Source organism: Coturnix japonica, chromosome 31 (assembly GCF_054131305.1).
Source record: "Coturnix japonica strain WE chromosome 31, WE-NBRP24, whole genome shotgun sequence".
NCBI lineage: Eukaryota > Metazoa > Chordata > Aves > Galliformes > Phasianidae > Coturnix > Coturnix japonica.
The window spans coordinates 6,114,547-6,255,071 of record NC_140693.1 but is presented as its reverse complement, the minus strand read 5'-3'; the positions used below and the strand labels follow the sequence as shown (position 1 = coordinate 6,255,071).

The 140,525-nt window shown below is 44.5% G+C and overlaps 9 protein-coding genes, 1 long non-coding RNA gene and 1 pseudogene across 15 annotated transcripts in view; 8 read left to right on the top strand and 3 right to left on the bottom strand.

The window, feature by feature from the left end:
- Positions 1-35,344: 35,344 nt before the first annotated feature.
- Positions 35,345-37,698, bottom strand: LOC146755719 (obscurin-like; annotated as a pseudogene).
- A 13,172-nt stretch (positions 37,699-50,870) lies between these two features.
- On the top strand, positions 50,871-86,320 carry LOC146755717 (obscurin-like). 3 transcript variants are annotated; one of them, XM_085525332.1, is made up of 4 exons: positions 50,871-51,193; positions 51,473-51,577; positions 52,474-52,742; positions 85,385-86,320. In XM_085525332.1, exons 3-4 carry the CDS (start codon positions 52,544-52,546, stop codon positions 85,738-85,740), a joined length of 555 nt encoding a protein of 184 aa, XP_085381458.1. In that variant the 5' UTR covers positions 50,871-51,193; positions 51,473-51,577; positions 52,474-52,543; the 3' UTR covers positions 85,741-86,320. The 3 variants fall into 3 exon arrangements, with proteins under 3 accessions (XP_085381458.1, XP_085381460.1, XP_085381459.1); XM_085525334.1 differs by lacking the exon at positions 85,385-86,320 and adding an exon at positions 53,435-53,695; XM_085525333.1 differs by lacking the exons at positions 50,871-51,193; positions 51,473-51,577; positions 52,474-52,742 and adding an exon at positions 84,399-84,688.
- Positions 62,236-69,466, top strand: LOC146755718 (rho GTPase-activating protein 32-like). Its single transcript, XM_085525339.1, has 4 exons — positions 62,236-62,312; positions 62,510-62,655; positions 62,975-63,095; positions 69,451-69,466. Exons 1-4 carry the CDS (start codon positions 62,287-62,289, stop codon positions 69,464-69,466), a joined length of 309 nt encoding a protein of 102 aa, XP_085381465.1. The 5' UTR covers positions 62,236-62,286.
- Positions 86,321-87,328: 1,008 nt separating the features above from the next.
- LOC146755716 (kinesin-like protein KIF20B) lies at positions 87,329-93,761 on the top strand. Its single transcript, XM_085525406.1, has 5 exons — positions 87,329-87,581; positions 89,345-89,612; positions 90,104-90,165; positions 90,707-90,902; positions 93,349-93,761. The coding sequence occupies exons 1-5, from the start codon at positions 87,525-87,527 to the stop codon at positions 93,759-93,761; spliced, it is 996 nt and encodes a 331-aa protein (XP_085381532.1). The 5' UTR covers positions 87,329-87,524.
- LOC146755715 (uncharacterized) lies at positions 93,762-105,770 on the top strand. 3 transcript variants are annotated; one of them, XM_085525403.1, is made up of 14 exons: positions 93,762-94,552; positions 94,993-95,131; positions 95,861-96,016; positions 96,409-96,469; positions 96,707-96,832; positions 97,096-97,235; positions 98,432-98,587; positions 99,516-99,706; positions 100,147-100,285; positions 101,016-101,138; positions 101,532-101,674; positions 102,625-102,788; positions 103,423-103,542; positions 105,690-105,770. In XM_085525403.1, the coding sequence occupies exons 1-10, from the start codon at positions 93,762-93,764 to the stop codon at positions 101,127-101,129; spliced, it is 2,013 nt and encodes a 670-aa protein (XP_085381529.1). In that variant the 3' UTR covers positions 101,130-101,138; positions 101,532-101,674; positions 102,625-102,788; positions 103,423-103,542; positions 105,690-105,770. The 3 variants fall into 3 exon arrangements, with proteins under 3 accessions (XP_085381529.1, XP_085381531.1, XP_085381530.1); XM_085525405.1 differs by lacking the exons at positions 96,707-96,832; positions 105,690-105,770; XM_085525404.1 differs by lacking the exons at positions 102,625-102,788; positions 105,690-105,770.
- Positions 105,694-108,596, top strand: LOC146755714 (kinesin-like protein KIF20B). Its single transcript, XM_085525407.1, has 4 exons — positions 105,694-105,770; positions 106,499-106,625; positions 107,163-107,305; positions 108,318-108,596. The coding sequence occupies exons 1-4, from the start codon at positions 105,732-105,734 to the stop codon at positions 108,396-108,398; spliced, it is 390 nt and encodes a 129-aa protein (XP_085381533.1). The 5' UTR covers positions 105,694-105,731; the 3' UTR covers positions 108,399-108,596.
- Positions 108,597-111,842: 3,246 nt separating this feature from the next.
- On the top strand, positions 111,843-115,487 carry LOC146755713 (uncharacterized). 2 transcript variants are annotated; one of them, XR_014937975.1, is made up of 5 exons: positions 111,843-112,085; positions 113,643-113,789; positions 114,107-114,192; positions 114,801-114,910; positions 115,217-115,487. It is a non-coding gene; the product is annotated as an uncharacterized LOC146755713 (long non-coding RNA). The 2 variants fall into 2 exon arrangements; XR_014937976.1 differs by lacking the exon at positions 111,843-112,085 and adding an exon at positions 113,370-113,410.
- A 63-nt stretch (positions 115,488-115,550) lies between these two features.
- Positions 115,551-120,907, top strand: LOC146755712 (uncharacterized). The gene is made up of 5 exons (XM_085525409.1): positions 115,551-117,497; positions 118,128-118,267; positions 118,350-118,478; positions 120,106-120,219; positions 120,333-120,907. Exons 1-4 carry the CDS (start codon positions 117,444-117,446, stop codon positions 120,113-120,115), a joined length of 333 nt encoding a protein of 110 aa, XP_085381535.1. The 5' UTR covers positions 115,551-117,443; the 3' UTR covers positions 120,116-120,219; positions 120,333-120,907.
- A 5,909-nt stretch (positions 120,908-126,816) lies between these two features.
- On the bottom strand, positions 126,817-130,391 carry LOC146755711 (uncharacterized). Its single transcript, XM_085525387.1, has 2 exons — positions 129,514-130,391; positions 126,817-129,095 (listed from the first exon to the last, which is right to left on the bottom strand). The coding sequence occupies exons 1-2, from the start codon at positions 129,604-129,606 to the stop codon at positions 127,428-127,430; spliced, it is 1,761 nt and encodes a 586-aa protein (XP_085381513.1). The 5' UTR covers positions 129,607-130,391; the 3' UTR covers positions 126,817-127,427.
- A 2-nt stretch (positions 130,392-130,393) lies between these two features.
- LOC146755710 (uncharacterized) lies at positions 130,394-133,486 on the top strand. The gene has a single exon (XM_085525388.1). The coding sequence runs from the start codon at positions 131,151-131,153 to the stop codon at positions 132,636-132,638; it is 1,488 nt and encodes a 495-aa protein (XP_085381514.1). The 5' UTR covers positions 130,394-131,150; the 3' UTR covers positions 132,639-133,486.
- Positions 133,487-138,467: 4,981 nt separating this feature from the next.
- Positions 138,468-140,525, bottom strand: part of LOC146755709 (nuclear pore complex protein Nup153-like) — a 6,264-nt gene continuing 4,206 nt past the window's right edge. Inside the window, exons 3-7 of the mRNA XM_085525372.1 lie at positions 139,855-140,038; positions 139,736-139,752; positions 139,129-139,229; positions 138,617-138,728; positions 138,468-138,526 (exon numbers count right to left, since the gene is read on the bottom strand). Coding sequence (XP_085381498.1) covers positions 138,468-138,526; positions 138,617-138,728; positions 139,129-139,229; positions 139,736-139,752; positions 139,855-140,038 — 473 coding nt within the window. The remainder of the gene's footprint in view (positions 138,527-138,616; positions 138,729-139,128; positions 139,230-139,735; positions 139,753-139,854; positions 140,039-140,525) is intronic.

Genomic DNA, 140,525 nt, shown 5'->3' with positions numbered 1-140,525 from the left:
CCTGTCTGATTTCTGACTTTCAGGGGGATTACTGGAATTTGTTCCATCTCCCCAAAGTCTGAGAATCAGTGAGAATGTGTTAACCCGTCTCAATGTGTGAAATACTCACAAGTCCTGATCAATTTTAAGTTGATACCTCTCAACTACCTGGCTGATCTATCCCAGGGAGATTACTGGAATTTGCTCTATCTACCAGAGTCTGATGGCCTCTGTTGTCAACTTCTTCACTGTGATTCAATCTATCCTATCCTACCTCAGAATAAATCATTTCTTTTAAAAGTATTCCATATGAAAGACAAACTTCAATAGATGCAGCTTGAACATGGCATGCAGTTGATCACTGTGTTTTACTGTTCATTCAATTGCATCACCTTTCTTTCCATTTGCTGGCCAGATAAAAAAGAGAAATCTTTCCTTTTCCATGTGTAGCTGGTTCTCTGAGGAAAGCCAGTGGGAGTTGGTGCAAAGCAGTTTTAACACTGAGCGGATGAATGCAGAGGAGAAGAGTGATGTGAAGAAAAGTGATGCAAGTCCCATAGGTCCATTGTGAGCAGAAATTGGGTGGGGAGGTTGAGAAGGACCTTTGTCAACACAGTAACAGTACAGAACTCATTGGGACATCCTGGATTGGTATCAGTTGCACAGTGCTGCTTTAATGTCTTCTTTAAACCCAACTATAAATAAATAGACAATAAATTTATACTGGATTCTTTAAGCTCTCTCCAGATATCCCTCCTTTTTGCTGAACAAGTTCTGATAACCTGAAGAAGATAACAAGATGGCATAAGGCACAGGAGATTCTTTAGGTTATAATGGTCCCAGGGTGCATTTGATGCTGAGTTCATCAGCCTCTAGTGCAGAGAGAAGTTTGCACAAAGTGCTCAACAAGACAAAGTCAGAAGTAACAGTGAAGTTTCTTGGAGTATTAATGGGCCCGCTGAGGAACATTACCAAGTAAGCTTCCCAAGGGACTTGTTAGAGAAGATAACTGGAAGCCATGACTACAGGCAGGCAAAGGCACTGGCATGCTAAGAAACCTCTCCTTTGCCTTACAAAGCAGACAGGTCAAGCCCTGATTGCAAGACCAGTGGTAGAGAGGTCCTGTATGTCATGTTGGCTCTGGGCATTTCCTGGGGCAATGTGTTGGAATTTTGTATGATGTTAAATGAAAGACATGGGGACAGAAGATCCCAGGCTCTACATGTGGTGCAAGGACGCTGTGAGGTTCATGTCCCATATGAGACCTATGTTTCATTGCAGGATGTGAGAAGGGATGTGAGAAGGGCCCAGTCTGAACAAGCAGCCAATCCCTGTGAAACTCTGAACTTCAGATCTCTCGGTTTCAGTGCCCTCCTTTGCACATTCTCCCAGAGTTTGAAGTCCTTTATGTTCTGTGGTGCCCAGAACATAGTGAGGCAGTAGCAATGCAGAGCAGAGGGACAACCCTTTCCCTCACCCAGCTGGCAATAAGTTGCTTCATGCACTCCAGGGGACTGTTGTCTTTCCTGGCTGCCTTGGCACACTGCTGACTCACATTCAGTGTGATGCTGACCAGCACCCCAACCCTTTCCAGTCAGAATCCTCTCCAGTGTCCCATATCCAGTCAGTGTGTATGTCCAGCATTGCCCCTACCCAGGTGCACAATCAGGCACTTGTTCTTGTTATACTTTATGCACTTGGTGCTTAGTACCAACTGGTACCCACTTCTCTGACTTGTCCACATCTCTCTGCAAGTCCTCTCCACCCTCAGTGGAGGCAACAGCACCTCCTCATCTGGTCTCATCAGCAAACTTGCTCAGAACGTCTTCTAGTCCTGCATTCAAGTCATCTGCATAAACATGAAAGGAAAGTGGCCCCAAAATGGAACCCTGGGGACCCCGACAGTGACCATCTACCAGCCTGATGGAAAAAACTGACTATAATCCTTTGGGACTGACCTACTGGCCAACTGCTCACCCACCACATTGTGTTTCTGTCTAGCCATATGCAGAACATTCTGTCCAGAAGGTTGTTGTGAGAAACAGTATCAAAATCTCCACTGAAATCCTCAAGGATTACATCAACTGGCTTCCCTTGGTCAACTAAACGGATAACTGTGTCACAAAATGAGCTTAAATTAAACAGGACCTTTGCCTCACAAACTTGTGTTGGCTGCGACCAATGACAGAATTGTCCTTCAGCTGTTTTTCCATAACTCCCACCATCATTTTCTCCATAATTTTACCAGGCTCTGGACTGACAGGTCCATAATTGCCCATGTCATCTTTCTTGCTCTTCCTTACAATGAGACAACATTTGCCAGCTTCCTGTCAGCTGGCATGACCCTAGACTTCTTTAGATGCAATTGAAATGACAGCCCAGAGCACACTAAGTTTTCATCATTGAAAGAAAGTAGATGTGCCATAGCTTTGCAATGCCTTGAACTCCTGAGTATGCCACAGATGGAGCAGAGGGGAAGATTTGCCTCTTCTGTAGTGAACTCATTCTTTTGGTAAGCAGAATAACACTACCTGATACATGGGGACTGTGTCTCTGCTCTGCTCTGCTCAGCTCACAGGGCAGCGGTCTGGCAGGGTGTTGCTCTCATGTCAATGCAGGTAAACTCACTTTAATCCTTTTTCCTCTGTAAATGCTTCCTCTATTTCTATGCTCAGATACACTTCCACATTCCCTCAACTACACTTTCATATATCATTAACAATTACACTTTCTTATACCATCAAAACAGTTTGTCAAACAGTACAGTTCTTCAGTTCACATAAACTCCCTTAATACAGTCTGTATTCTTCAGTTATAAACACTGTGCCACAGAACCAGCACTGATTGAACCACCTCCCTCACACACTTCCTCGCAAGCAGTACATAGTATTACATAAATGGGTTGACACTCATTGGTCGGGTGGAATGTACACCTCTCCTCAGGACAATCTTACTAATCTACAGAGTACAAACTCCCGTCTTCTTACATACAAGCAGAAAGTACATATGAGTGGACAGACAACACAGTCTTTCACTTTGTCCGTGTCTGGCCATTTCCCTCACAGGAGGAAGGAAACATGGATCGGGACTCGGCACTCACCCTGCAGCTGTTCTGTGTCTCACTCACACCACACTCACTCTGACATTTAGATCAAAAACCATGGTTTATTCATACTACACAATGCTGACAACGTTTTCTAGCTGGAATCTTAATAACACTCATACTCTGGTTGACCAGTTGCAAACGTTAATGTTTTTCCCAGAGTCGGCTTGACACACGGTACCAAACACTTAAAGCAGATGATAATATTGAACATACAACCTATAAGCCCCGTGATTACAACTTGGAGAACCCAGGCTACCATTTGACAGGCTATCCACTATATCCCATACCCGTAGGAGAGACCAACCTAGGTCCCTCCTATTGTCACCCACCTGGGAGAGAGCACTTGTTCTTGTTTCCATTCATATGACATACAGTTCCCTTTCATAGGAACTCACCCAAGGAGTCTTCCTACCCCAGCTGGCAACCAAAGCCATGAGCTCACCTCCCTGGGAGCAGCACGTATGGCTGTAAACTGTGTAGGATGTCTCCTCAAGACATATGGGCTCCACTTACCATACACATACCTGGTCCACCTATGGGTGGTCCTTGTCTGTCCCTGCAGTGATCAGGTGAGGAAGGGAGTCCTTCAGAGAAATCTCAGGGTGCGCCAAAAGTGTCTCCCTCTCAGCTGGTCCTGCAGCGAACAGAGCTGGTCCCACCTGGGCCGCCAAATTGACTACAGGAATTGAACTCTATAACCTCTATAACTGATACAGTCTCCCATGACATCCTTATAACAAAGCTGAGGAAGTATGGGATAGGTGATTGGACAGTGAAGTGGGTCGAGAATTGGCTGACTGGCAGAGTGCAGAGGGTTGTCGTTGGCGGTGCAGTGTCTGGCTGAGGGCCTGTAACGAGCGGCGTCCCCCAGGGGTCTGTGCTGGGTCCGGTCTTGTTCAACATCTTCATCAATGACCACCCTCAGCAAGTTTGCTGATGACACGAAGTTGGGAGGATTGGCTGACACACCTGAAGGCTGTGCTGCCATTCAGCGAGACCTGGACAGGCTGGAGAGCCGGGCAGTAAGAAACCGGATGAGGTTTAACAAAAGCAAGTGTAGAGTCTTGCACCTAGGGAGAAATAATTGCATGCACCGGTACAGGCTGGGGGAAGAGCTGCTGGGGAGGAGCTCTGCTGAGAGGGACCTGGGCGTCCTGGTGGATGACAGATTAACCATGAGCCAGCAGTGTGCCCTTGTAGCCAAAAAAGCCAATGGCATACTGGGGTGCATTAAAAAGAGCGTGTCCAGCAGGTCGAAGGAGGTGATCCTCCCCCTCTACTCTGCCCTGGTGAGGCCTCATCTGGAATATTGTGTCCAGTTCTGGGCTCCCCAGTAAAAAAAAGACAGGGATCTCTTGGAAAGAGTCCAGCAGAGGGCCACTAAGATGGTGAAGGGCCTGGAGCATCTCCCCAATGAGGAGAGACTGAGGGAACTGGGTCTGTTTAGCCTTGAGAAAAGAAGGCTGAGAGGGGACAGGATCCAGGTTCTATAAATATTTGAGGTGTGGGGGGCAAAGTGTTGAGGCCAGACTCTTTTCAGCAGTGTGTGGAGACGGGACAAGGGGAAACAGACAGAAACTGCACCATAGGAAATTCTGCACTAATGTGTGCAATAACTTCTTTACGGTGAGAGTGACAGAGCACTGGAACAGGCTGCCTAGGGTGGTTGTGGAATCTCCTTCTCTGGAGATATTCAAGACCTGCCTGGATGCCGAGCTGTGCGACGTGGTGTAGGGAACCTGCTTTGGCAGGGGGCTGGACTCAGTGGTCTCTGGAGGTCCCTTCCAACCCCTACAATTCTGTGATTCTGTGAATATCATGGGGTGGTTTGGATGGGGAAAGACTACCCCTTTGAATGACCTTTTGTCAGGGCATGTCCTGGGATTCCTAGGATCCTCAAAATGCAGCACTGCTTCTGTCACTGAAAAATGGGGCCCTGTGTGGGACGGAGGGAGGGTCCATGAGTCCCTGGCCCACCTGACTGAGTATTTCCATGGTCTTAGCAAAGACATACTGACAACTTGAGAATGACAGTTAGCTGTGTTCATGGTGGCATGGCCACTTTTAATGGCCTTGAACTGTCTGAACATAACTGAAGAGGCTCAGGCTGATGCAAATCAGCTATTGAATGATTGTGTTGAAAAACTGGAAAGACAGGTGGCAGTTTTGATGGGGAAAAAACCTAATTCAATCATTCTCCTATGGAAGATCAGGAACATCTCTCTGGAAGACCATGGGGACCCTGTACAAGGGAATCTGTATAAAATGGACTCTGTAAATGAAGGCACTAAAAGGTCAGATTTTGAGGTTCCATTTGGACTAGATCTATTTGAGATCTGACTGATTGTAACCCAAAAATGAAAAAAAAAAAAAAAAAAATGCAGGATAGGCTGGTGGGAGTGCCCTGACCAGTATCCAACCCCCCAAACCCTGCTGCCCATAATACAGCAGCTGAACTGATGGATATAGTACAGTGGTTTAGACAGAAACCAAGAGAGCATGCCAGCATAGCTGCTCTGGTTATGGGACATGGAGGCAGAAAGCGCTGTGGTGAATGGACTGGAAATTTCAAAACTGACATCCATTACTACTCACCCTGCCCTCCGGCAAAGACTGTATGCTCTGTCCAACATAATGAGGATAGCCATTTGATCAGTGAATGATTTATGGCTGTGTGTCATATAACATGGCCAAATAAGAATGACATACCATTAAATATCAGCCTGTGGTCCTCTATGGAGGACTAACAAAATTATATTAGAGAATTAGGCATGAAAGAGGCAATCTATGAAGATGATTTTGAGAGCCCAGTCAATAAATTTTTCATCAGGAACGAGGGATCTCATCCTACAGCCATCACCTTTACATCAGTATGGGTCTATGTTATCCATACTGAACCCCCCAGTGGCCCTCAGGTGCTGTAATACAACAGGCTGCCCAATTGATGGGGAGACAAGAGTGCCTACGGCCAGATGCAGGCTCTGAATGGTGGTGGAAAGGTCTGAGAAAGGCAGAGAACCATCTGCTGCCATGACTTAGGCGTCCAGCCCCTAAGGTAATCCAGTCTGGACCCATTAGGGTCTTGAGACAACAAATGTTTAAAGACCAGATTAGAGCAGGAGTTCAGTTTAAAAAGATCGATGGACAGCATAATCAGGAAAAAATATCTGTTAAACAGGCCCAAGCACTGAGTATTTATAGTCCAACCTTTTCAGCCAAACTAGATGTGAATGTAACTCAAGAAGGGTCTGGATGGGGGCTCTGGCAGAGCCAGAGTTCTTTGTGAACCCCTATGAGGTTTTGGCCACAGGTTTGGCATGGAGCAGAATAAAGATACATCACAGTTGAAAAGCATTTATTGGCTACCTATTCTACACTACAGGTGGTAGAACCAGTAGCTCAGATTTCAGAGGTTATCGTTAAACAACAAGGCCAGTCCAGGGGTGGGTAAAAGATCTAACACACATCTCTATGATGGGGGTGGCCCAATCACAAGCAGTGGTGCGCTCAGTTGTTCTGCTTGCCTGCTCCTCAAGGAGTTAAGAGAAATCTATGCCTGTTGCGTGTTCGAGTGCATGCGCAATGCCATGTGGAGGGCTTATCACAATAAAGATTGGCGGATTTGCTGCGTAGACCGGTCAGAACTCAGATCTGCGTTGTGCTTCCTGCGGCACCAAACACCCAACAGTGGCAGTTCCGCTTATTGGCCAGCAGGTGGCAGCAGAGACCACTGAAAGAACGTCTGCGGGACAGACCCTGGGGATCCGTTCTTTTGATTATAGGGGAAGAACACAAAGATGGAAGAGGAGGGAAGGGGGAAAAAAAAAAGAAAAAAAAAAATCAAACCACAGCAAACAAATAAAAACTTCTCCAAACGTAGCAAACGTGAATGTCTGTCAATAAATTAATGAGTAATTAAATTGATATCCCTTTCCCGCCCCCCCCCTCCCTCCCCCCAACTTCTGAGATGAAAAAAAAACACTTCTTTTAGAAGAAAACAGAGTAGTAACAACTTCTGTACCTACATTCACCACTCTGAGATCCTGTCTGGGTCACCCAAGGCTTGTAAATAACCACTGGGTCGGTTCTGATGTCGAGTGATTTGTTGTCAGTTCTCTCATGGTTCTCCGGTCAGTTCTCCGGTGCCAGGATCTGCCACAGGGCATTCTGACCACGGGCATCATGTTTCTACGCTGCCGCCTGCATTTAACAGGCAATGGGACTGCCCAGCATGTGCAAGGCAGCACCTCTTTCACACCACCAGAATGTTTAAGGCTGTTGGGATTGTTGTTAGCGTCCCATTAACACTGAGGCTAGAGATACCCTTAGGGTTGACATTACTATTAGCAGTACTTTAATGGTGCCCTATCTGGGTCATTTCCAGGGGATGTCAGGAGTAAGGCACAGTGTCAGGAGAAAAAGAACAGACTCTGATACTTTATAAACGTGATAATAGAGAGAGTTCATTGGAAAAAATACAACTCTTAAATAATGCAAAGCATGCTTCTGATTGGATGCAGGCATCATCTGGGTTCTGATTAATATTACTTTTAAGGTAAAGATTATTGTTACCTTAATGATTGTTTTTTGGATTATGATCAGGGTTAAGGTTCCTTTTGCTACAAACTTCCAGCATCATTTTTGTTGTTACATTTGGAGTTAGAGACGATTTTAGAATCAGGGTAAGGGTTAGGATTAGAGTTACATTGCAGGTTAATGCTGTTATCTCTACAGCTCCTATGAGGGTTGGGGTCTGGGTCAGGTGTTTAAAAAATGAAATGAAAAAAGCATTAAAAAATATATTGAAAGCTTCAGATTTCCTTAATCTTTGTGGGAATCATATAATGTGCAACTCAGATCTACCTCTTCGTGCAGTGACTGCCTGTAAATTTGCTAGAGCCTAATATAATATGGCGTTGTGCTTTCCGCTAACTCACCTTCATTTCATTTTCATTACATTTGCTTGGTAGTCAGATTTTGGTGTGTGGATATTTTAAAACAATCTAACTGACATTGGCAAAAAAATAAAAATAAATAAATAAATGCACGACAGCACCAATTTTATCAATTTTTATAGATAAGAACAGCAGTTTTCCTTTGTTTTCTGTGCCTCTTTACTTTCTTACCTTCTCCCCTTGTGTGAGAAACTCTCAAAGTCAAAGATTTCTAGTTAGGCAAAGATGGCAGCGATAGCAGCAGTGCTTATTCATTATTGCAATACTGCGCGCACATCCCCTATTGGCAAGGGAGAAACTGCACACCAGTCAGTGAAATCAATTCTGTTCTGTGCCCTAAACCCACTGCAGGTGATGCTCTCATGGCTCTCATTGGTTGAGCATCTCAGGCTCACAGACTCCTCCAGACTGTGGCTAGGATTCATTTCCATATAAGGTCAATTACCAACCTCTTGTTTTTAGGTCTGCCTTGTACTTTTCTGCAGAGAGAGAAGGGCAATGTTTCCAACAGTCAGTACATTCATTCTGTCCTGTGCTGGGCTCTACCCACCCTGTGTATTTATCTTGTGCTTGTCTCAATTCTACCCATGTCAGAATGCCCCCAGTCTGAACTTAACTCTGTTCAGCAACTTTCTTGGTGGAAAAACTACTTATACAGCTGTTTTACAAGAGGGTTATACATTCAGTTAGGGCCTACACTATGTACTGAAAATACTGGAAACTTCCACTGCAAAAACACAATCTACCTCTCCCATCTGTGCAGCCTTGCAGACCCAGAGCACGCCAGGTTATTTCTGCTTTCATAGCATTTGCATGCTGTAGGGTGAGCACAAGGTTCTGCTGCTTGATTCTTCTGCAAGAGCTGCCTACCGGCAAATGGTTGCAGGGATGGAGGATGTGACAGAAAGCATTTGTCTCCACAAGAGCAGAGTTACATTCAGTGCAGAGTGTGAGAGTCAGGTTGGTGTGGAAAAGCAGTGACACGCTGGGGATGATGCAGTGCTCACATGTCTAACACTCACAGACATTACTGTCAGAAGGATGGTGCTGTGTTGTGCTTCTACCTTTGGCAGCCCCTGGAGAAATGCTGTGGCACACAGAACACCTTTGTATTGCACTGACTGCTGCCATGCAGCATGGATTTAACACACCAAATCCAGAGGAGCATGACTGCATCTAACTGCCCTGAGAAAAACTACTGTAGCTGAAGAGATGAGGAGGCAGCTGCTCATCTGCAGAACAAGCAGCACTGCCAGACACTGGGCCAGGTGAGCACCTCCTGCTGCAGCGTGATGATGACAGGGCTGGAGATGATCTGCAAAGCCAGCTTAAAAGTGGGAGACGTGAGTCAACATGGCAGGAGGACAGAGGTGTTAGGGAGCAGCCAAGGCATCAAAGAGTATCAAAAGGCTTTGAAAGGTATCACAAAGCAACAGCCAGGAAGACTGGGATTATCATGAGCAGCAACCTGGATGCTAGAGATTATTTGCTCCCATACAAAATGGTAGAGATCTTGCTGCAGACATCCCAAAGCCAGGCAAAATGGGAACCCAGAGCTCTGCCTGCACGAACCCCACAGCCAGAGTGTTGCAAGCTGAGCTGCCTTGCTGTTTGTTGCATTCATCGCAATCCCTGTGAATGAAGACTCAGAATGCAGTCGAGGCGATGACTGAGCATGAGTGACTTTATTCAATAAAAGACAGGAGGGCTTGAGAGGTCAGGGGTGAAGATGGGACCCCTCTTGTCAAGATGAGAGTGGCTCAGAGCTGGTGCTGCTGCCTGGTGCCTGGGACTGGCAGCCTGACTCTAAGTCCCCATCTAAGATGCTCAGCTTCACCTCACTGATGCTGACCTCCTCCTGCATGGTGGTGCTGCTGTTGGGGCACTCGGGCTGTGCTTGGGATGGGCAGCACTGCAAAGGCGCTGGGTCACAATCCAGGCAGGTGACTGCTGTGTCTGGCAGACTCAGGTCAGGAGCTTCAGCAGAGCCAGGAGATATGAGAGCATGAACGTGGATGAGCCCCTTGTGTCCATCACTGTTACCATGTGGAAGGCTGTCATCCGAATTGCAGCGATTCGTGCTTAATAAGAACTCTCCATTGATGGAAACACACTGCACATCACTACTTGGTTTGGATCTCTGGGATATACAAGGGCTCAAATCACCTAGGAAGGCATAGAAACACAAGGGTTAGTGTCAAACGTTTGCAAGTTGAATCATGAAAGGTTGTTGATATTTGGTAATAGAGTGGCGGCAGGAAGAAGCAAATAGGCTTCAAGCAACAGAGCCACTGTCTTGAAAGTGATCCTCGTGCAGGTCCAGCTCGTGCGTTGTTTCACTGTAATCTGCTTCTTTGGGTCTACCTAGTGGGCAGCAACACTCGAGCTGTTACTGATATCATTGAAAAGAACTGGAGACAATTGTTCTATTCCTAAGAGCTTCAAGGTGCCTAGAAGCACAAATAGAAACCAGCAGTATTTCATCACTTCACCAAAAGGAAGGTCAAACTCCTGAGCTGTGAAGAGCAGTTACAGAACCTATGCATAGGATCACACCAGGCATAGTTTGTTCTAACAACAGTTATGGCACATAGTCCATTTCCTTCAATATTCCCAAAATGAAATGATGTGGAGCATTACAGGGAAAGAAACACTGCACACAGACACTATGACCCTGATTATACTCAAGCAGCAGACTTAAAACAAGTCAGAGTTTTAGATTCCAGGATATTTCAGGATCTATCATGTGTGAAATTCAGTTACACAACAGTGCCTAGGTGCCTGCGTTTCAAGCAACTTTCAGATCACAGCCATGTAAAATAAAAACAAATTCAGTGCAGAAATAGCAACCCTGTACCTTAATACTCATGAGATTATCCATTTTTTACTGCGTTCTGACTAAGTTCTAAAATTTGCTCATCCCAGTTCACTTCAACAAGTTCCACCAGTTCAAGCAACACAGTTCTGAGATCCTATGTATGTTATGCAGATAGAATTGAACAGTGCAGAAATAATCTCTGACAGCTTTAAGAGCTCTGTTCTGCTTACAAACTCTCAGTCCAAAACTATTCTCAGTTTTAAGGAAATGAACACCTGAAGCAGTTGGATCATCTGCCATTTGCCGCATTCTGCTTCTTGGCATCATGATTAGCACAAAGGGTTTTCTGCTGTCCTGCAGAGATGGACAAAGTCCTGCTTACAAATGAACCAAGTTTCAGTGTACAGCAGAGTTTGTACCAGACTAAAAAGCCACGTCATTCAATTCATGTGCTCAGGTTGTTATGCACTCCGAAAGGAAACAGAACTAACTGTTGGATTCTGAAGGCAATCTGTGGGGTCCTACATTACCTCCTGATTCTGGAAGAGGAAATTCTAATAGCAAATGCAGAACTTTGATCTTTGTAGACATGAGAAGAGCTGGCATTTAGGAACATTCATTTCAGGGAAATCAAATGATGTGTCTATATTTTTACTACAGATAGTATAGGGAGCAGCCAGTTGAAGAACCAGATACAAAAAATCCAGACCATTGGCAAGAAAATACTTCTCCTTAAATTCTGTATGCTATTATGGTATAGAATTAGGCTACAGTGCCACATAGGCCAACCAAGTGTAGAACCAAATCCACAAAATACTGGTAGACAAAGCAGCAAAAACAGGTACAATATTCAGCAGACTGTGCTGTGGCCTTTCTACCCACAGCTCAGCATGTTCTGCCATCCGAAAAGCAAGGCCTCTTGTCAAGCTCAGCTATTTCCCTTCTCAGTGTATTCTAGCACCACTGATACCCACTGGTATCCTCCTGTAGAGTGCCATCATATTGTCATCATCCAAAGGAAAAACCCACACAGCAGAGCATACAGCACTACACCCATGCTCCAAATATCCGCCTGAAAAACAAAAAGACAAGCTTACAAACCTGAAGCACCTCAAATGGCTTCCTGACAGACTGGATTGTCTGCCCTTGCCAAAGCCCACATATAGCCCATGAAAAGCTGGCTTTTTCCCTCAGGAAATAAAACCTTATCGTCCCAGAGAAAGCATATAACCCTCATTCAATTGCCCTTCCACTCAGCTTAGAGCACTACTAAAACCAGCATCTTCACCTTAGCTCATCACACTGCTGCACTTCCTTTTACAAGGATTTCACTGGCAAAAATGAAATCAAAGCCGTCACAAGGGATTTAGCACAGTTACGTGTTACTGGCTACGAGAGCTGTCAGCACAGTCACCTGTCAGGTTTTGCTGCTGTTCTCTTTATGTAGAGGCACAACAAGGTTCAGACACCTCACAGTGCAGTTCTCACTTTGACTGTAAAGAAAAAGGAGGCTTGAAAAGCAGCGTGTGGAAAACAAAGAAACAAGAATTAGAACAACAGTGGGGCCATGGCACTTGTAGGAATTGCTCCGCCTTTAACAGCGATTCAAGAAGGATGAGGGCATCCCAAACCAGACCAGTTTGGACAGATTAACAACTGCAAGTAGTGGGTTCCAAAATTCCAGACATGAAATCAAAGCTGGAAAAACTCTTTGCATTTACATCTCTCAATTTTTAGTACATTGTGCATTACAGTGCAAACAAGTCTTCACATACAACTTGGAAGCTAAAGACAAGTCTGACAAAACAGACTGCACAAAAATGATGGATAATTAACAGAGCAAATTGCTCTTTCAAAAACTTAGTAATAGAAAGAGATCTCTGAAGTTGCTGTTCTGTAGAGCCCCAAAGCAGTCACTTGAGGCAGTTCAGGATTAGCCAGAGACAAACCAGCCAGCTGTGTGAACTGAGACCAATTGCACTTTTCTAGTCTGTGGCCACTGACAGCTTCTGAGAGCTACCAAGCAATGCAACCTAGCAGAATTCAGAAGGGAAACCAAGAGAGCCTACCTGAGCTCCACTGCCTTTAAATGCTCTGTGGAGAGGGAAGGGAAAGAGGGGAAAACAAACACTGCTCTACATCCCTCTGAGCCAATAGACACTTTGCCCTGGATTAGCTCTGGTGCTGCATAAGCTGGGCTTCCACAGCATGTGTTCAGGTGGTAATAAAGGCCTGCCTGGAATAACACAAAAAATAAAGAGAAACGTTTGCTTTAACAGAGTTTATGTCTTCTGATCATAACACTTGAGAAGCCTCAGAGGCTTCTTCTCCTGTGTATATTTTCATTCATCTTATATTTTGCTTTCATTCAATGAGACCTCTCTAGGCAAATATTGTCTTAGACCATGAGTATCACATAAATGTGCAGATCTCAAGCTGCTCACTTATCTAGTACCCTTGGCATGATGCTTTATTTTCCTCAGCTGATCATCTAGATTGTGCCTGTTGATTGTGCAACAACAGCCTGTTGGTCTCGATTACCTGTGAGAGGCTCTAAATTTGGCCAGGAAAAATCATTTGAGGATAAGTAATTATCTGGGACTCAGTAAGTCTTCCCATGCTTTCATAACAGCAGAGATACACACACACACAAACTCGTGGAACCCCACTGCTTTGCACAATCCTGTGCACACTCACGTGTGTCATGCACTGATTTCCCAGCCAGTCCTCGTAGGGTCTCTTACTTAGGACAGGAGTGCAGGGGAGCAGCCAGAAGCTGTTTGCATTCCCTGCTGTCTGCTGGGCAGCTTTGCTGGAGATGCTTGGGTTGCTTTGTTTTTCCTTGGGAGGTGGGAAGGAGCTTTGGGTTGGAGGCACATCCCGTGCCAGAGCATCCCAATGGCACGTGTGGGGCACTGATCTGCAGCAGAGGAAGGGGAGGAGGTCCCAGCACAGCCCTGCACCATGCTCTGCCACACTGGGCAGCTTGTTCCTGGCTCAGCAGCATCATCAGACAAGAAGCAGGGAAGGAAATCAAGGATGGGGGGTACCATCAAACGCAGTTAGTGCATGCCTGTGCAAGACAAACAGACCCAGAGCTTGCAGGTTGTTCCTGCTTTTGTAGAATTTGTGTGCTGTAGCTGAGCAAAAGGTTCTGCTGCTTGAATCTTCTGCAAGAGCCGCCTACCGGTAAATGTCTGCGGGGATGTAGTCGGTGTGCACGTCTGAAGCCATTTGAGAACCTAGTCGTTCTTGCTGCAGGACCCCTGTCTTCTGTTAAAAGCTGAACGGTCCCCAGAGCACCTGTTTCCATCAGCTACCACCATCCAAAGCAGCCAGCCTTCTTGCGGTCACCTGGCCCAAACATCCCTTTTGCTCTACACTTGATTCCTGCAAGAGATGGGAGCTTGGCATGCACACCATCCTTCCAACACCCCATCCCAGCAGCAAGGGATCACAGCGCTGGCACAGATGAAACAAAAAGGGTGTGCGAGTTTCCTGTTAGCACTCAGTGTGAACAAATCTACCACTGAGCAACACCGTGAGCCCCCACTCACCTCAGCACAGGTCAACCTGTAACCCCAGCCTTCCCCTATCCATGTGCACACGCACACCCATTCACCACCCTGCCTGCTTTGCACACCCCCATGCACGCACTGCATCGTGTGCCCTCCTTTGCATTCACAGACATGTGCCAACCACCCCTGGGAACACGTACGTGCCTACACCTTCCACAAACACCCCTTTGTGTGCACCTGTGTGCAACCCAACTCCTCAGCACACGCACGCGTTTGTGCCACCCTGTCCACGCACTCACCACGTGCCCTCCAGCACCCAAGGATTGCAGAGATGCTCCAGACTGTGCCAGAGATGAAATATCACAGTGCTGGGACATGATTGATCACTAAGGAAAACACGTGGAAGCATATTCAATCTGTGGAAGCTGAAATTACTGGGCACAGTCAGCTTTCCTATGGCTCAGCTGGAGGAGGCGGGTGCTCTCAGACATCTGAGACACTTCCACAATGCTGGGATCATTCTGATGGAAACTATGTCTTCAGATATCATGGTTAAAACCATCCAAGATGATCATGCAGAGCCTTAGCTCTGGAGCAGCACTTCTTCCCCACCCTTCACTACTCCAAGCAGCTCCAACAAACTTCTCAGAAGAAATCCAGGCCAGCACAGACCTGGCAGACCAGAACCAAGTGCAGCTTGTGGGACGGCAGTGCCCACTCCTTGCTTCCACCCTGCTCCAGCAGGTTAAGGAGTCTGAGCCTCACTGGCCTTTGACAGCTCAAGACTTTCAGCACCTCATGCCAACATTTCTCACTAAGATACACCTAAGGCATTGAATTCTCTTCTCACTACCTCCTCCCAGTCCTTCCCTAGGAACAGAAACCATTCAGATTCTACAGCAAACTACAGCATCTACCCTGCAAGAGCACACTGAACCACCTGCAACAATGAAACATGGATTTGGAGAGTGGGTATGAAAACACACCTTTAGACAGCTGTCTCCCTGTAGCCAAAAGGAAACCAAGAAGGAAAAGAAAAGTCCAGCCTGAAACATGCCCATGCTACTAGCCCAGGTTTTTCACAGTCAATGCAGAATCCATCCTGTTCTTGAGGTAACAAATGACCAGTGGGTCTCCCTTTGCTCCACCCCTTCTCCTTCAAAGCCCGAAAAAGAAAGAATAAACAAGCAGAAGAAACCCAGACGTACCTTTCCACACACAGAGCAGAAAGTGGAACAGCAGTTGTCTCCTTCCTGAGACATGGTGGGGAGCATCCCAGAGGAAGCCCAAGTTCTTTGCTTCTCTCCACAGGGACTTCAAGCACTCTTGGCAAGAGCTGCTTTTGTTCTTTCTTCAATTGCTTCCATCACCAGAATCTCCTTTGGAAAAGGAACCCGAATGAAAGAATCAGCAAATGAAAAAGAATGAGCAATAGCCACTTTACCAGCTTTCTTCTGACACTCAATTTAGACTCTTGACTCGGGCAAGGTCTTAAAATCAGCTGGTTACAAGAACTGTCCCAAAATATATCCAACATCTGTACAGCTGCCGTTATTTCTGACAGCGAGTGTAATCACAGAATCATAGAATGGCCCGGGTTGGAAGGGACCTCAAGGATCATGAAGATCAATCACCTCCCTGTCCCTGCTGGCCATCCCCTCTTCTGATGGAGCCCAGGGGACCATTTGCTCTCTGAGCTGCAAGAGCACGCTGATGGCTCACATTCTGTTTTTCATCCACCAGGACCCCCAGGTCCTTCTCTGCGGGGCTTCTCTTAAGGACTGCTCCTCCCAGTCTGTAGAAATGCCTGGGATTCCTCCAGCCCAAGTGCAAAACCTTGCACTTTGCTGTGTTGAACCTCATTAGATTCACCTAGGCCAACCTCTCGGTTGAGCACCCTCTGAATGGCATCCCTTCCTTCCATTGCATCAGCCGCACCACTCAGCAAACAGCAGAGGGTGCACTCCATTGCATCATTGGTGTCTCTGATAACCATGTAAAAAAGCACTGGTCCCAAGACAGACTCCTGGATGACACCACTTGTTATCGGCCTCCACCGGGACATCAAACCATGAATCACCACCCTCTGTCCTCTACAAAACCTCTTTGTCTTCTACTCCTGCTGCAGCTGCAATGGCTGCACCAGCATGACTCACGTTTGACAGTCCTCCAGCTCTGGCCTAGCCATGCACAGCAGCAGTCCGTCTCCCTCCCAGCTCACTCACCAGTGTGCTGCTGTGCCCCAAATTCAGTGCAGCAGCATTGAGAGCAGGCAACACCCATCACCCTCCTCTAACTCTCTCTGTCAGCTGCGATGAGGACTGACACAGCACGCCCACCCCAGCCCAGCTTTTCTGCTGAGACACCTCCCAGCAACCACCCAGCACCAATCCCAGTTGCTGCAAAATGTCTGAGAGCCTGCTGGAGTGCACTGACAATAACTTTGTGGGCCAAGCATTAAGCACACCAAGCAGAAGGGAAGCATTACTGGACATGGTGCACAGCAGGGGTTAAGACTGGAGGTGGTCAGGGCTGTAGTGACCATGCCCTCCTAGAGTTCCTCATCCCAAGGAATGCAGGCCTGGCAAAAAGCAAAGTCAGGACCCTGAGCTTCAGGAGAGTCAGCTGCAGGCTGTTCAAAGAATTCTTGCATGAGAGACACTGGAAAACTGTTTTTAGGGGTAAAGGAATGGAAAAGAGATGGTAACTTTCTCAGAAAACCTTTCTCAGAGCTGGAGCTCTGAGCTCCATCCCGACCACACGAAACACAGCAGAGGAGGCAGGAAAGCAGCATGGCTGAACCTGCTGGTTACAGGGAGCAACAAGAAGGAAATGGAGAAACAGCAGAAACGGAGACATGCAGCCTGGTCGCTTTGGTGGCCTTCTACAGTGGAGTGACAGCATCAGTAGGGAAAGGAAAAGCAACTGACATCACTCAGCCAGACTTTTGCAAGGCCTTCGATGTTGAGCAAGTTTCCTGTTAGAACTCAGTGTGAACAAATCTACCACTGAGCAACACCCTGAGCCCCCACTCACCTCAGCAGAGGAAAGCCTGCACCCCAGCCTTCCGCCTATTCTGCTCCATTGATGGAAGCACACCGGGCATCATTGCTACTCACCCGACAATGATGATAGGGGCAGAAAAGGGAATTCCTCTTTACCTTTCAGATGAAAAATTGATGACTGTGTGGAATCTTCCCAGTACAGCTGCGGGGCCTTCCTTTACTTGTATCCTGCTGCTCCGTGTCACAGTGGGAGAGCTGCTCTGGCCTCTCCTCTCAGCCTGTGCCTCCTGCAGTGTGAGCAGCTTTGTGGATAGAGGAGACACCCACACAGACTTGGGCCTGGATAGAGAACTGTGCCCTACAACATAGAATAGCCCTTGGTACATTTACATCATGCACTTTTCCTTGTGTGTGAGCAATCCTTGCTCTTTTCAGATGGTACTATGAGCGTGTGACACCCCAAACACATAGTTAGCATCTGTCCATATCATTAAGGCTCTCGTCAAGGCAGTTATTTCAGCCTTCTGAGGGGTAGTCCCCACGGCTGATGGTTGTGCTTCCATTCCCTGCTCAGTAGCAGTTACTGCATGTCCTGCCTTACAGCCTCCTTGTCTCACAAAACTGCAGCTGCTGGTAAACCAGGCATCTTCTGCATCTTCTAAGGGTTCGTCCTTCAGCTCCGACCGACTGGATGTAATGTGCAGCATCAGTTGTTTCAAAGCAGTGATGTCATCCTGGTTCTCCACCAGGGGAGTTCCGGTAAGGAAAGATACTGGGTTGGCAATAGTAGTTACAATTATTTCTATATCACCCTGCTCTACCAGGATGGCCTGGTATTTCGGGAATCTTTGGGGTGAAAGCCAATGTCCCCCTTTTGCCTCCAATACAGTAAACACTGCATGAGATATTAAAACTGGTATCCTTTGGCCCAGTGTAGATTGATGGGCTTCTTGAATATTGAGCACCAGTGCACCCTGGATATCCCTTACTCACTTCAAGCTGTTTCAAGTTTACCATCAGTCCGTAGCTGTGTATCCATGGTCGGCCCCCTCCTGTCATTCCTGGCAACGTATGGAGTTCCTTGGCAGTTTGCAGCTCAGGGGTTGAGCAGATGGCTTCTTTCTTGGCAGTCCTTAAGGTTCAAAGTCCAGCTGTCATCTCCTATCCCAAATACGTCACTTGCTGCTGAGTTAGTTGTGCTTTCTGTCAACCAAGAAACTCAGCAAACTCTCAGTCTATTGTACACAGTCCTTTTGTTGCTGTGGCACCCACGTGCTCCAGTAAAGTTCCACCCTAGGATGGAGGATCCCAGGTCTCAGGCTCACGAGTTGACCAGTTCTCAACAATCATTCAGCTGTTCTCACAACCCTGGGTAACACTGTCCAGGTTCACTGAGTCTCTTCTCCCTCTATTAGGGAGAACAGATACACGCAAGTACTAGAATGCTATCATGAGGAATCCAGTAGGTTACATTTAATTTAGAAGCATGATGCAATCAAAAGCTCGCTTAAATAAAAGCATACCCTTTTCTTTCACTCAAAATAATAGCCCAGAAAAAAATAAAAACAAAACAAAACCCTCATCATAATTGTTAAAGAAATTATCTACTAGATCTCGATGGAGAGTGGAGACACATGCTAGTTTTAGGAACACAGCGCTTATCTCATTATCTGAATGCATCTCAAGGCATGCTCCTTGTGAAACTGTGAGAACTTCTATCATTAACAGACATGTACCGTGCCCTGATATATGGTTAAACCTCTTGCAGTGCACTGTCAGATGTACAGGCTGGTGGCTGTATGTGCTGTGACCAAATAAACCCCACACTGAAACCTTTCAGAATTTTAGGACCTACAAGTATTGCATTCATATTTAAAGTAAAAAATTCCTAAGCTACACATGTTCTAGGTTTCCATTTGTTAGATACAACATACCTTTGGAAGTAGGCGCCTGAAAGGATATGCCTTCTACTTGCTTCTCTGTCTGGCTCTTCGAAAAGAAGGCCTTTGGAGCAGGAAATGCAAAGGGCAGCTCATTTCTTAACGCTGACTCTGCATCAACATTCTCTGTGTTTGCACGCTTCTTAGATGCCACTTTTCTTGTCACTGGAGTTGACAGTGTGAATTCCATATCACCCAGTTGAGTATCATGCCTCGAATGCTGCCAGAGATGGAACAAAAGGTTTTCTGATCACAGCCGGAGAAGTTACTGTCAAAGAAATTCTAACAGCTGAGAAGGTAAGACACAATGCTTATAAAAATATCATACATTATTTGGCTATTGAACGAAACAGTTGAAAACTCTGATTCTCTCCTAGAATAAGTTCGTTTCTTATAGACTGTCAAACGCCATTTTTTGATTTGTTCATCTCAAATCTCCATTGAGGATTAACCCTCACCAGTTTATCTAAACATAAATATGAATTATCACTTGGTTTAGTTAAAAATTTGAATAATATCACAGTGGATTTTGTTGTCCAACACAGTAAGATTGAATTTCTTTCGGTACCTTTCAACCTCTGCCTACCTCCAGCCTAACTCCAGAATCTTATTAACTGTGCCTTATCTCTTCCCATTGTGTTTTAAAATCCTCACTGACTCCTTTACTTGTTCCCTTGCTTGCTGTTTCTGTGCAAACCAAACACTGGAGTTAGGGATCGCGTCAAACCAACCATGGCCTACAGGTAGAAGGCAACAAAATTTATGCTTAACATACTCTAGATTTCTAGATTAAGAGCTGTATTTTTTCTGTAAGAAACTAGCTGTACATCTTCACACACCTGCTTTGTTTTCTGAGTATTTAGATCGAGTGGAGATTCTTCAAACACTGAAGCTACATCAGAAAATTCCATGGATCCAAACGCATCTGGCACATGGCTGCAGTCTGGCACATCTTCATATGCCAGAGCCTTTTCAGACAGAAATGTTCCATCGAGATTCTTTTGCAGAATTAGAAGGAGGATTTCATCAGAAGATTTCATCACTAAAGTCTAAATAAGATTGCTTTGCAAGTTCCAAACTATGGCTAACAGCTAATGGAAGTCCACAGGCCAGCAGCAACAACTTTTATATTATGTTCTTAATATTCTAATTGTTGATATGACGTTCATATCAAGAGCAGAAGGGAAATTACTCTTAGAGCTCAAGTCATCTTTCACAGCCTGTGTCAACAAGAGCAGCACCTCATAGCCTTTGGTTTCAAGACCCGGACCACAAGCTAGCTAATGATTTTACACAGAATTCCAGAGTTCAAGTCACTGTTTACATTAGGGCTGAAATTGTACTGAAAGCCTTCAAGTTCATCACACTTAATTATCACTGGCACCACACATAACTCCACGTTACATATGTGATCACACGCAACCTGGCAACTTCAGACAATTCCCAAAGCACTCCACTTGCACTTGGCTACTAAAGTACAGAAAAAGGAATTAACATCAGAAATAGCTGCAGTCAAAACCATCTAAGAATCCAAGTCTCCAGGAAACAAGGAAAGCAAATCCTCTCCAGGACTGTGTTCTAAAAGGAAACAGATCAGAAAGGTGAGTTCTTCCCCCCTTTGACCACCCACTCATGTAACGTCCATGTCATTTCTAAGTATGCTGCCCAGACCAAGACTGAGGATGCTTCAGAAGAAGACCTTCCCTGCTAAGCCAAACAGAACAAGTAAGGTACCAAAATATGTAGAGCCAAACGAGGAAAGGTGCTCTAGGAAGGTAAGCATCACAAGAGACCAACAGGAATACTTACACAATCCAAACAATGCACAGTTTCTGTTCCACAAGCTGCCAAGAGGAATGTGTGCAGTACTCACAGCGCACCATGTACACTGCTTACTGCAGTCATACTGCTTCATAGGACCAGCCCAACTTACTAAAACATTTTAATGAGCAGTCCGAACTGTCTGGATCAGCACGGTTCACTTGGAAGGGACCTTCACAGATAAACCTGAAGAGGTGAGGCGACTACACTATCTAAACCTTAAAGCATATAGGACCTTAAAGCATAAGCTTAAAGCACAGAAGCATGACCAGCAGGTCGAGGGAGGTGGTGCTGCCCCTCCACACTCCTCTCATTGAAACCCCATCTGGAGCACTGCACGCAGTTCTGGAGCCCTCAACACAAGAAGGACTTGGAGATGTTCAGGCAGGTCCAGAGGAGGGCCATGAAGGTGATCAGAGAGGGCTGAAAGCACCTCTACTATGTGCACAGGCTGAGAGAGATGGGGCTCTTCAGCCTGGAGAAGACTCCAAGGAGACCTTAGAGTGACCTTCCAGTATCTGAAGAGGGCCTACAGGAAAGGCTGGGGAGGGACTTTTCATAAGGGCAGGTAGCAACAGAATGAGGGGAAATGGCTTTACATGGGAAGAAGGTAAATTAGGATTGGATATTAGGAAGAAATGCTTTACTGTGGGTGTGGTGAGACACTGGAGCAGGTTGCCCAGCAAGGCTCCAATATGATTGCTTTGCAAGTTCCAAACTATGGCTAACAGCTAATGGAAGTCCTCAGTCCAGCAGCACAAACTTTTATATTATCTTCTTAATATTCTAATTGTGGATTTGACGTTCATATAAAGAGCAGAAGGGAAATTACTCTTAGAGCTCAAGTCATCTTTCACAGCCTGTGTCAACAAGAGCAGCACCTCACAGCCTTTGGTTTGAAGACCCGGACCACAAGCTAGCTAATGATTTTACACAGAATTCCAGAGTTCAAGTCATTGTTTATGTTAGGGCTGCAATTCTACTGAAAGCCTTCCAGTTCATCACACTTCATTATCAATGGCACCACAGATACCTCGCAAAGAAGCATTATGACACCACAAAGGGGCATTATGACGTCAGAAAGGGCATTATGACATCACAAAGGGCATTATGAATCACAAAGGGCATTATGAATCACAAAGGAGCATTATGACATCACAAAGGAGCATTATGACGTCTCAAAGAGCATTATGACGTCACAAAGGACGTTATGACGTCACAAAGTAGCATTATGACATCACAAAGGGGAATTATGACGTCAAAAAGGGTCATTATGACGTCTGAAAGGGGCATTATGACGTCACAAAGGGGTGTTATAACATCACAAAGGGGTATTGTGACATCACAAAAGAGCATTAAGACATCACAAAGGGGCATTAAGACGTCACAAAGGGCATTATGACGTCCCAAAGAGGCATTATCACGTCACGAAGGGGCATTATGACATCACAAAGGAGCCTTATGACGTCTCAAATGGCATTATGACATCACAAAGGGCATTATGACGTCACAAAGAGGCATTAAGACATCACAATTGGTCATTATGACATCAGAAAGGGGCATTATGACATCAGAAAGGTGCATTATGATGTCACAAGGGGGTGTTATGATGTCACAAAGGGGCATTATGACGTCACAAAGGGGTGCTGGGAAAAGATCTCTGTGTGGAGATTGCTTCTACTAGAGGTAGTTCTATAAGACTGTTATATAGAGCTGTGCAGGGGCTGTAAATCTGTCTGCAGAGGGTGATGATCAGTTCCGAGTGTCTGCAGTCAATGCTCATGGACAGAGCCCATCCAACCTGGCCTTGAATGCCTGCAGGCCTTGAATGGGGCATCCACAGCCTCCTTGGGCAACCTGTTCCAGTGCGTCACCACCCTCTGAGCAAAAAACATCTTCCTAAGATCCAACCTATACCTCCCCAGTCTCAGTTTTAAACCATTCCCCCTTGTCCTATCATTATCCACCCTCATAAACAGCCATTCCCCCTCCTGTTTATACGCTCCCTTCAAGTACTGAAAGGCCACAATGAGGTCTCCCCACAGCCTTCCATTCTCCAGGCTAAACAAGCCCAGATCCCTCCACCTTTCCTCATAGGAGAGCTGCTCCAGCCCTCTGACCATCACAGTGGCCCTCCTCTGGACCCCCCCCAACAGCTCCACATCCTTCCCAGGCCTGGACACAGTGCTGCAAATATGGCCTCACAAGAGCTGAGCAGGAGGGGACAATCACCTCCCTCTCCTGCTGGCCTCCCTTTTTTCAGTGCAGCCTAGAACACACATGGATCTATCTTTTCCATACGGTTATTCCCATCTGTGTACATATATATACCACACCTACACCCCCACAATCTGCTACAACTCCATAGAATTTTCAAGGTTGGAAAAGACCTGGATGATCTTATGATCTTATGATCTCAGATCTTATGATCTGGATGATCTTATGATCATCCAGTCCAACCATCACCAATACTTCCCAGTTAAATCACATCCCTCAACACAACACCCAAACTTTTTGTGAACTTCCCAGGGTCGGTGACTCTACATGAGAGAAAAGGGCACTCAGATAAGGGATTCTGCATTTGCTATTAGCAGAGGTGGGATGAGACCGAGCACTGCCCCAGCTCCTGGGATAACGCAGAAGGGCTGAGACCTTCCAGCTGCTTCCACCCAGGGTCACACAGCAAAGCCGACCCTGCAGGAGTCTGCATCATTCTTTGCATGGCATTGCTAAGAGGAAGATCCCCCCCCTACCCTTGGCTCTACACTCCAGCTGCTGTCTGCCATCTGTAAAGCCACCACAGCTCTCCTACTGGAGTTCCCATCTGCTCAGTGACAGCTTGGTTTCTTCTTACTGTCAAAGCAGCCACAGCCTCAGTGCTTCTAAAATCTCCCCTTTTCAGCTGATTTCCTCTTTCTAGTGGCTGGGCAATTCCTCCCTCTCACAGTCATCCCTCTGCCCCACTCTGTGCCCACAGACCCACAGAGGGCACACAGAGCCAGCCCTGTCCCAGCTGCTGCTGCTTCACATCTGACAGTCTCAGGAGCTGAGATCCAGGCCGAGACAGCAATGCCCAGACATGGTTTGTAGGACGTTTGTGAGAGGAAATAGGGAGGTTTGTGATTAAACCTGCCCCCTAAGGAGGAAGGCAATGCTGCCTGCAGCCCCAGCAGGCATTACAAAACATCCCCATTTACAGGAGGGTTTTAAATAGCACAATTCAGGAACTACAACTGCACAAATTCCCGCATGCCCTGGAATAAGTTTGGGAATGGACAAGGTTCTACCACCTGTGCAATGCCATCGAAATAACAACCATCTACCTGTAAACCTCCATCCTCTCCCCTGCTGCACAAAGGGAAGCTCAACAGCAGTGCACAAATGTCCCAGCAATGTCTGAGCACTGCTCTGTGCATCCCAACCTGCTCATCCCATCCACTCCTGGCTGGGCAGCAGGATTGGGGTGGCACACTGCAATGGGCACAGAGGAACGTGGAAGCCCCACACATGTGAGGAAGGGGCTGGCTGTGCTCCACACTCACGTTATCAGACGTGATTTGCCCTTCTGTGGGGAGCCTCTGCTCTTTCCCAGCTCATCCTCCAGCGTCTGGGACTCCAGGATCTCATTCAGGCTGTTGTTGGCTGCGGGGCAGCTCCATGAAGAGCCGCCCCTCCACCGACCGGCACACAACAGCCGCTCCCGCGCACTGCGGCTCAGCCAATCGGAGCCGGCGGAGCTGCCGCTGCCCGATGGGACCCCCCCCCCCCAACATATTGACCCCCCAGACGAGGAAGAGGAGGAGGAGAGCGACGAGGAGCTGCCGCAGGAGCTGACGTTGGGGCGGGGGGGCAACGCGGGGGGGGGGTCGGCAGTGGGGGGTGTTGGAGGGGGTGGGGCAGCATTACCCCCGGACCCCTTGGACCCCCCTCAGCCAAAGTGCTGCTCTCCGACCCCCGCGGGCTCTTTGTGCAGCCGCTGCCCTCCAGTTATAGGACCCCCCCCCCCCCCTATATTGTGCTTTGCTCACCCCCACCCCCAACTCCAGAACCCCCCCCACACTCACCTCATCGCCCCCTCCCCCCCCGGGTGGGGTTATGGGGGGTGGGGGTGGGGTCGACGATGTGCCGTAAGCCGCGCCGGGGTCGTGTGACAAACCCCCCCCCCCATCAAGATGAATGTGGAGCTGTCGGGGGGGGGGCTCAGCCGTAAGGATAAAGCGGGGGGGTTAATGACGGGGGGGGGGGCAGTGCTATAGGGAACGCAACTAATCTAAGCCCCCCCCCCCCACATTAACACCCCATTGTGTGTGGGGGTGGTGGGGGTGGGGCACACAATAACCCCCCCAAAGGCCAAACAGCTTCAACCCCCTCCCCCTCAAAGCCGCTGCCTTACGCTGTGCCCCCCCTGCATGAAAGGCCCCCCCCCATCAATTGAGCCCCCCCCAATCCCATCTATAGTTGAGAGCTATGCTTTTTGTAGCCCCCCCCTTTTAAAGCCCCCCCCCCCAATGTTGTGCACGTTGTGCTGCCCCCCATGAGCCCCCGACCCCCCCCCTTAAAAGATGGGGTGTGGGGGGGTGGTCTCGGACCCCCCCTCCTTTAAACGATGGGGTGGGGGGAGATTGTCACTGCCCCCCCCCCACCAAAATGGACACCCCCCTTTTAAAGGATGGGGTGGGGGGGGGGGGGGGTGAAGGTGGTCTCAGCCCCCCCCCCCCATTAAAACGGACCACCCACCCCTTTAAAGGATGGGTGGGGGTCAGTTACGGGCCCCCCCCCGGTGCTGTGTGTGTATGTGGCCCCCTCCCTGTTTTGCCCCCCCCGTGTCGGAGTGTGCTGGGAAAGGATCTCTGTGTGGAGATTGCTTCTACTAGAGGTAGTTCTATAAGACTGTTATATAGAGCTGTGCAGGGGCTGTAAATCTGTCTGCAGAGGCTGATGATCAGTTCCAAGTGTCTGCAGTCAATGCGCATGGACAGAGCCCGTCTCTGGAATTCCCAGGGAGCGTGCACCTTGGTAAGCACAAAAACCCCAATGGAAATGGGTCAGTGTGTGCTGAGCAGCTGTGTTGGTTCCCTAAAGATGCTTCCTTTGACTTTAAGGATAGTAGTGCATTAACACACCAAAGGCTTTCCTTTATTCCTAGTTCTCCTATCTCCTATCAACCTCCAGCTACCATTAAAGTGATACAAGTTCTGTTTCTGTGACAGAGACATGAATATCCTTATCTTTTGATATCTCACATGTGCAAGAGGCAGAACTTTCTGTAACAGATCTTAAGCATAGAAGTGCTTCTTCCAGCACTCATGCAGAGGGAGAAGTAGAAATGTCCCTATGATTTAATCTTCCATCTCTAAATGAGATACCAGACTTGCATCTAAAGAGCATTAAGACAAACGTTGTTCTTCCTCAGAACCAGTCCTGGCTGTGAAATCCCCCCTAACAACTGCTGTACCTGGAGGGGATGCCATGTTTACTATTGACCTTACAACAACGTGTTGCGGCACTTGGTACCTCAGTGGTAAAGTCTTACAGGAAAGCGAGACCTGGATCATCAAGAGAACCCAAACTACTCACAGCCTAATCATAAAGAACGTCACCAAGAACGATGATGGAGCAGAAGTGAAATTTGTTGCCAAAAATGTTGATGTCAGCACCAAGATGAGAGTGAGAGGTATTTCCTCTTACAGTCAAGGCATAGTTGCTGTGATCTGATGATTAGAACTGGGGCTGCAGGCATTCACTGACTGTACCAAATACCTGAAATTGCATCCCATGGACTGACGTGAGTCCTGGTAATGACCTAAACAGGATAGCACTGAGTGTAGGGTAAGCCAATGTACCCAGCTGCTTGGTATCTGAACCAGATTGCTTCATGCCAGCTGATGAATGTCTGCAGTTCACAGCTATTGGCCAGTGCATTCAGTCAGCAGGTTTACCACTGCATCACCATAGAGCAGTACTTTCAGCTCCAGGTTCAGACAGCTTTTCTGAATGTGCTGGAATGGGTTAGAAGTAGGGGAGCAATCGTTACAATAGTATCTCTATCAATCAGCTTTGCATGACAAAATAGAACAAATAAAGATTCATTATGGGAGGAGCTGTTTGTCATTGGGTGGAAACCTCTGCAGAAGCATGTTTAGAGCATTCTTAATCAGTAGAAGGAGATGTTTGGTTGATTTTTACTTAGTAAATTCAGCAAGAAGACCAAATGAAACATCTTGAATTGCTCAGCACTGACACAATGATGAGTGCAGGAACAGAAGGTGATACTTTTTCAGAGATCTTGCAGCAAATATTGACCACGTTAGCCTGATATAAATTGAAATAACGAGGCCTTTACTCCTGACAGGTGCTGCAGTGAGATTTACCAAGAAGAGCAAAGATGTAGAAAAGATCTGCGCTTGGCTGCATGAGGAAGCCAAACTGCAGGCTGAGCTTTCAGACACAGGTGCTACTGTGGAGTGGATGAAGGATGGGAAGGAGCTCAAGGCCAGTGAAAAATAGGAACTGCACATTGTGGGGAAGAGACACACCCTGAAAATTCACAGCGTCTCAATGGATGATGCTGGAAGTTGTCAGTGCATCTGTGAGGGGGATAAAATGCTCTATCAGCTTTCACTGAAAGGTATGTGACAGTCTGGGCTGTGCTCCTCCTGCCCAGGGCCAGCAGACTGCATTCACCTGACTCCCCAACAGTCCAGCTGTTGTCAGACAGCATCTGGGGTGTTTTCAGTGGCTGTTTTGACTTGAACTGGCCAATCTGCTTTGTAGAGCCATTTGATTTCTGTGTTCTGTGCTGTGATTCATCCCTAAGATATAGAGGAAATCAAGGGAAAGATAGGAAAAAGAGCATCCCAGTCTTCCTGCTCTTCTCTCAGGGTGGCCACGAGAGATGATGTCAACAGCTCTTTTTGTAGCAGTGATCCCAAATGTAGAAGAGACCTGTGAAGAGTCACAGGGATGTTTACTTAGCTGTTATTCCATGGTGGGCTTTTTCTTGCACAGATGTAGAGAGAAACTGAACTTTCCCACGCAGGTCTCTGTTTTGCTGCAGGGTGTAGGTCTGATCTCTGAGATCCACACGCTGGGCCTTGATTGCAATAAATGAGAGCCCTTTGTTTGCTCCAGTGGAAGACTTTCCATTTCTGCAGTACCCTCTGCAGAAGACACAAATGCAAATGCACCTTCTTCCCAGCAACAATTGCCTTTTTTTTTTCACACTGAGTATGCATGAGGCTCTTCATCATATTCTGCTGGCTTGTCACCCTTGTTGGTCCATGGAGAAACAACAAAGCCCTAGAATAGTGTATGCACTTTGGCATTGGAGAGCTTACTTAATTGCTTCTTCTCAAAGAACAAACTCCAGAGAGGCATGGAGACAGCTCCCAACAGAATTGAATAATGGGACTAAATTGATGGAGAGCAGAACTTCCTGCCAAGGCTTGTCAGCTAGTCTTAATTTTGCTTTTCTTCTCTCTCTTGGTCATGTTAGCATAATATTTCATACTGGCAGGTCTGCCCCAGAATTAATTGAATTCGCTGATGGATGTTTCCATGTGCTTTGCACTGTAATGTGACTATCAAATGAGTAATCAATGCTGTTATTTTAAAATCTGTGCTGGCAAGCTGTAAGACAAACAACTGCTGTTGGTAGCTTGGTTACTGCAGAATCAGCTTTCATGTATCTCATAGATAGGGAAGAGACCCTTAAGGGTCAGCTAGTTGGACTCCCCCCGCAATGAACAGGGGCACCGCAGCTCCATCAGGTGCTCTGAGCCCTGTCCAGCCTGACTTTGAACATCCTCAGGCTCACCAATCTTATACCCATGCCACACACTCGCAGTATTTCACCATTCAGCATCGCCACTTGTATCTTCTCTTGCTGTAAACCAGAGCTAGCTGGTAAATCATCTGCTGTGCGGGTCAGCTGTGTCTCTGCCATGGGCATCACGTGGCTGCTGGGAGGCTCTGAAGAGCTGCAGCCAGAGGTGTGTCACCCGCTGGGCCTCGTGCCCAAAGGAGCCCACAGGAAAGTGTTGTTGCAGTTTGTCATGCACTGCACTGCCATGAGACTTGACGTGCCAGACATCCTCTGACACGTGACCTCCTGCATCCAGGCAGGACATCTGAGACGTCTCCTTCAGCCTGACGTGGCTGCAGTTTCACACTGGTTTTACTAAGAAAGGAGAAGGCACGTGGATGAAACTCTTTTCCCGCTCTTCCTGGCATTAGCTCATAGTACAAGTAAAGACAAAACGGTGTGACTGTTGTGATGTCCCTGCAGAGAAAGAAGATGTGTTTACAAACAAGGACAAACTCCTCCTACCTGGAGGAGTAATGCTTGTCACTGACATGTTCCTGTTCAGGGTGGAGCTGGAGGGTAAAATAACACAAGAAATTGTCATTGAAATTCAAGATCTGTGAAATTCAGCTGGCTGCATTCACAGAACCTGGCGTTAAGATCTGTTTTCTGGTTTCTATCTTGAGCCTATTTTCCATAACCCAGTCCTCATTTATGAACTGAAGCTCTACTGAAAGCCTTTCGCTGTGTATGCTCATGCTGCAGCGCAGCGCTTGTGACCTTTAACAGCACATTCACGTTCCTCTGATCACAGGATCCTTAAGGTTGATTAAGACCCTCTAGTGTGACTGCGCACCCATCACCACCATGATGCTCACCATCAGCTAGCTAAAAACTCAGCAGAGATGATAGATCAAGCACAACACTGGATTTGGGATGGCTAGAGATTCCTAAGATATTGAAGGATTGCTTGCAGGTGGTGTTGGCTCAGGTATTCACCCTGCATCCCACCTCCCGTTCTGTTTGGTTGAGAATCATGCATTCTGCAATTTCACTTTGTAATTCAAAGACCCTGGCTTTATCTGTTGAAAAACTGATCTAAAACAAGCCAAGAAGACTCCGTTGGAACTGGTTGATGCAGAACAAAGGCATCCCCAAGGGACAAGTTACACTGTTTGATGAACATTATTGGATGAGAGCTAAGCTAAGATTTAAAAAGTTCTGGGGCTGTCTCTGAGCATCAAATACAGAGGAAGCCTGCATGATTCCCTGAGAATGGATACCTCCTACTTTGGTGTAGGGTTAAGGGAACACTAGCAGTAACTCCTATCACAAAATGTCACATGGCTCAGACAAAATGCCATCAAGAGGGCTTAATTAGGAGCACCAAATGGTCACAAGATGGTCTTAGGGCAGGGAAGTAATCTATCTATGTGATATTGGTTGGTGCTATTAGTTCTTCACAGCTTGACTCTGGAGGGACTGTTCTTCTTTGGTCATCTAGTTTTAAAAGAATAGATGTCTCCTGTCTATTACAATTTTTAAGGCATTATTTGTTCACTGATGCCATAAATGTGCCTGGCATAGCAATTGGCCTTGGTGTATTCAGTGACTGAAAGCAACAGTTGTTGCTCTAAGAAATGCAATACTAAGCTAGGTCTGCCTGTAGCTGACAGCCATCAGCTTGCTCCTCAGGCAGGTTCTGTCTGGATGGAATGAAGGGCATGAAATACTGATGTGCTCATCAAACTCTGCTTGTTTGCTTAGAGATAAAGTGTTGAATAGGTTTGTTCATGTATTGCAAACACGTTACTTAGCTACCTTCATTTTAGCTTCAGAAGAACATGTGCAGAATACAGAATTGATTAAAAGAAATAAGAACTGTCTGCATAGAACTTACTCTTTCCTCACACAGGAGAATCAAACAGACGTTTGTATGTGAGTACCTCCAGAGGTGAAACTCGATCACCCAAATGTAATGAGCAGAGACATTACAATCAGTTCTAACTGTGTCTTCATGCTGCGCTGAATAAGCCTGAGTCAGGATGTAAACCACTTTCTCTTTTTTTCTTCAGATGAAGCCATTAATTCTGTCAACAAGCCCAAAATGACTCCAGAAATATCAGTCAGTCCTTCTGAAGGCCTGGAGCTGGTGTGTGAGGTGTCAGCTGCAAGCGGAGCTGTCGTATGGAAGAAAGATCAAACAGAGGTGAAGCAGGACCAGAGGACAACCATCATCTCCCAGGGGACGCACCGCAAGCTCATGGTCAAAAATGTGACCCTGAAAGACCAAGGGAGCTACAGCTGTGAAACAAAAGATGACAAAGCAACATTCCAAGTGAAAGTCAGAGGTGAGAAAATGCTTGGAAACCCAGAGATAAAGGAACGCTTCATTTGGTGTGTCTTGCATTTGGAGGATCAACTGACAGCCTCTCTGGTGCAAAACACTTTGGCTATAGGACTTTCTTTGTCATCTAGTGTCATAGCAACACTTTTCTACATGTGCTTTGCCATCCAGGAATGAATTACTGCAGCAAACAATAGGCAAGGAGGGTAACTTGTGCAGCTCTTGTAGTCAGCTGGTGTCTGCAGGGTTACAGTGCAAGAGCACACCAGGCATGCAAGGAGTGAGAAAAGGGGAGGTGGTTGAAGAGATCTGGTTACAAAATTTGAATGACACAATTAGGTGGAAAATGCCACTAATCAGACTCATATATGGCCTGGGTTGCAAAGGCCCACAGTGCTCATCCAGTTCCAACCCCCTTCTTCCTATGTGCAGGGTTGCCAAGCAGCAGCCCAGGCTGCCCAGAACCACATCCAGCCTGGCCTTGAATGCCTGCAGGGATGGAGCATCCACAGTCTCCTTGGGCAACCTGTTCTAGAGGGCCATTCCCATCTGATTTTCTGGAAATGTAGAGAGACATCAGAAGAAAAAGATAAGGGAGGAGGTTCAGCAGTGCATGCAGATGTTTTAAATCTCATGTACAAATCTGCTATCAGACTGAGAAATGTTTAGCTTTATGATATGATGTGATATGAAATGATATGCTTATCATTTCCCAAGGCAAAATAGATGGGAAAGTATTTTCCTGTCTTAATGAGGCATCACGATGCTCCCTGTGAAGGGCAAGTATAGTGAAAACGGGGAACTGGAGTAATCTCTGCAGCAGACTACAGCAAAACTGTGTGACTCTTGTGATGTCCCTGCAGAGAAAGAAGACGTGTTTACAGAGAAGGACAAGATACAAAAGGAGATGAAGACTGCACCAACAGAAAATGCCACGCTGAGCTGCGAGGTGGCCCAGGAGAAGATGGAGGTGAAGTGGTACAAGGAGGGGAAACTGATCACCTCGAGCAAGAAGTTCAAGGCTGAGTCAGAGGGCAAACAGCGTCGGCTGGTGGTGAGCCAGGTGGAGAAGAAAGATGCAGGGGAGTACAGCTGCGAGGCTGCTGGCCAGAAACTCACCTTCAAGATTCATGTAACTGGTAGGAAACACATTTTGGTTGATATTCTTTGATTATTCCCTAGTCTGGCTGTGGAAACGTCTGTGTGAATGTGTCCTCTTGATTCTGCCATGAAACTGTTTTGGGGAGGATGAAAAGAAATGCTTACAAACGTGCAGCTAAAATGATTATGTGTTTTTAACAGTGTTTCATCCAGCTCTTCCCCTACGACTACTTTTATCATCAGCTGTCCATGGATGTCCAACTGTGATTTGTACAATGTGCAACACTGCTCTACCAGTTGATATTTCAACAGTAGTAGTTACAGATCTCTACTGTGGCTGCACTGAGAAGGTTTGGTTGTTGGTGTCCTAAGAACTTTTATTCAGAGGCATTGCACTTGCCTTTGGTTTGTTGAATCCCATGTTGACGACCATTCGTTCCGTGTTCTGTAAATGTAATGACCAGTCATGAATCCATTGATACCTTTCTAATTGTATGTTTCTCAGTAGTCTGAGAGTTTAGCATGGAGGCAGATCTCTCACTCCAGCTGCAGTAGAGATTGCTCTGGTGTCAGTATATTTTGCACAAGATCCGGTAAATTTTAACTTAGACTCCACATAGCCTTGAGCACATCAGCTGCATTCTGAGTGACCATTAGTGAGCTGGCTGATGACGAGGGTTTGTCTTCTGTTTTATTTATAGCTGCACTCTGCTGGTTTTTGCTCGTAAGTCAGCTTGTTCTCTGTTAACTTTACAGTTCTTGTCTTGTATTCTGAGCTGATCAGGACAGGGAATCTGTTTTCTCCTCTTCTTTCTTATGGCAGTGAACACATTGGAGCTTAATCCTGGTCAAGGTTTGGCATTTTATCAGCTATGTGGAGGAGCAACTGTACTGGGAGTCTACTGCCTTTCTGCTCATGCAGACCTGGTGTCCTTGCAGGGCATAGCTTGTGTTCTGTTCCCTTGTAAAGGTTGCAGTCTTTGCTCTCTCTATCTTGGGGCATTCTGCTCCTTCAGTCCCTGGTGTGCAATGTATCTCTGCTCCTGTAGTAGACAGTTTTGCTGCTGCCTGTGGTGTAGACTCTAAACCATCAGCTCTTACTGTTCCCACACCACGTGGATGTGATTCTGGGGCCTTTGGATCTGTTCCGTGAGTTGTGTCGCTCATGCTTTTGGCTCAGGAAACTGGCAGTTTCAGCAAAGAGTGGATTACAGACAGGGTAGATTTGGGAGGTATCTGTCAGAGAAAATGAAATATGAACAATGACAGAAAGACTATGGCAACAGCTGGAATCTACCAAGTTAATACTCAGCAGCCAAAGCCAGCCCACGTCTTATTGCAGAGGTGTAGGGAGAAAACACAGCAATGTAGTGCTTTTACACTTGAATTTTGCTAGCTGAGGGCTATTATTAGCTGTTTGCCTCAGAAACCAAAGGTTTTCTGTTCTCTTTCAGACCGGATGAGCTCATGGCTGCACAGGGTAATGTAATACCTCCTCCTCTGCCATACGTGGAGAGTGCTTGCCTAGCTACCGTTGCTGTATTTCTCATGTGTACCACTGTAACATGACGTGCAAGTTCAGCACTCACTGCAAAATGATGTGGTGTGAAAGTCAGGAGGGATTATGAGTACTCTTGGAGTGGTTGGCTCTTTCACTACAGAAATCCTCATCTTACTAGCTTCTCCCAAAGTGCAATGGCTTCCTGAGTCTTAATTTGTCCTCTTACCATTGCACTCAGAAAGATTTTCAGGGTTCCTCTACCCCAGGGTTCCACTGGTAGCACAGAACAATCCCATTTTAAGGACATGTTGAATGTTAGGTGCTCAGTGTTGAGCGTTACGGGATGGAGATTAGACCTTCTTGCTTAAAAGAAACAAGTGCTGCACACCTTGGGAACCTATAGAAAACGACAGTAAAAAGGGCTGATTGTGCCATCTCATTATCTCAGTATTTGTGGTGCACGCTGAAGTCCTTCTTTGAAGTGGGCCAAAGCTCCATTGCATCTGTGAGAAGTTTTGCATCACCTGGTTGGTCTAGGCCATGTTTGTTGTCTTGCTAATAAGCAAGCCTTCTGATCTTCATGGAGTAACTTAATTAAGGATGGGAGAATGAAGGTATTGGGGAAGACATCCAGGCTTTAGCTACAGGGCATGCATGCAGAATCACAAAACAAAGGCCAGTCAGAGAAATCAGAGCTTCATGAGAATTAATGGGGTTGTTTCTACATGCCCACCCTATCTGCCAGTGTAAACCCTTCCAGTGAAAAAAAGGAAAGCTACATATAGGTGGGGAGAATTGCTGGTGAAATTGTGATATTTTTGCTTATAATATGCTCAAAATCCTGGAGCAAGACTTCAAGTTAAGCAACGCACTCTATGTAAGTAGACTTACAGAAGGGAACCATAAAGCTTATGGAAGGGAACTGTCAAGCTAATCCACAGCTAAAACAGAGTAGAGACGAATTGCAGGAGCTTGTTTACTTTGCAGAAGTGTGAGCTTTAACCACTGCTGAGCTCCTAGTACAAAAGTCTGAACCAATGCAACAAACCAACCCATCCATGTTGTACAAAAGAATGTACTGACACCACCAGAACACAAAATTCTATGGCTGAAAATACCCGCAAAAATCATCCAGCCCTTCTCCATTGCTCCAGGACATGCTCAGCTCTTTGTGCCCCAGATATTTCACTAACCTTTCCTGAAACCCACAGTGAAGGCTTCAAAGCCCCTCCAAATGACTTATCCACTCATCCAACCATTAAAAAGCTTTTTTGTTGTAGAACTTGCATCTTTGTTATTGCAATTGAAGTCCATTATTTCTGCACAGAGAACAGATTGTTTGCTTCCACTTTCTAAGAGCCTTTTATGTACTCAAAGCCTGCTATCAAGCCTTTCAGTACCTGTTGATGACCTACACAGCAGCAATTGGTGGCAGGGGCTTTGTAGACAAAAATCAGATAGACCTTAAATTCTGTCCTTGTCCATTCCGTAGCGAACACAACAAAAGGATGCAGGAAATAGGACAGAAGTACAGGGCTACAGCTGAGACACCGTTAGCTTACTTGAAAGGAAAGCATCCATAGATAGATGCACTGTTGTGTTTTTATTTTTATTTTTTCATTTAACTCTGACTGCTTATAAAGAGATGCTTTGAAAGACATGCTTTGTAGAGAAGAACAGATGGTAAGCAGGGAATAGGTTGCTAATAGCCTTACAGATGAAGAAAAACAGACTGCACCAGAGTGAGAAATTCCAGAGGAGAATCAGCTAAGAGCTTATGTCAATGACATGGCTGAGGGCTGCTGGGAAGACCGCCCTCTCTTTCACCTTATTTCAAGCATTACAATGGTGTCCAAGCCCAGGGCTGTGTCTCCCTGCCCCCATGGCATGTAGGGCTGGCAGTAGCCACTGTGATAATAGAGAAGACCTGAATCCAAGTTCAAATCACATCCAGTGTCTTTACAGACCTTGCAATCATTCCACTTACTTTCCACATTGATCTTGGCTTGCCTCTTGTCGTCAGGACTCTTGCAGCAGTAAAAGCCCCTGTCTGCAAAGGAGATGTCCTTAACTATCAAGATATGCTTTGTTCCCTCAGCTTTGATCTCTTTTTTTTCACTGGCCTTCAATACAATGCTGTTCCTCATCCACTTGACTTCTGCAGGCTTGCTCAGCTCTACCTCCAGGGTCACTGTGTCTCTCTCTCTTCAACAGTTTTAGGCTCCAGTTTCTTCTTGAATGAGACTGAGGCCTCTGATCAATGTGAAGAAATAACAGTAAGAACACAGAGAATCCACAAAACAGTTTTTTTATAAAGAATTTAAATGGTGGTTCCAGTGCCAGTGCATTCAGGGGAACCCTACTTAAGGAAGCAAAATTCCATATCGTCACCATAACCAGAGGAAAGGCAATATGAAACCCACAAACCACAGCACCAGTGACAGCCTATCAATGGGGCATTACAGCCCCTTACCTCGGACTCTGAGATTGGCTGTGCTTTCTACGCCCTCAGCACTGGCAGAGATTTCAGCTGCATCTTCCAGTGTCAGATCGGTGATGGTGAGGCTGTGGTTGGTGTCCTTCTGTGAGATCATGTATTTCTTACTGGCTTCAATCTTGACACCATTCCTGAACCAGGTGACCACAGCATCACTGGGAGAAACAGTGCACTTGAACACAGCCTCTTTGCCTTCTTCAGAAGCCACGTGGTTGAGGCTCGTAACAAATTTCACCACCCTGGGAGCTGATGGAGAAGAAGAAACCACTTAGGAGCACATAAAAGATGTGTCCCTAAGTGTATGAGCTCGTTTATGTTTGAGCACCTTCAAAGAGCCAACAGAGTCAATGATTTTATTGGAAGCATCAGATTTTATGACTCGCAGGAAGTGATCACCATAACTCACACTCACATCCCCTGTCTGTAGAGGAGATCCTCCTTGCATCTACAAAGATGCAAGAAGAAAAGAGGCAAAGAAGGGGTAAAAAAAATCCCATCTTACATTTGGGATGCTTAATTCCAGCCTTGAAGGCTGATTTGCCCACTTAACTGCTGTGCTCTTCAGAAGCAGTTGTTCCACAGTTATTTTGAGAGAAAGAAATTTTGTACTTGGCTCTTAACACAGAGAACAGCATAAACACACAAATGAACTCAGCTTTGCAGTGTTGTAATGGCTGATGAGGGAAGCCAAGGATCCTTCCACACTGTCAGCCTTCATTTCCAGAGACATACCTTTGGGGGTGATGGTAATGCTGCTCTTGTCATCTCTGGACTCACACAAGTACTCTCCCTCGTCCTCAGCCTGGATCCCTCTTATTGCCAGAGTTCTTCTGACCCCTTCCTCATCAATCTGGAAACGTTTGCTGGGTTTGATCTCAACTGCATTCCTGCACCACACCACCTTCCCTTTGGCATGGCTCACTTCCTCTTCCTCTAAGCCACATAAACAGCTGCTTAGTGCTCCCAAAGCGAATGCTCACCAGTTGTTTCCAACTTGAAGGTCATCTTCTGGCCAGCAGCCTTGCAGATGTATTCTCCAGCATCTTTCTTCTCCAGCTGCTCCACAACCAGATGCCGTGTTTTGCCCACAGATTCCATTCTGAACTTTCTGGAGGAGGCAAGCAGTCTTCCATCCTTGGATCATTTTACTTCGGTTGGATCCTGTGCTACTTCACAGCTGAGGGAGGCACTTGCTGCCAGGGCAGCACTCACCTCTTTCTGCACCTTCTCCTGGTTTATAAACACAGGTTTTGGCTCTGAGGGAAGAAAAGAAAAAGTATTGACTGAGGGACTGACATGTGAGCATCTTGCAGGTCTTTATATACCGGTTGGAACAGGTTTACGTTACCACTTGTGCCCAAACTAATAGCCTTCACTAGAGAATATCAGCTCTTCTGTTGAAACAAAGTGTCAAATCTAGGCAAGAAAGAACCTAGGAACTGAAGGAACCAAGAGGGTCCTTGAACACCAGTCCCATGGTTGCAAGTCACTATGCAAACATATTGAACCCAAAAGAACATCTGTCCTGCAGGCAACCAAAACCTGAGTTCCTTTTACTTAAGACCCACTGTGAAACATCAAAACATATAAACATGTGATAGTCAAACCACTGGCTGCCTTTTCATGACCCAGAACAGTACTCCTGGCTTCCTGAACAGACTCCTCATGGCCTCTACCATTGCCACAACTGTGACTGTCAAAGGCACAAAGGAAATATGCTCACCAACGCAGTCCTTTGTTCTTTGTGTGTGATTTCCAGATATCTATTTTACTTTGAGCTCTGGGAATAGTCAGCTCTACCAGGTCTCTTACTGTGAGTAGCAGACTCACCTATCCAGATGCAGCCTCCAACATAAAGGCATAGTAAAAAGGCAGTGTACTACTAGGAGAAGTTCCTGCTTCTCCTGCCATGAAAGGCTGCACGTACAACATGCACTCCAGCCTCACTGCACACACTTAGCTTAGTCAAATGTTTCGGTGAACAGGAATTACAGTTTGGGATCTCAGGCACAGGAGAGATTTGAATAATATCTTGAATATTGCTTCCATTGTACATATATCAGTAATTATTATTCTACAGACAGACTGAAACAGGTCGTTGTGCCATACTAAAACCAAATACTTTCTACAAACCCAGGCAATCAAGTATAGGGAAAAATCCTCAGTACAGACTACTGCACCTGGATCACTGTATAATAGAAACTAGATTTTACTTTACTGTTCTCTGCTGTATTTCATACAACACCTGTCTTACCTGTGACATGAATCTTGAAGGTGAGTTTCTGGCCAGCAGCCTCGCAGCTGTACTCCCCTGCATCTTTCTTCTCCACCTGGCTCAGCACCAGCCGACGCTGTTTGCCCTCTGACTCCACCTTGAACTTCTTGCTCCAGGTGATCAGTTTCCCCTCCTTGTACCACTTCACCTCCGTCTTCTCCTGGGCCACCTCACAGCTCAGCGTGGCATTTTCTGTTGGTGCAGCCTTCACCTCCTTCTGCACCTTCTGCTTGTTGATAAAAGCATCTTCTGCTTCTGGAACTGGAAAACATTGGGTAAAACAGACATTAGATATGAACAGCTTGTGACTGGAAGATATTTAAAGCTGCTTCTGTGTCGTATTGGGCCATTTCCCGGAGGAACACTGCTTTACAGTGTTTATCACACATTCTAATGCATCCTCAGCACAGTCCATATGGTCATCCCATCCCTCTGGGTAGTCTTTACTATCAGCTGGGACTCCTAATTTTCAGATTTCTTCAAATGAAGACAATGACAGATCTATATATATAGATATATATATACCACACCTACACCCCCAAATCTGCTACAACTCCATATTCTCCCCATATTTGCCCCCGACAGCCCCCAGTAGCCCCATATCACCCTAAGGCCCCCACAACCCTCTATCTCTCCATACACCACCCCTTAAAGCCCCAGACCTGCCCATATCCTCCAATAGCTCCCCACAACCCCTACACACCCTCAGAGCCCCCTAGAGCCCCTAGTCCTCCTATGGCCCACCACAGCCCCATATCCCCCCTAGATTCCCCCTCAACTCCCTTTACAGCCCCTGCACAGCTCTATAGAACAGTCTTACAGAACTACCTCTAGTAGAAGCAATCTCCACACAGAGATCCTTTCCCAGTAGCACTCAGCCCTTCAGTGGGGTCTAAGAGAGCTGCAGCCAGACTCAAACACAACTGCTCACACAGCTCAGCTGCCTTCACCTGCGCTCCTGACGCTGACACATTGCAGCCCCACATCCCCCTCTGCCCCCCCCCACAACGGCCACTCCCGCGCACTGCGGCTCAGCCAATCAGAGCCGGCGGAGCTGCCGCTGCCCAATGGGAGGCCGGGGGAGGCCGGCGCTGGGACGGGGAGAGGAGAGAAGAGACAGAGGCAGCACTGAGGTGGGATGGGCTGATGGGGAGTGCGGGGAGGACAGGGGGGTGTGGGGCTGTGGGGGGGCAGAGGGGGATGTGGGGCTGCAATGTGTCAGCGTCAGGAGCACAGGTGAAGGCAGCTGAGATGTGTGAGCAGTTGTGTTTGAGTCTGGCTGCAGCTCTCTTAGACCCCACTGAAGGGCTGAGTGCCACTGGGAAAGGATCTCAGTGTGGAGATTGCTTCTACTAGAGGTAGTTCTGTAAGACTGTTCTATAGAGCTGTGCAGGGGCTGTAAAGGGAGTTTATGGGGACTCTAGGGAATGTTTTGTAATGCCTGCTGGGGCTGCAGGCAGCATTGCCTTCCTCCTTAGGGGGCAGGTTTAATCACAAACCTCCCTATTTCCTATCACAAACGTCCTACAAACCATGTCTGGGCAGTGCTGTCTCGGCCTGGATCTCAGCTCCTGAGACTGTCAGATGTGAAGCAGCAGCAGCTGGGACAGGGCTGGCTCTGTGTGCCCTCTGTGGGTCTGTGGGCACAGAGTGGGGCAGAGGGATGACTGTGAGAGGGAGGAATTGCCCAGCCACTAGAAAGAGGAAATCAGCTGAAAAGGGGAGATTTGAGAAGCACTGAGGCTGTGGCTGTTTGGACAGTAAGAAGAAACCAAGCTGTCACTGTGCAGATGGGAACTCCAGTAGGAGAGCTGTGGTGGCTTTACAGATGGCAGACAGCAGCTGGAGTGTAGAGCCAAGGGTAGGGGGGGGATCTTCCTCTTAGCAATGCCATGCAAAGAATGATGCAGACTCCTGCAGGGTCGGCTTTGCTGTGTGACCCTGGGTGGAAGCAGCTGGAAGGTCTCAGCCCTTCTGCGTTATCCCAGGAGCTGGGGCAGTGCTCGGTCTCATCCCACCCCTGCTAATAGCAAATGCAGAATCCCTTATCTGTGTGCCCTTTTCTCTCATGTAGAGTCACCGACCCTGGGAAGTTCAAGAAAAGTTTGGATGTTGTGTTGAGGGCTATGATTTAACTGGGAAGTATTGGTGATGGTTGGACTGGATGATCTTATAGGTCTTTTCCAACCTTGATAATTCGATGGAGTTGTAGCAGATTGTGGGTGTGTAGGTGTGGTATATATATGTACATCTATGGGAATATCCGTATGAAAAAGATAGATCCATGCGTGTTCTGGGCTGCACTGAAAAAGGGGTGGCCAGCAGGAGAGGGAGGTGATTGTCCCCTCCTGCTCAGCTCTTGTGAGGCCCTATTTGCAGCACTGTGTCCAGGCCTGGGAAGGATGTGGAGCTGTTGGGGTGGGTCCAGAGGAGGGCCACTGTGATGGTCAGAGGGCTGGAGCAGCTCTCCTATGAGGAAAGGTGGAGGGATCTGGGCTTGTTTAGCCTGGAGAAGAGAAGGCTGCGGGGAGACCTCATTGTGGCCTTTCAGTACTTGAAGGAAGCATATAAACAGGAGGGGGAATGGCTGTGTATGAGGGTGGATAGTGATAGGAGAAGGGGGAATGGTTTTAAACTGAGACAGGGGAGGTTTAGGTTGGATCTTAGGAAGGTGTTTTTCGCCATGTTCACACCATTTTCAGTGAGCTGGATGAGTCTGTTGTTGGCATTTTAATACCATTGACCAGTCAGGCAATATGTATGGAGTATTTGGCTCTCTCTACAGTCATGAATGTTTGAGTATCTTCAACATGTGGCTCATTGCTTCCATTTCAGGCTGCCCAGAGAAGCTGTGGATGCCTGTCCTTGGTGTTGAAGGCGAGGCTGGATGGGTGATGGGCAGCCTGAGCTGGTTAGTGGGCAGCAAGCCCATGGCAGGGTGTTTAGAACTGGATGATCTTGAAGGTTTCTTCAAACACAAGCCCTCCCGTGATCCTAGGATTCTGTGATTTCATTCAGGTTTATGAAGATGAGATGAGTTCTCCTGAATGCGCTGCTCTCCATAGGATTATACTTGGAGTTTTAAATTATAATTGGGTGACTTAAACCAGACACCAAACTTTCTGATGGCCAAAATGAAATGAAATCAATCCTTTACTGTGTCAGTAGTCTGTAACCAGAGCCCATCAGGTAATTCCCAGCCTCCTGCCTGTATCAGTGGCTGCACACAGTGAAAAAGTCTGATGGGATTTTAACCTCTAAAACGTTCCAAAGCAACCAGAGGGTGAATATATTCACTGTGCAAATACCTGCAGGAATAAGCTTCATGTATGTCCTCAGGTACCACAGTAGTTAATGGTGGGACTCAGTAGGTCATGCTGAAAGTTGAGTCTGCTGATCATGAAGGTCTTTTCCAGCCTACATGACCTTATGCTAATATTTCTGTATTTCTTTCTGTTCAGCTCCCCAAAAACCTCCCACCCAGCCCCCAGCTGACCCCGTGGTGAAAAATAAAACAGAAACTTCAGTGACGCTGGCATGGTCCCCTCCAAAGATGCAACGCCCCATTCCAATCGATGGCTACATTGTGGAACCCAATAAACTAACTGGCTTCACCTGGGTGAGGTGCCACGAGTCTCATGTCCCTGTCCCAGAGTTCACGGTGAGCAATCTGTCTGAAGAGGCTGATGATCAGTTCCGAGTGTCTGCAGTCAATGCGCATGGACAGAGCCCGTCTATGGAATTCCCAGGGAGCGTGCACCTTGGTAAGCACAAAAACCCCAATGGAAATTGGGTCAGTGTGAGCTGAGCAGCTGTGTTGGTTCCCTAAAGATGTTTCCTTTGACTTTAAGGATAGTAGTGCATTAACACACCAAAGGCTTTCCCTTATTCCTAGTTCTCCTATCTCCTATCAACTTCCAGCTACCACTAAAGTGATATAAGTTCTGTTTCTGTGACAGAGACATGAATATCCTTATCTTTTGATATCTCACATGTGCAAGAGGCAGAACTTTCTGTAACAGATTTGAAGCATAGAAGTGCTTCTTCCAGCACTCATGCAAAGGGAGAAGTAGAAATGTCCCTATGATTTAATCTTCCATCTCTAAATGAGATACCAGACTTGCATCTAAAGAGCATTAAGACATCCATGTTGTTCTTCCTCAGACCCAGTCCTGGCTGTGAAATCCCCCCTAACAACTGGTGAAGCTGTACCTGGAGGGGATGCCATGTTTACTATTGACCTTACAACAACGTGTTGCGGCACTTGGTACCTCAATGGTAAAGTCTTACAGGAAAGCGAGACCTGCATCATCAAGAGAACCCAAACTACTCACAGCCTAATGATAAAGAACGTCACCAAGAACGATGATGGAGCAGAAGTGAAATTTGTTACCAAAAATGTTGATGTCAGCACCAAGATGAGAGTGAGAGGTATTTGCTTTGATCCTTCTCCTTTCCTCTTCCAGTCAAGGCATAGTTGCTGTGATCTGATGATTAGAACTGGGGCTGCAGGCATTCACTGACTGTACCAAATACCTGAAATTGCATCCCATGGACTGATGTGAGTCCTGGTAATGACCTAAACATGATAGCACTGAGTGTAGGGTAAGCCAGTCTACCCAGCTGCTTGGTATCTGAACCAGATTGCTTCATGCCAGCTGATGAATGTCTGCAGTTCACAGCTCTTGGCCAGTGCATTCAGTCAGCAGGTTTACCACTGCATCACCATAGAGCAGTACTTTCAGCTCCAGGTTCAGACAGCCTTTCTGATTGCACTGGAATAGTTTAGAAGTAGGGGAGCAATCATTCCAATAATATCTGTATCAATCAGCTTTGCATGACCAAATAGAACAGATAAACATTCATTATGGAAGGACCTGTTTGTCATTGGGTGGAAACCTCTGCAGAAGCATGTTTAGAGCATTCTTAATCAGTAGAAGGAGATGTTTGGTTGATTTTTACTTAGTAAATCCGGCAAGAAGACCAAATGAAATATCTTGAATTGCTCAGCACTGACACAATGCTGAGTGCAGGAACAGAAGGTGATACTTTTTCAGAGATGTTGCAGCAAACATTGACCACGTTAGCCTGATCTAAATTGAAATAATGAGGCCTTTGCTCCTGACAGGTGCTGCAGTGAGATTTACCAATAAGAGCAAAGATGTAGAAAAGATCTCCGCTCGGCTGCATGAGGAAGCCAAATTGCAGGCTGAGCTTTCAGCCACAGGCGCTACTGTGGAGTGGATGAAGGATGGGAAGGAGCTCAAGGCCAGTGAAAATTATGAACTGCACATTGTGGGGAAGAAACACACCCTGAAAATTCACAGCGTCTCAATGGATGATGCTGGAAGATGTCAGTGCATCTGTGAGGGGGATAAAATGCTCTATCAGCTTTCAGTGAAAGGTATGTGACAGTCTGGGCTGTCCTCTTCCTGCCCAGGGCCAGCAGACTGCATTCACCTGACTCCCCGACAGTCCAGCTGTTGTCAGACAGCATCTGGGGTGTTTTCAGTGGCTGTTTTGACTTGAACTGGCCAATCTGCTTTGTAGAGCCATTTGATTTCTGTGTTCTGTCCTGTGATTCGTCCCTAAGATATAGAGGAAATGAAAGGAAAGATAGGAAAAAGAGCATCCCAGCCTTCCTGCTCTTCTCTCAGGGTGGCCACGAGAGATGATGTCAACATCTCTTTTTGTAGCAGTGATCCCAAATGTAGAAGAGACCTGTGAAGAGTCACAGGGATGTTTACTTAGCTGTCATTCCATGGTGGGCTTTTTCTTACACAGATGTAGAGAGAAACTGAACTTTCCCACGCAGGTCTCTGTTTTGCTGCAGGGTGTAGGTCTGATCTCTGAGATCCACACGCTGGGCCTTGATTGCAATAAATGAGAGCCCTTTGTTTGCTCCAGTGGAAGACTTTCCATTTCTGCAGTACCCTCTGCGGAAGACACAAATGCAAATGCACCTTCTTCCCAGCAACAATTGCCTTTTTTTTTTTTTTTACACTGAATATGAATGAGGCTCTTCATCATATTCTGCTGGCTTGTCACCCTTGTTGATCCATGGAGAAACAACAAAGCCCTAGAGTAGTGTATGCACTTTGGCATTGGAGAGCTTACTTAATTGCTTCTTCTCAAAGAACAAACTCCAGAGAGGCATGGAGACATCTCCAAAGAGAATTGAATAATGGGACTGAATTTATGGAGAGCAGAACTTCCTGCCAAGGCTTGTCAGCTAGTCTTAATTTTGCTTTTCTTCTCTCTCTTTGTCATGTTAGCATAATATTTCATACTGGCAGGTCTGCCCACAGAATTAACTGGCACAGGCTGCCCAGGGAGGTGGTGGGATCCCTGGAGGTGTTCAGGAGCTGTCGAGATGTGGCCCTGATGGATGTTATCAGGGGGCATGGTGAGGTGGGTTGGGGTTGGAATCAAAGGAGGACCCCCATGTATTTCAGCAGGAAGCACTACTGGTAATAAGATTTTTGGAGCAAATCCTGATAGGGCCACGCTCAGCTGGTCCAGTCCGGAGGCTGTTCCTCCTTCCTGCAGTATCTGCAGTGAAAACCAGCAGCTGCTTTTGTGTGGCTGGGCTCACATCCAGCAGTGGTGAGGGAACTACAATGATAAGAGACAGTTGCTGAAAAAATGAATGAAATTTGACTGTATGATAGGATGGAGTTAAATGCATTGACAGGATCTCAGGCATCCCAGTGTCCATCAGCTGGCTCTCGAGCTCCTAAAAGACAGGCGTTCTGTAGAACGTTGTTGAATTTGTATTATACATGCGTGTTCTTGGAACTGCAGAACAAATGCATGCATAATCCAGACTTTGATTTTAGCAGCTCTGACTGCGCTGTCTCAACAGACCCAACTCAGTTGTGTGCGCTGTTTTGAAATGATATGTTAACAAGAAGTTGGAAAACAAACTCCATTACCCTGAGTAAAATAGGACCGTGGCCATAGGCTTAAACTTTTGGCTAAGAAAGTGGTGAGATTTTGAATCTTTGAAGTCAATTGTTCCACTGTGTGTTAATAGGGGCCAGTTTCATCATCTAACTTTTGCGCTCCAATTAATTTCCATAAAGGAATTCTGATTTTCTTTTCAGTCCTAAGTGATATCTCCATCTTTTAGGCTCATTTTGTTTGCCAGGGGGTTACAATGCAGTAATAGAACCCCCTCCATTGATTTCCTTCTAGTTTGCTTGTTCCAATTCTTTCCTCAGTTTTCCTATTTTAAACATTTTCTTGAAGCCTTGGGCTTCTTCCTTTGGCTCTGTCCCCTGTACAGTGTATGTCCTTCAACTTGTGGAGATAAGGTAATCTGGTACGTGGTTTATAAAAGCTGCCAATTTGCCAGCTTCTGAATTAGAATCCAGCAATTAGAACTGGGATTAAACGTGTACGTTTGGTTTTATGATAAATGAATGCCTCATGGTCAGCAATGTCCCTGCAGTTCTTTACCATCATACATATTTTGTGTTTCCATATTTTGTTTCAGCACTGGCAGACTTCATAAACAAAGAGACAACTGGAGGAGTTATCAGGGCCGTTGCTGGAAAACAAGCTGAATTTGTTTCTGAGACCTCTGAAGCCAGTGTCATGGTGAAGTTGTACAAAAATGGCAAAGAAATCACAACCAGTAAGAAATTCACAATGGAAGATAAAGGGAAAGTGCGTAAGCTTGTGGCTTCAGCTGTAACGAATGAAGACAAGGGAACATGCTTCTGCAAAATTGGAGATGACACTCTGATTTTTGATTGGAAAGTCTCAGGTAAGTTTGTGAGGCAAACATGGGATCGCAATCCATGCAAAGCACTTCAGACTTAATTCATTTTATATGTCCAACGCTGTGGTTTTCCAGTATTTAGGACAAAGATTGCATATCTCTATTGAAGCAATTCTGACCTTACTGTTGTCCCTGTGCAAATCCACAGTATGAGCAAATAATGTAACTGTGTTGTGATGAATTCAAGACAGCCTTATCTCCAGCTGGGGCTGGAGACATGACTTGAGCCCTGACATCTGGGCTTCATTCTTCTAGTTCATGAATTGCCTCAGCACTTACATCATCTTTAAACCTCTGACTGAAATGGTCCTAAGTTCTTAGCATGGGAATCCTGTCTCCTCTTTTGACAAATTAAACTCCACATTTGGAGAGGTGAGTGTCTCCTGCTGTACCCGAAGGACGTTGTGATCTCTGAGATGTCTCCCTGAGGTGCTGTAAGCACAGCCATTAGCTCATAGTGCAAGTAAAGCACTGTCAGGTCAAGCCTGGAGGAGTAATGCTTGTCACTGACCTGTTCCAGTTCAGGGTGGAGCTGGAGGGTAAAATAACACAAGAAATTGTCATTGAAATTCAATATCTGTGAAATTCAGCTGGCTGCATTCACAGAACCTGGCGTTAAGATCTGTTTTCTGGTTTCTATCTTGATCCTGTTATCCATAACCCAGTCCTCATTTATGAACTGAAGCTCTACTGAAACCTTTCACTGTGTATGTTCATGCTGCAGTGCAGTGCTTGTGACCTTTAACAGCACGTTCATGTTCCTCTAATCACAGGATCCTTAAGGTTGATTGAGAGCCTCTAGTCCGACTGCTCACCCATCACCACCATGATGCTCACCATCAGCTAGCTAAAAACTCAGCAGAGATGATAGATCAAGCACAACACTGGATTTGGGATGGCTAGAGATTCCTAAGATATTGAAGGATTGCTTGCAGGTGGTGTTGGCTCAGGTATTCACCCTGCATTCCACCTCCCGTTCTGTTTGGTTGAGAATCATGCATTCTGCAATTTCACTTTGTAATTCAAAGACCCTGGCTTTATCTGTTGAAAAACTGATCTAAAACAAGCAGAGAAGACTCCGTTGGAACTGGTTGATGCATAACAAAGGCATCCCCAAAGAACAAGTTGCACTGTTTGATGAACATTATTGGATGAGAGCTAAGCTAAGATTTAAAAAGTTCTGGGGCTGTCTCTGAGCATCAAATCCAGAGGAAGCCTGCATGATTCCCTGAGAATGGATACCTCCTACTTTGGTGTAGGGTTAAGGGAACACTAGCAGTAACTCCTATCACAAAATGTCACGTGGCTCAGACAAAAATGCCATCAAGAGGGCTTAATTAGGAGCACCAAATGTTCACAAGTTGGTCTTAAAGCAGGGAAGTAATCTACCTATGTGATACTGATTGATGCTATTAGTTCTAAACAGCTTGACTCTAGAGGGACCATTCTTCTTTGGTCACCTAGTTTTAAAAGAATAGATGGCTCCTGTCTATTACAATTTTTAACTCATTATTTGTTCACTGATGCCATAAATGTGCCTGGCATAGCAATTGCCGTTGGTATATTCAGTGACTGAAAGCAACAGTTGTTGCTCTAAGAAATGCAATACTAAGCTCGGTCTGCCTGTAGCTGACAGCCATCAGCTTGCTCCTCAGGCAGGTTGTGTCTGGATGGAATGAAGGGCATGAAATACTGATGTGCTCATCAAACGCTTCTTGTTAGCTTAGAGACAAGGTGTTGAATAGGTTTGTTCATGTATTGCAAACACGTTACTTAGCTGCCTTCATTTTAGCTTCAGAAGAACACGTGCAGAATACAGAATTGATTAAAAGAAATAAGAACTGTCTGCATAGAACTTACTCTTTCCTTACACAGGAGAATCAAGCACACGTTTGTATGTGAGTACCTCCAGAGGTGAAACTCCATCACCCAAATTTAATGAGCAGAGACATTACAATCAGTTCTAACTGTATCTTAATGCTGTACTGAAGAAGCCTGAGTCAGGATGTAAACCACTTTCTCTTTTTTTCTTCAGATGAAGCCATTGATTTTGTCAACAAGCCCAAAACGACTCCAGAAATATTAGTCAGTCCTTCTGAAGACCTGGAGCTGGTGTGTGAGGTGTCAGCTGCAAGCGGAGCTGTCGTAAGGAAGAAAGATCAAACAGAGGTGAAACAGGACCAGAGGACAAACATCATCTCCCAGGGGATGCACCGCAAGCTCATGGTCAAAAATGTGACCCTGAAAGACCAAGGGAGCTACAGCTGTGAAACAAAAGATGACAAAGCAACATTCCAAGTGAAAGTCAGAGGTGAGAAAATGCTTGGAATCCCAGAGAGAAAGGAACGCTTCATTTTGTGTGTCTTGCATTTGTAGGATCAACTTGCCGCCCCTCTGGTGCAAAACATTTTGGTCAACTAGTGTCATAGCAACACTTTTCTACATGTGCTTTTCCATCCAGGAATGAATTCCTGCAACAAACCATAGGCAAGGAGGGTAACTTGTGCAGCTCTTGTAGTCAGCTGGTGTCTGCAGGGTTACAGTGCAAGAGCACACCAGGCATGCAAGGAGTGAGAAAAGGGGAGGTGGTTGAAGAGATCTGGTTACAAAATTTGAATGACACAATGAGGTGGAAAATGCCACTAATCAGACTCATAAATGGCCTGGGTTGCAAAGGCCCACGGTGCTCATCCAGTTCCAGCCCCCTTCTTCCTATGTGCAGGGTTGCCAAGCAGCAGCCCAGGCTGCCCAGAACCACATCCAGCCTGGCCTTGAATGCCTGCAGGGATGGAGCATCCACAGTCTCCTTGGGCAACCTGTTCTAGAGGGCCGTTCCCTTCTGATTTACTGGAAATGTAGAGAGACACGAGAAGAAAAAAAGAGAAGGGAGGAGGTTCAGCAGTGCATGCAGGTGTTCTAAATCTCATGTCCAAATCTGCTGTCAGACTGTAAAATCTTTAGCTTTGTGATATGATGTGAAATGATATGAAATTATATGATATGAGATGAAATGATATGAAATGATATGCCTATCATTTCCCAAGGCAAAATAGAGGGAAAAGTGTTTTCCTGTCATAATGAGGCATCACGATGCTCCCTGTGAAGGGCAAGTACAGTGAAAATGGGGAACTGGAGTTAGCTCTGCAGCAGACTACAGCAAAACGGTGTGACTGTTGTGATGTCCCTGCAGAGAAAGAAGACGTGTTTACAAACAAGGACAAGGTACAAGAGGAGGTGAAGGCTGTACTGACTCAAAATGCCACGCTGAGCTGCGAGGTGGCCCAGAAGAAGACGGAGGTGAAGTGGTACAAGGAGGGGAAACTGATCACCTGGAGCAAGATGTTCAAGGTGGAGTCAGAGGGCAAACAGCGTCGGCTGGTGCTGAGCCAGGTGGAGAAGAAAGATGCAGGGGAGTACAGCTGCGAGGCTGCTGGCCAGAAACTCACCTTCAAGATTCATGTCACAGGTAAGACAGGTGTTGTCTGAAATACAGCAGAGAACAGTAAAGTAAAATCTAGTTTCTATTATACAGTGATCCAGTTGCAGTAGTCTGTGCTGAGGATTTTTCCCTATACTTGATTGCCTGGGTTTGTAGAAAGTATTTGGTTTTAGTCTCGCACAACGACCTGTTTCAGTCTGTCTGTAGAATAATAATTACTGATATATGTACAATGGAAGCAGTATTCAAGATATTATTCAAATCTCTCCTGTGCCTGAGGTCCCAAACTGTAATTCCTGTTCACCGAAACATTTGACTAAGCTAAGTATGTGCAGTGAGGCTGGAGTGCATGTTGTGCGTGTAGCCTTTCATGGCAGGAGAAGCAGGAACTTCTCCTAGTAGTACACTGCCTTTTTACTATGCCTTTATGTTGGAGGCTGCATCTGGATAGGTGAGTCTGCTACTCCCAGTAAGAGACTTGGTAGAGCTGACTATTCCCAGAGCTCAAAGTAAAATAGATATCTGGAAATCACACACAAAGAACAAAGGACTGCGTTGGTGAGCATATTTCCTTTGTGCCTTTGACAGTCACAGTTGTGGCAATGGTAGAGGCCATGAGGAGTCTGTTCAGGAAGCCAGGAGTACTGTTCTGGGTCATGAAAAGGCAGCCAGTGGTTTGACTATCACATGTTTATGTGTTTTGATGTTTCACAGTGGGTCTTAAGTAAAAGGAACTCAGGTTTTGGTTGCCTGCAGGACAGATGTTCTTTTGGGTTCAATATGTTTGCATAGTGACTTGCAACCATGGGACTGGTGTTCAAGGACCCTCTTGGTTCCTTCAGTTCCTGGGTTCTTTCTTGCCTAGATTTGACACTTAGTTTCAACAGAAGAGCTGATATTCTCTAGTGAAGGCTATTAGTTTGGGCACAAGTGGTAACCTAAACCTGTTCCAACCTGTACATACAAACCTGCAAGATGGTCTCATTTCAGTCCCTCAGTCAATACTTTTTCTTTTCTTCCCTCAGAGCCAAAACCTGTGTTTATAAACCAGGAGAAGGTGCAGAAAGACGTGAGTGCTGCCCTGGCAGCAAGTGCCTCCCTCAGCTGTGAAGTAGCACAGGATCCAAGCGAAGTAAAATGGTACAAGGATGGAAGACTGCTTGCCTCCTCCAGAAAGTTCAGAATGGAATCTGTGGGCAAAACACGGCATCTGGTTGTGGAGCAGCTGGAGAAGAAAGATGCTGGAGAATACATCTGCGAGGCTGCTGGCCAGAAGATGACCTTCAAGTTGGAATCAACTGGTGAGCATTCGCTTTGGGAGCACTAAGCAGCTTTGGTGGGATGTGGTTGGGGTGGAATGGGTGGTTTCATTGACATGAGAGAAGAGGCAGTGATGCTGTGAAACCAGATGGATGATGCTCAGCCTGGCCATGTGCCTCAGAGCTCTTTGCTCAAGGAAGCCAAGTGTAGTTGTGGGGTTGCTCTCAAGAGCACAGTTTGGTAGGGATGAGTTGGCGGTTGGACTAGATGAGCTTAGTGGTCTTTTCCAGCCTTAGTGACTCTGTGGTTCTCTGCTTCAGGAAAGACCTGCTCTCTGACTTACACACGTGTCCAAGTCAAGGATGCAGCAGAAATCAAATCTGTATCAGAAAAGGCAGAATCTCGTGCCCATCTTACAGTTAAAGGTAATTATGCTTCTGATGACGATTTTGCTTAAATTATCTTATATTATAAACCAGCTAACATCCTTTGCTTTAATGTCTAAGAAGTTAAACACCACCAGGACCTTTCACAGAAATAAAAACTCCTACCTACCTACCTTTCTGCCCACAAAGTATCCAGCTTGTCTTTTGGGATTTACTTTTGCTAAGTAAAACAGATTATTTTCTTAGGAGGTTGATTTTCTACCTCTAGACTTGAGATTTGTGTTTGAACGTTGAGGGATAAAAAACATAGCTTGACTTTTTCTTCATTTTTTCTGTCTGTTGTAAAAGAGCACAGGGTTCTTTTTTTAATATATACAGTGTTAGGGTATATATATGATGTTAAGTGCGATAAAGAAAAGGGAGACATTTGAGTTAGCACACTACTCAAGAATTCAGTCCCCAGCTTTGCCACTGTTACAATTATAAGGGCAAAAACATTCTGGAAAATGAATTTCTCTTAAGTAGAGTCATTACGTTTGAGCTACAGAGACCTCTACTAGGAGAAAACTTGTTGTTCAGAGCTAAGTTGCTGTATTTAACCAAAGTAATTATCAATGTCCGTGTTTCATTGAACCTCTTTTCCATTTTGTAATGCGAGGAGTTTGATATCGGGATGGGAAGGTCATGGTTTGATTTGGATGTTGGAGTAAGAATCAAAAGATCTGGGCTCTCTTCAGGTTGTCAGTCTTATTGTCTGACTTCTTAACAACATTCCTTTCTTTCTATTATTTTTTAATGATGTTTTAAGGCATTTTGAGCTGATAGGTGTAGTGTTCATGTGCAGTAATGCTGACATGAGTAAGTAGGGTGATAATGTAAGGGTTTTTTACATTCCTTCTAAATCTCTGCTTTCTCTTGTTCCATCTTTCTTAAAGAGCAATCCATTAATCTAGTGAAGGAGCTGTGTGATGAGGATGTGACTGAGCCTGAAGAAGCCAAATTTGAATGCGAGGTATCCATTCCTTCTGTGAAACCTCGCAGGTGGTATCTACGTGGGAAGTCTTACAGGCTGGCGGAAACTTGATTATGCAGCAAGAAGGCACCATCCACCGGCTGACCATACTGAAAACCACCACTGATATGACAGGCACCATTCAGTTCTCAATTGGCAGATCCAAATCCACAGCCAATCTGCTTGTTAGAGGTAACATATCCTGGCTTGGTTTACATCATGAAGATGAAGAATTAATTAATGTCCAGTCTTCCTTCACTGGGGTCTTTGAAATATTGTGTGTGTGTCTGGAGGTTCTGCTCCATTTCCAGTTCAAAGTCATTGGACACTAAATGAGACAGCTGCGTCTCAGTAAAAGATCTGTATGATTAGTTGTGATGTGCTTACTATTCAGATCTACAGAGCTGAGGTTTTGTCCTTGGCTATACCAAAGAAGTTAAATCAGGTGAAATTAATTGTATTTCTGAATTAGACAAGTTTAAGTTTGGTAGCACCTAAATTTGATGCAGTTTGTCATTGATTTTATCTGAAAGAAACTTGCAGGCTTTTTATCTCCTGTTGTCCCCAGTGTAAGAGTCTCCATTCACATCCTAAAGTACTTATTATATTTTCAAGTCACTCTTATTTGAATAAAAGCCTCAACTGGGAGCAATTTAATAAGCACAGAGCAAGAGCTGGAGCTTGCATTTGGTAGATACTATACAGTATTACTTTATAGAAATGTAATCAATGGCCTTCCCTATAGACAATCATTTGTTTTATCTTTAGAGTTGTTCAAAGAACCATTGTGAACATGAAATTAATTGGAATGGAATAGAAGCAAGAGACTTTCCTCTTCTTCCAATTGTCCTCATCCTTTCTTCTCTTCCACCCCTGCTTTTCAGATTACCATATACAAATCACCAGGAAGTTGGAGGACAAGACAGCTTTGGAATGTCATTCTGTCATCCTGTCCTGTGACTTCAGGCCTTCTCCAAAGGTTGTGAAATGGTTCAAGGGCCACACACCCATCGAGCCCTCTGAGAAGTACAAGATCAAGAGGGATAAGCATTCAGCAGAGCTCCAGATTCTGAAGCTGAAGCCCGATGATGCTGGTGTGTACAAGTGCAAGGCGGGAATTGCAGAGACTGAGGCCACGCTGACAGCTGAAGGTATGAGCATGGAGGGTGGCCTCTTCCATGTCCTATTTCACCTCAGATTTCTCTTCTTGAGGTTGATTTCTGCCGTTCTCTCCTGCTAACTTTGCAAATGTATAAACTTCACTGAGAAGATTACACAAAGATTATCTAGTCCAGCCGTTCTACCACATCCCAGTATGCTTTATAGTAACAGTGGTAACAGTTCACCTTGTTTCCCTACAGCCCACGATGTAGAAGTAAGGAAGCACCTGCAGGATGTGGAAATTGAAGAAGAGAGCTCTGCTGTCTTCTCCTGCGAGCTGTCCCATGATGATGAGGATGTGGAATGGTTTCTGAATGGCAACCTCCTTTACACCAACAATTACAATGACATCAAGAACGTTGGCAATTGCTGCACACTGACAGTGAAGCAGGTTAAGCCTGAGGATGCTGGCCCAGTGACAGTGAAGTCAGACAAGGTGTCAGAAAGCGCACCTGAAGGTGATAGGTGGGTCTGATCACACCCCTCCTGGATGCAAGAGATGCTAAGGAGCCCCAGTTCATTCTATTGTGCAGCAGTCCTGCTTCTAAAGCTCACCTCTCTGGGGTGACAAGACATCAGGGGCTTTCTTCCAGTGGAAGGTTCCATTGCAGCAGATATCAACGAAGGAGGATGGTTTTGGTGTCCTGCCAAAGCATTCCATTGCTTTTTATCATCATTTTACTTAACACAAGGAGAGTTACAGGAGCAAATTTTTTTACTGCTTCAGTGCCATGCAGTGTCAATGCTGTTGTCTCCAAGGATTTATGACTGCAGGGAGAGATCATTCAGTGTGTGTTTTGCCTCTGGAATGACTAATGACCAGGCTGTGAGCAACCCGATCTAGCTGTGAATGTCCCTGTTTATTGCAGGGGAGCTGGGCTAGATGGCCTTTAAGGGTCTCTTCCAATTCTAAGGATACTGTGATTCTAATCTGCTCTCCCCAGTAATTAAGCTCTTTTACTCTACGCGCTCAGTGTTTGAAGGATTTCCTCTTTCTCCTTTCTTTTGCATTTGGTGGATCTTTTTTCCCCAGTGTAAACCTCTGATGTGTGAAATAGAAGATAGATAAAAGGAGTCAATAAAGAGGAAAATCAAAAGTGTTCAGCAGCTTATCCTCTTAATCCTGTGGCCTGCTGTATGAGCTCTGCTCCATGTGAGGGCAATGCCAGCTCTCCAGCTTTAGAAGAGCTGCATCCCAATAACTTCATATGATATCAGTCCCACCCACAGCAATGCAGGCTGTCCCTCCTGTTCCCTGTATTCTCCTACTGATTAGTTCAGAATTCCTTAAAGTGTATTCAGTCAACAGACATGAAACCACTTTAGGTTCTATATTGGTGTCGTCAGTAATGGTAAAGATTTATTGATACCTCTTTAAAAATCTGAACACAACTGGAAATGTCTCAACTTCTGTATCACGTTGTTCTGTTTTGCCTGTTTAATTGCAGAGAAGCCTGCTGTCTTCATGAAGTGTTTGAATGATGCTTTTGTTGAGGAGTGGGGTGTGATTAAATTGGAATGCGAAGTCTCTAAAGAGAAGGTCAAACCAGTGTGGAAAAAGGACGGTGTTGTGCTCACTTCTGGCAACAAGTTTGAGCTGCTACAGTCTGGGAAGACCCTATGTCTCCTTCTCCATGACCTCGAGAAGTCAGATGCAGGTTTATATACCTGTGATATTGGCACTGATGTTGCCAAGTCAAATGTCGGCGTTCAGGGTAAGTACTGTGGAAAGTGAAGGAGTGCTAAAAGCACATTCAGTGTGGTCACTATGTCTTACACCTATTCCCCCACGAGCCTTAATAGTTTCTACAATAGAACTGTATTTCTGCAATTTAGCGCAGTGATGTCTGGAAAATTCCCATTGCTTTTGATGTAAATGTATCTCCTTTTGCCATGAAAATCACAAAACACGTCAAGAATGTCCTGGAAATGTTTCCTTTCTAAACATCCCTAAAATGGAGAAATGGTTTGAACACCAGTAGGGGTAGGATGGTAACAAATTAGCTAATAGAAACATTTAATGTCTTGTCGTAGGCAAAACCCTTTTTCTCACGCAGCATCCTAGAGTTGTCCTCTCTGTTAGGTTTTTCCCTCTGTAGCTCATTGAATCTTCATTGTGCTCCATGGACTGAGCTGCTCTCCTTGTAGTTCTTCCAGAGCAAAGACAAGAGATTCACGTCTCTTTTTTTTTATAGCTTTCCGGTAATTCTGAGAGGAGAATGTCTTAGAGAATACATCAGTGAGGAACGCAGCCATGATCTGCAAATCCTGAGTTCAAACACCAGTACTGCTACTCACATTGGTCACGAATGCCTTTTCTCCATCTAAACCTCATACTAACCTATCTCTTATCTTCCAGAGCTGAATATTGGCATTAGCAAACGGCTGAAAAACAATGAAATCCAGGAGGGAGAAGATTGTACTTTTGAATGCATTCTGTCCCATGAAAGCATTGATGAGTTCAAGTGGACACTGAATGGAAGCAGAGTGGAAAGCGGTGGGCGATTTAAAGCTTCTAACGTGGGTTGGTAAGAGACTCTCCTTATCAAAAGTGTGACTCCTACTGACTCTGGGGAAGTCGTTTTTATTGCCCGTGGTCTAACCTCCAAAGCCTCTCTGTCTGTGAAAGGTAATGAGATGGGAGAGATTCTGGGGTCTGATTCCTTCAACTGTCTTCTGATAAGATTGTCATGAGAGCTAACTCATAATATGGTTAAAGTGAATAGCAACCTTCTACTTGAACCTTGAAGCACTGAGAATTTCTCTTAAAAATAAGTAAAAGGAGGAACCATTTTACACAAATGTGAGAACTACCCAAAGCACTGGGGTAGTGTTGGAAATGGGCATCTCACTACAGCTTGTTCCATTACCAGTAAATCAGGAATGATCTGTTGAGGGAACTGTGGGAGCAAATATCCTCTAAGTATAAGCTGAAGGGATGGCCTTCACATCATCTAGCTGTACAACAAATTCCTATCTAGAACATGTGCATCTGAGAGCATCATCTGAGGCTCCCAGTGTGATCAGTGGAGAGAAGGAAGAGGCAGTTTTCAGACATGGTTCATCATCCTCAATGGGGTAGATTTAAGAGAGAATTAATGGTGCCTGGAATTCTATTGTCTGTACTTTACAGATTACTGCTGGCTGTAGGATGGCCTCTGTTGCAAGTGCCTCTCTAACTTATCTCCAGCATGTAGATGCGTGTATTTTGAGAGAGGCATCCTACCCTAAGTGTATGTTACTCAAAAAGCATGTTTTCTTTCAGAAAAACCTACTGAGGTAACAAAACAGCTGGAGGATAAGACAGCAGCAGCAGGGCAGGACATCAGCCTGAGCCGTGAGCTGTCGAAACCAGATGTGAACATCAGGTGGTACAAGGATGGCAAAGCAATCAGAAAAAGCCAGAAGTACGACTTGCAGCAGGAGGGAACTGGGGCCATTCTGATCATCCATGACTCTACCGCCAAGGACAGCGGGGAGTACACCTGTGAGACAGAGGACTCTGAAACAAAAGCCAGGGTCACTGTGCAAGGTGAGTTGAAAAGCACACTGGGGATGGCATGTAGAGAAGTCGAGGTAAATATCTGCAGCCTGTGGGTGATGTTTTTCTCTTCTGTTTCCTTGAGCGGGATCAATTCTTAGTTTTGAGAAAATATGGTGGATTAAAATATTTTAGTTAAAATAATCTCTAAACTGAATGATAAATGGCATGAGAAAGCAAAGCTGAGAACTAAGCTCCAGAAGAGAAAACAAAGTCAAGTATGGCATATTTAGAGACAGGTGAAGAACACTTGAGCGCACTGAGGAGTACTAGCATACTCTGGAATGTCTCTTGGGCTCCCTACAGCACACATACTTGCTCTGGGGCATGTCTGGATGTCTGTAGAGCTAATTGCAGGGCCCTGAGAAACCTCTGGGGCACATTAGGGGGCACTGGTTTCCATGTGAGTGTTTCCAGGTTCCCAGAAGTCAACAGGGAAGCCTTTGGAGACCCCTTGGGAAGACTCAGTGGGGCCCTAGAGTGATGTAGCAGCTTGTGTTGGTTGCATCTGCTTGGCAGGGAAGCGATTTCCCTGGTTGGAGCTGACTGACTGGGAGGTGATTCCCTTGGTTTAATTAATTTAATTACCTGGATTATAATTAAATAACACTGTTCAGCGTTCAATCAAGATTATATTTTTCCAAAGTACTGCAGTCGTGCATCTGTAGCAGCTTTCCTAAAATATATCGAGTTTATTCAAAATTCCAGTGATGCTCCTAAAGCACTTGAAGTGCATTTGAGGTGGCGAGTGACAAAACAGCTCTGAGAGAATCATCATCAAATCAGAACATTGGAACGGTAACTAATAGCAGAGATTCTGATAAGAATATTTAAATTTTCAAATTACCTTTTTCTAAAGTTGTATTTCACCAAGTTTCATCAATATGCACACTGAAGAGCTGACTTGCTATGTTTCTTTTCATAAAAAATCATGTGTTACAATTGAGAAAAGAAGGTATAGCATGTAACATCCTCCAAGTAAAGTGCAAAAAACATTTCTTCACAGTTCCAATTAATGTCTTATGTTTTGTTCAGACTCACTAAATGATGTATTTCAGGGTACATCACATGGGAATATAAGAAGACTATTCAGAACAGGAGCTGCAGAGCAAGATGAACAGCATGTGAAGGTAAGGCCGGGAACCAAGGACACAGCTTTTGTGTCACTCAGCCACCTGTGGCAGAGGTCAGGATTTCAGCAGGGATTTCTGCAGACGTTCCTTGAACACCCCCAGGGTGGGTGACTCCACCACCTCCCTGGGAAGTCCATTCCAGTGCCTGGCCACCCTTTCTGAGAAGTAATATTTCCTAATGTCCAGCCTGAACCTCTCCTGCCGCAGCTTGAAAACATTCCCTCTAGTTCTATCAGTAATGACACGAGAGAAGAGGCCGACCCCCAGCTCACTGCAACCTCCCTTCAGGAAGTTATAGAGAGCAATGAGGTTTCCCCTGAGCCACCTCTTCTCCAGGCTGGACATTCCCATCTCCTGCAGCCTCTCCTCATATGGCCCCATTGTGCTCCAGACCCCTCACCAGCTTTGTTGCCCTTCTTTGAACACGTTCCAATGCCTCAGTGTCTTTTTCTCAGTGAGAGGCCACAAACTGGACACAGAATTAGAGTTGTGGCCTCACCAGTGCTGAGTACAGGGGGACAGTCACCTCTCTGCTCCTGCTGGCGTCACTGTTTCTGATGCAAAATGTATGTAAGTGTCACATGTGTGACATCCTTTTTGATGGAGTTCTGTGACTGGAGTTCAACGGATTTGAGAGCTGACTTGAAGCCTGTGGGCATCACCCAGGAGTTGGGGTGAGAGGATGAGGCGTAGGAACAGGAACCTCTTTGGTCGTTATTAACTCCCAACTTTTTGGTCAGGAATCTCTGTGTGTTTCTTTATTATGTAAAGAACAGAGTCATTATGCAGCTTGTGAATGAATTGATTCACGCCTACTGATTGGTGCTGTTCTCTACAGGGAGCTGCAGTGGAAATGGACACTTGTGGTCCACTGTCCAGCCCCCTCCCGTGTTGGATTTTCTGGGCTTTGAGACACGTCTTCCAGATGCACTTTGTGTTATTTCTGATGTGTTCACCTGTTGAGCTCCAGCCCCAAAGGAGGATTCAAGTACTACCATTGGGAATGTAGTATTTCTTGCTAAACAGAATTCGTGTGCACCCTTGTCTTTCGTCTGCACAAAGGATCTTGTAATCATCTCTGTCTGTGTTTCTTTTAGAGCCAGAGATGGAGCAGAGAGGAACACAGACTTGGGTGGATCTTCATTCAGGAGCAGGGACACGTCATGCTCATCTGAGGTGTCTGGCTGACAGCAAGAGCAGAGAGGTAAGTTTCATAGGGTCGCGTGCCCATTTTATTTTATTTTTCATTCATTATGCATAGAGGCGTTCCCCAGACAAAGTGAGCATTTCTCAACTGGACTTTCTAGAAATGAGCTAGGCAGTGAAAATGGGTTTGAAGCATTCCTAAGAGCCCCGCAAGAGAATGCTGAGAGTTAATCTGGCACCCTCCTTTGGAAACGTCCGTTGTCTGTCAGCTCTTCAGCTGTGCCCTAACACCTCCCATTGCGCTGCCACACCAGGATAGAATTCCAAGCCCACACTGAGTCCTGGAATGTTGTGGTGCCGTGTTGGAATCAGACGTGACCACGTGGTCTTGGCTCCCCGCCTTGTGGGGGGTCATGGTGGACCAGGCTGTTGGCCGTTGGTGATGTCATAAGCGGCTGGAATGAGGGGAGGAGCAGTGCGTTCTGTGTTCCTTTGTGGGTGAGCTAGTGGTCGGAGTGGTTGGTTGTCTTGTTGTTCTTGTGCCTTTTGTGCCGTTAGTTAGTTAGTTTTGTTAGTTAGTTTTGTTATTTAGTTAGTGTTGTTAGTTAGCGTTGTTAGTTAGTTACTGTTGTTAGTTAGTGCCGTTAGTTAGTTAGTTCCGTTAGTTAGTTAGTGCCTTTAGTTAGTTAGTGCCGTTAGTTAGTTAGTGCCTTTAGTTAGTGGCTTTAGTTAGTATCTTTAGTGCTTTTTCTTCTCACCGTCGTGTGCAGCAGCTTGTAGGTAAGCTGAGCTGACGTGGGATGGATGGGTGGGCAGTGAGGTGTTGAGAACTGCTGGCTGTTTGAGCTCACAGCACCGTATTGCTTACTCTTGACCATCAGACGTAATTTTCCCCGGTACACACGTTCCAAAGGGGGTATCAGTAAAGTTGGCACCTGTCCCGTGCTTCTTCCATTGTCTTTGCTCAGTAGTGGAAGCATTGTAAAGTTGCTGGGCGGACAGGCATCACGTAGCCTGAGACTCAGCATGTCTTGCAGCAAGTGGGTGGGACAGTTGTGCTGTGTGTGTTATTCCATGACTGTCTTAGCCCTGCTCACTGACCTGCTCTTTCTCTCTCCTCTCCTCACCCTCCGCCCACTGCCTCGGTGCAGCTTTTGCTCTCATTTCATCCAAGCAAAGCGACAAGGAACTGCTGCAGATAGCTTGAAGTGATCTCACTGCCAGGTACGTGCCATGTTTTGTCCCCCCGCATGGTTTTGCCGCAGGGTATGCGCGGGTAGCTCTGAAGAAGTCTGTCCATACTGTGCTGTGTGAATAGAGAAAACAGAAGTGTGTTTCTGCTCTGTTCCAGCTGTTCACACTTGCTGTGATGGGTGCTGCGTGCAGTGGGATCAGCCGTGAGCCTGAGTTGGCGGCGACGGAGGTACAGTATGAAGCTCTGGCCAGTCTTTTTTCCCTGTGTTGAGCCATTAGAAGGAGCTGCAGGTGTACTCTCCTGCAGGAAAGAATGGGCCAAAAAGGGCCTGGCCACCTGTCTGTGCCAGTGCCATTGCTGATTAGTCTGGGTAGAGAGAGATGCATCTTTGCATGGCCTGGCAATGCACGCCAGAAAGGGAAATAACTGTGATGAGACGTGCAGCTCCTTCTGAAGTGCTCCTGATAAGGACGGAGCGCATTTGCTGCAGCTTTCTTTGCAGATGTGCTCCTCACCTTGAAATCCTCCTGGTTTGTCCTCATCTCCTGACCACAGCCTGTGCTCTGTTTTGCAGGCTGATAACATGCGGGAGCCGCAGCTGGTGCGTGCTATGTCATCTTTAAACGTACCAGCGATTGCGGCAGCCCATGTTATTAGGAGCCACGTCGCCCAGGGGCTGGATGAGCTCTCTCTGGAGGTAAGCAGTTCCAGGCGTTCCTTGTTGTTGTGCACAGAATTATTATAGAGTGTGAACGCCTTGGGAATACTCTCATATTTTGTGTCGTAGAAGAAGGCTTTTGTTTTAGCTGTGCTGAAGCTGGGATTGATGTTTCAATCTTTTGCAGGTTGGAGACATCGTGTGCATTGTTGATATGCCACCAAAGGAGATGAGCCCCTGGTGGAGAGGCAAGCGTGGCTTTGAGGTAGGCACACATTTTTGACTAGAGAGCACAGCTTCAGTAGAGTCGGGAATCTCCGGTTGGAGCTGCTCTGCCTGCACAGGATGGCTTCTGGATGCAAACAGGTGCCCTGTGTCGGTGTCAGAGGACCTTCCCTTTGGCTCTGGGCTTGGGCTAATGCCCACCTGTCTTTTTGTTCTTATTACAGGTTGGTTTTTTCCCTGGTGAGTGCGTGGAACTCATCAGGGGAATACTGCCCGAGTCCATCCTACATTCATTGCCAAAGCCAGGTGCGTATTTTACATTTGACAATGCGGGTTAGTAAAATGGGGTCTGAACGTGGCTTTCAGGGGGTTCATTAATGCCCGAGTTGAGCAAGCTTAGAAAGAGAACTGCATTAAGCTCCTTGGGCACCTCCAGGGATGGGGAAAATCAGTTCTTGCGTGTCTTTGTTGGGAACATGCTTTCTGTTGTTACGTGTTCTGTTGAATGTGTTGCACTCGGCCTCGTCCAACCGAGCCAGGGCTGAAATGAACTTGTTTTTTTGTTTTGTTGCGCAGAGCCAAAGAAACGGGGCAAGTTCATCTCCTGCCTTCGTTCCCTGTTGAAGGCCTGCCCCAGGAGAGCGAAGCAGCCTGAGCCTCCAACATTCTCGGGATCCATGTCCCTGCTTGACATCGTTGAGAGGTATTTAGCCAACAGGACTTGAGGGCTGAGCTGTAGGAATGGAAGCATCCTCTGCTGATTGAAACAGAGCGCTTTTCTAAGCTGTGTTTCAGCAGAAACCAGGCATTGCCAGGAACAGGCAACTATTGGCAAGGGTTCGGTGCAGCTCTTCCATCACCCTGCACCACGACTGACAGCATGCTCTGTTTTCTCTGCAGAATGAGTTCTCCCAGTAAGAGGGCAGAGTCAGCAGCTGGCAGTTGGCGTTCCTGCTTCTGCCTGGGCAAACCATCCCCTGTGGCCAAACGCCAACTGCAGAGCAGTGCCAGGGAGCACTCTGAAGCTGAAGTCTTGGTCCTGGCAGGTAAGCATGCAAATCCAGCTTTCAAATCACTGCTTGTCAGCAACACAGGTAGAATTCATGCTTTCAGTGGGCTTGTACATCCTTCTGGCATTCAAGCCTGTGCCTGACATCTTCAGTTGACCCCTGTCTTTCCCAAATGAGTCTCTTGTCAACACAAGAGCTGGACCTGCACGAGGATCACTTTCAAGACAGAGACACTGTTGCTAGAAGCCTATTTGCTTCTGCCCACAACCACTGCATAGCCAAATGTCAAGAACCTGTTTCATGATTCATCTTGTGAAACCTTGACACTAACTGCTGTGCGTCTACTCCTTCCTAGGTGACCCGAGCCCTTGTATATCTCCAAGACGCCAGGCATGTTACGATGCAGCATCCTGTGATTCCATCAATGAAGAACTGTTACTAAGCACAGGATGCTGCAGTTCAGATGAAAGCCTTCCGTATAACATCAGTTATAAAGAGAAGAATGCCATCATCGTTGAAGCTCTCGTTCATCCCATACCTGTTGAAGCTGCTGACCTGAGCCTGCCAGACTCCTCAGGCACCAGCCTGAACCGAGTGCCTTTCAAGGACAGCCCAGCCCAAGCACAGCACGAGTGCCCCGACAGCAGCACAACCATGCAGGCTCAGGTCAGCATTACAGAGGAGAAGCCAAACATCTTGGAGGGGGAGGTAGAATCAGGCCAAGAGTCCCAGGCTCCGGGCAACAGCACGACTTCTGAGACACTCTCGTCAGACAACAGAGAATGAGTCCCATCTTTCCTCCAGACCTCACACCCCCTCCTTTTTCCTATTGAATAAAGGCACGCTCGTGCTCAATCAACGCCTTGACTGAATTCTGAGTTTTCATTCGCAGAGATTGGGATGAGTACAAGAAACAGCAAGACAGCTCAGCTTGCAACGCTCTGGCTGTGGGGTGCGTGCAGGGACACTGTAACCATACAGGGAAAGGCTTCCACTGCTTCCTCAAGCTGTAGTCCAGCCCTGCTACTGCTCTGTGGCACAAAGCCCTGAGGGATGTTCCATATTGTTAACCTAAGTGAAGCCAGCTTCATGCACTGTGTTTTGTTGTTGCTGGGTGAGAGGGGGATGCACGTTGGTGAGAAGATGAGCATTGCTGGATCTGCCACGAGTGTCCCTTCTGCCTCTAAGAATATGTCCTAAGTAGGATGTGAACACTGCTGGCACTTCCTCATTGCACGTGCTTGGAGGATCTTCAGTTCTTGCACATTCAGGATGTCTGTCAGTGACTACGAGGAAATTCTCAAGTACTAGGAATTCCATGAAACAGTTGGAACGGGTAAGTGTCATCTTTGTACAGAAACAGCACGCCTAACAGTCTGTCTCACCACTCTAGAATTAATCTGAGAATAGATTAACAGCTCTTGTCAGTTCTCTAAGTCAGGTTTCATTTGTATAAATTTGAAATTCGTTTTTTAAACCAGTTGGAAATTGTAATGTTATATTAGAGAAGAATTCACACTCAACTTTAAGCATCTGTGTTTTGATTTGTAGGTGGTTTTGCCAAGGTAAAACTCGGGCGGCATCTTCTTACTGGTGAAAAAGTTGCACTAAAAATCATGGAGAAAGTTACTGTAGGGGTAAGCCAAAAGGCATTTAAATATGAGAATATCTTCTGTTGGAGTTGTGGAGTTCTCAAGAACACGGGGGCAGGTGGGATGGTACATACGAATGCAGCCTACTGGTCCCATTGCCTTTTGAAAGATGCTGTAGAGCTGGAAAAAGTTTAACAGAGCACCACAAATCTTGTTGCTGGTTGTTCAGAGGGCAGTATTCTCTGGCTTTAAAATGGAGGAAGTTATTACATCATTACATTACATTACATTATTGTTACATTATTACAGCAACTTTACCAAAATGCCAATGAAAATGCTGAATGTTTTACTTTTCATTTTTCACAGCTCTGTTTCAGAATTTCTATGGGAGTGATGTCAGTCATTGCTGAGTTGATGTTGAATTGTGTACTGTCCCATATGTGCTTGTTCTGTTCCACAGCAGTCAGATGTGGTACCTGGTATGTCACAGTAGTTAGCGATTTCATCGCTTGCTTTTATGGTCTCTTAAGGATGACTTGCCTCATGCTAAAACAGAAATTGATGCCATGAAGAACTGAAGTCATCAACATGTTTGCCCATTGGATCACGTAAGAGAGACATCAAAGAAATATTTATAGTCATAGAGGTAAGAAATAGTTTCTGCTTTCTGTGCTGTCTTTCTTACTTATCTTTCTCTGATACTCTCTAAATGCATTTTCAGATAACCTTATCTTACAGGGAAGCTGTTTGATTGCATTGTTTCTAAGGACCGCCTTTTGGAAGAGGAAGCTCCAGTCTTTTTTTGACAGACTGTTTCAGCAATTGCTTCTGTTCACAGTCAGGGTTATGCCCAGAGACCTCAAACCAGTGAGCCTGAACTGCAGTCAGTCTTCCATAAATAATAATGAATGTGTTTTTATTTTTCTGTTGGCAGAGAGAGTTACAGTACTCCACTCCATTCCAGTGGATTGCAGGAGAGAACTGAAGGGGGGAGAAGTAACACAAAGTAGAACTCATGGGTTGAGATAGAATTATGTACTGAGATAGAGAAAAGGATAATAGTTATGATGAATGCAAAAGCAATTGCTCACCACCTACCAATCAGTGTCCAGTTAGCCTCCTAGTAGTGGAAGAGATTTACATGAAGTTCTACCCCCTTCAAAACTCCTTCCACAATATGTCATATAGTATGGAATATCCTTTGGCCAGTTTAAGTCAGCTGTCCTAGTTCTGTTCCTTCTCACTTCCTTGGGCTCTCAGCTGAGATTGACTGTGGCTCTGTACAACGCTGCCTGGCAGCAACTGTAAGCATCACTGCGCTATCTCCATTGTTTCTCTAGAATGAAAACGTAGTATTATATCAGACACTGAAGAAGATAATTCAGTCCCAGCTGAAACTCAGACAATAACTTGTGCTTAGGATTCTTTCCCTACAGGAAATGTTAGATAATTATTGCTATTTGGTACTGTGTTCTGTAGCTGAGCTGGATTTTGTTATCCTTGAATAAGTATCTTCCTCTGAAAGGGGAGTAAAACATGATGCTCCTAATGAGCGGAGCAGAGACACAGATCTGATCTGAGTGTTGGTTTCCCATTTTTGTGATGCTCTTTGCTGCAGTTTGTATCTCGAGAGAAGCCCTTGTGGTGTCAGTCTGTTGTGTAACCTGCTCTAGTTTTGTGCCTCAAGGAAAAGTGATCCTTTAAACAAATGGTGGCTATACAGAGGGTATGGGGTGAGATGCATTCCTCTGGCCCCATCCAATGGATTTTCTGTCACAAAGATCATTCTCCCCAGCTTCTCTTCTCTGAGTGGGAGCTTCAGCCCCCTGCACAGGCTGGAGGTCATCCATAGAACTTGCTTCAGAGTTTGTTTCAGGTTGTTATCCTTCCTGGCCAAAAACCAGATACAGTATTGTAGATGTGGTGCAATGAGTGTTGAAGCAGGAATGACTTGTCCTGGTCTGGTTGTGCTGCTTTTTAATGCAGCTGATGATCTTGTTGTACTTCTTTTCTGTCAGAGCACACTGCTGGCTTGCATTCAGCCTGTGGTCTCTCACCACTTGTCCTCCTAGTCCCCAGGTCCTTTCCAACAGATACAAGCTAGTATTTCCCACCTGGGATATTGGAAGATGGGAACTTGCCAGCAGTCAGTGAAGATCTCTGAGACAGCGAGAGCGAGCGAGCTTTGAGTAGACTGGGAACCACTGTCCACAGCAGGAAATAAGAGAAGAGAAAAGATGTTTCCTTGGGCACTTGGGTGGAAATCATTCCTGACTGCTTTCTCATCCACCGGGAAAATCTGCTGATTGACAATTTGAAGCTGATAGACTTTGGACTCTGTGCAAAGCCAAAGGTAAGAGTATCTGTTAAATCAAATACAATGTGCCCCCAAGTAATGCATGTTTGACCACCGTATGCAACAGGGGCTTGTCCAAACAAACTCCTTAAAATCAAGCTGTTTCTGTGGCTGACATGTCATTGCATCTTGTTTGGATTGGCCTGAACTGTATGAGAGTGGTTAACAGATTGCTCAGAAGCACAGGTAGATAATTTTCTCTAGCTAGACTCCCTGTTTTCATAGTCTAAGCTGTAGATAATCTTGTAGGTATATCACCTGTCTTATGCAAGGGTCTGTAATAGGAGCATGGGGTTGGTGTGCCTAAGGAACCCTCTAAGGAACTGCATGTAGGATGAGATTGTGGATAGAATAAAATGACTTTTGCAGGTGACGTACAAATCCTGTGATTGCATATGCTTGAACTGAATTGTTTCTTGATCTTCAAACTGATTTCCAGAAGCCTTTATTAACATGTAAGATGGGTGCTGGTAAGAAAGAATGGGAAGACTGCCTTACTGATTCCAAGAGAATTACTTGTCCTCAAATGATTTTTCCTGGCCAAAGTTAGAGCCTCTCACAGGTAATCGAGACCAACAGGCTGTTGTTGCACAATCAACAGGCACAATCAAGATGATCAGCTGAGGAAAATAAAGCATCATGCCAAGGGTACTAGATAAGTGAGCAGCTTGAGATCTGCACATTTATGTGATACTCATGGTCTTAGACAATATTTGTTTAGTGAGGTCACATTGAATGAAAACAAAATCTAAGATTAATGAAAATATACAAAGGAGAAGAAGCCTCTGAGGCTTCTGAAGTGTTATGACCAGAAGACATAAACTCTGTTTTTGAAAGAGCAATTTGCTCTGTTAATTATCCATCATTTTTGTGCAGTCTGTTTTGTCAGACTTGTCTTTAGCTTCCAAGTTGTATGTGAAGACTTGTTTGCACTGTAATGCACAATGTACGAAAAATTGGGAGATGAAAATGTGAAGAGTTTTTCTATCTTTGATTTCATGTCTGGAATTTTGGAACCCACTACTTGCAGTTGTTAATCTGTCCAAACTGGTCTGGTTTGCAATGCCCTCATACTTCTTGAAAAGCTCTGCTGTTAAAGGCAGAACAATTCCTACAAGTGCCATGGCCCCACTGTTGTTCTAATTCTTGTTTCTTTGTTTTCCACACGCTGCTTTTCAAGCCTCCTTTTTCTTTACAGTCCAAGTGAGAATTGCACTGTGAGGTGTCTGAACCTTGTTGTGCCTATACATAAATAGAACAGCAGCAAAGCCTGACAGGTGACTGTGCTGACAGCTCTCGTAGCCAGTAACACGTAACTGTGCTAAATCCCTTGTGATGGCTTTGATTTAATTTTTGCCAGTGAAATCCTTGTAAAAGGAACTGCAGCAGTGTGATGAGCTAAGGTGAAGATGCTGGTTTTAGTAGTGCTCTAAGCTGAGTGGAAGGGCAATTGAATGAGGGTTATATGCTTTCTGTGGACAATAAGGTTGTGGTGCTGTTGGGGTGGGTCCAGAGGAGGGGCCACTGTGATGATCAGAGGGTTGGAGCAGCTCCCCTCTGAGGAAAGGCTGGATTGTGGCTCTGGGCAACCTGGTCTGGTGGTTGGCGACCCTGCACATAGCAGGGGGTTGGAACTGGATGATCTTTGAGATCCTTTTCAACCCAGGCCATTCTATGGCTGTACAGTTCCATACTGGAACAAATATAAAATGCTAACTATGTAAAACATGGAGTCAAACCTGTGTGATTTGTCCACACCAGGAGGTGAATAGAAAACAATTTGTAAGCTACAAAGCTGCTTGCATGAAAGGAAAAGAAAATAAAACTACAAGAAAAAGGGAAAACGTTTCTTCCTGAAAATAGGAAGAATAATGGACCTGACATGAAATTTGGGTGAAGCTGCCTGATTTTATGAAGCTATTCCCATTATTTTCTTGGTGCTGTGTTTCCCAAATGAGTGGTTTCTGGCTGTGCTGCAGCACCAGTCTGCATGTGAACATCAGCTCTATTCACCATCTGGGAAGATTAGGACTTCCCTTCTCCCACCAGCACCACTGAATTACAGTTACTCAGTGGTTAAACAAAGGAATCCTTAAAGAAGGGTTTACAGCTGTCGTGTTATCTGAAGTGCTTGGGGCATTCTGATGCTATTAAGCTCTATGTATTAACAAGTTCAAAAAGAAAAGGTAGGCATCTGATTGTTGTGACAGTTTCTAAGTGATTTGGAAAGCTGTACCACCCAACCACTCCTTCTGTTTGATGGAGGTGACAAAGCTCAGTTTAATTTCTGACTGCTGTTTAAATCCTGAAGGTGGAGCTGGTTCCTGGAGCAGAAAAAGCTCGGAAGCTGTCCCTCCTACAAGCAGGCACCTCTGAGCAAAATATGACATCTCAATTTCTGATGGTAAGGTCAGGAGATCTGATTCCAGCGTCTAGCTTTCAGCTTCATGCTGTGTTAGTGGGACCTTTGGCATCTAGCACTGACCAACAGCAACTGACAGGCTGGTAACAGTGCACCCCAAAACAGTTATGTGTCTGTTTATGTTATGAGGGAAAATTGCATTGCATTGAGATTTCCTATTTTTACACTTTGCAGATCTAACTAGCTGCTGGAAGAATCCTGTACGCCTTGTTCACACCATTTTCAATGAGCTGGATGAGTCTGTTGTTGGCATTTTAATACCATTGACCAGGCAGGCAATATGTATGGAGTATTTGGCTCTCTCTACAGTCATGAATGTTTGAGTATCTTCAACATGTGGCTCATTGCTTCCATTTCAGGCTGCCCAGAGAAGCTGTGGATGCCTGTCCTTGGTGTTGAAGGCGAGGTTGGATGGGTGATGGGCAGCCTGAGCTGGTTAGTGGGCAGCCAGCCCATGGCAGGGTGTTTAGAACTTAATGATCTTGAAGGTTTCTTCAAACACAAGCCCTCCCGTGATCCTATGATTCTGTTATTTCATTCAGGTTTATTAAGATGAGATGAGTTCTCCTAAATGCGCTGTTCTCCATATGATTATAATTGGAGTCTAGATGGGTGACTGAAACCAGACACCAAACTTTCTGATGGCCAAAATGAAATGAAATCAATCCTTTACTGTGTCAGTAGTCTGTAACTAGAGCCCATCAGGTAATTCCCAGCCTCCTGCCTGTATCAGTGGCTGCAAACAGTGAAAAAGTCTGATGGGATTTTAACCTCTAAAATGTTCCAAAGCAACCAGAGGGTGAATATATTCACTATGCAAATACCTGCAAGAATAAGCTTGTCATGTATGTCCTCAGGTACCACAGTAGTTAATGGTGGGACTCAGTAGGTCATGCTGAAAGTTGAGTCTGCTGATCATGAAGGTCTTTTCCAGCCTACATGACCTTATGCTAATATTTCTGTATTTATTTCTGTTCAGCTCCCCGAAAACCTCCCACCCAGCCCCCAGCTGACCCCGTGGTGAAAAATAAAACAGAAACCTCAGTGACGCTGGCATGGTCCCCTCCGAAGATGCAACGCCCCATTCCAATCGATGGCTACATTGTGGAACCCAATAAACTAACTGGCTTCACGTGGGTGAGGTGCCACGAGTCTCATGTCCCCATCCCAGAGTTCACGGTGAGCAATCTGTCTGAAGAGGCTGATGATCAGTTCCGAGTGTCTGCAGTCAATGCGCATGGACAGAGCCCGTCTCTGGAATTCCCAGGGAGCGTGCACCTTGGTAAGCACAAAAACCCCAATGGAAATGGGTCAGTGTGTGCTGAGCAGCTGTGTTGGTTCCCTAAAGATGTTTCCTTTGACTTTAAGGATAGTAGTGCATTAACACACCAAAGTCTTTCCTTTATTACTAGTTCTCCTGTCAACCTCCAGCTACCACTAAAGTGATACAAGTTCTGTTTCTGTGACAGAGACATGAATATCCTTATCCTTTGATATCACACATGTGCAAGAGGCAGAACTTTCTGTAACAGATTTGAAGCATAGAAGTGCTTCTTCCAGCACTCATGCAAAGGGAGAAGTAGAAATGTACCTATGATTTAATCTTCCATCTCTAAATGAGATACCAGACTTGCATCTAAAGAGCATTAAGACATCCATGTTGTTCTTCCTCAGACCCAGTCCTGGCTGTGAAATCCCCCCTAACAGCTGGTGAAGCTGTACCTGGAGGGGATGCCATGTTTACTACTGATCTTACAACAATGTGTTGCAGCACTTGGTACCTCAGTGGTGAAGTCTTACAGGAAAGCGAGACCTGCATCATCAAGAGAACCCAAACTACTCACAGCCTAATCATAAAGAACATCACCAAGAATGATGGTGGAGCAGAAGTGAAATTTGTTGCCGAAAATGTTGATGTCAGCACCAAGATGAGAGTGAGAGGTATTTGCTTTGATCCTTCTCCTTTCCTCTTACAGTCAAGGCATAGTTGCTGTGATCTGATGATTAGAACTGGGGCTGCAGGCATTCACTGACTCTACCAAATACCTGAAATTGCATCCCATGGACTGCCGTGAGTCCTGGTAATGACCTGAACATGATAGCACTGAGTGTAGGGTAAGCCAATCTACCCAGCTGCTTGGTATCTGAACCAGATTGCTTCATGCCAGCTGATGAATGTCTGCAGTTCACAGCTATTGGCCAGTGCATTCAGTCACCAGGTTTACCACTGCATCACCATAGAGCAGTACTTTCAGCTCCAGGTTCAGACAGCCTTTCTGATTGCACTGGAATAATTTAGAAGTAGGGGAGCAATCATTCCAATAATATCTCTATCAATCAGCTTTGCATGACAAAATAGAACAAATAAACATTCATGATGGGAGGACCTGTTTGTCATTGGGTGGAAACCTCTGCAGAAGCATGTTTAGAGCATTCTTAATCAGTAGAAGGAGATGTTTGGTTGATTTTTACTTAGTAAATCCGGCAAGAAGACCAAATGAAATATCTTGAATTGCTCAGCACTGACACAATGATGAGTGCAGGAACAGAAGGTGATACTTTTTCAGAGATGTTGCAGCAAACATTGACCACGTTAGCCTGATCTAAATTGAACTAACGAGGCCTTTGCTCCTGACAGGTGCTGCAGTGAGATTTACCAAGAAGAGCAAAGATGTAGAAAAGATCTCCGCTCGGCTGCGTGAGGAAGCCAAACTTCAGGCTGAGCTTTCAGACACAGGCGCTACTGTGGAGTGGATGAAGGATGGGAAGGAGCTCAAGGCCAGTGAAAAATATGAACTGCACATTGTGGGGAAGAAACACACCCTGAAAATTCACAACGTCTCAATGGATGGTGCTGTAAGTTGTCAGTGCATCTGTGAGGGGGATAAAATGCATGAGTTTGCATGATGAGGCTCTTCATCATCTTCTGCTGGCTTGTCACCCTTGTTGATCCATGGAGAAACAAGAAAGGCCTAGAGTAGTGTATGCACTTTGGCATTGGAGAGCTTACTTAATTGCTTCTTCTCAAAGAACAAACTCCAGAGAGGCAAGGAGACATCTCCAAAGAGAATTGAATAATGGGACTGAATTTATGGAGAGCAGGACTTCCTGCCAAGACTTGTCAGCTAGTCTTAATTTTGCTTTTCTTCTCTCTGTCATGTTAGCATAATATTTCATACTGGCAGGTCTGCCCAAAGAATTAAATGAATTAGCTGATGGACGTTTCCATGTGCTTTGCACTGTAATGTGACTATCAAATGAGTAATCAATGCTGTTATTTTAAAATCTGTGTTGGCAAGCTGTAAGACAAACAGCTGCTGTTGGTAGCTTGGTTACTGCAGAATCAGCTTTCGTGTATCTCATAGATAGGGAAGAGACCCTTAAGGGTCAGCTAGTTGGACTCCCCCCGCAATGAACAGGGGCACCGCAGCTCCATCAGGTGCTCTGAGCCCTGTCCATCCTGACTTTGAACATCCTCAGGCTCACCAATCTTATACCTATGCCACACACTCGCAGTATTTCACCATTCAGCATCGCCACTTGTATCTTCTCTTGTTGTAAATCAGAGCTAGCTGGTAAATCATCTGCTGTGCGGGTCAGCTGTGTCTCTCCCATGGGCATCACGTGGCTGCTGGGAGGCTCTGAAGAGCTGCAGCCAGAGGTGTGTCACCCGCTGGGCCTCGTGCCCAAAGGAGCCCACAGGAAAGTGTTGTTGCAGTTTGTCATGCACTGCACTGCCATGAGACTTGACGTGCCAGACATCCTCTGACACGTGAGCTCCTGCATCCAGGCAGGACATCTGAGACGTCTCCTTCAGCCTGACGTGGCTGCAGTTTCACACTGGTTTTACTAACGAAGGAGAAGGCACGTGGATGAAACTCTTTTCCTGCTCTTCCTTCCAGACCTTTCAACCTGTGATCCATGCTGGTGGAAAAACAGAGATCTCAGCAACATCCATCCTTTTCAGGGAGGTTGGGAAGAGGAGATGGTGTTATCCCATAAAGGGAGGTGGGGAACTTGCACAGGCTGCCCAGGGAGGTGGTGGGATCCCTGGAGGTGTTGAGGAACTGTGGAGATGTGGCCCTGATGGATGTTATCAGGGGGCATGGTGGGGTGGGTTGGGGTTGGAATCAAAGGAGGACCCCCATGTATTTCAGCAGGAAGCACTACTGGTAATAAGACCTTTGGAGCAAATCCTGGTAGGGCCACGCTCAGCTGGTCCAGTCCGGAGGCTGTTTCTCCTTACTGCAGTATCTGCAGTGAAAACCAGCACCTGCTTTTGTGTGTCTGGGCTCACATCCAGCAGTGGTGAGGGGACTACAATGATAAGAGACAGTTCCTGAAAAAATGAATTAAATTTGACTGTATGATAGGACGGAGTTAAATGTATTTACAGGATCTCAGGCATCCCAGTGTCCATCAGCTGGCTCTCGAGCTCCTAAAAGACAGGCGTTCTGTAGAACGTTGTTGAATTTGTATTATCCATGCGTGTTCTTGGAACTGCAGAACAAATGCATGCATAATCCAGACTTTGATTTTAGCAGCTCTGACTGTGCTGTCTCAGCAGACCCAACTCAGTTGTGTGCGCTGTTTTGAAATGATATGTTAACAAGAAGTTGGAAAACAAACTCCATTACCTGGAGTAAAATAGGACCGTGGCCTTAGGCTTAAACCTTTGGCTAAGACAGTGGTGAGATTTTGAATCTTTGCAGTCAATTATTCCACTGTGTGTTAATAGGGGCCAGTTTTATCATCTAACTTTTGCACTCCAATTAATTTCCATAAAGGAATTCTGTTTTTCTTTTCAGTCCTAAGTGACATCTCCATCTTTTAGGCTCGATTTGTTTGCCAGGGGGTTACAATGCAGTAATAGAACACCCTCCATTGATTTCCTTCTAGTTTGCTTGTTCCAGTTCTTTCCTCAGTTTTCCTATTTTAGACATTTTCTTGAAGCCTTGGGCTTCTTCCTTTGGCTCTGTCCCCTGTACAGTGTATGTCCTTCAACTTGTGGAGATAAGGTAATCTGGTACGTGGTTTATAAAAGCTGCCAATTTGCCGGCTTCTGAATTAGAGTCTAGCAATTAGAACTAGGAATAAACGTGTATCTTTGGTCTTATGATAAATGAATGCCTCATGGTCAGCAATGTCCCTGCAGTTCTTTACCATCATACATATTTTGTGTGTCCATATTTTGTTTCAGCACTGGCAGACTTCATAAACAAAGAGACAACTGGAGGAGTTATCTGGGCAGTTGCTGGAAAACACGCTGAATTTGTTTCTGAGACCTCTGAAGCCAATGTCATGGTGAAGTGGTACAAAAATGGCAAAGAAATCACGACCAGTAAGAAATTCACAATGGAAGATAAAGGGAAACTGCATAAGCTTGTGGCTTCAGCTGTAACGAAAGAAGACGAGGGAACATCTGCAAAATTGGAGATGACACTCTGATTTTTGATTGGAAAGTCTCAGGTAAGTTTGTGAGGCAAACATGGGATCACAATCCATGTAAAGCACTTCAGACTTAATTCATTTTATTTGTCCAGCCCTGTGGGTTTCCAGTATTTAGGACAAAGATTGCATATCTCTATTGAAGCAATTCTGACCTTACTGTTGTCCCTATGCAAATCCACAGGATGAGCAAATAATGTAACTGTGTTGTGATGAATTCAGGACAGCCTTAGCTCCAACTGACGCTGGAGTCATGACTTGAGCCCTCACATCTGGGCTTCATTCTTCTAGTTCATGTATTGCCTCAGCACTTACATCATCTTTAAACCTCTGACTGAAATGGTCCTAAGTTATTAGCATGGGAATCCTGTCTCCTCTTCTGACAAATTAAACTCCACATTTGGAGAGTTGAGTGTCTCCTGCTGTACCCGAAGGATGTTGTGATCTCTGAGGTGTCTCCCTGAGGTGCTGTAAGCACAGCCATTAGCTCATAGTACAAGTAAAGCACTGTCAGGTCAAGCCTGGAGGAGTAATGCTTGTCACTGACCTGTTCCTGTTCAGGGTGGAGCTGGAGGGTAAAATAACACAAGAAATTGTCATTGATATTCAATATCTGTGAAATTCAGCTGGCTGCATTCACAGAACCTGGCGTTAAGATCTGTTTTCTGGTTTCTATCTTGAGCCTATTTTCCATAACCCAGTCCTCATTTATGAACTGAAGCTCTACTGAAAGCCTTTCGCTGTGTATGCTCATGCTGCAGTACAGCGCTTGTGACCTTTAACAGCACATTCACATTCCTCTGATCACAGGATCCTTAAGGTTGATTAAGACCCTCTAGTCCGACTGCTCACCCATCACCACCATGATGCTCACCATCAGCTAGCTAAAAACTCAGCAGAGATGATAGATCAAGCACAACATTGGATTTGGGGTGGCTAGAGATTCCTAAGATATTGAAGGATTGCTTGCAGGTGGTGTTGGCTCAGGTGTTCACCCTGCATCCCACCTGCTGTTCTGTTTGGTTGAGAATCATGCATTCTGCAATTTCACTTTGTAATTCAAAGACCCTGGCTTTATCTGTTGAAAAACTGATCTAAAACAAGCCAAGAAGACTCCGTTGGAACTGGTTGATGCAGAACAAAGGCATCCCAAAAGGACAAGTTGCACTGTTTGATGAACATTATTGGATGAGAGTTAAGCTAAGATTTAAAAAGTTCTGGGGCTGTCTCTGAGCATCAAATACAGAGGAAGCCTGCATGATTCCCTGAGAATGGATACCTCCTACTTTGGTGTAGGGTTAAGGGAACACTGGCAGTAACTCCTATCACAAAATGTCACATGGCTCAGACAAAAAAGCCATCAAGAGGGCTTAATTAGGAGCACCAAATGGTCACAAAATGGTCTTAGGGCAGAGAAGTAATCTATCTATGTGATATTGGTTGGTGCTATTAGTTCTTAACAGCTTGACTCTAGAAGGACTGTTGTTCTTTGGTCACCTAGTTTTAAAAGAATAGATGTCTCCTGTCTATTACAATTTTTAACGCATTATTTGTTCATTGATGCCATAAATGTGTGTGGCATAGTAATTGTCCTTGGTATATTCAGTGACTGAAAGCGACAGTTGTTGCTCTAAGAAATGCAATACTAAGCTAGGTCTGCCTGTAGCTGACAGCCATCAGCTTGCTCCTCAGGCAGGTTCTGTCTGGATGGAATGAAGGGCATGAAATACTGATGTGCTCATCAAACGCTGCTTGTTAGCTTAGAGACAAGGTGTTGAATTGGTTTGTTCATGTATTGCGAACAGGTTACTTAGCTGCCTTCATTTTAGCTTCAGAAGAACGTGTGCAGAATACAGAATTGATTAAAAGAAATAAGAACTGTCTGCATAGAACTTACTCTTTCCTTACACAGGAGAATCAAACAGACGTTTGTATGTGAGTACCTCCAGAGGTGAAACTCGATCCCCCAGATGTAATGAGCAGAGACATTACAATCAGTTCTAACTGTATCTTAATGCTGTGCCGAATAAGCCTGAGTCAGGATGTAAACCACTTTCTCTTTTTTTCTTCAGATGAAGCCATTAATTCTGTCAGCAAGTCCAAAACGACTCCAGAAATATCAGTCAGTCCTTCTGAAGACCTGGAGCCGGTGTGTGAGGTGTCAGCTGCAAGCGGAGTTGTCGTATGGAAGAAAGATCAAACAGAGGTGAAGCAGGTCCAGAGGACAACCATCATCTCCCAGGGGACGCACCACAATCTCATGGTCAAAAATGTGACCCTGAAAGACCAAGGGAGCTACAGCTGTGAAACAAAAGATGACAAAGCAACATTCCAAGTGAAAGTCAGAGGTGAGAAAATGCTTGGAATCCCAGAGAGAAAGGAACTCTTCATTTGGTGTGTCTTGCATTTGGAGGATCAACTGACAGCCTCTCTGGTGCAAAACACTTTGGCTATAGGACTTTCTTTGTCATCTAGTGTCATAGCAACACTTTTCTACATGTGCTTTTCCATCCAGGAATCTATTACTGCAACAAACAATAGGCAAGGAGGGTAACTTGTGCAGCTCTTGTAGTCAGCTGGTGTCTGCAGGGTTACAGTGCAAGAGCACACCAGGCATGCAAGGAGTGAGAAAAGGGGAGGTGGTTGAAGAGATCTGGTTACAAAATTTGAATGACACAATGAGGTGGAAAATGCAAATAATCAGACTCATAAATGGCCTGGGTTGCAAAGGCCCACAGTGCTCATCCAGTTCCAAACCCCTCCTATGTGCAGGGTTGCCAAGCAGCAGCCCAGGCTGCCCAGAACCACATCCAGCCTGGCCTTGAATGCCTGCAGGGATGGAGCATCCACAGTCTCCTTGGGCAACCTGTTCTAGAGGGCTGTTCCCTTCTGATTTACTGGAAATGTAGAGAGACATCAGAAGAAACAAAGATAAGGGAGGAGGTTCAGCAGTGCATGCAGGTGTTCTAAATCTCATGTCCAAATCTGCTATCAGACTGCGAAATATTTAGCTTTGTGATATGATGTGATATATGATATGATATGATATGATATGATATGATATGATATGATATGATATGATATGATATGTCTATCATTTCCCAAGGCAAAATAGAGGGGAAAGTATTTTCCTGTCTTAATGAGGCATCACGATGCTCCCTGTGAAGGGCAAGTATAGTGAAAATGGGGAACTGGAGTTAGCTCTGCAGCAGACTACAGCAAAACGGTGTGACTGTTGTGATGTCCCTGCAGAGAAAGAAGACGTGTTTACAAACAAGGACAAGGTACAAAAGGAGGTGAAGGCTGTACTGACTCAAAATGCCACGCTGAGCTGCGAGGTTGCCCAGGAGAAGACTCACCAAGATTCATGTCACAGGTGAGAGAAATTGTTTGGACTGTATTGAACCCCCCAACAATGAATGAGGGGAAAGTTAAGTGGTTTGACACATTCAGCCCCAGCATTCAGTGATGTAGACCGTGCTTAAATTCTGTTTAATTCATGCACTGTTTTGTTTGCCTTCTGAAGCTATTACTGCAGAGGACTTGGGTAGCCTCAGCTTAAGATGGGCTGGAAATAACTGGGGAATTTCCCTGGGGATCTCAAGTAGATGCAATGATAGCAAAATGAGAAGTCAGTAATTACAGGGGAAATTAAAGAATATTAAAGATATCTTCAGGGAACAAGCACACCCCTGCAAATGCTTCTTCCTAAATAGTCTCAGAGACAGCATTTGGTCACAATGCTAGAAGGCAGCATTGGTGGTTTCTATTAAATTAAAGAAACCTGCAACTAAAAAGGTTTTCCTGTATTTTCTTTTGTTTTCTTCTCTATAGCAGGTACAAAAGAAATGCTTAAAAACAGAAAGGCTTCAAGCTGGTGCTTTTCTTTCCAGAAATGGAGGAAGACAGGCGTTCTATTTATTAGGAGAGTCTGATAAGAAAGTGGAAAAAGGCTTTTTACCAGGGTCTGTAGCAACATAACAAAGGGCAATGGTTTCAAAAGTGAAGAGGGTAGACTCAGTTTGGACATGAGAAAAGTTCTTTATGATGAGGGTGGTGATACACTGGAACAGATTGTCCAGTGAAGGTTGTGGGTGACTCATCATTGGGAGTGTCCAAGGCCAGGCTGGATGGGGACCCTGGGCAGCCTCATTTAGTGAATGATGTCCCTGACCACGGCAAGAGGTTGGACTGGATGATCTTTAAAGCTTCCTTCTATACCCAAACCGTTCTATGATTCCATATGGGAAACCATTTTATTACTGCCTCTGAAAACTCAGGAGATATTAGAACTGTTTTCAGAAATAAGTAGGTGAGAAAAATACATTTCCTCACTATGACTTAATCACAAACAGAATTTAACCTTGACCCTCACCTGGCTTTTGCTGGCAAAGCAACTTACAGCTGTCAGCTTGTTTGGACAATGTAATGCCTGTCCCCGTGTATGAAACAGACTTTTCAATGACTGCGTATGCTGGTGTGCTGCTGGACAGTGGGGAAAGGGGTGTTTTTTAATTTTTGAAGATTTTGGAACATGATACTGGTGGAAATGAAAACAAGTTTAGGGCTATCTAAGCTGTTTTGGTCTGGCAGGGAGGACGTTCTTCACTAGCAATTGATATAGTTCAGATGTTGGCATTCAGTTCATAGCACTGTCAGGAAATGTGAGTGGGAAAGCTGTCCTCAACGGTACAGTCCAAAGACTAATTTGGGCATTTGGGGAATGCTGTGTAGAAAAGATTCATGTCTTAAATGTGCCCATTTGCCTTCAATTCCAGAAGCAGAAGATGTTTTTATCAACAAGGAGAAGGTGCAGAAGGAGATGAAGGCTGCACCAACAGAAAATGCCACGCTGAGCTGCGAGGTGGCCCAGGAGAAGACGGAGGTGAAGTGGTACAAGGAGGGGAAACTGATCACCTGGAGCAAGATGTTCAAGGTGGAGTCAGAGGGCAAACAGCGTCGGCTGGTGGTGAGCCAGGTGGAGAAGAAAGATGCAGGGGAGTACAGCTGCGAGGCTGCTGGCCAGAAACTCACCTTCAAGATTCATGTCACAGGTAAGACAGGTGTTGTCTGAAATACAGCAGAGAACAGTAAAGTAAAATCTAGTTTCTATTATACAGTGATCCAGTTGCAGTAGTCTTTGCTGAGGTTTTTTCCCTATACTTGATTGCCTGCGTTTGTAGCAAGTATTTGGTTTTAGTATGACACAAAGACCTGTTTCAGTCTGTCTGTAGAACAATAATTAGTAATATATGTACAGTGGAAGCAGTGTTCAAGTAATTATTCTAATCTCTCCTGTGCCTGAGATCCCAAACTGTAATTCTTGTTCACCGAAACATTTGACTAAGATAAGTATGTGCAGTGAGGCTGGAGTGCATGTTGTACGTGCAGCCTTTCATGGCAGGAGAAGCAGGAACTTCTCCTAGTAGTACACTGCCTTTTTACTATGCCTTTATGTTGGAGGCTGCATCTGGATAGGTGAGTCTGCTACTCACAGTAAGAGACCTGGTAGAGCTGACTATTGCCAGAGCTCAAAGTAAGATAGATATCTGCAAATCACACACAAAGAACAAAGGACTGCATTGGTGAGCATATTTCCTTTGTGCCTTTGACAGTCACAGTTGTGGCAATGGTAGAGGCCATGAGGAGTCTGTTCAGGAAGCCAGGAGTACTGTTCTGGGTCATGAAAAGGCAGCCAGTGGTTTGACTATCACATGTTTATGTGTTTTGATGTTTCACAGTGGGTCTTAAGTAAAAGGAACTCAGGTTTTGGTTGCCTGCAGGACAGATGTTCTTTTGGGTTCAATATGTTTGCATAGTGACATGCAACCATGGGACTGGTGTTCAAGGACCCTCTTGGTTCCTTCAGTTCCTAGGTTCTTTCTTGCCTAGATTTGACACTTTGTTTCAACAGAAGAGCTGATATTCTCTAGTGAAGGCTATTAGTTTGGGCACAAGTGGTAACCTAAACCTGTTCCAACCTGTACATACAAACCTACAAGATGGTCTCATTTCAGTCCTTCTGTTTTTCCTTTTTTCCCTTAGAGCCAAAACCTGTGTTTATAAACCAGGAGCAGGTGCAGAAAGAGGTGAGTGCTGCCCTGGCAGCAAGTGCCTCCCTCAGCTGTGAAGTAGCACAGGATCCAACCGAAGTAAAATGGTACAAGGATGGAAGACTGCTTGCCTCCTCCAGAAAGTTCAGAATGGAATCTGTGGGCAAAACACGGCATCTGGTTGTGGAGCAGCTGGAGAAGAAAGATGCTGGAGAATACATCTGCGAGGCTGCTGGCCAGAAGATGACCTTCGAGCTGGAAACAACTGGTGAGCATTCAGAAATTCTCAGCCAGGATTTTGTAGCCTTGTTGTGAACTGGGTTTTAGGGTGAAATCTCAGTTTTCTTTGCACCTGACAGTGTGACAATTTGCTCTGGCCCTTTGTGTACCTCCCCGGTGCTCAGCTGTTCCTTCCCTTACTTGGGGATAACATCATTTATTCAAGGTGATGTCCAAACAGGCTTGTTAACAGTCCTCCGCAGTGCTTTAAGCTGTCATAGGTCAGCCAGAATTTATGCATGTTCTATAGCCATTCCTACATGTTGAAAACACTGCACTGTGCTTAAGCTTCAGCATATGTTCCAGTAAGTACAGTTCCATTAATTCTACGGAATTGGGTGAATTAGGCATAGATCTGAAGGCTCCCTTTGCTCAGTGCAGAGATGGAAGGACTAATGTAGATTTGACTTGATATTTTCCCTTCTAGGATGGGAAGGAGCTCCGTCAAAGTAAAAAAGTGGACATTACTTCCCAGGGAAATAAGAGAAGTCTCATTATTCACAGGCGGTGAACTCTCATTTTCTCTCTCAGTCTGCAACCAGGTTGGGTTGCTGTTTCAGTACTGGCTGTTTTATGCAGGAACTCTGCTCCTGAGGTTAATCCAAGTTGTATCCAGGCCCTTCAGAAGGAAAGGGAAATAGCAGCACAGAAATATGGTCTGATTCTGACATAAAGAAGTGCAGACCTGGAGAGTTAAAAGGGATTGTGTGATGTTCAAGGGACTTTGAAGCAAAGATGTCCCCTAGGTAAGATTTGTGGCTGACATTCCCCATACACTGTGGGCACACAAGCTAAGGAGAGACTAGTGATGAGCATGCAGAGAAGCCAATGATTCAGACAGGTTTGTAGTGACACGACATTGTAGAGTTCTGTCTAGTTCTCCTTGGCATAGTTTGGAAAATAAAGATGAGGTAATTGGTGGTAACCAATATGGCTTCCTCAAATTCAAGCCATGCCTGACAAACTTGGTGGCCTTTCATGATGGAGTAACAGCATCAGTGGATAATGGGAGAGCAACTGACATCATCTACATGGACTTGTGCAGAGCATTTGATCCCGTCCTGCATGACATCCTGGTCACCAAACTGGAGAAAAATGGTTTTGATGGATGGACCAGTTGCAGGATAGGGAACTGTCTGGATGGTCACACTCAGAGAGCAGCAGTCAATAGCTCAGTGTCCAGGTGGAGGGTGGTGTTGGGACCAGTGTTATTTAACATTTTTGTAGGCAACATGGAGAGTGGAATCAAATGAACCCTCAGCAAGTCTACAGATGACACCAGGCTGAGCGGTGCTGTTGATGTGCTAGAGGGAAGGGATGCTACCCAGAGGGACCTGGACAGGCTGGAGAGGTGGGCCCTTGGCAGCCTCATGAACTTGAGTGTGGCCAAGTACAAGGCCCTGCACCTGGGTCAGGGCAATCCCAAGCACAGGCACAGGCTTAGAGGAGAATGATTTGAGAGAAGCCTTGGCCCTGAGGAGAAGAGATGGTTGGGAGGGAGGTGTCCCTGCCTATAGCAGGGGGATTGGAACTAAATGACCTTAAAGATTCATACAGTTCTATTGTTTTTCTACCCTTAATTTTGCTTGAAAGGTTTTAGAATAAATGAGATTCTGGTTTCCATGAAAACTGTTTGCAGGGAGCTCCATTGTAGCTAGTAAGTCTATCTTTAAGTTCAAGGGCAATAATGCATTGACTGTGTTGAAGAGAGAAATGACTCAGGAATGGATGATGGTTTAGAATAAAACATAATCCTACTTATTTTCTATGCAAATATGTGTAAGGAAAAGATGCTGCACTCAGTTCTGGAAATATCCTGACAAATATATCTCTACTGTTTCACAGCTGGAGATATCAAGATTGTTAAAGCACTGGAAGATGTGGAAGTGAATGAGTATGGGAGTGCATCTTTTGTCTGAGATTTCACATGATGAGGTTCAGAGCCAGTGGTACAAAGATGACAACAAGCTGAAGGGTGATGACAACATCAGAATGCGGCAAGATGGTAGGGTGTAAGCGGGGGATCTTTCTCCTGAGTGGGGGGTGGGTTGGAGATCAAGCATATAAGACATCTGAAATGAAGTGAAGAAGGTTCAGAAGGGAGTTCCCCTTTTGTTTTGGGACTGAGGTTAGGGTGGAACAAGTGACATGGTGGGATGCTTAGTGTGGGAAGTGTGATGCTATCCCACCATCCCACACTGCTGGGAGCAGGTAGGAAATGAGTGCAGTTATTTCGAAAGTGGGGGTGAACAGGGCAGTCAGTTCACCTCTCCAAAGAGGTTTTGTCTGACAGTGAGTGTGATCCTTCTGTATCAGGTACTTTGAAGGTGACGACAGCCACATTTGGTCAGTCCTTGTAGAAGCCATGTTTAGATTACACTTTGGTGGGGATGTGGACGTGGGGGAATGGGTGGTTTCATTGACATGAGAGAACAGGCAGTGATGCTGTGAAACCAGATGGATGATGCTCAGCCTGGCCATGTGCCTCAGAGCTCTTTGCTCAAGGAAGCCAAGTGTAGTTGTGGGGTTGCTCTCAAGAGCCCAGTTTGGTAGGGATGAGCTGGTGGTTGGACTAGATGAGCTTAGTGGTCTTTTCCAGCCTTAGTGACTCTGTGGTTCTCTGCTTCAGGAAAGAGCTACTCGCTGACTTACACACGTGTCCAAGTCAAGGATGCAGCAGAAATAAAATCTGTAGCAGAAAAGGCAGAATCTCGTGAATCTTGTGCCCATCTTACAGTTAAAGGTAATTATGCTTCTGATGACGATTTTGATTAAATTATCTTATATTATAAACCAGCTAACATCCTTTGATTTAATGTCAAGGAAGTTAAACACCACCAGGACCTTTCACAGAAATAAAAACACCTACCTACCTACCTTTCTGCCCACAAAATATCCAGCTTCTCTTTTGGAATTTACTTTTGCTAAGTAAAACAGATTATTTTCTTAGGAGGTTGATTTTCTACGTTTAGACTTCAGATTTGTGTTTGAACGTTGAGGGATAAAAAACATAGCTTGACTTTTTCTTCATTTTCTCTTGCTGTTTGAAAAGAGCACAGGGTTTTGGTTTTTTTTTTAATATATACAATGTTAGGGTATATATATATGATGTTAAGTGTGATAAAGAAAAGGGAGACATTTGAGTTAGCACACTACTCAAGAGTTCAGTCCCCAGCTTTGCCACTGTTACAATTATAAGGGCAAGATCTTCCTGGAAAATGAATTTCTCCTAAGTAGAGTCATTACATTTGAGCTACAGAGACCTTTACTAGGTGAAAACTTGTTGTTCAGAGCTAAGTTGCTGTATTTAACCAAAGTAATTATCAATGTCCGTGTTTCATTGAACCTCTTTTCCATTTCGTAATGCGAGGAGTTTGATATTGGGATGGGAAGGTCATGGTTTGATTTGGATGTTGGACTGGGAATCAGAAGATCTGGGCTCTTTTCAGGTTGTCAGTCTTATTGTCTGACTTCTTAACAACATTCTTTTCTTTCTATTATTTTTTAATGATGTTTCAAGGCATTCTGAGCTGATAGGTGTAGTGTTCATGTGCAGTAATGCTGGTGTGAGTAAGTGGGGTGATAATGTAAGGGTTTTTTACATTCCTTCTAAATCTCTGCTTTCTCTTGTTCCATCCTTCTTAAAGAGCAATCCATTAATCTAGTAAAGGAGCTGTGTGATGACTATGTGACTGAGCCTGAAGAAGCCAAATTTGAATGTGAGATATCCATTCCTTCTGTGAAACCTCCCAAGTGGTATTCCTACGTGGGGAAGTCTTACAGGCTGGCAGAAACTTGATTATGCAGCAAGAAGGCACCATCCACCAGCTTGCCATAGCGAAAACCACCACTGATATGACAAGCATGATTCAGTTCTCAATTGGCAAATCAAAATCCACAACCAATCTGCTCATCAGAGGTAACGTATCCAGGCTTGGTTTACATCATGAAGATGAAGAATTAATTAACGTACAGTCTTCCTACACTGGGGTCTTTGAAATATTTTGTGTGTGTCTGGAGGGTCTGCTCCATTTTCAGTTCAAAGTCGTTGGACACTAAATGAGACAGCTGCATCTCAGTAAAAGATCTGTTTGAATAGCTGTGATGTGCTTACTATTCAGATCTACAGAGCTGAGGTTTTGTCCTTGGCTATACCAAAGAAGTCAAATCAGGTGAAATTAATTGTATTTCTGAAGTAGACAAGTTTAAGTTTGGTAGCACCTAAATTTGATGTAGTTTGTCATTGATTTCATCTGAAAGAAACTTGCAGGCTTTTTATCTGCTGTTGTCCCCAGCATAAGAGTCTCCATTCACATCCTGAAGTATTTGTTATATTTTCAACTCACTCTTATTTGAATAAAAGCCTCTACAATTGGGAGCAATTTAAATAAGCACAGAACAAGAGCTGGACCTTGCATTTGGTAGATAATATACAGTATTACTTTATAGAAATGTAGTCAATGGCATTCCCTATAGACAATCGTTTGTTTTATCTTTAGAGTCGTTCAAAGAACCATTGTGAACTTGACATTAATTGGAATGGAATACATGCAAGAGACTTTCCTCTTCTTCCAATTGTCCTCATCCTTTCTTCTCTTCCACCCCTGCTTTGCAGATTACCATATAGAAATCACCAGGAAGTTGGAGGACAAGACAGCTTTGGAACATCATTCTGTCATCCTGTCCTGTGATTTCAGGCCTTCTCCAAAGGTTGTGAAATGGTTCAAAGGCCACACACTCATCAAGCCCTCTGAGAAGTACAAGATCAAGAGGGATAAGCATTCAGCAGAGCTCAAGATTCTGAAGCTGAAGCCCGATGATGCTGGTGTGTACAAGTGCAAGGCAGGAATTGCAGAGACTGAGGCCACGCTGACAGCTGAAGGTATGAGCAGGGAGGGTGACCTCTTCCATGTCCTATTTCACCTCAGATTTCTCTTCTTGAGGTTGATTTCTGCCGTTCTCTCCTGCTAACTTTAGAAATGTATAATCTTCACTGAGAAGATTACACAAAGATCATCTAGTCCAACCATTCTACCACATCCCAGTATGATTTATAGTAACAGTGGTAACAGTTCACCTTGTTTCCCCACAGCCTGCAATGTAGAATTAACCAAGCACCTGCAGGATGTGGAAATTGAAGAAGAGAGCTCTGCTGTCTTCTCCTGCGAGCTGTCCCATGATGACGAGGACATGGAATGGTTCCTGAATGGCAACCTCCTTTACACCAGCAATTACAATGACATCAAGAATGTTGGCAATTGCTGCACACTGACAATGAAGCAGGTTAAGCCTGAGGATGCTCCTCTAAGTATAAGCTGAAGGGATGGCCTTCACACCATCTAGCTGTACAACAAATTCCTATCTAGAACATGTGCATCTGAGAGCATCATCCGAGGCTCCCAGTGTGATGAGTGGAGAGAAGAAAGAGGCAGTTTTCAGACATGGTTCATCATCCTTAATTGAATAGATTTAAGAGAGAATAAATGCTGCCTGGAATTCTATTGTCTGTACTTTGCAGATTACTGCTGGCTGTAGGATGGCGTCTGTTGCAAGTGCCTCTCTAACTTATCTCCAGCATGTAGATGCATGTATTTTGAGAGAGGCATCCTACCCTAAGTGTATGTTACTCAAAAAGCATGTTTTCTTCCAGGAAAACCTACTGAGGTTCCAAAACAGCTGGAGGATAAGACAGCAGCAGCAGGGCAGGACATCAGCCTGAGCTGTGAGCTGTCAAAACCGGATTTGAACATCAGGTGGTACAAGGATGGCAAAGCAATCAGAAAAAGCCAGAAGTACGACTTGCAGCAGGAGGGAACTGGGGCCATTCTGATCATCCATGACTCTACTGCCAAGGACAGTGGGGAGTACCCCTGTGAGACAGAGGACTCCATAACAAAAGCCAGGGTCACTGTGCAAGGTGAGTTGAAAAGCACACTGGGGATGGCATGTAGAGAAGTCAAGGTAAATATCTGCAGCCTGTGGGTGATGTTTTTCTCTTCTGTTTCCTTGAGCAGGATCAATTCTTAGTTTTCAGAAAATATGATGGATTAAAATCTTTTCCTTAAAATAATCTGGAAACTGAATGATTCTCCAGTGTGATGTGGATCTGGGCAGCCTGGTCTGGTGGTTGGTGACCCCTTGGAGGGGGTTTGAAACTAGATGATCTTTGAGGTCCTTTTCTACTCAGGCCACTCTATGATTCTGTGATCATTCTATGATTCTATGATCTTGGGTGTTAGTGAGCCAAGAAAAGATGGCAATCTGAATTAGTCTATATTGAATATGTGTAATCAAAACTATATGCAGTTTATCAGATGAGATCCTACCAGCGCATGTATAATGGTATTGAACTTTCCAGATATCTACTGGAATTATCAAACCTATGTAAATGGGTGGACTCTGTGGTCTTCTTAGACTCTTTGCATCTCTATGTGATATTCTGAAATGAGGGCAAAGGAGATTCAGGACACCTCTGTATGCTTGGGACTTGTTGGGGTAACAAATCCCTTTGTCCTACACCCTCATCCTTTTTTTTTTCCTTCCAGAAAAACCTAATTACTTTATCAAGGAACTTTCAGATGTGAAAATTGAAGAAAGTGGAAGTGCACTTTTTACATGTCAGAGCGAGAAAGCCGCATCCTTCGTCATATGGAGGAAAGGCATTGCTGTGCTCAGGCCTGGCAGGAAATACAAGAGGGCACAGAAAGGACGAGACCTGCAGCTGTGCATAAAAAATCTGGAGAAAAGTGACAGTGATGTGTACACCTGTGACATTGGTGATGCCCAGTCCAGAGCCAATCTGGTTGTACAAGGTATGTGTGAGAGCCATATGACTGCGCATCCTGTTTCTCCACTACCAAGACATTATCCTGGTAGAATTTGTACATTTATGGCAGGTCTTTGGGGCTGCAGCTGTCTGGCCTGAATAGCGGTTCACAAGCCATGCACAGAGCGAGCTGCACGGAAAGGGAAAGAACTACCAACTAGAGCAGTGCCATTGAGAACTTTATGTATCATTTAAAAACCAAAAATGCTGATGTACGGTGAGGCTGGTGACCCAGAAATCAGTGTGAACTTTCTATCTCTGACCTTTCTGAGTTACAAATAGTCCTCCAGAGTTCTAGGCAAAAATTCCCTTATGCTGCATTCTGGGTAGTTGTCACGGTTTAAACAAAAATCTACCTGTGTCCGTGACAGGGGGGCCACAGGCAAGCGAGGTGCAAGAAGGAGCTGAACCTCTGTCCCAACTACTTCAGAAGCAGCCCAAACCCCCTCGTACATGGCTAAGATCTCCTTCTCAGTTGGAGTGTAGCACTCCTCAGACCCTTTATATGCTCGACTCCAAAGTCCCGGGGGTTGGCCTTGGGTTTCTCCTGAGGCTCTTTGCCACAAACTCCAGGTGGGACCTTTCTCTCCAGCAGCAGTGTAGAGGATGTTCTTTACATCCTGTCCTGTCCGTACTGGCCCCAAGGCCACGGCACGGGCTATCTCTTGTTTTACCTGCTCAAAAGCCTGCTGCTGCTCAGGACCCCATGAGAAATTATTCTTCTTCCGTGTTACCTGATAGAGGGGGCTCACTATGTGGCTGTAGTTTGGGACATGCATTCTCCAAAAGCCCACTACTCCCAGAAAAGATTGGGTCTCTGTCTTGTTGGTGGGAGGACACATAGCAGTGATTTTTTCAGTCACATCTGCTGGGATGTGTCGATGCCCATCTTGCCATTTTACACCTAAAAACTGGATTTCCTGGGCAGACCCCTTCACCTTGCTGCGCTTAATGGCAAAACCAGCTTGCAAAAGAATTTGGATTATCTGTTTTCTTTTCTTGAAAATCTCTGCTGCTGTATGGCCCCACACGACAATATCATCAATATACTGCAAGTGTTCGGGAGCAGTAAAATTATTCATGCTTTATATGATGATATGATGTGGAATACTGATAGCAAAATTACAAAATTATTAAACCATGACACCCTGGTATTTTTCTTTTTTTTTTTCTTAAATATTTTCCTTTTTTTTTTCTTAAATATTTTCCTTTTTACTATTTAAATGTTATGTGCACATCTTATAGAAACACAAGGCTGTTTACAAAGAAGTGCATGCTGTGTTGCTGTATGATGAGCAAGATACATCTATTCTTCATCTAGCAGGAATAGTTGCTGAGCCTTAAGAACAGTTTCAGAAAGCTTTGGGAATTTGGGCATTTTCCTTGTTTCTGCAACACAAAATGAAAATTTACACTGTATACAAAGAAAAGGGGAGTCCGAACTTGTACGTTAAATTTGAAGGAGATCAATCTGGGGTAATATTTAAAAAAACAAAAAAAAAAAAAAAAAGGGAGTGTGGTCATCAAATACTATAAAATATATTAGCTGTTTCTAGAATGCCACTTATCTTCCCCCCATACGAATCACTGTCATGTTGTATGTGAATTTGTGAGGTGGGTTTTGAAGCTGAAATTAAAAACTTCTTGTATGGCTGTCTTCATAGTGGCTATCCAGACTATCTGTAGAAATAACAGCTATTATGTAGTCAGCTATTCACCAGTTTTAACTGATTATAAATTACGTTTCAGGGTGGAGAACATAGCATAGTGCCTGACACCTGTGTTGATCCTGAGGGCATTCTTGATTCTGTGCATTATGATGTCATGGATATTAAAGAGCAAGCTGAGGCAGCACATAGTTCCATTGTATCCCTGGAGGACCCGAAGGAAGATATTGGCTGGTTTGAAAAGCAGCTGGAGAAAACTAACTTTGAACTGATGGAGACCAAAGAAGAGCTAACAGAGAAAAACACCAAACTACTTAAAACTGAAGAAGAGCTGATGCAGAAGAACAAAGGTGAGTTATGCGATGTGAAAGGTAGAAGAAATAGTTCATTAATCTAAAATAGAAATAACCAGTTTGAGTAGGAATTAGAGGAGATGTTCTACCTTTGGAACCATAGCCTGTAGATAAGAGATAGTTTGTTCCTTGTGTATATTCAGGTTCAGCAATTCCACGGTTTTTGGTTATTTCTTTTCTTTTTTTCCCCCTCTCCTTTAAACTGCAACTAGCAGCTTTACGCTTTCGTAAGTATGGGGTTAAATGTCTATATCTTGATTTTTACTTTTATATTGTAATCTCTACTCTTCTTTATGTCTTGTTGATGCAATGTTTTCATTCCAAGAAATATAGAAAACTTTTGAATCACTCCCAATAAGTGAAGACCACATGCAAATTAATTAATCTGTTCAAAAGCTACCTAAACATTAGAATATCTGGAAAAATTGATTACTTAATAAACTATCTATTGGCTACTTATGTAATACAACCTTTTCTGTGTGTTACAGACTTTGAAATGCAGGTGAATAAATTGGATGAGTCTGTTGAGCAACTTAAAGAAGCAACTCAGGTAACTTTATCAAGAAGATGTTGTGTAAAATTGTTTTAAAACCAACTTGTGGTAGCTTAAAATGCTATTCCAGTAGGCTCCATTAATAGATTTCTTACCGAGCTTAGCTTAACTGAATTTGCCTTTAATGCATTGTGTAATTCAGCTACTTAACACTACATTAGAAACTGATGACTGATTTTTTTTAATTTTTTATTTACAAGAATAATGGCTCTTTGACCATGTTTGTAATTTTGTTGACTTCTTGGAAACAGGAAATTCTTTGATAAACTGGTAAACTCTTGATTGTGTGCAAGTCTTTTACTTTGTAACCTGCTAGGCTCTTGCTTTCCCTTGTATACTCTACCGAGTATTGCACTTGTCATTATCTGAAGGTGTACTTGTTCTGTCTGCTATTGAGATTTGTAACTGATGTCTATAGAGTCACCGGGTAAATATTTTAGCTGTATGGTTTTGTGTAAATATTTGCCTACAGAAGATTACTGAGACTTAAGTGCTCCTTTTGTTAAGCTTCAATGTAACTGATCTTATATCAATACAGGAAAAGACTACCTACCATTTACCTACCATTAAAGCAGAACTGGCAGAAGAGAACATTAGTAAAGGAACTGAAAGCAGCCAATTTTCAGTGCTTTCAGTTAAAGCACTGAAAAAAGAGAAAACTGAGTTGGAAGTGGGAAGAAAGCGCAGTACTGATGAAGATAAGCCTACTGTGGAAGAGCCACCTCCAAAGAAAGGTACAGTTTCTTCCATCGTTGAACAGGGTGTCTTCCAAAACAATAAATTGCTTCCTATTCCGGATCGGAAGCAAAAGGCTGTGAAGCGCGTACCTTATGGTATAAGGAGAAAAGCCACTGTGTTAAACTGTAAATAGAAGTAACTGTTATGTAAATATCCCTTTTTCAGAAGGTCCTATGCTGTTCATTTTTGAATGCTTAAGAATCAAAGTTTTTTGCACTATTTTTTTCCTTTCTGCTGCTTTTTCCTCATCTGTTGATGCACTTGCAGATTTGGTAATAGTTTTAAAGCAGTTTCTTTAGGATTGTTTCAACTGCTGTTGCTGATCTTCTGAGTAGCATCAGCTGTTCAAGTGCTTTTTTTTGTTTGTTTTGTTTTTCCTGAAGCAACTATCAAAATTGTTGACGACCTGCTAATTGCTCGCTCATGGGCAATATTTGAGCAAAATGGTTTGGATAAGCTCTGATGCATTTAACTTCACTTCTGGGCACAGCTGAGCATCAGTGTTCCTAGAATTACGGAAGACATATACAATGTACAAGGGAAAAATCTAAAACTTAGCTGTAGTCCCTTCCTTTCTTGTATTCCTCTTGCAAAACATGTGCAAGGGAGAAAGTCAAGGCCTTCTTTGGATGAGATGCTGTTCTTGGATGATTTGTCCCTGCTGCCTTTATTTGGCATAAATATTGAATCCTAATGTGACCACTGAATGGCATCACATATAAGCATCTTACCAGAGACTGAGGGAGGGATGTGGACTCCTCCATACTCCAAATAGTAGTGGGTTTGTTCTAATCATATGACCAAAGCTCTCATTTAAAAATTAATGACAGCAATGCTCCACATAGGAATTAAAATGGGTAGCTGATAGTCACAATGTCAGCATGAAGTTTTCTGTTAAGAAGTACTGAGTATTCAATCATGTTAAAATTTTCTTCTATTTGTGAGTATTAATAGCGTCCAATTTCAAAAACTGCTTAATATATATTCTTTAGCTATGTTAAATATACACAGTAGAACAATGAGCACAGGTATGTTGTGCTGGTTCTTTTGTAGAATTAGTTATATAAGTAGCACGAGCAAAAGTGTTTTAGGAGATGCTAGGTTATCTCAGCTTCAAGTTCAGGGTATTTACACCATTCTCTGAGCTTTTAGGTCTTGTTTCCTATGCTCTGTAATAATGCTTTTTCCCTACTTCCTGTGTAAGGAGCTCCTAGACTGAACATTACACATCTTCTCCCTAGTCTTATTTATCTTGCTTTAGTGCTTGCTTGTTGTTTTCAGCATAAAGTGTTTAGATTACTTATAAATCATATTCCCCTCACTAGTGTTGCTGGGAGCAGCAATCAAAACCAAAACCTGGTTTGGGGTGGAATATGCCACTGCTGTTTCTTCAGTATGACTTTTAAATCAGTTGAGGGCTGTATATAAAACTCCTTAGATGAGTTAAGAGGCTGTTTCCATGCAGTACATGTGAATCTGTATGTAATGCAGGCTGCACGTGGGCGCTATAAAATTCTGCATTTCTGTAGTTGTAGTAATAAAAGCACTGTACAAGAATCACCATTGAATATATTGTTGTGGTGACCCAATCCCTAGTAAGTCTTGACTTATATTTAATTTTTTTAATACTTAAAGTATGCATATTATGGAATGGACGTAACTGGATTCTAAAGCAATGATGAAATATAGCAGAAGTCGCTTTTGATAGAAAGAAAATGCATGTGATTTTAGCTAATTGCTCACCAGTTAAAGAAAAAAACAGCCCCAAGCTAATGGAATATTTATGGAAACTTGAATCTGCAAATTTGTACAACTTTATGAGTGAACTTTATATGCAAAAGAGTAAGTGTGGACAGAAGTAGGAATCCTCATATTTTGTTTAGAGATCAACTGAATAAGAGAGACAGATATCAACACTTAAGTGATCAACTTGTCCAGGGTTTTATCTTTCTTTTGAAAGTAAGAGGACTGTGAGTTGGAATGAAATTTCTTAGAGAACTGTTTATCTACCATTTAGATGTAGATGGAGTGATTCCTGGCTGCCTTATAGGGATTGCTGAAGCACGGAAGATAGAAAGAATATAGCTGTGAATTATCTATCTCGTTCCCATGTTTCTTAAATCTAATTAGATTTTCTACTGGTGTGGAGTGGAAGGTTTGAGTAGTGCCATGGTAAAAGTGTTCTTCCAGCCTGAAAACCTTTTGCTGTTAATTCTGTATAGAAATCTGAGGCACCTGATTACGTGTTCAGAGGACTTTAATTCCTTCACTAGTATCAAATACTATGTGATGTGAGGGTATGGCTTGCATATTACGACAGTGTTTCACTTAGAAGTTGCTACTTGGTGTTGTGAACTGCTATGTAATAATGATTTTAATCAATCTGAGCTACATTCCTTTTCCCTTTTTTTTTTTTTGTTTGTTTGTTTGTTTGTTTTACAGTAGTTGTAAATGAGAGAAAGAAAAAGAACACTGTAGAGCAAAGGACAATTGAACACATGAAACAAAAGTGCTCCGCGTACCGAAAGGAAGTACTAGCACTGAGGGAAAGAACTGAAATCTTGGAACATCATTTAACTGTGCTTAAAGAACAATGCAGAAGAGAAAAAAATAAAAAAGAAGATTTCAGTAAGCAGGTAACAAGCCTGCGTATTGAGCTTTCTTTTTCTGAAGAAACAGCTGATGTCCTCCATGAACAAATTCTGCAGGGTCAAGCTGACTATCGGGAAATTGCTTCTGAACTGGATGAACAGAAATCTATAAATATGACACTAGAAGACAAAAATGCCCAACTAACTAACAACATAGAAGTTGCCAAAGAATATATAAGTGATAAAGTGTCACAAGTAAAATAAATGCGGACCAAATTAGATGAATTATACAAATGTCACTTAGAGTTTCATGCCATCGGTACTGACTTTGTCAGTGTGAAGGATTACTCAGACTGTGAAAAAGATGAGCCAGGGACATCTCAAATTAGTTCTGCATGCATTCAGTCACAGACTTCTTCCATCTCAGATCTTGTGCAGGACCTCTCCTTTAACTATAGTCTTGAAAGGATTTGGGAAGTATGCAGAAGTATTGTTGATGTTTCCTCACAAAAAAGTCAGCACATCAAAGCACTGCTTCAAGACAATGAAAACCTAAAGGCGGGACTGAATAATGCTGAAAATCATAATCGTCAACTTGTAATGAAGCTATGTGAGATTACAACTCACACTAGTCAGGAAGATGATCTTGTGAATCAGTTACATGAGCAAATAGAAAAGAAAACTCAGGACTTTGAAGAAAAGACTGCAGAAGATCAGAGAGTGATTGCACAATTTCAGGAGGAAGTTGCCAACTGTGAGGTAAAAATAAAAGAGCTTGAATATCGCCTGGAGGCTTCCAAGACAATGGAAGACAATGTGTCAAAACTCAATGAATTACTTAAAGAAAAAGAATCTATTATTGTTAATCTGGAGACAGTTACAGCAACTCTGCAGGAGAAGTCTGCAAATGCAGACAAAAAGGTTGAAGAGTTAAGTAGCAAAGAAGCAAATCTGATTCAAGAAGTTATGCAGCTTAAAAACAGCTTGGAGCAGATGAAACACTCTCTTCGGGAAAAGGAAAAGAGTGAAATGGAGAAAGTGCAACGTATAGAATCGTAAGTAACCACTGAGTTAACTTAGAGCCCTTTGAGAATGAACTAGAGTTAAAAATAGTTAATGGGAACATCCCTTCGACTTAATGCATCTGCATGCTTATCAATGGCCAAACTACTACTTTAGGATGCTTTGGTATGCTACTTGAGTTCCAAGGGAAAACAGGAGTGTGCAAGGAAATAAAGAATAATATGGGGATTGCTGGTGGTTTTGTTCTACATCCCTCAGAATAGCATCTGAATAATTTATTGCTTCAGCATCTGATTATGAGAAGCAAGCTGAAATTCAAAAGTAATTGTTTAAATCTTGTCACTGGTCTAGATAGATTTAAGAGTCTATTTACAAATAGAAACCAACAGGCAGGGCATGGATTAAGCTGTAATTGCTGTTTCCATGAGATTTGTAACAGTATTGTTCTTTGTCTCTTTATTTTTAACATAAGGCTAGAAAATATTCTTTCTGAGAGTTCTGCCCTTGTACTGAATTTGAAAAAAGTTTTGCAGAGGAAAGAAGAAGAGTATGCAGATCTAAAAGACAAACATTCTGATGCCGAGAAACAAATTCAGCAAGTACAAAGCGAGGTTTGTAGTCAACTGAGATATTTTTTTCTGTAAGATTATGCTTGGCTTTCTGCTGTTAAAACTTCTCAAACTTTAACTATGAAGCTGGAAATTTCACGCTAGTGTGGCTAGCAGCAAATCTTAGGTAAAGTTGCCATTGAAGCTCTAGAGGGGACCAGAAGTTAAAACATGGTTTCGCATAGATAATGAACAGAGGAAAGTAAAGTTGGTTGGTAGTCTGGAATAAGGTTTGTGAAGAGAATAGCTAATCTGCCTCTGGAGGGGACTTGTTATTATCTCTACGTTACTGGTGACTTGCCATTGGTATCCGTGGTAACTCCAAAGCTTAAAACCTAAGTCTTGTGAAAAAACGCTGATAACTGGGAAGAAGAATGCTATTTACTTGAAGAGAAATAGACTAATTTCCAGAGGCTCTTTAATATAAGCATGTATATTTTTTTTCTTCAATTTCAGCTTCAGTGATGCTAATACTTAAAATTTAATTATTAAACAAGAAGATATCTTAAAACCCATTTTGCAGGATCTTAGTCTGAAAGTTTATTGGGTGTGCTTGGGGTGGAAAATTGAAGCTTAAAAATGAATTCATGTCTTCCTTGGTAACCTTGCACTTGCTGTCGTTTTCCTACTCAGCACTTGTTTGTGAATTCCTCTTTATTTAACAAAGAAGTATTTGGCCAGGTTGGATTACAGAAGTCTTTTAATGAACCGTGAGCTGTGCTTACATTACAGGTGTCCACGATGCGTTCTGTGGAGGAATACCTCAGGAATAAGATGGAAGAAATTGAAAGGATTGATAACCAGTTTAAGGATGAACTTGAAAGTCTTGTTAACCATTTTAAGGATGAGCTGGATTATAAAGACTTCTATATCCAACAACTTAAACAGGTATTTTACTTGCTCTTAATTTTTATGAAATGAGTGATGGAGGTTTTCCAAGCAACAGGAAAAAGGTCAAAAAAAAAATTGGAGCAAAATGAAAGTGGCCAACTGAAATTAGCGGTTGACCATGAATGATATTCAAATAGTTAGTCACTACAGAGCACTGGCAGATTGCTTTAAATACAATAATCTGCATAGTAAATACATATATAATACATGCATATAACCTGATCTTGTTGAGTGACATCACGATATGTTAATTGAATTTTCTTACCATAAACTCTTTTTATCAGCTTGAGTCCTTATTTATGCTATATGAAAAACTTATTAGTTCTAGGCTGTCTTAAAGATTCTGCTTGTTTCTACTGTGTATGCTTTTCTTTCAACATGAAATATAGGAGCTGGTAGAAACTGAGAGGATGGAAGATATCTCCAAAGACTATGACCAACTATGTGACGGTCAGCCATTATTTGTGTGTGTGTGTGTGTGAAATATACATGTAATTGTTGTCACATTGCTAATGACTTTGAGTCTTCTGTGTTTCGATTTTAAAACATATCTGCATATATTTGTATGTAAATATTTCAATGGAGATGCTCTATTTCTTTTAAAAGAGCTTTTGGTCATGGGAGAATCTTGATTTGAGAATAATGGGAGCTAGTAGGGAGTTCATCTGTAAATTTTCAAACCTTCAGATCTGTGTGCAAGGGATAGAACAATTGAAGTTATGCGGATGACATTAGAAGAACAAGAGGAAATGCAGCTTGAACAAGATGAAATGCTTGAAGCTCTGTTAGAAGGGAACGAAAAATTAGCTTCAGGTAATATTTCCAGGGAAAGGGAGCAGGAATGCAAAAGGGGTTTAGACGTACTGTGATAACCACTTCCATTTTCATGTAACTGTTACTTAGGCATTAACGTTCCATAGTAGACAACAAATCTCTTGTAGTTAAAGGCTTCTGTTATTTCTTTATGTCTGTAGCAGATAAAACCGAAGCTGCTTTAGTAAAAAGTCATTGGTGTGGTATTTCAAATATATATTTGAAATGATATGCTATCTAACCTCATTTTGTGTATTGAGTAGAACTGATTGCATGGAAACACAAATACAGTGAACTGGAATACCAGAGCAATGGTGACTGGCAGCAAAAGAACAACGAAAGTGATGAGGCAAATTTGAATGAAAACAGTACAGAATTAATAAAGCTGCAAAAAGAGCTGGAGGTAACTTAACTTCAAAGTTGTAACTTGATAAAGTAAACTGTTATATTGATTACAGAAACTTCCTGTAAAAGCTGCAGTGCAACATGCAATAGGGACCAGGTGCAGCTTTTTTGTGGTACGTTAAGAATGGCATCACTGATGCCCCCATAGTGTAGGAAGTGTAGCCTTCCCTACATTATGCTGCCATGAGCAGTGCTTCTTTTGCTGGCCTCTGAACAGTTAGTTGTCTTATCCCATCTGATGTTATTTTTTGTTGTTGTTGTTTGTTTGTTTTTTTAAATAAAAGTAATGGGCTGGCAGTGGGAGTTTTCTAAGTGAGTATACAATAGGTTACTTCCACTCTGCTAGTGGAATGGTTCTGAACTTCTTTCCTCCTTCACCTTGAGTAAGCTTATTCATGATATTTTTTTTAATGCACAGAGCCAATTCCCTTTTTCAAGAAGAGGGGAAAGTTGAACATTCATTGCTTCATTCTATACCACGTCAATGTGCTATAAGCAGAGTATACTTATACAATTGTTGTTTGCAAGAAAGGAATACTAACTCAAAGCAAATTGTAACTTACGGTGTATTTGTCAAAACTGTTTTCTGTTAGTTGCTTGGGCAACTAATATAAGCTATCGAAATCATCATCTAACTTTATCACCAGGAAGCCTTTTTTGTTGGGCTGCAGGTCTACTAATTTTCCTTGGTTAAAAGACTTTTATTTTTTCCAAGCAGTTTCTCAGGTGCTCTGTCCTATATATGAGAATGTCTGCCAGTAGGTTTGATAGGAAAGGAGACTACTCCTACAGTGTAAACTATGTTGCTTTTCTTTGTCTTTCAACCCTGAAGGAGCTGCAAGTTTTTCTACAACTGCTGCAAGGCAGCGTAAAGTGTTAGAAGTTTTTAAGTTAAAAGAGTTTTTCTTATACTGACTTTTGGTGTAAGTTCTGTAAAGCTTGTGTGAACATTTATAAAGAAAAAGAGATGTTTTATGGAGGCTCTCCAGTCTGAATAAGAAATACTGGAAATGATTATTTTTTAATGGAAAAGAACTAATGATTATCCAATACCTGCCTTTGGGAATATTCTGTAGTAAAAACTGCTAATGTTTCTGTTATCTTGCAGAAACAAGTCTATTTAATGATGACCTGGCTTTTAAGACTTTTATTCCTTAATGTCTCACTATTTCATTTTTGGTTTCTTTGAAATAGGAAAGTGAGACTAAGTATCAAACTGATAGAAAAAAGTGGCTGGAGGAGAAAGAAGAGCTCCTAAATCAGATAAAAGAAGCTGAGAATCTTCGCAACAAAGAAATGAAACAATTTGCTGAGGACCGACAACATTATGGAAAGCAACAAGCAGAAATCGTAAGTGATGAGGTCCTGGCAGAGTTGTCTGGTGCCTGTAGTTTGGAGACAACTACATACCAAGTATTAACAGTAAGGGTGCATAAGAGCAGCTTGTCCAAGTCCCCTTGCTTTCTTATGTGGCAAAGCCCATATGAGAACTGCTTGATTTGGAAAAGGAAGGAATGGGGGGGCCACAAAAAGAAAGATCTTTCATAAGTGCATAATGAAATGTCACGTATGTGGGACATCAATAAGAAAATTACAGTTGAAAAATAGATCACTATTTAATGAGGCTAAGAAAGTATTTTGTACAATAGCTTTTGTTTGTTCTCTTTTCTGCAAAGCAGAAGGCCTTTAAGCCTTTATAAGGAAGAAAAGGCAATTGAGTTTCTAAAGAAACCCCACAAACTTCTCTCCAGATACTGAATAAAAATACTTGGTCAAACGGCCACAGTTTTGCTCCTTTATCACTTTCCAAATAGTGACTGATAACAAAGTCACTAGAGTTACTTGAGCTGTTTGCTGGGCTCTTGTCATGTAACTTCTTAAACATGTGAATCTGTACATTCTGCAAAGCTTTTTTTACATCTGGAAGTAGTTAGTCCCGACTTTCTGGACCTGCAAGCAGCATAGAAGGATGTGAGGAGCTTAGTATTATTATCACTTTGTGACTTTATTTTCCTAAAGCTCATTAGTAATCATTAAATGAGCAAATTGAAGTTCTTAAATATTACTAATATTTTTTCACAAGGAGGGTAATGTAGGTTGTCTAATAGAAGCATGGTTTTGCTTCTGTAGGTTTGTAGTGCAACTAGTTCTAGAGCTCCTGTGGATCTTGAAGAGATCATACATTTACTAAGACTGTAAAACGGTGCTAACTACCGAAGTGTTAGAACAGTTCAGTGTGTAGTAGGTGATGTTCACTGTTAATCTGTTCTTCATTTAGGAAAGACTTGTTGCCCAGCTGGAGGAAAAGGACCGTAATCTTCAAAAGTGGCGTGAGGAGAGAGATCAGTTAGTAGAAGCTTTGGAAGAACAGCTCAAAAGTTTGGCTGTAAATGAAAGCTTGGAGCAGATGAAACGCTCTCTTCGGGAAAAGGAAAAGAGTGAAATGGAGAAAGTGCAACGTATAGAATCGTAAGTAACCACTGAGTTAACTTAGAGCCCTTTGAGAATGAACTAGAGTTAAAAATAGTTAATGGGAACATCCCTTCGACTTAATGCATCTGCATGCTTATCAATGGCCAAACTACTACTTTAGGGTGCTTTGGTATGCTACTTGAGTTCCAAGGGAAAACAGGAGTGTGCAAGGAAATAAAGAATAATATGGGGATTGCTGGTGGTTTTGTTCTACATCCCTCAGAATAGCATCTGAATAATTTATTGCTTCAGAATCTGATTATGAGAAGCAAGCTGAAATTCAAAAGTAATTGTTTAAATCTTGTCACTGGTCTGGATAGATTTAGGAGTCTATTTACAAATAGAAACCAACAGGCAGGGCATGGATTAAGCTGTAATTGCTGTTTCCATGAGATGTGTAACAGTAATGTTCTTTGTGTCTTTATTTTTAACATAAGGCTAGAAAATATTCTTTCTGAGAGTTCTGCCCTTGTACTGAATTTGAAAAAAGTTTTGCAGAGGAAAGAAGAAGAGTATGCAGATCTAAAAGACAAACATTCTGATGCCGAGAAACAAATTCAGCAACTACAAAGCGAGGTTTGTAGTCAACTGAGATATTTTTTTTCTGTAAGATTATGCTTGGCTTTCTGCTGTTAAAACTTCTCAAACTTTAACTATTAAGCTGGAAATTTCACACTAGTGTGGCTAGCAGAAAATCTTAGGTAAAGTTGCCATTGAAGCTCTAGAGGGGAGCAGAAGTTAAAACATGGTTTCACATAGATAATGAACAGAGGAAAGTAAAGTTGGTTGGTAGTCTGGAATAAGGTTTGCGAAGAGAATAGCTAATCTGCCTCTGGAGGGGACTTGTTATTATCTCTACGTTACTGGTGACTTGCCATTGGTATCCGTGGTAACTCCAAAGCCTAAAACCTAAGTCTTGTGAAAAAACGCTGATAACTGGGAAGAAGAATGCTATTTACTTGAAGAGAAATAGACTAATTTCCAGAGGCTCTTTAATATAAGCATGTATATTTTTTTTCTTCAATTTCAGCTTCAGTGATGCTAATACTTAAAATTTAATTATTAAACAAGAAGATATCCTGCAAAATGGGTTTTAAGATCTTAGTCTGAAAGTTTATTGGGTGTGCTTGGGGTGGTAAATTGAAGCTTAAAAATGAATTCATGTCTTCCTTGGTAACCTTGCACTTGCTGTCGTTTTCCTACTCAGCACTTGTTTGTGAATTCCTCTTTATTTAACAAAGAAGTATTTGGCCAGGTTGGATTACAGAAGTCTTTTAATGAACCGTGAGCTGTGCTTACATTACAGGTGTCCACGATGCGTTCTGTGGAGGAATCCCTCAGGAACAAGATGGATGAACTTGAAAGGATTAATAACCAGTTTAAGGATGAGCTGGATTGTAAAGACTATACTATCCAATAACTTAAACGGGTATTTTACTTGCTCTTAATTTTTATTAAATGAATGATGCAGGTTTTCCAAGCAACAGGAAAAAGGTGGAAAAAAAAAAAAATGGAGCAAAATGAAAGTGGCAACTGAAATTAGTGGTAGACCATGAAAGATATTCAAATAATTAGTCACTACAGAGCACTGGCAGATTGCTTTAAATACAATAATCTGCATAGTAAATACATATGTAATACATGCATATAACCTGATCTTGTTGAGTGACATCACGATATGTTAATTGAAATGTCTTACCATAAAATCTTTTTATCAGCTTGAGTCCTTATTTATCTATATGAAAAACTTATTATTTCTAGGCTGTCTTAAAGATTCTGCTTGTTTCTACTGTGTATGCTTTTCTTTCAACATGAAATATAGGAGCTCTTCAAAAGTGGCGTGAGGAGAGAGATCAGTTAGTAGAAGCTTTGGAAGAGCAGCTCAAAACTTTGGCTTCTAATGTCATACAAAAAGAGACAGAAATAGCAGAACTGAGACAATCTGCCTTAAAGGATTCAAGCAAGGTCAGCTCTCCTTTCCTCCTACCTGATTAGCTACCCATAAATTCTGTAAAACTCCTGTACCTGCTCTTTGTATTCTGGGTGTGGTTCTGTTCTTGAACACTGTCGTATTGACATCATGTGCAACTAACCAAAAAAAGCACCAGCTTTTATTTTTGTTCTTCAGAAACAGAATTTCTGTTAATTACTAAAATTTCAATTTTTTCAGTAGTTCAGATAAGCAGATGTCAGTTTGATGCTTATGATCCTACAATCATACTGGACATCTGTAGCTTTTTCCGATAATTCACAGCATTTCCGGATCCCAAGCTAGGCTCAATACTCAGACAGTAGTTCTGTCTCAGGTTTCTTACTTTCTTTGCTTTCTCTGAGGTAGTATCTACAATGGCATGAAAAGACAGAAGGGGACGTGGAGAGAGATTAAGGGAAGCATCAAAAAGCAGAGGGGGGATGATCTCTGGAAGTTGCATTTCTTATTTCAACATCCAGCTTTTAATCAGGATAGCCAATCTAAGCCGTAGCATAGAATTTCAGAAGCTAAACAGAAGACTAAATGAGTTGTGCTCTTTTGAGAATGTTTGGATTCACTTTCTCTGAGAAGAAAGATGTTCTCATAGCAAAACTTCCCCTACAACTGCCGACTTTCTCACAGTACCGAGGATTTGGGAACAAATAAAAGCTTGGGTTATTATATCTTAAGAGAGATGAAGGCTGAAGCACATAAGTAAAATAGAAGAATCAAAATATATTGTATTACAACTTCCCAGGCAATTCTGTGACTACTGCACTTGTAACAGTGACCGTACAAATCCGTGAAATGTTACTGTTCTTGAATAGTTAAGTGTTCTAGCCTGCAATTCTAAAACTGATGCTACTAAGTAATTGCAATACTGCTTGTGTGTGTTAATTCCTTTTGCCAATCCCACAACTCAGCAGTTTTTACTGTTTATTAGGATAATGCAACTGTGATAGAAGAGTTAAGAAAAGAACTGGCTGACAAAGATGACTTTATAAAAAATTAAAACAACGCATTAACCACAGTAGCCCTCAGTGTTTGCCAGAAAAACCTTTACTTGAAGAAAGACAAAGTAGAAGGAATGACTCTGTAAATGAAAAGGTATGATTATATTTATAGAAAGTCAGTACTTAACATCTTGTTAACCCCTTTTTGTTCTTCTGTTTTCCTAGGAGATACTGGAGCTAGAATCATTTTTCTTAGCATATAGTCCTTTAACTACATATTCAGTGATGAGTACTTGTTGGTTCTTTTTGTCTTCCATTCAAACATGAGCTCTCATCTTCTCAAAAATATTTTATTTACTAGAACACCATCTCTCTGTGTACATTATGGAACTTTTCCATGCAGTTTTCCATGTATTCGTATGTGGATGCTGAAGATTAGGCAGAGGTTTAGCCTTTGGTGTTCTAACATAGCAGCTGTGAGCGTGCAGAGTATGGGGGGAATGGATGACAAAACGACCAGCGTTACAGAATTTGTCTCTAAATAATGTCTCGCTTTCTCTCTTTTGGAGGCAGAATACTGCCTGAGACTGTTAGTGAGACCCAGTAGGGTGTATCTGAAGATCACACAATGAATAGATGTTACTACCTTCCCACGCTTGTGCTGTGTTTCAGCTTACGTGTTCATGTGGCGTCTGAGCTTGAGGTTTTACACTGTAACTTTAGAAAACTCGAGATATTTTGGAGGTCTAATGCATAGCCTAATCTTTACTCCTTTTAAATATTTACAGCCTAGGAAACAACAAAGCAAAACTAAAACTGGAGAAAGTATTCCATTAAGATGCAAAGCTGAAGACGATTATTTGTCACGTCGATGTACTAGGAGCCTCACTTCATTAAATGAATCTGAGGTTAGTATGAAACTTCAGATCTGGAAATGTTGTGATTGTATTGCTTTTGATAAGGAATGAGTAGGAAAAGATCTCATGTTCTCTAAACAATTCCCAAGTTTTAATTTATTTATCCCTTTCAAGGTGATCAGATCACCTGTTTTTATAGCCTTTGATAGGAATAAAAGCTGTTGAAACAATTGTGTGATGAATTTTTGTCAGGTGCTGTTGAAAACTCTCCTCATGTTAATGCTTATGAAGTGGCTCATGATTAGATAAGTTACTTGGAAAAAATTCATGGAGCCACTGAAACGGGCACAGCAAATTGAACTTATTTTCTTCCTCTGCAGGATTTCTGGACATTGTTTTGTTAGCAGATGATGTTAATCATTCCTATATAAGTTTTTAATTGCTAACTTTCATAAAATAGCAGTTACATATATTTTAAAAACAAAGTATTTATTAACCAACTTAATTCTTGGAAATACAGTGGGTGGTGATACTCCATTCAGATTCTTAGCAGAGCCTGATAAAGTGGCTCTGACTACTTTTTGTCTTTCTACAATCTTTGGTAACTTTTTGAGAGGAAGAAGACTCCCCTCAGGGGGTTGGAACAGTGTAAGTAGTAAAAGCTGCTAGTCTGTGTTTGGGACACTGGAGTTTGCTAGTTACTAGCAGCAGTAGAAGCAGCCATCTACCATTTTCTGATGTCCCCAGCAGCCTGTTTTCCATGTGTTCAACCAGCATCTGAACTCATTTTTGATATGCTAGCTGAATTCCTGCCATAGAGAAGGAGGAGTCCAGGTGATCTCAGTTCTGACTTTGTTGTTCCTGTTGAGAAAAACAGGATTGGGTGGATTGTGGACAGTAAGTGCTGCTGGGGAAATGCATACTGACATTTCCCTGTCACTTAGCTGTGCATTTGCTGCCATTTGACCATGAGCAGGTACATGATAGCCTTCAGCTTAAGTACGGTGTCATTGCTTGAATGTCTGTATTCTCTCCAGGGAAAAGATAGCAATGGAGTTCTTTAATGACTTGTACTGGGCTTGCACCTTGCCAGCTGGACCTTACATATGTAAATAACATCTCTAGTGTAGAAGAGGAAGGGCAAATTCCCTAAGATTAAGCTGGAAGTTAATCGAACACTTGAATCAAATGCTCCTGTTCCTGCCCAGTTCTGACGCAGCAGAGTTGAGATGAAGAAAATCGTGTCAGTTCTACCACCATTCTCTATTAAAAAAAAGTGTAGTTGTCTGTGCCCTTGAGAAAAAATGACTTGTAAAGTATCAGGCTCAGTTTAACATGGAGAACTTTTTTTGTGATCATAGATTGGAAATAATTTTAAATGTAACAAGTTCTAGGAAAGAAGGGTAAAACTCTGCTGTAACTGAAATAGACTCCTTCTGTTACAAGTGTTCTTACAGCAGGAAAATCGAATGCTTACATATCCTTTTCCAGATGCTTTATAGCTTTTTAATCTCATGGCTACCTTAACACTTGCACTTAAAATTCTTCTGTGCTATCAGGAGCATTTGGAAACTGTCCTCGACTCTTCTGGAGTGTCCACAGAAAATGGCAAAACTAGTCGGTTCCCAAAACCGGAGCTGGAAATCCCACTGACACCTCTGCAACCTGATAAGATGGAGATAAAGCAGCATGGCAGCATGATACATTTAGGAGTGAAAATGCCTAAGGCAAAAAAGAAAAGAAGTGATGACATGGATGAGGTATGACCTAGACCCAACAGAAAACAAAATATCTGATGCCTTTTTACCATTCTCATTTAAGCATTAAAAAAATGCTATTTCTACCTCAGTAAAGTAGTTGAAGAATTTAATCAATGAACTGCTTTAATGAACAAAACTAATAGCCAAGCTCAGTTATAATGGTTTAAGAGAAGGGAATTTCTCTTAACTCCATTGTGTATTTTCTTTGAAACCTGTAGACATAAATCAGCTTTTTAGACATTGTGAGATGTCTAATACTGATATCTTAATGTCCTGTTTTTATAATTGAATGCTTATTTATTATTTGATTTACAGTGGAATAGCTACCACTAGCAAATACTTCCCTACTATTAGCAAAAGTGTTTAAAGTGTTCACTTTTGTGACATCAGTTGTTCTTTCCAAAAGAATCATGGCTGAAACTTGTCTTATTTTCCCAGGATTTTGTGAAAAGTGAGAACACGAAAAATACAAAATCTGTCATGGCTATTAATTCACCCTCTGCAAGTGACGAGAAAATGGTTGGTTTTTGTTCTAGTTTTGAAGCTAGCTTGGGACTTCCTGTAATTGTGTGGTCACACGAAAGAAGCAGTGTATTATCCTTATGTGTATACCTGAATGGGAATCTTACATGCTTATGAGCTCTTCCTATTAAATTCCATAAGCTAACCAAAGGGCAAGTCAGTCTGTCCCCAGAGCGTGTAATGGCTGTACTGTGTAATGATTTGGAGGGAAGGATATTGCACACTGAATAGTTGGGAAGAGAAGCTTTAGTGTATTATCGTGTGCTTTTGTAAGTGAAGCCCTTGTATTAAACTAAGGTTCATATCATTAATATGCATGGGAGTTATTAAAAACAGATGTTCACATGTGATAGCAGTATCCTTGGCATGGTCAGAGTATGAGTAGTAGATTTTTCCCATCTGTTGTCTTCTGTTTTGTATGTTTGTTTATTTTATGTAATTAGAACAGCTTATGTAAGAAACAACTCCACCGCTTGGGAGCTACTTTTAAAGAAACTACTGCCTTATTAAGAAACTTTAAGAAACGTATGCCTTGAAATAGCTGAGATTTTGACAACTCCCTAAAGGGTATAAAATTGTCTACATTACTTGCCGTTGTGGTATCATCAGCATAATGAACAGAGGTGTCAGTAGTAAAGCTCAAAATGTCAACTTAAAATAACGTTGAACTAAAATGAAGTTTAAACAATGCTCTTGTTTCACATGTTCACATCTCTGTTGAACAGAAATCCGGAAAAGACTACTTCCTGAGAAAGCGAGTACATGCTTCAAGACTGACTAAAAAGAAGGATGAAACACTGCAAAAAGTTGGAGATTTTATTCAAAGCTCTCCTTCTATTATACACTCTAAAGGTTGGTGTAGAATAAGTTTTATTCCATGTTTTCTAGACATTGTAGAATGGCTTGTTTCTGCTGTAGGCTATTAATGTATGTGGTCTTAGACTTGTCTGCCATGTTAAGTTGTCCTTTGATTTATGAAGTAAATGCATTTATTCGTCTCTTCAGAGATTCATTATTACATTTGTGAAAACCTACAAGTATACAGAGAAAGTTGGTTCTGTCTTGTGCTTCTGTCAGCACGAAAGTTAGGCCTGTTGTTTAACTCCTGCTGAAGTTTCTGACTTCCAGCGACTTCTGAGCCATGATTGTCTTTCATACTCCATTTTAATGCATGCTTTAAACTGCCGTACCTGAAGCTATAAACTGTTTCAGCTATAGAAGCAATAAAGAACCTCGATGAACAAATACAATTTCTGAGTATTTTCACTTAAATTTTACGTGTCATTTATAAACCAAGTTTGTTACGAAGCTTTTTTTGCATTCAGTGATTTAAAGACTCACAAAACCAGTAAGTTGATTGGTTTATGTATCAAAACAAATTTCTTCTAGCCAAGAAGCTGATGTCAGCAGTAAGTTCTCCTAAATCAAGCGAACCTGAAAGTCTCGAAGAAGGAGAGACCAAGCCAAAACGATGCAAAAGGAAGCTGTATTCCACTGTTGTTTCTGGCCCTCTAGATATACCTGCTTCTTCGGTAAGCGATTATACTGTAGTCTTGGCTTAAAATAAACTACTAAGGAGTCCAAACAGACTGGAGGTTTCTTCTATTTGCAGGAGGAGGTTGAAAGTACTGAGGTATTTCTTTATTCTACCAAGTCATTCTTGTTGGTCTTCCTGCTGTTCTGTTTTATTTTGTCCTCAAAGATCTCTGTGTTTGGCTGGCATACAGTTTACTAAGTAGGTGATGTAGCAATCACGGAGATGTCTTCTAATTTGGAATCATAGATAATTTCAGTGTGTCGGTGTGGGATTATTCTATTACACGCTTTTCTAGAGCACAACTTAGACAGCTTTTTAGGTATGCTTAAACTATGATCTCCTGTCTAAGCCAACTTGCAAAGGATCTGATGTGCCAGTTTCATGACTCTGTCGGCAGCTATTGTGCTAAGAACATTCTTGCTCTGTTGGAACTGCATCTTTTAATTATATTAGAGTCCTTTTTCTGTTCAGCATAGTGATCATTTGCCCATACTGTAATATCCCTCTGAGTTTTTTGATGATTTGACGAATGATAGGGGCACAAACCAAAATGTTATTTTTTTTATTAGAGGATGAAGAAGATGAGACAATTTCTTTTCTCACTGTAGTTCTGAGAACATGGAACTGAACCGAGAACTGAAATTCTGGGCAAGTCATAGCTACAGGGATTGAGGCTAAAAATGTTTTCTGAACGCTTCATGTTTCACAAAACAAGTATTATAATACTCTTTTGAAAACAAGTATTTCAAAATGAAAGCTGCCTTCAGGCTTTCCTCAGATGTGTGTGCTTTTTTAAGATAAACAGGATTTTGTACATTCTCCATATTTGTTCCTTGTGATTAAGCTGCATTAAAATGATCTCGGTATCCCATAGTTTTCTGAATAAAATATAATAAGCCAATTCCATTCTGAAATCCATTTAGGGGAAGAAATATGTTTGCGTGGGTCAAGAAGAGCTTGTCAGTCTTGTGTAAAAAGATGAGTAACTTTTGATATGTTTTCTTCAGGAATCTGAGGAACAAAAGAAGGAAAGTGATCATCTGATCATCAAGCGACGGCTGAGATCCAGAACAGCTAAAAAACCTTGAAGAAGCATGTTTGTTCCCCTTTCTCAGGACATACTTTTATCGTATTATTAAAACTGGTTGTTAATAAACAGTAACAGTTACTCCGTTGTGTTCTTAAATTTGTATATAGGTGTTTGTTGCAGAACGGTGGGAGAAAAGCAGACGACCACACCTGTCATTGACATATGATCAGCGAATCTCATTTATTCCTTGGCTGCGTGTACCTTTATAATACGGATAATTAGCTCATACATATTGCAAAAGTGGAGCTCATCACTGGTTCCCAATTACATACTATCCCCGAGTATCTTAACAGCTTGTTGTTATCAACTGAAAGCTACTCCCTTGCTGAGTTCCCAGAACCATGGCTAGTTTCTCACCATCCCAGGGCATCCTGTTGTTCTTGCTGTCCTTGCAGGTGTTATGGCTGCTTGTTTAGCTGCACCGTGTTTACGACCCTTCTCAGCTAACTAGCTGTAAAAAACACTCTCAGGAGAAAGGAAAAAGCAACACTAAAAGAGAAAAGCAGTAGTGAAAGGGAAAAGCAGCAGAGAAAGGGAAAAGCAGCAGTGAAAAGGAAAAGCAGCAGTTAAGGGGAAAAGCAAGACTAAAAGATAAAAGCAGCAGTGAAAGGGAAAAGCAAGACTATAAGGAGAAAGCAAGACTAAAAGGGGAAAAGCAAGACTAAAAGGGGAAAAGCAAGACTAAAAGGGAAAAGCAGCACTAAAAGGGAAAAGCGGCAGTGAAAGGAAAAAGCAGCAGTGAAAGGGAAAAGCAAGACTGAAAGGGAAAAGCAGCAGTGAAAGGGAAAAGCGGCAGTGAAAAGGAAAAGCAAGACTAAAAGATAACAGGGAAGTGAAGGTGACTCTTGTGCAGATGTCATGGTTTTGTAATTTTCATTAAAAACCAGTCAAGACTAGTGTGGCCTCATAGCGCTCAATGGAGTCCCAGGGGAGATAGTGGGAATGAATAGGCGTTCACATCTGCATGCCCCGAGGCTGGTGCTCGCCTCTCTGACTGTGGCTTTAGGCTCCAGAGCTGATGTTGGCTTCCCTTACTGTGGCTTTATGGCCCAGGGCCAGTGCCGGCCTCATGGGCTGGGGCTTCTGCCAGCTAGATACAGCTGCTGGCTGAACTGGCCAGGATGGAGCCTTCCCTGCGCAGCCTCCCATGTGCATATCCACCCCAAGAATGGAAGTCTTCCTTCTATGCGTACCCCATTCCACCACAATGAGGAAACCAAACCATTTAGGTACCTGAAATGCTTCTGCTCCTGCAGTCTGGCAGAAAGCAGTGCCCTCTGTCTCATGCCATCTCTGCACAAACTGGAAGGGAATGGGGAGACATATGTCAGATCCAATGGGACAGGACTTCACTGGCTGCAGTTTAAAGCAAATCACCCCAGCTCTCGTAGCCCTCTATTGCTGGGTACCCCTTACCCCTGGCCACTGGATTTCCACGCATGCATCCTTCCTTGGAGCTAAGTGTGCCTTTCCCAGCAGCAAGCAGTGAGCTGGAGTCAGCACCAAAACCAAAACCTCCTTGTGCCTTTCCCTGTCCTTCTTTCACACATCGTCTTTTAGTTTCAGAAAATAGGGCCAGACCCCAACAAAACAAGAGCTCTAAGACAAAGCAGCTGCTTTATTTTCCTCCTCCCCTTTCCTCATCTACACCCCACAGAAAGACCATTTGCCAAGTAAGGGATGCAGTGATCAGGTGTATGAGGGGCAAAGCGAATCAAGCTTAATTTCAAAGGCTTGTCTCTTCCACGTGACTTCCCTGAGGTCTGATACAATCGTACAGCCATAGACTCATAGAATAGCCTGGGTTTAAAAGGACCACAGTGTGCAGGGTCTCCAACCAGCAAACCAGGCTGCCCAGAGCCACATCCAGCCTGGCCTGGAATGCCTCCAGGGATGGAGCATCCACAACCTCCCTGGGCAACCTGTTCCAGTGCGTCACCACCCTCTGTGTGAAAAACATCAACCTAATATCCAACCTAAACGTCCCCGTATCACTTTAAAAACATTCCCCCTTGTTTTATCACTATCCACCCTCGTAAACAGCCATTCCCCTGCCTGTTTATACACTCCTTTCAAATACTAGAAGGCCACAGTGAGGTCTCCCTGGAGCCTTCTCTTCTCCAAGCACAACAAGCCCAGTTCCCTCAATCTGTTCTCATAGGAAAGGTGCTCCAGCCCTCTGATCATCTTACTGGCCCCCCTTAGCATTGTCTGCATTTCTCTTTTGCCTTCCTGCAAGCACACCTGCTTCAGGGCACATTTCATCCCACTGTTAGGCCTTGTAAGAAGCACTATGGCAAGTCCATATGCAGAAAACACTGGCATTTCATTCACTAAAGGAGAAACTATTCTGCCCTTGCTCCTGACTCTTGTCCCTGCCTCCTCCTGCACTGGGCAGTGTTTGTGGGCAATGAAAGAAATACCCACATTCTGGAAAATACAGACAAAAAAGAAACAGGCAGAAAAGCGGCACTAATACTTTGTCACTGGTGGGAATCTCCACAGAAAGTGCTGTGCTAAAGGTGTGAGGTTAAGGGATCATCACTGTCACGATAAAAGTCACAGCATGGAAGATTTAGCGATGGCGTGCTGACTAGAAGGAAAAAACAACACTTACCTTGGAGCTTGTTCATTTTCTCTCCTATCATCGGATATCTTCTCATCATCTACGTAGCTCTGAGGTTGGCCAAAGCCTGTTGCCATGAGCTTTGCTAAACGCAACAGTGCTGTGGCTCAGAGGTATTACACCGGCACATAGCATAGGAGAACTCCATAACCCAAGTGTCGAGGGAAGAAGGAAGGGGAACTGTTACAATTAATTACGTTCACTAAATTGATAATTGTAGGCTTCTTGTCACACACTACTGCCTACAGCAAAACAGCACAGATGTTGACAACTGTGATTTCTGCATACAAGCAACCACTCGAGGCTGAGCACTCTCTCCTGTCCCTTTGCCATGTCTAGAAAGACCCAGAAGAGCTCAGTGTTCTCTTGCTGTTAGTTTACATCCTCCAAGCACTTCCAAAGGCACGCTGCTCTGTAGAAAAAGCTGAGCTGCCCAGAAAGTTTGTGCAGGAAGAAGGCAGCAGTATCAGTGCACGTCATCCTGGGGGATCTGAAAGCATTTGTGAAGAGAACAGGGAAAGAAGAGGGAAGAGAGCAAAACCAACAGGCACTAGCAGTGCTGCCCACAGGGGGCGGGGCTTGAGGCAGGGCCTGTGCCAGAGGGGGGCCTGGCACAGTTAGGGCCAGCTCAGGGCCCAGAGCAGAGGGGGAGCAGGCAGAGGCAGGGCCTTGGGGCCCAGGATGGAGGAGGACCAGGCACAGCTGGGGCCAGCTCAGGGCCCAGAGCAGAGGGGGACCAGGCACAGCTGAGGCCACTGCAGGGCCCAGGTGAGAGGGGAACCCAGCACAGTCGGGGCTGCTTTGGGGCTTGGGCCGGAAGGGGGCCCGGCACAGCCAGGGCCTATCCCCCTTTTTTGCACATATGAAATGCTCCCAGCTGTGTTGCACAGCAGAACATCTTTCAATGGAGATGAAAGCCTGTGAAATGAAAGAATCCTTTCTTATTTCTTTCACATTTGTGTTTGTTGACTGCAGTTCCAACCAGGTGGACTCGCAGTGTCTTGCAAGTGCCACCTGGAAGCAGGTACAGACTGGAGACACAGCACCCTCAATGTCCAGGTGAGTAACAGCAGCCAAGGAGGCCTTTGGGCTCTGCAGGGTCCAAGTGTGGAGCATTACACACAGGAACAGCTGAGTATAAAGACAGTGGCAGAGCTGCAGAGCTTGCCATAGTAGGGAGGCACAGTGGCTCAGCTCATTTCCCACAGTAACACAGGAAATAAGAGCCATGAGGGAAATGCAGATGCCTTCTGCCCCCATCAGAGGGGAGGAATGAGCTGCACTTCCACAGAGACATTCATTCCTCTCACAGCCACTCACACCTCAGGTGTGGAGGGACGAGCTGGGGCTGCTGGTGGCAGCTGTGGAACACTGCCATCTGTGGTGCTCCATCCTACCTTGGAGGTGGGCATGTAGAGCTGAGGACCTTTGTCACTGCACAAATGACTGCAAGCAGAGATGTAGCAGAGGGAACATAAAGCATTTAATAACTTATACAAAGCAATGAGTAATAGAAATGACAATATTTCCAACCAAATATCCCCCATCCTAGCAGTCATATCTGATCTCTACAATCCCACCCAAACAATTTCCCAGCCCCCTCCAATTCCTCCTCACTATCCCACCCCTGAATTTCCTACCCCCAATTCCCACACAGTAATTGCCCACACTAATTACCAGCATGCAGGGCATAGAGAACACCTGTTCCTTGTGTGCAGACACCTGGAAAAAAAAGAAGTGTCAGGGAACTGGAGGTCTGTAGCAGGTTGTGGAGGCTCTGCATAGAACGTAACCCCAGACCACAACCCCATCAGCTGCTGGAGCAGCATCATCCCTGTCATTGGGGGATGTTGCCAGTGGTGGACAGGGACACAGGGAGAAGCCACACCTTGGTGTAGCTCTGATCTGCTCATGTCCAGTCCAATCCTCTATAGCACTTTCCATCTTCTGTCCTTTGTTCTTAACCGTATCCTTCCTTCTCTTCTGCTCTTTTTCTTTCTTTTAGGTGTCTTACCTGTATCTGCTTTTCCCCTCTTCTGTTCTTTTACTGCTCTGGTCAGCATCCAGTGTCTGCACCGCAACTCTAGGTTTTGGGATGGAGAAAGGTACACAGGACATAGATTTGTACAAGAAAAGCTCTCTTGCTGTGCCCAACAGATGACAAAAAGGAGTCCTCAGGACCACAAAGGCAGCTTGTTTCTCCAAAGGCCACAGCGTAAGCTCGTGTAACTGGGAAGGACTCTGTTATACATCTCCTAAAAGTGCCTTTGAATGAATAATTTTCTGGTCTTGTTTCCAATTGTTGCTCAGAGGAAATGAGGTTTTTATCCTTGTATCTTTGTGGGAAGACAGAGAGGAGGGAACCTGTCTGGTGAAATGCTCAGGTGCTGTTTCCTTCCTTGCACCAACAGCCTGTTTGTGTCCACACGATGCCAGTTGTCCTCCTGACAGTTTCTACCGGTCCTTCTCCGAGTCCTTCTGCTAAGCACTGCTATTTCTGTATCCTCGGGGCCCTATTAGGACTAAAAAGAGGAGCGGATAACAGATGGAAGGATCTGGCCTTCTGCTGGGTGATAGCTGCCTGCATGTCCTGTTCCTGCTTTCTCTTTTCCCCAGGTGGCATTGTGCTTCCCAAGGAGCATATGGACCTTTTAGATGGGAGTGCGCAGCAAGGAACACATGGGGTCTCAGCTTCCTTCCTGCTCTACATCTGAGTGAGGGACACTGTGACCTGCTCAGGAGGCAAGATGTCATGTCAGGGAGGTGTGTTTTCCTTGTTTTTTATCATCTGTGCTTTGCTTTGCTGTGTTATTTTTTTTCCTTTGCAGTTCTATGGTTTTCTTTCCTATTTGGTGTTTTCTATGTCGTGTTTTTTTTTTTTTTTTTTGTTTTTTGTTTTTTGTTTTTTTTATAAGTTTTTTTCTGTTTTTCCTTGTCTTAGTTTTTTTCTTTTGTTTGAGTTATTATATTTTCTTTGCTTTTATTATTATTATTTTTTTTAATTCTGTGTTATTTCCTAAAATCTTTCATGGTTTATTTGTTGTTGTGTTTTTCATCTATGCTTTGCTATTTTTCTTTAGATACGCTGTATGAGAACTGTTGAATCACAGTCTGAGCCACTGATTATCACCTAGGGAAGGGACCTGGTCAGCCCTGGTTAGTGCAGGTGAGGCCAATGCAGCTGAGTGACTGGAAAGGATGGAGCCTGGCTGCACCTCTCTTACAGCTCATTTTTGAAGGCTGACTGCCCCTGGGTGGAATTTTTTTTGATGGTTTCTCCTCTGTGGAGTTTGTTCTGTGCACTTCCATCCTCAGTGGTGGGTGAGCCATTCTTTCCTTACCTTTGTAGTATATTCACACTGTCCTAGTCTTTCTGTTGTTACAGATAGTATGTGGTTTTTTTCTGTTTGTTTTCTGTGGTTTTTTAAACTTTGATTCCCTGGTTTTTGGCTTGCTTTTTTTCTTTATATTTCTTTTTTTTTTTTTTTTTTTCTTTTTTTTTTTTTTTTTTTTGATGTGTCTTATTCTGCTTTACGGTGACATTTGCAAGAGACTGTGAATTCTCCTGGTTCAAATTGCAGTTGGCTTAATCAAATGTGTAAGAAATATATAAGGGCTGCTGAGGCCAGGCTGGAGTTGCATTTCTTTATGAACTGGGGTGTTGCTGCGGATGCATTTCTCTCCTGTTTTGTCTCTTTTATGGCTGTTCAAGAATATTAGATTGTGCTATGTCAGTGTTTGTTGCCATCCTGCTTTCTCTTCTCTGTCTTGCAGGTCAGCTCGTGCTGGAAGTTGATGGTATCACTGTATGAATGGAGGTCAGTTTAGGAGCAGCTGCTGATGGAAGGAATCAAGACCAGGCTAATAAATGGAAGCATCTCCTGGTAAGGTGTCAGAGGTGGCAGTAATGATGTCTGTCATCGTTAAAACCAGAGGGCAGGCTCATCCGAGTGCTTGCTGACTGATACTTCGGACTATCTCGTTCTCCAGCTGAACGATAAGAAAGCTAAACATGTTGAGCCGTTACAGCTTGTGCTGAAGTTGTGAATGTGCTCCCAGATGTTTCCTTTAGTGGTAAATCATGTTCTGGCACTGTGGTAGCCCTATCTCTGTCATGATCTGGAGCACCGTGTCTTGTTGCGAGCCTTGTGTGCCTGTTTCCATGAACCTTGCTTTCTTTCTCTCTTCAGAGTAAGGGCAGGGTGCTTCCTTGCTTTTGGTGGATTCATCCAGGAGGCTGTTAGAAGGCCAAATGCAATGTTCATTACATGGAGGGACATGATGGGAATGGACTGTCGTTGCCACCAGGCAAAAGTGAGTTTCTTATGTCATGAATGATATAATTTTGATTATTCAGAGCAGTTGCAGTGTGGTAGAGGATGTCACAAAATCATTTATTTGGGAGCGCAGGGAAGAGTCATGAGAACCGAAACCGTAGTTTCTGTTTTGGCTGTCAAAATGGTGGAGTTTCTTTGGGAGGGCAATAGCTGGGCTTCCTGTTAGCAGGCCCCCTCTGAGAGATTGGTCTTTGCTTGCTGCTTTGCTGTGCCTACCTGCCTGCTCCCTGTGCTTGTTCCTTTTACCTTTCCGTGCTTCTTTTCCCTTGCTTTGATGCTTTCCCTTTCAGGGCTCCTTTTCTCTTTCAGTGCTGCCTTTGCCCTTTATGTACTCCTTTTTCCTATCAGTGTTACTTTATGCTGTTTTTTTCCCTTTCGGAGCTGCTTTTTCCTTTCAGGGCTGCTTTTTTTGCTTATTTTCTTTTTCAGGGCTGCTTTTCCCTTTCAGGGCTGCTTTTCTTTATCAGTTCTGCTTCTCCCTTTCAGGGCTGCATTTTCTTGTTCTTTTTCCCTTTCACTGCCGCTTTTCCCTTTTAGTCTTGCTTTTCCCTTTCACTGCTGCTCTTCCCTTTCACTGCTGCTCTTCCCTTTCACTGCTGCTCTTCCCTTTCACTGCTGCTTTTCCCTTTCACTGCTGCTTTTCCCTTTCACTGCTGTTTTTCCCTTTCACTGCTGCTTTTCCCTTTCACTGCTGCTTTTCCCTTTCACTGCTGCTTTTCCCTTTCACTGCTGCTTTTCCCTTTCACTGCTGCTTTTCCCTTTCACTGCTGCTTTTCCCTTTCACTGCTGCTTTTCCCTTTCACTGCTGCTTTTCCCTTTTAATCTTACTTTTCCCTTTTAATCTTACTTTTCCCTTTTAATCTTACTTTTCCCTTTCACTACTTCTTTTCCCTTTTAGTCTTGCTTTTCCCTTTCACTGCTGCTCTTCCCTTTCACTGCTGCTCTTCCCTTTCACTGCTGCTCTTCCCTTTCACTGCTGCTCTTCCCTTTCACTGCTGCTTTTCCCTTTCACTGCTGCTTTTCCCTTTCACTGCTGCTTTTCCCTTTCACTGCTGCTTTTCCCTTTCACTGCTGCTTTTCCCTTTTAATCTTACTTTTCCCTTTTAATCTTACTTTTCCCTTTTAATCTTACTTTTCCCTTTCACTACTTCTTTTCCCTTTTAGTCTTGCTTTTCCCTTTCACTGCTGCTCTTCCCTTTCACTGCTGCTCTTCCCTTTCACTGCTGCTCTTCCCTTTCACTGCTCCTTTTCCCTTTCACTGCTGCTTTTCCCTTTCACTGCTGCTTTTCCCTTTCACTGCTGCTTTTCCCTTTCACTGCTGCTTTTCCCTTTTCACTGCTGCTTTTCCCTTTTCACTGCTGCTTTTCCCTTTCACTGCTGCTTTTCCCTTTCACTGCTGCTTTTCCCTTTCACTGCTGCTTTTCCCCTTCACTGCTGCTTTTCCCCTTCACTGCTCCTTTTCCCTTTCACTGCTGCTTTTCCCTTTCACTGCTGCTTTTCCCTTTCACTGCTGCTTTTCCCTTTTCACTGCTGCTTTTCCCTTTTCACTGCTGCTTTTCCCTTTCACTGCTGCTTTTCCCTTTCACTGCTGCTTTTCCCTTTCACTGCTGCTTTTCCCCTTCACTGCTGCTTTTCCCCTTCACTGCTGCTTTTCCCCTTCACTGCTGCTTTTCCCTTTCACTGCTGCTTTTCCCTTTCACTGCTGCTTTTCCCTTTCACTGCTGCTTTTCCCTTTCACTGCTGCTTTTCCCTTTCACTGCTGCTTTTCCCTTTCACTGCTGCTTTTCCCTTTCACTGCTGCTTTTCCCTTTCACTGCTGCTTTTCCCTTTCACTGCTGCTTTTCCCTTTCACTTCTACTTTTCCCTTTCACTGCTGCTTTTCCCTTTCACTGCTGCTTTTCCCTTTCACTGCTGCTTTTCCCTTTTCACTGCTGCTTTTCCCTTTCACTTCTACTTTTGAACTGTAACGTGTCAGATTCCACTCTGTCACCCTGTCAGCCCTCTACATCTTCTTCACTTGGCATTGGCAATCCTGGACTGTCTCTAGTAAAAGAAATAAAAGATTCTACCTCTCAGCACGATGATGATAACATCTCAACAACTAGTGGCTTCTCCTGTAGAGCATCTGAGAAAGGTAATTTTCATATTTTTTTTAGGCTTTAGTGTAATTTTTACATCATGTGAAATACTTTGCATCCATTCATATTCCTCATCAACTTAGTAAATAAGTGAATGTCAACTTTGGAAGTGAGAATTGCATTTTATTTTTAGTGTTTTAGAAGTATTTGTTTCAGTCAACGTTTTAATGTAACTGTGTTCAGAAGTGCATTATGAGACCTTGGTATTACAAAAAAAATCAGTTCTGATTTACCCACTCTCAGCTAGTTGTATGTAAATATTGAACTGGGATGGTAGCAAGTGAAAGTGAATTGCTTTAGCTCAACAACTAGGTTTATTGCTTAGAAGGAAGAGCTACTGTCCAACAGACAGCTAGTGAGTAACTACAGGTGACAAATGGCAATGCAGGTTGTTTTCTTGTGTTTCACAAAGAGCCGATAAAGGAACTATTCTCACTGTGCAAGTTTTGAGCTGCTTTTCTGGCCTTTCTTGAAAGAAGGCTTCAGCTGTCAGTGCTGCCGTGTTTTATGCTGAGTTCACTAAGGAATGATTTTTGTATTAAATAGCTTAGGTCAGTGTGATCCTTAATAACGGGAGTTCTTTTTGTCCTTGAGGCTTTTATATCCAGTGTTTGTCTTTTTGGCAGATACCGCAGTTTCAAAAAATAATTCAGCACCACCGCTCTGGTCCGCAGAAGCTGAAAGATCTCATTCCCTCACCCAACATTCTGCGTCTAGTTCAAAGAAACCTGCATTCAATTTATCTGCTTTTGGAGCTCTCTCTCCTGTAAGTTCTGCACAGTATTTGTTTTAATCATTTGAAATGCATACCCATTTTACTGACCAGTTACCATGCTATGTTTCTACAGACGCTTGGAAACACTTCTGTCTTTAAGACAAGCCAGCTTGGAGACTCTCCATTTTACCCTGGAAAGACCACTTATGGTGGAAGGGCTGCAGCTGCAAGGCAGACAAAAGTGCGAGCTGCTCCTTATCAGGTAAGAGAAAAACAGTGTGGTAAGAAATTGTGGTTGAGATATTAAAGTAGCACTGTAGCTTTGAGAGGGGAGCCAAGAATGTGGCAACAGCTCCTATTCTTCCCTCTTTGCCTACAAAGAAGTTTAAATGGCAATTGTTATTCAAATTATTTTAATGGTTATTATGTAAGTATTTGTTGGAATGAAGGAGAATGACTGTTAAAGCTAGATGTTTGTAGTTGGGATTTCCTCTGTTAAGTCTTTAAAAATATTCCATTTGAGTGCTGTTGTATACCTCTAACTGTATCACGTTAAAATAACGTCATGCAATTAGAACAATGACAGCACAACACTGAAAACTTGTGCTTATAGTAGCAAAAGCTGCAGTGGTCAGACCTGTCTGATATTTATCTGTAGAAATTACACAATCGTATCTATGCTCATGCTATGAATAAATTGTATGAGGCTGTTTGCTCTTTACTGTATCTAGAATTAGCATTACAGATCCTTTGTTCTAATACTGAGAGGAGCATGCAGGACTAAATGCCAATCTCGAGGTGAACAGTAGCATTCTTTTTTCTTTTAATGTTTCGCACTGTTCTTGAAAAGAGTTATTTGCCCATAAGAGTTCTTGGTGTTCTGAAATGAAGCTGTAAGTGAATGCTGACAACTCTTAATAGCTAGAGTGCAAGTTTCTGATGTATGGGAAACCTTGAAAACTTGTTTTTAAAACTTCCTGAAATCTGGGAGCCCTCTATGATCAGTTATTTAAACTTTTTGCAGTGTAACTGTAGGTTATACTGAAAATAGGAACCAAAATGTTAGGCTTTTAAAGGAGACAGTAGCCTACTTATTCCTGTATGCTGTGGATTACAGCAACATACTGAGGAGAGTCCAGAAGGCCACCAAGGTGATGAGGGGTTTGGAACACCTCTCTTGTGGGAAGAGGCTGAGAGAGCCGGGCCTGTTTAGGGAGATCTCATCAGTGTCTGTAAATCCTTGAAGAGTGGATGCCAAAAGGGTGAAGCACTGGTCTCTTTTCAGTGTTGCCTAGTGCTGGGACAGGAGTCATTGGGCACAAACTGGAACACTGGAGGTTCCATGTAGATACCAGGAAGCACTTCTGTGCTGTGCAGGTGATGGAACATTGATACAGGCTATTCAGAGGCTGTCGAGTCTCTTCCTTGGAGGTCTCCCTAAGATGTCTGCATGCAGGCAAGAGAGAAGTAGAACTAAAAACTCCTGGTTGCGGTTATATATACTGATTTAAAGATGGTATTGTACCATCACGAAACTCCTGAGGTCTGTGTTGTTAGTGAAAGCGCTGTCTGGATCACAAGCCTTTGCTTCAGTTCAGTTTTCCTAATTACTGCTTCAGAGACACCGGCAGTCATAACATCTTCCATCTTTACTTTCTACACATATGGGCTTCTTGTTTTTGTTTTATCCCGTGTGCAAGATGTATTGGAGACCCAGTTAAACTGCTATAACTCAGAATGTTTTTTCATTGTCTTGAGCTCCCAGCGAATGCGTTTTTCTCTGTCATCGGAGAATATTGGTTATATTGTTCGTGTAGCCTGGGGCCATAAAATACACATGTGTTTAACTCAAAATTGAACAGCATGACAATTACAATGTTGTTTTTCAGACACCAGTAAGGCAAATGAAAGCTAAACAAGCAAACGTGCAATCCTATGGTGTGACGAGTTCCACAGCACGGCGCATCCTGCAGTCACTAGAGAAGATGTCAAGTCCTCTGGCAGTAAGCAGCACTCCTTTTAATATATTAGTAAAACTTAGTAGATGTGCCAGTAAAGAATGAAAGTCTTCCCTATGTTGAGCCCTGTTTAATTTATTGCATTATTTTTTCCACAGGATGCTAAATGAATTCCATCTTCTGTTCTCTTGTTCCTAAAGATACCACCACTGTAAACAGCATCAGCAATAAAAAGGAAGAAGAAGAAGAATATGATGGTCCCTTCAGACCTGCGAAGGTCTTAAAGGAAGGGAGTGTATTAGACATTCTTAGAAACCCTGGTGAGATAATGAACTTCTTTTTAAAATATACTGCAAAAAGAAAAAAAATGCTAACGTGGATTTAGAAAAATTAGAAAAGCTTATGTGATGGTTAGTGCAGTATTAGCTGCAAATACAAATTTAAGGAAACATTATGTAAAGTCTGTTAGGATGAATCAGCCCATTCAAAGTGGCTTTTATTACTGAAAGTAAAACTGCAACTTCCCTCTGAATGGACAGTCACTTTTTTCATCACTTTAAAAGAAGCAGGATATACAGCCTTGCTACTCAGAGGCTTCATTGCTGATGAAAAAATAAGCCAGCAAGACAGTATTTGTTTTATCTTTACAAGCAACTTGAGCTGCTACTGAAGATGTGCTTTCTTTAGTGTTTGTTAGTAGCATCTGTTTTCTGTTAGAATTGGCAACTTGAAATAAGAAGTCAGCCTGTGTCCAGTGCACTTTGAAGAAAGATTATAAAATTGACAGTGTTTGCTGCCCCCGCACCTCCGTCGCCCCGCACCGCACATCTGATGGAAGAGGCGCGGCGGAGGCAGCCCCGGGTGCATCTCAGACGCCTGGCACTGCCACCCGGGTGCATCTCCTGCCGGCTGGCAGACAAGGACAAGCAGCACGGGGACAGCAGCCAGCCGGCCAAGCACCCCGTGCCTGCTCTGATGCAAACTGGACAGCTCATGGAGGAGGCACAGCGAAGGCAGCCCCGAGTGCTTCTCACCCGCCTGGCACTGCCCACCCCCCTGGCTGCCCCCACACCTCCGTCGCCCTGCACTGCACACCTGATGGAGGAGGCACGGTGGAGGCAGCCCCGGGTGCTGCTCAGCCGCCTTTGACTGCCACCCGGCTGCATCTCCTGCCAAATGGCAGACAAGCAGCACAGGGACAGCAGCCAGCCGGCCAAGTGCCCAGCACCCACCTGCACCACCACAAGAGGCCAGAGCAGCGGGCACAAGCAGCACACTGGCAGCCAGTGTCCCCGCCACAACCAGGAAGACACCGCGCTGCCAGCATGTTCCAGGCCACAACCACCGGCGCCAGGCGGAGCTGCCTGTGTCAGCACGGCGGCCAGCAGGAGGACTCGGTGCCCATCACACCCCAACAGCAGCTCCAGCAGGAGCGGACCAAGAAACCGGCCCACTTGGTGGAGCAGGAGATGTGGCCGTAACCGACCAAGGCGCTTCCCTGTAGCCCTGGGCTCCTGGCCGGCCCCCACCACACCCAGAGAGCAGCGGCAGTGTTCCAGGGGCACCAGCACCAGCCCCAGCCCTACCCCTCCCAAACTGGGCTGTCCGCAAAATGGCATCTTGGACTGGGGCACTGCGGGGCTCTGAAGCTGATGGACCGACAAAGCGTTGCACTGTCAAAGCTCCGGGCTGGGAAATGCTGGGTGGGGGGTGGGAAATGGTTGGGGGGGAAGGGGTGGGAATTCTTGGGGTGGCCAATATTAGGGTGGGAATTGGGGGTGGCTGGTGGGTGGGAATTGGGGGTGGGGAATTTTTGGGGTGGGGGAGTGGTTGGGGGGCGGGAGTTTGGGGTGGGAATTCGTGGGAATTGGCGGTGGGACCTTTTTGGGGTGGGCAATGAAATGGCTGTACTCTGCTACTGGTGGGGTGGGAATCTGGGGGGGCGTTGTAATACCAGAAGAATTTTACAGAGCAGCAGCCATGCATCAAGAGAAGGGCTTCACAGAGCAGCAGCTGTGGAGGGAGAAACAGCATGAGAACCAAGGGCACCTCTAGGAAAAGAATGAGTAGCTCATGGCTTTCAAGGGGGAGTTTTTGAAGGGGGGGTCGTTATTGCGGTAGCTTTCCTCCAATTGGTGTGTATGGTTTTAAACGCCCTCATCTGTCTGCTATAAAAGCATGGCTTTTCGGGCAGTCGATGGTCGCAGCCATATTTAACCATACTGCTGTCTGGCTGTTTGTCCTAGCGGGCTGACCTTTTGCCTTCAGGTTTGCCAACTACTGTCTCAGGAACCAGAGTTATTAGGCATTATCCAGGTTATCATGTGCTTCTACTAATTTAATAGATTGGATGTGAATCCAATGGGGTCTGATGTTACAAATGGTGCTGGAATCTGCGGGAATAATCATTGAATGTATTAGTAATGCTCAGTTATGATGCTATTACCTCTCTTATATCCAACTAATTTGGATTTTTCAAATATGACCACGCATCACTTGAGAGGAAGGCGCACGCTCATAGAACTGAATGGGGGAGTTGATTTCATTTTCCAAGCAGGTGTTCCACTTGGGCTCTGTATCACGCACTGGCCATGCGGATATGGAGTACAACTGGAAGAAATCCCTCAGACCCTGAATGCAGGAGAGAATGTGTGGTGGGTGAGAGAGGAAAGGTGCACTTTGAAGCAGGGGACGCCCTGCTGGCACTGCCTGTCGCATCCACCACCAACACGGTTTGCTCTTTATCCTGCTCCACAGCTGCTGCTCTGTCAAGTCCTTCTCTTGATCCATGGCTGCTGCCATTCTTCTTGGATTACAACAGGGGGCTGGGAGGTTTTTGGCAGAGGGAGGGAAGTCGACTGGGGGTGGGAGTTTGAGGGGGTGGGATCAGAACGGATTGTTAGGGTGGGAAATGGTTGGGAATACTGTCATTTCTTGACTGTTTGCTATGTTCAATTATTAAATGTCTTTGCTATATTTCTGCCTGCCTGCGGCCGTTCCTTCAGTTACAAAGCCCACCTCCCCAGGCCCCCGGGCCCACCTTCAGGGCAATGTGAAAGGGCAGCAGAAAGGGCAGTGTCCCAGATCTGCCACCACCATTGGACCCATCCCTCCCCTCCTCAGTCAGTTCTGCGTGGGAATGGAGGGATGAGAAAGGGGGATGGACGGGAATTCTGGGAGAGCTGAGTGGCTCAGCCTGGAGTGGAGGAGGCTCACTGCCATCCCAGACACAGCCATCAGTCCCCAGGTGCAGAGAGGACTGAGCCAGGCTGCACCCTGCAGCACCCAGCAGCAGGATCCCAGTCTGAGGCCTGCCTAGGTCGTGTGGCTGCGCTGCAGGCTGAGCTATGGAGAAAGCCCCACTTGGAGATTTCTTCGCTCCCTGAATGTTCCCCCCTTTCTCCATCTTGCTCTGCTCCATCCCCAGCCGCAGCCCGGCGTCCCCGACATGTTGCTGTGCTTGCAGAGCTGGACTTGGCCCTTGACCTGTACAGGCCCCTGTCCCCACCTGTCGGATATCCACCTTGCCTTCTCACCCCTCTCTCTAGATCCAGTTCATGCCCCATCTATCTCACCTCCATGTCCCACCTACGTCCTCTCTACGTCTTTTGGTCTCCCCCAAACCACCCTCACGGTGCCTTACCTCCTGGCAGGCTCAGGGAAGGAGCACCCGGTGCCCTGAGCCCACAGGCCCAGCCCTGCACAGCACTGCACACAGCACTGTCATGGCGGCGCCCGGTGCTGCCGCACAGCATCCTGGGAGTGGTAGTTCCTGCGGGGCCTGCAGCTCCCAGCAGGCCCTGCAGCTCCCAGCAGGCCCGGGCGAGGGCAGAGGGGAGCAGTGCTGTCAGCCGGGAGCTCGCCCAGAGAGCCCGATGTTCGGAGCACTTCACACCAGGAACTTTGGACTCGGCTGCTTCTGTCCACAACGTCCCTGAGCTGCTCAGGAAGCACAACTGTCTCACCCTCTGAGAGCTGGGCTGTGCAAAGGAGGCTGCAGTTGCAGGCTCAGCTCTGCCCTGTTCCAGCAATGCACTTCCTTACAACTGGAGCACTGTCACGCTTGCTTCTTGCTTCAACGGAGCAATCGCCCACCGCTTTGCACACCTCTGTGCTCGTGCAAATGGCCACCACCCCATCCCTGCACACACACACACACACACACACACGTACCACCCCATCCCTGCACACACACACACACACACACACACACACGTACCACCCCATCCCTGCACACACACACACACACACACACACACACACACACACGTACCACCCCATCCCTGCACACACACACACGTACCACCCCATCCCTGCACACACACACACACACACACACACGTACCACCCCATCCCTGCACACACACACACACACACACACACACGTACCACCCCATCCCTGCACACACACACACACACACACACACACACACACACACACACACATGTACCACCCCGTCCTTGCACACACACACACACACACACGTACCACCCCATCCCTGCACACACACACACACACACACACACACACGTTCCACCCCATCCCTGCACACACACACACACACACACACACACACACACACACACGTTCCACCCCATCCCTGCACACACACACACACACACACACACACGTACCACCCCATCCCTGCACACACACACACATACACACACACGTAGCACCCCATCCCTGCACACACACACACACACACACACACACGTACCACCCCATCCCTGCACACACACACACACACACACACATGTACCACCCCATCCCTGCACACACACACACACACACACGTACCACCCCATCCCTGCACACATACACACACACACACACACATACCACCCCATCCTTGCACACACACACACACACACGTACCACCCCATCCTTGCACACACACACACACACACACATACACACGTACCACCCCATCCCTGCACTCACACACACACACGTACCACCCCATCCTTGCACACACACACACACACATTCCACCCCATCCCTGCACACACACACACACACATGTATCACCCCATCCCTGCACACACACACACACACACACGTATCAACCCATCCCTGCGCGCACACACACACACACACACACACACACACATACCACCCTCTCCCTGCACTCACACACACACACACACACACACACACATACCACTCTCTCCCTGCACTCACACACACACACACACACACGTACCACCCCATCCCTGCACACACACACACACATGTACCACCCCTTCCTTGCACACACACACACACACACGTACCACCCCATCCTTGCACACACACACACATACACACACACGTACCACCCCATCCCTGCACACACACACACACACACACACACACACGTACCACCCCATCCCTGCACACACACACACACACACACACACACACACGTACCACCCCATCCCTGCACACACACACACACACACACACACACATACCACCCCATCCCTGCACTCACACACACACACACACACATGTACCACCCCATCCCTGCACACACACACACACACACACACACACACACGTACCACCCCATCCCTGCACACATACACACACACACACACACACACACGTACCACCCCATCCTTGCACACACACACACACACGTACCACCTCATCCTTGCACACCCTCCCACATGCGTGCACTAATGGACTCACCCATGCACACTCACATGTGTGCAACCCCAGCACTGTCCACGGCTCCGTGCACGCTCATTTGTGCATGAAGATGTGCACAGCCTTGCTCACAGCCATGTGCATACACACAAGTGGGCAAGAACAAACAGTCCACTGGCGTCCCTCTGTCTGTGTCTCACCGGCTGTGTCACCAGAAGAGAATTCAACTCTCAAGAATGAAGAACTCACATCTGGCTCCAAGGAATGTAACTGTCCTATCTCCCAGAGATCTCCACTGTCTCACCTGGTCGTGAGCGTCCCTCACAGCCAGCCAGAAAAGCAAGCAGAGGCTGAGACCAAGAAACCCCTCCCTGATGTGCAGCTCTCTGACAGTTTCTCTTTACACAGAGTGCTGGCGGCAGCCGCGTGCATTATCACACGCACTTGTATGGGCAGTTGGTGTCTAGACGTGAAGGAGACTTGCTAATTGCCCTGCTGACATATAGGGACAGACAGAAAATTTCAAGTAGGAGCTAGAGCATGTATATAAAGGATGTACAGACCTACAGTTAAGGATGTGGATTTGCATCTGAGTCTGTGCCTGCAGACGATGCAAGCACTATGCATTGTCACCCAATGGAAATGATCAAACAGCTGCTTTGGGACAGACTGTCTGTAGGGCTCAGGAAGTGTGGCCTTCCAAGGTACTTCAGGTGTCCCAAAGAACAGAGGCAAGCAGTGATGATTCCTTTCTCTCTTGATTCTAATACTTGTAGGTAGAGCGCTTGAGAAAGACTTTGGAGGCTTTCCTCAGCCTCTACCTTTCCTTGTACGTTTACAAAAGCAGACTGTCTAAAAACAAGAAGACTGGACACACTTTTTGGGTTTGGTTATTTTTATTAGAATTTTTTTAATATTATAATATATATAATATATATTATATAATTTATTATTGTGTTTATTATATTATATATATTATGTATATAATGTATATCATGTATATTATAATATATATATTATATAATCATATATTATAATATATAATATATATAAATAATATACAATATACAAATTTTTTAAAGTTGTTTTGGCGTTTTTGTTGTTTTTTGTTGTTTTATTCCAGTCCAGTGTAATAAATTCTCAGTCTTAAAAGGGATGAATTTTTAAGGCCTTCCTGCTGATGGACCACACTCCACTTGAACGTCAAGTGGAGCATGAGGTAGCCTTCATCCAGAAAGGTGGAATCTTGATGGGATGTTGCTGTCTTATGGAGAGGAATCTCGGCGTCCCCCAGGCTGAGCCAACACACGGACACAGATTTCTGGATGGTGACCATCGCTTTCTGCCCCTGCTCCTGCTGCCTGGTCTCTCTTCATCATCGGTATCCAGCAGGAGATCACGAAGCCCTGGAGGCACGGTGATATCCAGGTCATCGTCTGAAACTTCTTCCACCAGATTGGAAGGGACCAGTCCTCTTGTGCCATCCGTCAGCTCTCCCAGAAACCAGCCATCCTCATCCATGTCTCCACAGATGTAAACGTATTGTCCAGCTGTCAGTGGAAGCTCGTTTTCTGGGTCCTCATTAGGGCCCTCATAAGGATTTTGTAGCTGTGACGAGCTAAGAATCTTCGTTTTGGTGGTGATGGTCTGCGAAAATGTAGATGCAGACTGCCACTGGCCACTCTTTTGACTCCCCCGGCTTTTCCTGGGGATTGGGGCATTCCTGTTTGGGATTTCTGTGTGGCCTCAGCTTTTTCCCCATCTCCTGGAGCTGTGTGCATTTTTCCTCCAGACTCTTGCTGAGCACTCCAAGCTTGATGTCAGCCTGCTGGAGGTCTCTCAGCAGGTGGTTCTGGGCCTTCAGGGCCTGGCAGTGACTCTCCAGGTTGCTCAGGGCTTGTTGGAGGTAGCTGCACTGCTCCAGCAGCTTGCTGCTTGTGCTGCCTGGGAACCCCGGGTCTTCCTTGGCCGTCTCATTCTCCTTTTCCAGATGCTGTCCCTGCAGCTGGTTGATGTCCTCTGCCTTCTCTGTGGCCTCTTTGGATGTGGAAGAGGCCTCCTTGAGGTGCTGGACTATTTCCAGCAGCTGCTGGGTACGGAGGCAGAGCGTACGCATCTTGTCCTTGAGCCGCTCGACCTCCTCCCACATCTGCTGAGAGCTTCTGCTCCTCAGCAGGCAGCACTTCTCTCCAAGGAGGCTGCACTGTCTATGCAGCTCCTTTAGCTTCCTCAGCAGGTGGGTGTTCTGCTCCTGCTGCTCTCTGTGCTCAGGTGGGCAGGCCTCTTGTTGCTCTGCAGCCTCCTTTTCCAAATGCTGTCCCTGCAGCTGGTTGACCTCCTCTGCCTTCTCTGTGGTGTCTTTGGATGCGGAAGAGGCCTCCTTGAGCTGCCAGACTATTTCCAGCAGCTGCTGGGTACGGAGGCAGAGCGTACGCGTCTTGTCCTTGAGCCACTCCACCTCCTCCCATATCTGCTGAGAGCTTCTGCTCTTCTCTTCAAGGAGGCTGCACCGTCTCTGCAGCTCCTTCAGCTTACTCAGGAGATGGGTGTTCTGCTCCTGCTGCTCCCTGCGCTCAGGTGGGCAGGCCTCTTGTTGTTCTGTAGCCTGAACACCCACCTCTGCTACAGCCCGATGGCAGGCCCTGGCCCTGTTGAAGAAGACGCGTGGCTGCCCCTCCACGTGCTCCAGGATGTACTGCAGGAAGCGTCTTCTCTGCTCCTGCAGCTCACACTGGAGGCGCTTGCTCTCCACGGCCTGCTCTGCACGGGACTTCCAGCAGAGCTGCCGCTGGACTTCCTGCTGCATTCTGTGGTCTGCTCTGCTGCTGTCGCTCCTCAGCAGCGCCTCCGCCAGCTGCCGCTGCAGTTGCCATGCCTGGCGGATGGTGTCGTTGCGCCGCTTCTGCAGCAGCTCCTGCATCTGGTGCAGCTGGGCCTCCTTCTCCTGCAGCAGTTGGCAGATCTCTGCTTGCCACTGCCTCAGGTTCTGCTCCCGCAGGCGCTGCAGCTTTGACACCCGCACCCGCTCCCACTTGGAGCGCAGTTTGTCGGCCAGCAGCTGCCGCTCCCGCTCTGCCGCCTCCTGCCGCTCACGTCTCTCAGCAGCGCAGCAGCGCTGCAGCTCCTGGGAGCGGAGCCGCTCGCCCTCCAGCTGGGCCTGCAGTGCCTTCAGCTCCTGCCTCTTCTCCTCCCGCTGCGCAGGGCAGGCGGGGGGCTGTGCCGGGCCCCGGCGGGGAGAGGGCCGGCTGCCCGGGAGCCCCAGGTCTTCCTTGGCTGTCTCTGGCACCTAGAACCAGAAAATCATAGAATAACAGAATGGTTTGTGTAGGAAGGGGCCTTCAAGACTCTCCCGTTCCAAGCCCATGCCAAGGGCAGGGACAACTTCCACTAGGTCAGGTTGCCCAAAGGTGCGTCCAGCCTGGCCTGGGGCATTGCCAGGCGTGTGGCAACCACAGCCTCTCTGGGCAGCCTGTGCCAGCGCCTCTGCCCCCTCATGGTGTCCTGTCTTCTTATATCTCATCCAGATCTCCCCTCTTCTACTTTCAGGGCACTGTCCTTTGTTGTATCACTACCCTCCCTTACAACCAGTACATCTCCAGCTTTCCCCAGTTCTCCTTCAGGCACTGGAGGGCCGCTCTGTGGTTTCTCCAGAGCCTCCCCTCCCCAGGCTGAACAATCCCCACTCTCTCAGTGTGTCATCTTACCTGGACGTGAGCGTCCTTCACGGCAAGTCGACTGGAGCCCTGCTCTGCACGGTGGCAGTGCAGAGCTCCCTCCTTTTCTTGGGAGCAGGACATTGCGTTACGGAGCACATCTGCCCAGCTCCCCACGATGTAATAGGTGAAGAGCCTCCTCTCCAGCTCCAGCTGATGCTGGAGGTGGCGGATGCAGGCGGGCTGCTCACCATTCGTCTCCCAGCGCAGCTTGCTGAGGACGTCCTGCAGCTGGGCATGGGCCGCCTCGCTGCTGGGGGGGTTCCTCAGCACCTTGGCCAGCTGCTGCTGCAGCTCCCGAGCCTCGCGCAGGGCTGCATCGCAATCACGCTGCAGCAGCTCCTTTGTCGCGCGCAGCTCGGCCTCCTTCCAGAGCAGCAGCTGCCGGGTCCCCGTCACCCGCTGCCGCTGCTCCCACTCCTTCAGCTGCTGCTCTTCCTGGGCCTGCTGCTTCTCCCAGGCACAGCGCAGTTGGTCGGTCAGCAGCTGCCGCTCCCGCTCTGCCGCCTTCTGCAGTTCACATCTCTCGGCAGCCCAGCGGCGCTGCAGCTCCTGGCAGTGGAGCCGCTCGCCCTCCAGCTGGGCCTGCAGCACCTCCAGCTTCCAGCTGTTCTTTTCCTGCTGCACAGGATGAGCTCACATAGTGGTGCAGATGAAGAGGTATTGTACAAGCCATTCACTGTGCGGGCTATATTCATCTCTATAGCCGAACCATGCCAAGTCAGTGAAAGAAGTAACTTGCTGGATTCTAAAATAGTTTTGCTTGAGAACGGCGCTGTTGCCAACTCTACTTGTTACAAAATGAACTACACCAGAGAGAGAAGGAAAGGGCAGCAAAGTTTTATATTTCTTTATGTTAGGAAAAATGGTAAATTTCTCAACCAATATGCTACTCAAGTATCCCCTGTATAGCCCTGAACCATGACCCATGTAGGGGTGTTAGAGTATTGTGAAGTTATGAAACAGCAGAGGTAGACAATAATAGTGCTGACATTGCTATTTAGTAGTTAATCAGTTAAAATGTATAGTTTAACCATAAGACAGATGGAATGGACTGGTCTAGCCCGGATGGCTCGGATGAAAGAAGATAATGAATTTCTGGACAAGTTCAAAAGAAGAGTAACACGTGAAGCATGAAGCCTGGGCCTAGGATGAAACACGAGAAAGAAGGACTGAAGATGTATTGATTAATCACGAGAAATGAATAACATAAATGATGTAATGTTTACCTAATCATATAAATATAGGACGTTTGTAAAGCTTAAGGGTCATTCACTAGGAGTGACCCAAGCTCTGTATGCATGTTTCACCTGAGCACTGAGCTTGTTAATAAAATCAACCCTGGAGTACCCACGAGTTCGAGTCTCGACCTGGTTCCTTTCTGCAACAGTTTGGCACCCCAGATGGGACTCTAGGCGTTGATTGGGGTAAGTGCCTAAATTTTTTATTATATCCAGGGGGAAGTGCATCCACTCTTTTAAGGGTTCGAGTCCTATTTTTGGGGTTCGAGTCCCCGAGGCTTCTTATTTTTGGGGGGTTTGGGGTTCTATTTTTCTGCGGTTTATTTTCCTCATTACAGAGTGGCTGCAATTCTCACTGGACCTTGGATTTCTATTTGGAGAATAGTTATGGGGGGATCGCCGTCTATAATTAAGGGTTCACCCTTAGAGGAAATTTTGTGTAACTGGAGTAAGATTGAAGGTGTTGTGGGGTTAAAAAAGAAGCGAGTGATCACTCTGTGTCAGGATGACTGGCCATTCTTAACCCGGGTTCGTGGGGCTGGTCCCGACGAAGTATGGCCACCTGAGGGGACGTTTGATGATAAACGTCTTGCTACCATGCGGCGAATACTCCAAGATAGAAATCCTTATCAAATGGATTATTTATATGTGTGGATAAATTGGGCTGATAAAAGAAATCAAATTAAGTTGGGGAAGGCTACTAGCAAAACTGAATTATTAGCATATTTTGATGAATTACATCAGGGTGGGTATAATTCTGATCGGGAAAAAGATGGAAATAATAAAGAAGTGGGGCAGTATCCGATGACTATTGAATTTCATTCTAATCCGAGGGTTGGTCCTGATACCGGCCCTGATGTACCACCTCTATTAGCAGCAGCAGTACATCAGCCTTGGAAACCGGGAGATTTGATGCTATGGCAAGAGAAAATGCCGCGTTTATGGGAGGATGCGGAAAAATGTGCTAAGATGTTGTCTAGTATTTTCAGAGATTATAAACCTAATTGGGAGGACATACAGACTCTGTTACAGGAATTATTTACTGTAGAAGAGAGAGAGAAGATCATGGCTAAGGATAGAGAGTTATCAAATACTAATCCAGGAAGACCTGTATGGCCCATAGCTGATCCGAAATGGAATATTGTTAGACAGGATGAGCTTCAGGCTTGGAGAACGGCTACACAGGGTTTGCTAGAGGCTGTACGCCAGTGTGTCGAGCGGGTTACTAATTGGTCCAAAGTACAGGAATGTCAGCAACGGTTGGATGAACATCCCAGTGATTATTGGCATAGACTTCGTTCTGTTTTACTTAAGTATGGGGGTATGACAGAGCAGACTTTTCAAGAGCCGCTTGCAATTAGTGTGTTTGTAAATCAGGCTGCACCCGTTATTAATAAGTATTTTAAGAAACATATGCCGGGATGGCAGGCAGAGGGGTTGCAAAAAATATTATCTGTTGCTACGTTTGTATACAATGGGCGAGATCAGGAGAGACAGGAGAAAATGCAAAAAGAGAAGGATGAGGAGCGAAAGCGACAGGAACGAGAGAGAGAGACCGAGAGGAAACGTGAGAGGCAGGAAAAACGAGAAGATATGGCTTTTTTGGCAGCTGCGATTACTCAGTCAGCTCAACAGAATAGGTGGCAAAATGCTAGAGGCAGAGGTAGAGGAAATCGGGGAAGGAGACGAGGATTTCCACCCCAGATTGGTGGAGAAATTGTATGTTATTGGTGTGGAGATTTTGGACATATGCAGCGAGAATGCCCCCTCAGACCTCGACCTTTTCTAACCCCCCAGGGTTATCCGGTGACAGACGCATCTGGGCCTCATATAGATTCAGGAGTGGGAGGCTTGCGACGAACTCACTCGCAATAACAGGAGGATGGCTGTTACTCTGAGTCCAGAAGGTCATGTAATCGCAGAAGTAGATGGGCTAGAAGTTACATTCTTAGTAGATACAGGAGCAACTTTAAGTTTGTTAAATTTTGATTTGCCTGAAAAATCACTAGAAACTGTTACTATCAAGGGAGTTTTAGGGGTAGAAGAGAAATACTTGAGTAAACCACTGCCTGTAACCTTGTCAGGACGGATGACATGGGCACAGTTTGTTATTTCACCCACTTCTCCAATATCCCTATTAGGAAGAGATGTCCTCCGAGAACTAGGCACTAAATTAGATTTGAATTCAAAAGGGATGAAACTTTACTTTTTGGGGAATGTACTAGCTGTAGAAAGAGAACAGAAACAGAAAATTGAAATTCCAGATGACTTAAAAGACATACCCTCCGGTTTGTGGAGTCATAGTAGTAAGGATATAGGATTTTTGAAATCTGCAAAACCAGTGGTAATCAAGACAAAAGCTGGACCACCGCCCTCAATTAAACAGTACCCGATTGCGACAGAAGCATTACCTAGTTTAAAGAAACAAATTCAGTATTTTATTGATGAAGGGATATTGAGACCCATTATTAGTCCATATAATACTCCTATTCTGCCTGTTTCTAAAAATAGAAAGGATGAGGACGGGAACCCTGAATATCGTTTTGTACAAGATTTAAGAGCAATTAATGAACATGTTGAAGCCCTGCACCCTGTAGTTCCTGACCCTTCACTAATATTAACTGAAATACCAGAATGGTCCAGGTGGTATACTGTAATGGATCTGACGGGAGCTTTCTTTAGTATACCTATTGCTGAGGAAAGCCAAGAGATCTTTGCTTTCACATGGGAAGGGAAACAGTTAACGTGGACTCGGTTACCTCAGGGGTTTACGAGTTCACCAACTTTGTTCTCACAGATTTTGAAAAATGATTTAAAGGATGTTATTTTACCTCAAAAATCGGTGTTGGTTCAATATGTTGATGATTTACTTATTGCTAGTGCAACAAAAGAAGCTTGCATAGAAGACACAAAGTATTTATGTAATAAATTGTATGAAAAAGGACATAAAGTCTCCCTTTCCAAATTGCAGTTTTGTAAGCCTGAGGTAAAGTATTTAGGGTATGTATTAGCTTCAGGGGTAAGGAAAATTGATCCAGAACGAATTAATGCTGTACAAGCAGTACCTAGGCCAATCACAAAGAAACAGATGAGGGCATTTTTAGGACAGGCTGGATTTTGCCGACCATGGATTATAGGGTATAGTGAAATTGTTAAACCTTTACAAGAAGCTACTAAGGACCAGGCCATCGAACCGATACCATGGACTGATGAAATGCAGCAAGCTTTCCAGGCTATTAAACAGGCGCTGGTATCCGCACCGGCTTTGGGACTGCCCGACTATGGTAAGCCGTTTACCTTATATGTTACCGAATCAAGAGGAATTGCAAAAGGAGTTTTAGTTCAAAAATTTGGACCTTACGAGCGGCCTGTCGCCTATTACTCACAGTCATTAGATCCTGTTGTGAGGGGAACTCCCTATTGCATTCGAGCTGTGGCTGCAGCGGCAGAACTCACCGAGAAAGTCCGGACCATTGTCTTGGGACATCCCCTGGTTGTAAAGGTTCCGCATGAAGTAGAAATCTTGCTTAAAAGGTATGCAGAAAAATCCCTTTCTCCACAGCGCGCTCACCGCTACGAAGTCATTTTGCTCCTAGCTGATAATATCACCTTAGAGCGATCAAAACCTTTGAATCCAGCCACCTTACTCCCTGATTCAACTGGAGAACAAAATAAACACGATTGTGTGCAGGTGATTCACTCAGTCTCACGACCGAGGGAAGACTTAAAGGATGAGCCATTAACAGAGCCTGAGTTAAACTTGTTTACTGACGGTTCTAGTTATTACATTGCAGGAAAGCGATACACCGGATTTGCTGTGACAACTGAGACAACTGTTCTACTAGCAGAATCTCTCCCAAGCGGGTTGGGAGCACAAGGAGCAGAACTTATTGCGCTCTGTAGAGCGGCACGATTAGCACGCGGCAAGAAGGTAAATATATACACGGACTCAAAGTATGCTTTTGGAATTTGCCATGCTATCGGCATGCTCTGGAGAGAGCGAGGCTTTCTGACCTCTGCAGGGAGAACAATAGCTCACGGTGAGCTAATAAATGACCTATTACTGGCTATACAAGAACCACGAGAGATTGCTGTAGTTTACATACCTGCACACAGCTCTAAAAAACATGCGTTAGCAAAAGGAAACCAACTTGCAGATGCGGCAGCTAGAGCAGCTGCTGTGCACCCTAATTATAGTGTTCCTATTATGACTGTACAAACTATACCACTGCTATCGGACCCTAAGACACTTTATACAGAAATGAATAAAGAGGAACTGGAGGTGTGGATGCGTATGGGAGCTGTTCAAAAGGATGGGATTTGGATGATTGGTGATAAACCTATGTTACCACATAAATATTTGCTAACTTTAGTAAGGTGGTATCATGATAGAAGCCATGGCGGTCCAGGAAATATTGCAAATCAGATTGATCGTTTGTGGATAGCACCGGGAGTATATGCAGCAGCTAGACGAATTGCTGCAGGATGTGAAATATGTCAAAAGTACGGGATAACCAGACCCAGGATGGAAGAAGGGAAGAGACCTCCAGCTGAATATCCTTTTCAGAAACTTCAAATTGACTTTGCTGAAATGCCACCAGTATTGGGATTTAAATATATGTTAGTTATTGTGGATCATTTGTCTGGCTGGGTGGAAGCATTTCCTACACGAAAGAATGATACAAAAACTGTGATTAAAATTCTGTTACGAGACTTAATTCCAAGGTACGGAGTCCCAGAAGAAATAGACTCAGACAGGGGAACACATTTTGTTTCCTCAATGATGGCCGAATTGTCAAAGACACTGGGAATTACTATGGCGGCACATACACCGTATCATCCACAGTCATCCGGAAAGGTAGAGAGAATGAATAGGACTATTAAAGATAGATTAGGCAAAGTAATGTCACAAACAGGACTCAAATGGCCAGATGCATTACCTTTAGTCTTATGGGATTTGAGAACATCCCCTAGGGAGCCTTTAAAAATTAGTCCAGCTGAGGTTTTATTTGGGAGAGTAGTGGCAGTACCAGGAACATATGTCTCAGCAAAAACTGCACTTTTGGAAGGGGAAGAGAATATTACTCAATATTTGTTGTATTTACAAGATTCTTTTAAGAGAATTCAGCAATATGCTTATTGTTATCAAGGATTACCAAGAGATGTTAAAGTACATGATATTATTCCAGGAGATATGGTAATGGTGAAAGTGTTTAAACGGAAACATAAAATGGAGCCCAAATGGGAAGGGCCCTATTGTGTGTTGTTAACTTCTCTTTATGCTATCAAGGTCAAGGGTAAAGAGGCATGGATCCATCATACTCATGTGAAAAAGGTCTCTGCATCCTTTTCTTCCTCGTCTGCATAGCTTCAGGACATCGGTACCAGTATGAATTCTCCTATCGGGACATTTTGACTGGACATCAGGTAACTTTGAAAACGAAAGAGGTTTCTACGACTCAGCGTGAATTCATCATAGAAGGAGAAAGAAATACTGACTTATTACAACTCAACAATGTCCGAACCCCTTTTGGCACATTTCGATGGTATATCCCCGGTAGTACTCGAGCTAATTTTAGTTTTTGCATTAGAGCACGATTTTCTTATCCTTCATACCCCAGAGTACCTCCTCCTCGGCTCCGAGCGGTATGGGTTAACCATAATATTAATTTTAGAGAACCAAGCAGTGGTACTGGAATCTGGTGTGTGGGTATGCTCCCCGGCTTCAACAATTCGTGCTGTCATAAATTCTCCATTGCGTACCCTCGGGACGGGTTTAAATTAGTTCATACACATTGGCAAGAGGTAAAATGGGGACCTATGTCCTGGCATGACACAAGTAGCCATACTCAGCAGATGAGACACCGAAGGTCTTTACAGCCACATGTCTCTTATGAATTAGGCCACTATCGTTATTGGACAGATAATTCTCATGTATCAATAATGCAATCGTTTGCCCAGAATCTAAATGTCAGTGATTGTTGGATTTGTTCAGCCTTACCTAGATCAGTAGCACATGGAGTAAATTTGATTGGTATCCCTATTCATGTTAATACTACTATTGGTCATATTTGGAATACAACAATATTAAGAAGTAATTTTACCACTCATGCTTTATCATTGGCTCATACACGATTGGAGAACAATACTTATATTCATTGTGTTGAAAATCGTGATTCTACTGGAACCTATTTGGGAAATTGGACTTTACGATGTGATAATCTCACTGCTATTAAAAACAGAAATCAATTGATTTTGAGTCTCCCAGGAGCCTATTGGCTGTGTGGAGAACATGCGTACAAAATTTTACCCAAAAAGTGGCGAGGAAGATGCACTTTAGGCCTAGTTGTACCCGATATGGAGATCATTCCCAGAGAAATAAATGGAACGTTATGGCATAGGTCTTTCTATGGACGTACTAAAAGAACTATTTTAAATCCTTTAATTGAACGACCAACAGGATTCCATGCATTTGTGCGTTGGTTTATACCTGGTTTAGGTGTTAGTGAATTGGAAAAAGCAATACTGAATGTGTCAGGGGAGGTGGAGAAGTTAGCTAATGCAACGGCTTATGGCTTATTAACTATACAAGGCGAGCTTACAAACTTATCTAAAGTAGTTTTGCAAAATAGAATGGCACTAGATATGCTTTTAGCTTCGCAAGGGGGAGTGTGTACTGTATTGAATGCTAGTTGCTGTATGTATGTTGATCAAACTGGAGAATTATTAACTGATGTTGGGAAAATATGGGAAGTAAGTAAGACAATGCAAGAAATACAGAAGGATGATACTCGATGGGGTTTTTCTGAAACATGGCATTGGCTGACATCCTGGTTGCCAAATCTTTCTGCTATTGCTAAGAAAATTATCTTGATTATAATTGTTGTGATTGTTCTGATTGTTATTGTTTATGTACTAATACAATGCTGTATGCGAATGGGGTCTGCTTTAACTGTAAAGGCACCACCGCCACCTAAGATAGTTTTTGGTGGATATCAGTAGAATACTTGGGAAAGTAGCTATTAGAAAAGGGGGGACTGTTAGGAAAAATGGTAAATTTCTCAACCAATATGCTACTCAAGTATCCCCTGTATAGCCCTGAACCATGACCCATGTAGGGGTGTTAGAGTATTGTGAAGTTATGAAACAGCAGAGGTAGACAATAATAGTGCTGACATTGCTATTTAGTAGTTAATCAGTTAAAATGTATAGTTTAACCATAAGACAGATGGAATGGACTGGTCTAGCCCGGATGGCTCGGATGAAAGAAGATAATGAATTTCTGGACAAGTTCAAAAGAAGAGTAACACGTGAAGCATGAAGCCTGGGCCTAGGATGAAACACGAGAAAGAAGGACTGAAGATGTATTGATTAATCACGAGAAATGAATAACATAAATGATGTAATGTTTACCTAATCATATAAATATAGGACGTTTGTAAAGCTTAAGGGTCATTCACTAGGAGTGACCCAAGCTCTGTATGCATGTTTCACCTGAGCACTGAGCTTGTTAATAAAATCAACCCTGGAGTACCCACGAGTTCGAGTCTCGACCTGGTTCCTTTCTGCAACACTTTAGGCAGATCTGACTTCAGCTAACCCAGCACGAGGTACGATCCCAACAACTGAACAATGCAGGGCAGCAGCTGCTTTGAAAGTTGCTTTACCAATCTGCCGATTACTTTTTACGTCTAATTGCAGTCTTTATCTTCTGACCGGGAACTGAAGATCCGGAGGCAGAGAAAATATTTTTTCCATTAGTCCTATGAATAGAAACCGGTAGCACAGAGTTAGGACAACGCAGAGTTAGCGCAACGACACATCATCAGTAGGGTAAAACTAACCTGTCTCACGACGGTCTAAACCCAGCTGACGTTCCCTACTGTTAGCTGACAGTTCAGTAGCAGCACTGAGCAGATATTCCAGAACAACTGTTTTATCATCTGGCTGCTCACTACTCAGCAGCTGGCAACAGACAACGTATGATGAATGGGAAGAGAGTTCCAGAAACCAAAAGCAATGAAATCTCTCTCATTCAGCAGGTAAGCAGCAGCGTAACAGCTCAATTCAGATCTTATTTTTCAAGAACACTTCTCATGGCTGCATGATATTTCTGAGAGCTGTGCTGCTATAAAGCCATCGTTGCCTACTTAGCCAGTCACACTAACAGAGCGAGGAGAGATGCTGTCCTTAGACATAAATTCCGAAGTACATCTGAGCACCTCGCAATTTAACATCAGTAGAGGCTGCCTGCGCTCCACAGATAGTACCAAAAGCTCAAGTGAAAATCTGATTTGGTCTCTTACCCCACTGTAAACGTTGCAGGTTGGCTGAATGAAAATCCTGAAGAGCCGGAAGGTAGTACCGATGCTGCCGGTGCAGGAGGATTTGCACCAAAAGTAAATACTTCTGGGTTACTCGTGAAGTTGAAATTAGAAGTACTACTCCCAAACTGGAATACGGGACCTGAGAAAGACGGGGTAGAAGGAGAAGGGAATAAGAAAGTTGAAATTTGAGTTTGTTCTTTCCAGGAAAGTCCTCCCCTCCTTCCTCCCACCACCTCTAACATACATTGCTTAGACCTTGCTCAAGGCGGCACAGCTTGGGGTGGGAGGGAGGTTTACCAGAAATGCTAAGTTACAACAGGAACAACACCTAGACAACGTCATTTGTTTCAGTAGAGCATCATAAAGAGATTTTTAGACTGCTGGCAAATTGCTAAGGAACTGTCTGCTGCTACCTGTACTGCCATTAGTCTATGGCTGCATGCACCACAATATACAACAATGTACAACCTATTGGTGAAGGTAGTGTACCTCTCCGGCAGTAAGGAATCAGATGCAAAATACTTAACCCTGTGTCTACTCCCTCTATGGAGGGCAATTCTTACAGTAGAGTATGTACAAAAGGCAGAAGTAATTTCATTCACTAAACTTCAGCTGCACTTCATGGAAACCAACTCACTGACTAACCAAGCTCTCTTTGAGACCTGAAACGAAAAGGATGGTCAACACTCACCAGCATTGGAGGCGCCAGAGCCAAAACCTGGCTGTTGGCTCAATTGCTGTCCAAACACAGTACTGCTTGTCACAGAGCCGAAGGCGCAGGCTGAGAGCCAGATGAAAACAGTGATGTCGACAAAGATCCAAAGCTGGGAGCATTTGGCTGGCCAGGGCCCTGGCTCTGGCCAAATGCTGGTAGCTGACTGGCACCAAATGCTGGTCCAGCAGCAGGCGCTGAAGACCCAGACCCAAAGACAAATGTAGAGGATGACCCTAAAGGAAAAGAAGAGAAATTTCAGTATGTGCTGAGTTGTTTTGTTTGTTACAGAGCTTTATGTTTGAAGCCAAGTAGGTAAAACAACAAACAGCACCTCATTCATGATAGGAATCCTACCTTTTCTTGTAAGTTACATGAAAAACAGCATACTTAAAGGAGTCAGACAACGCACACCTCAAACACGGGTTGTCTAGACTCAAATTACTGTTAGCCATTCATGCTCTAGAAGCAGGCTCCCACAAAGAGCACAAGCTGATTTGTATTACTAAGACTTATTTATACCACGGGTAAAGAACACTCACTCACTTATTTGTATTATTTTAAGCGTTCAAAACACAGCTCCTGATCTATTAGAATGAGGAGAACGCCAATCTTTCCTCTCATAAGCAACTGCTCCCCTTCCTCATCCAAATGTTTACAATTATCAATTTCTGGAGACCACATCAGGCTTGCAGGGACCTAACTGAGCTACCAGAATAATTC

Bases quoted from the DNA above. Each gene is read 5' to 3' on its own strand.
- LOC146755717 (XM_085525332.1), top strand. From the start codon at position 52,544: ATGCGAGGTATCCATTCCTTCTGTGAAACCTCGCAGGTGGTATCTACG. The intron at 52,743-85,384 runs GTAACATATCCT...CCTGCTTTGCAG, and splicing joins AGCCAATCTGCTTGTTAGAG to ATTACCATATAGAAATCACC.
- LOC146755718 (XM_085525339.1), top strand. From the start codon at position 62,287: ATGTCCCTGCTTGACATCGTTGAGAG. The intron at 62,313-62,509 runs GTATTTAGCCAA...TTTTCTCTGCAG, and splicing joins CTGCTTGACATCGTTGAGAG to AATGAGTTCTCCCAGTAAGA. The intron at 62,656-62,974 runs GTAAGCATGCAA...ACTCCTTCCTAG, and splicing joins TGAAGTCTTGGTCCTGGCAG to GTGACCCGAGCCCTTGTATA.
- LOC146755716 (XM_085525406.1), top strand. From the start codon at position 87,525: ATGTGTACACCTGTGACATTGGTGATGCCCAGTCCAGAGCCAATCTGG. The intron at 87,582-89,344 runs GTATGTGTGAGA...ATTACGTTTCAG, and splicing joins AGCCAATCTGGTTGTACAAG to GGTGGAGAACATAGCATAGT. The intron at 90,903-93,348 runs GTACAGTTTCTT...TTTGTTTTACAG, and splicing joins AGAGCCACCTCCAAAGAAAG to TAGTTGTAAATGAGAGAAAG.
- LOC146755715 (XM_085525403.1), top strand. From the start codon at position 93,762: ATGCGGACCAAATTAGATGAATTATACAAATGTCACTTAGAGTTTCAT. The intron at 96,833-97,095 runs GTAATATTTCCA...TGTATTGAGTAG, and splicing joins GAACGAAAAATTAGCTTCAG to AACTGATTGCATGGAAACAC. The intron at 100,286-101,015 runs GTTTGTAGTCAA...CTTACATTACAG, and splicing joins TTCAGCAACTACAAAGCGAG to GTGTCCACGATGCGTTCTGT.
- LOC146755714 (XM_085525407.1), top strand. From the start codon at position 105,732: ATGGCTATTAATTCACCCTCTGCAAGTGACGAGAAAATG. The intron at 105,771-106,498 runs GTTGGTTTTTGT...TCTGTTGAACAG, and splicing joins CTGCAAGTGACGAGAAAATG to AAATCCGGAAAAGACTACTT. The intron at 107,306-108,317 runs GTAAGCGATTAT...TGTTTTCTTCAG, and splicing joins TAGATATACCTGCTTCTTCG to GAATCTGAGGAACAAAAGAA.
- LOC146755712 (XM_085525409.1), top strand. From the start codon at position 117,444: ATGATGATAACATCTCAACAACTAGTGGCTTCTCCTGTAGAGCATCTG. The intron at 117,498-118,127 runs GTAATTTTCATA...TCTTTTTGGCAG, and splicing joins CTGTAGAGCATCTGAGAAAG to ATACCGCAGTTTCAAAAAAT. The intron at 118,268-118,349 runs GTAAGTTCTGCA...ATGTTTCTACAG, and splicing joins CTTTTGGAGCTCTCTCTCCT to ACGCTTGGAAACACTTCTGT.
- LOC146755711 (XM_085525387.1), bottom strand. From the start codon at position 129,606: ATGTCCTGCTCCCAAGAAAAGGAGGGAGCTCTGCACTGCCACCGTGCA. The intron at 129,096-129,513 runs GTAAGATGACAC...TTCTGGTTCTAG, and splicing joins TGAAGGACGCTCACGTCCAG to GTGCCAGAGACAGCCAAGGA.
- LOC146755710 (XM_085525388.1), top strand. From the start codon at position 131,151: ATGGGGGGATCGCCGTCTATAATTAAGGGTTCACCCTTAGAGGAAATT.